Consider the following 134100-nt stretch of genomic DNA (forward strand, 5'->3'; position numbering starts at 1 on the left):
ATGAAAACCATATTCTTGGAGATAGTCAACATGGGTTTAGACGAGGCAGATCATGTCTTACTAATTTATTAGAATGTTTTGAACATGCAACTGTAGCTGTAGATCACGTGAAAGCATATGATATGATATACTTAGATTTTCAGAAAGCTTTTGATAAGGTTCCACACCAAAGACTGATCCTCAAATTAGAAGCTGTAGGCATTCAGGTTAATGTAAGTAGATAGATTATGAACTGGTTGATGTATAGGAAACAGAGGGTGTTGATTAGAGGAGTTGCTTCTAACTGGAGTGAGGTTGTTAGTGGAGTTCCACAGGGATCACTATTAGGGCCTTTGCTTTTTCTAATCTATATTAATGATCTGGACTCTGGGATAGTTAGCAAACTTGTCAAATTTGCAGATGATACTAAAATAGGTGGCTCAGCAGATACAATCTCGGCAGCACAGGCTATTCAAAGGGACTTATATTTAGTTGTGGGCCGACACCTGGCAGATGAAATTCAATGTGGACAAGTGCAAGGTATTACATGTAGGTAACAAAAATGTCCACTATAATTATACTATGGGAGGAATAGAACTAGATGAAGTATCACATGAGAAAGACCTAGGAGTCTACGTGGGCTCCTCACTTTCTCCATCCAAACAATGTGGCGAAGCAATAAAAAAGGCAAACAGGATGCTAGGGTATATTGTCAAAAGTGTAGAATTTGGAACAAGGGAAGTAATGTTAAGACTACAATGTACTAGTTAGACCTCATCATGAATTCTGTGTACAGTTCTGGGCACTACACTTCAAGAAGGATATTGCTGCTCTAGAGGCAGTTCAGAGGAGAGCAACCAGACTTATTCCAGGTCTGAAGGGAATGTCCTACTGAGAGACTGAGGGAACTGAACCTTTTCAGCCTGGAACAGAGGAGAGTACGTGGGGACTTGATCCAAGTCTTCAAAATCATGAAAGGCATCGACCACATTAAAACAGAGTAGCTTTTCCAGATCAGCAGGGACACACGCACCCGGGGACACAAATGGAATTTGAGCTTCAAGACATTCAGGACAGAAAACAGGAGACACTTCTTCATACAGAGAGTTGTCACAATCTGGAACAAACTCCCCAGCAATGTGGGAGCTGAAAATTTGGAAACATTTAAAATCTATAGGATAGGATCCTTGGATCACTTAGTTATTAATAGACACCAAATGAGCATGATGGGTTAAATGGCCTCCTCTCCTTTGTAAACTTTCTTATGTTCTTATATATATTGTATTATTTTAGGTTTAATTATGAGCAGATGCAATACACTGACACACTTAAGCAGTGTTATACCTGGGTAACAGAAGCATTGGGCATCATTTGTGCAGTGTCATGGAAAAACAACTAATTTAGAAAATACACATTTTGTTTTGCCCTCCCAACCAATACGCTCATCAAAACAACATGTATATATTTGTTTGTATTTCTGACAATGCTTTAAGAATTGCTTTATCGCTTCATGAGTCCCGAGTCTCTGTGGATAACGCAGAATAAATCCACTACACAACCAATTGTTGACCTGATGATGAACTGAGGGTTTATGGAATAGTAATTAGGTGACACATGGGGGTGTGCACTGTGCAGATTCAGATACACTCCAAAATCACTACTGGCCCCATCTGGCCATCCCATTAAAAATGTTCTGGACACGCCACTGCCTGAAACCAGATCCCAGCAAAAGCAAACAGAGATTTCTTTAATATTGCTGGTTTCCCAAGTGTATTGGGTGCGATAGATTGTACTCATGTCCCAATATGTACACTTTCTGAAAATGCAGTAATTTACATGCATCATATGTATGTGATGGTGAATTGCCATACTGTTCAAATAAATAAACATTTGTAGCATGGTGTGTACTACAAAATGTAGCAACCTGGGATTTGTTTTATTTGTATTCTTATTTTCTTAAACTATACACACTACCTAGGATTGCAGTTCAGTTTAATTATATCAGATTTAGGACTTAAATCCTAACTTATTGTATTTTGTATTTGTGTATTTGTATGCATTATAATTGTACATCTTGATTTATATGTATTGATAACAACTGAAATGGAGGAAAAAGAGGCAAATAATTATTACTTACCTGTACATTGAATAGATTTATTGGTGAAGTTAATCGTTCCTTTTTGTGAAGGAGTGAACCCAGTCAGACATTGACAATAGTAACCTTCTCTTGTATTGAAGCAGTATGAATGATCAGGACAGATGTCAGGTATTGTACACTCATTATCTGCAAATAAGAGGGAAGAGTTACAGAGATTTGGTTGTTATGATTAACAGTATCTAAAGCTTCACATTGGAATATGAAAATTGTATGTAGATGATTATTTATTGTTGTGTTTGAACATTGTGTGGGTTGAATTCAATTTACTTGGCTCTGAGGTTTATTAGGACTAGTATTCTAGAGCATTACTTTACATCTGCATTGATAAGAAGGTTGTTGGTTACTTTTAGCAGTGCAGTTTCAGTGCTGTGTATAGAACTAAATTCTAGAATGTTCTCTAGAATCTTTGCAAAAAATTATAACTCTGAGATTGGTCTGTAGTTACTTAGGATGGTGGTATCCAGGTTAGCTTTCTTCAGAAGAGGCTGAACTATTGCACATTTAAAATTAGAAGAATACCTATTTCAGTCTGCTAGAGGCTTAAAACTGAGGTATAGAATCACTTTTCAATTACTTTTTGATGCTTTATTTGCCGTTACTGCTTTTCACTGTTAATTGTTAATCTGAAACCATACATTGATGCTGTGTGATACATTTGTGTTGTGTAAAATGTGGATATTGTATGATGCAACATACTGATACTACAAGGTTCTATATTGTGTTTACTGTGTGTTATGTGATACTGTTTGTTCCTAAACTAATTCATTGTGTTCTGAATTTGCCGATTGATCTATTAAATAACCACTGCTATGTGATGGGTAGTGAATGAGTTGCCTGGTTCCTCTAAAGTGATTTGCACACACAATTAAGAGTTGCAGAAAATAGCATGAGACTTGCGGTGTGCAGTAGAAGGTTGATTCTTTATTCTGGCAGCTGAAGGGGAGCCTGAAAGGGGAAGTTTCCTCAGACATTCCTCAAGATTTCTAAGTTAAATTTGGTATTTTATAGGTTGTGTAAAAGACAGAGAAGGCAGTAGTTTCCTTCTTATTTGGTGCAAAAATAAGCTTACTAAGCAAATTGTAACAAATTAACAAGAGACATTTAAATTACTTATATAGACTTATGAATTAATAACCTCTTGGTCAAGGATGCTAACGCAGCATGTTTTGTTAAACAACAAGATGCAGGGCAACAACAGAGAAACACAGTTTGTTTTACAAATGTGAAATGTAGTTCTTCACAAACCTCCAGAACAGCTTCAAATGTGCCTTGGCATAGATTGTATGAGTCTCTGGAACTCTACTGGAGTTCACTCATCTCTAACTGCTGATGATTTCGCCTCCTTCTCCTCCAAGATTGCAGACATCCGCAGGCTCTTCAACACTTCCCCCCTCCTCTCCGATCACACCCAAACCTCCTACCGATCTAGCTTCCTTTTCTTCATTCTCATCTCAGATGCTGAAGTTTCCACTCTCCTCCTACGTCACATACCTACAACGTGTGCCCTGGACCCTCTCTCTTGTCGCCTCCTCCAAGTGACCGCTCCTGATCTTCTCCCCTTCATCTCCTCCCTCCTCAACTCCTCACTCCTCTCTGGCTGTTTCCCCTCTGCATTTAAACAAGCTGCTGTCATCCCGCTCCTCAAGAAACCAACCCTTGACATCACCTCCCCTCAGAACTACCGCCCTGTCTACCTACTCCCCTTCCTCTCAAAGACTCTCGAGTGGGCGGTCCACCGTCACTCACTCCTTGATCCTCTGCAATCCAGCTTCCGCACAGCTCACTCCACGGAGATGGCTCTCCTGGCTGTCACTGACTTCCTCGGCTGTGCTCGGGCGGCCTCCCCTCTCCTCAGTCCTTATTCTCCTTGATCTCTCTGCAGCATTTGACACTGTCGATCACCCCATCCTCCTCTCCTGCCTCGCTGACCTTGGAATCTCTGGGACTGCTCTCACCTGGTTCTCCTACCTCAGTGACCAGTCCTACCAAGTGACATGGCGAGGCTCCTCATCCACCCCCCAACCTTTCCTCACAGGTGCTCCCCAAGGCTTCGTCCTGGGCCCGCTCCTGTTCTCTCTCTACACTCGCTCCCTGGGCCCCCTCATCGCTTCCCATGGTTTCTCCTACCACTTCTACGCTGATGACGCCCAGATCTTCCTGTCTTTTCCCTCTTCTGACCCTCTCATCCCCTCTCGCATCTCTTCCTGCTTGTCTGCTATTTCCACCTGGATGCACTCACACCACCTCCAGCTCAACCTCTCCAAAATCGGATCTCCTGTTTTTCCCCGACTCTCCCTCACCTTCTGCTGACCTCCCTATCTCGATCCCCTTGGAATCCACCACACTCTCTCCTTCTTCTTCCGCTAAAAATCTAGGAGTCACCCTCGATCCTGCGCTCTCCTACACTCAGCACATCATCACGCTGACAAGCACCTGTAGATTCTTCCTGAGCAACATACACCACACTTAAAACATCAGTGCCACACAATGTATATTAATCTGACAGTTTTTGTTATTTTACAAAATGTACGTAATGGCAGGGCAATGGGGAAATCTGGGCCTTTGTTTTGGGGGTAGACTTTAAGTTTTTTTTACAACTTTAGCATTATAATCCTCAAACCTAATGCATGATTCATGCATTTTACTGCACTGTAGCAATACTGCAACATATAAATTATGTTTTAATTGTATGACGCACTTATTCTTTATTCTTTGATGTTGTGACATGCTTTGGCATGGTGTTCCACTATATACAATTAAGATTGATTGATTTAATTTGAATGAGGATTAAAGATTCTCATTATCCATAATAAAAAGACACTTATTCCAAAAATGATTGAGCTAGTGAAGTAGTATTGCATTTCTATATTTGTAAATTCACAATAATCTGTGAGCAAAAATTGAACCTGCATATTTATAATCTTTTTTGTTAAGAATATGTGCCTCGCTTCATTCAGCTTCATACTCTGCAGCAGACTCCCATTAGCAGACTGGAGCTGCACTTGCTCTCCAGACCACAGAGGGATAAGGGGGAGGTTCAAGGTGGTGGTGGGGTGGGGTTGTTCTATCTGTCCATGTTTTTTTAGATTTTTCTGTATTGTATTCTGTATTAGCATGTTTGCTTAATAACTTAATTACAACAACAAGAATAATATAAATATTGGTTACAATTGCTGTTTAGCCCCTGTATATACTTTTATATTACTAATTTATCACTGACACCCTTTGGCACTTAGCAAAGTATACAAACCAGACTTTGGGCAGTCCAGCCAAAAAACTTTCACCATCCCTGCTCCAAGGGGACAAATGGATCCAAACCATGCCAGAAAAATGACCCCCACAGCATAACAGAGCCTCCACCCCCCTCACTGTAGGTATCAAGCAGTCAGGCCTGTACCGTTCTCTATGCAATTGCACACTTGTCGAGAATATGAAGAAAGATGACTCATCTGACCATATCACTTTTTTCCACATCTCTGTAGACCAGTGCCTGCAACACTGAACTATCAAATGTGCATTCCTCTTTGTAATGAGGGGTTGGACTGCCATCTTGATCCAAAATAGACTTCAACTGGGCCTGCTCTGTATTTGTATACATGCCACAGAGCATGAGCATGTTAATTGCTTCAATGTATAATGCAGTACACCTGTTTGGAGGCATCTGCATTCATTACGTTCCACTCAATTATTCAGGTTTTTCATTTGTCACCCATCTGTATATGAACTGTAAATTCAAATGAATTTCTCTCACTAAAGGAAAGACTGCTTGAATCAGCCTAGAATCAATACTTGGTTGAAAAAACTAAACAAATTTCAGCATACAATAACCTGAAGTACAAGACAAAGCCACACTGAAATGGTTTCAAATCATGAAAATGAATGTCCTTGAGAGGCCCAGTACAAATCCAAACTTGAATCCAATAGAAAATGTATGGAAAGACTTGAAAGATAGCAGTGCATTAATGATCCACCAACAAACAGGAGCAATAATGTGTGCTCTAGCTGTGCAAAGATGGTAGACACCTATCCAGTGTAACTACTATATATATATATATATATATATATATAATTTTTAAATCCAAGTAGCTGAAGCCGACAATAATACAGTGAGACATTGAAACTTACCAGTGCATGTTCCATCTAAATCTTTAACATATCCACTGGGACAATGACAGGCAGCGAGGCACAAACTGCCAAAAATAACTGTAGGATGGAAACAAAAGAGACTATTAATTAATGAATAATGTCACAATTTTGTGTTTAATTATTGAGTTAATAATAATAATAATGATTAACCATTGACAAATTTTAGTGGTATTTTTACACATGACGTAAACTTATTATATTTCTAAGGAGATGCTCTCATCCAATTATTTTTATAATGATATAAGTGCCAGCGCATCAAAAATATCCAAAATACACTTAGCAAGTTTGGAGTGCCTTGTCCTGTGAACAATGGCGATTCTAGAGTCTGTTGGGGCCCTAGGCCAAAATTCCAAGGGGGCCCCTCCAACCAGCATTCATCACCATTTGGCTGCCTTGCCTGTTCACAAGCTGAGCCTCTGCCTGTGAAAAAGTTACCGAGCTACTCCAGTGAAGGTGAAGAAAATAAGACGGCACCTCCTGATTAAAAATGGGTTCATGAACACACTGAGTTCCAAATTAGAGTAGAATAATTATTAATTACTTTATTAGAAACAAAAACAATATAACTGATAATATAACTCATAATTGATTTCAGATGATCATTTAACACATTCTATATACACTACCGGTCAAAAGTTTTAGAACACCTCAATTTTTCCAGTTTGTATTGAAATTGACACAGTTTAATGTCTCAATGTACTCTGAAATTAAAGCATAGAACAAATAAACAATTGGAGCTAAAAAATAAATCATGGAATCTTTTTGTTGCATCAAAGTAGCCACATTTTGCAGATATAACAGCCGAACACACTCATGGCATTCTTTCTACAATGGAAATCAAACATTGTTTGGAAAGATCTTCCCGACACTGTTGCAGAAGATCCCACAAATGTGTTGCCCTTGTAGGTTGCTTAGCTTTCACCATGCTGTCCAGTTCATCCCAAACCAGCTCGATGGGCTTTAAGTCGGGAGACTATGCTGGCCATTCCATGATTTGAAGCCTACCGTCTTGTTCTTTTCTTCTAAGGTACAGTACTGTGCAAAAGTTTTAGGCAGGTGTGAAAAAATGCTGTAAAGTAAGAATGCTTTCAAAAATAGGTAATAGATAATATTCATCAACTAACAAAATGCAATGAGTGAACAGAAGAAAAATCTACATCAAATCCATATTTAGTGTGACCACCCTTTGCCTTCAAAACAGCATCACTTCTTCCAAGTACACTTGCACAAAGTCAGGGATTTTGGAGGCATATAGTCAGGTGTATGATTAAACAATTATACCAAACAGGTGCTAATGATCATCAATTATATATATGGGTTGAAACACACATTAATTGAAACAGATACAGCTGTGTAGGAGGAATAAAACTGGTTGAGGAACAGCCAAACTCAGCTAACAAGGTGAGGTTGCTGAAGACAGTTCACTGTCAAAAGTCATACACCATGGCAAGACTTAGCACAGCAACAAGACACAAGGTAGTTATACTGCATGAACAAGGTCTCTCCCAGGCAGAAACTTCAAGGCAGATGGGTTTCCAGATGTGCTGTCCAAGCTCTTTAGAAGAAGCACAAAGAAATGGGCAACATTGAGGAGCATAGACGCAGTGGTCGGTCAAGGAAACTTACTGCAGTACATGAAAGACACATCATGTTTACTTGCATTAGCAATCGGAAGATGTCCAGCAGTGCCATCAGCTCAGAATTGGCAGAAAACAGTGGGACCCTGGTACACCCATATACTGTCTGGAGAAGTCTGGTCAGAAGTGGCCTTCATGGAAGACTTGTGGCCAAAAAGCCATACCTCCAACATGCCAACAAGGCCAAGTGACTCAACTATGCATGAAAATACAGCAACTGGGGTGCAGAAAAATGGCAGCAGGTGCTCTGAACTGCCGAGTCAAAATGTGAAATATTTGGCTGTAGCAGAAGGCAGTTTGTTTGCCGAAGGGCTGAAGAGCGGTACACGAATGAGTGTGTACAGGCAATAGTGAAGCATGGTGGAGTTTCCTTGCAAGTTTGGGGATAAATGCAGGTGTTTATTTTTTAAGCTTTCCTTGTAAAACAACAGAAAGGCTCAGGACCTGGTTGTTTTATGCCAACCATTGTTTATAATTTAATATATAACATTGATATTGCTTAAATTAAGAACGATTTACGTCTAATTTCGTGGAGTTTTGAAAATAAGTTTGTTTTTCTTTTTTCTATGTTTGTGAGTGATGAGTGTCTGAGCAGGACTGTATTAAAAATTAAGTAAAGACTCAGTACGAGTGGATTGTATGCAAACGATTAAAACGAGTGATGGACTTGAATTATGCATCAAATACATTGTCAGCTCACATCATAGAAGCCTGACATGTTATACGTACATATATATACACTCACCTAAAGGATTATTAGGAACACCATACTAATACTGTGTTTGACCCCCTTTCGCTTTCAGAACTGCCTTAATTATACGTGGCATTGATTCAACAAGGTGCTGAAAGCATTCTTTAGAAATGTTGGCCCATATTGATAGGATAGCATCTTGCAGTTGATGGAGATTTGTGGGATGCACATCCAGGGCACGAAGCTCCCGTTCCACCACATCCCAAAGATGCTCTATTGGGTTGAGATCTGGTGACTGTGGGGGCCTGTTTAGTACAGTGAACTCATTGTCATGTTCAAGAAACCAATTTGAAATGATTCGACCTTTGTGACATGGTGCAATATCCTGCTGGAAGTAGCTATCAGAGGATGGGTACATGGTGGTCATAAAGGGATGGACATGGTCAGAAACAATGCTCAGGTAGGTCGTGGCATTTAAACGATGCCCAATTGGCACTAAGGGGCCTAAAGTGTGCCAAGAAAACATCCCCCACACCATTACACCACCACCACCAGCCTGCACAGTGGTAACAAGGCATGATGGATCCATGTTCTCATTCCGTTTACGCCAAATTCTGACTCTACCATCTGAATGTCTCAACAGAAATCGAGACTCATCAGACCAGGCAACATTTTTCCAGTCTTCAACTGTCCAATTTTGGTGAGCTTGTGCAAATTGTAGCCTCTTTTTCCTATTTGTAGTGGAGATGAGTGGTACCCGGTGGGGTCTTCTGCTGTTGTAGCCCATCCGCCTCAAGGTTGTACGTGTTGTGGCTTCACAAATGCTTTGCTGCATGCCTCGGTTGTAACGAGTGGTTATTTCAGTCAAAGTTGCTCTTCTATCAGCTTGAATCAGTCGGCCCATTCTCCTCTGACCTCTAGCATCAACAAGGCATTTTCGCCCACAGGATTGCCGCATACTGGATGTTTTTCCCTTTTCACACCATTCTTTGTAAACCCTAGAAATGGTTGTGTGTGAAAATCCCAGTAACTGAGCAGATTGTGAAATACTCAGACCGGCCCGTCTGGCACCAACAACCATGCCACGCTCAAAATTGCTTAAATCACCTTTCTTTCCCATTCAGACATTCAGTTTGGAGTTCAAGAGATTGTCTTGACCAGGACCACACCCCTAAATGCATTGAAGCAACTGCCATGTGATTGGTTGGTTAGATAATTGCATTAATGAGAAATTGAACAGGTGTTCCTAATAATCCTTTAGGTGAGTGTATATATATATATATATATATATATATATACAGTGAGGGGAGAACAAAAAAATCCAGAAAAATTCATTTCAAAAAATGTATACATTGATTTGCATGTTAATGAGGGAAATAAGTATTTGACCCCTTCCACTTCGAACTTGGTGGCAAAACCTTTGTTGCCTTGGCTGTGTGTTTTGGGTCATTGTCATGCTGGAATACCCATCCATGACCCATTTTCAATGCCCTGGCTGAGGGAAGGAGGTTCTCACCCAAGATTTGACAATACATGGCCCCGTCCATCGTCCCTTTGATGCGGTGCAGTTGTCCTGTCCCCTTAGTAGAGAAACACCCCCAAAGCATAATGTTTCCACCTCCATGTTTGATGGTGGGGATGGTGTTCTTGGGGTCATAGGCAGCATTCCTCCTCCTCCAAACACGGCGAGTTGAGTTGATGCCAAAGAGCTCAATTTTGGTCTCATCTGACCACAACTCTTTCACCCAGTTCTCCTCTGAATCATTCAGATGTTCATTGGCAAACTTCAGACGGGCCTGTACATGTGCTTTCTTGAGCAGGGGGACCTTGCAGGCGCTGCAGGATTTCAGTCATTCACGGCATAATGTGTTATCAATTGTTTTCTTGGTGACTATGGTCCCAGCTGCCTTGAGGTCATTTACAAGATCTTCCCATGTAGTTCTGAGCTGATTCCTCACCGTTCACATGATCATTGAAACTCCACGAGGTGAGATCTTGCATGGAGCCCCAGACCGAGGGAGACTGACAGTTATTTTGCGTTTCTTCCATTTGCGAATAATCGCACCAACTGTTGTCACCTTCTCACCAAGCTGCTTGGCGATGGTCTTGTAGCCCATTCCAGCCTTGTGTAGGTCTACAATCTTGTCCCTGACATCCTTGGACAGCTCTTTGGTCTTGGTCATGGTGGAGAGTATGGAATCTGATTGATTGATTGATTGATTGATTGCTTCTGTGGACAGGTGTATTTTATACAGGTAATGAGCTGAGATTAGGACAGTCCCTTTAAGAGAGTGCTCCTAATCTCAGCTCGTTACCTGTGTAAAAGACACCTGGGAGCCAGAAATCTTGCTGATTGATAGGGGATCAAATACTTATTTCCCTCATTAATATGCAAATCAATTTATAACTTTTTTGAAATGTGTTTTTCTGGATTTTTTTGTTGTTATTCTGTCTCTCACTGTTAAAATACACCTACCATTAAAATTATAGACTGATCATTTCTTTGTCAGTTGGCAAATGTAGAAGATCAGCAGGGGATCAAATACTTTTTTCCCCTCACTGTATGGGTGTGTGTGTATATGTACGTATATATATATATATATATATATATATATATATATATATATATATATGACCCACATACTACAGAGTTGCGTCTGAAAGGTAGTAACAATTTGTTTTCCCTTTTGTGATCAAAGGGGTATATAATGTATTATTATACGGAAATGCACTGCCGTGTTAGTCTTTTGCACAGCACTGTATCTATACATCAGGGTCTGAAATTAACACCCGCCAAAGTGCCAAAAGCGGGTAGATTTTCCATTTGGCGAGTAAATCTCAGAAGGTTATCCGCCGCATTGGCGGGTAAATGTGTGTACCAAAATAGTCATGTAATAAAATATCTGGCATGATGGCTCGGAGGAAATTACTCAAGTTTGCAGCCACAGACCGTAGTGCTTGTAGTTTCGTGGCACTCTTTACTGTACGGGACATGGCTCACTCGACACCACTCTGCTGCAAGCTACGATTCATTAAATAGCTGTTATGTGGCGACATTTACCTGAAGTAAGGCAACCTTTGAAACGAAAACCCACCGATGAGAAAAGGAAGACGAATCACATCACAGGTTTTTGTGAGAAAGGGAAGTTTGGAGATAAAGGAGTTTCTGGCTACAGCATTATGCTGAGGCTGCGGTGATGAGTTGAGGATGATTTTGGCGGATCTTCCCAAAATTCGGGCATCAGTTACAAAGTATTAATTATCTGAGAAACTATTTCTGATCAAGACACGCGTTTTTGTTTTACCTCTATAGCTGAGATTCTGCTGAAAAGAACCATGTGCTGTTTGTTTATATCGCGTACTTGTTACTGTGTTTCATGTGCCATGGAGATCTGCCTTTACTAGCCAATCGCAAAAACCCTGTCTCCGGCAGCTGAAATAGATCAGCTGACAAGTGTCGGGTTACAGACCGAGCAGCATCAGAGAGAGGGGAGGAGGGAGAGGGAGAGAGAGAAAGAGAGAGAGAAAGAGACTTATACATTTAAGCTCATAACTCAGCTATTATAAATGCTACTGCTATATATGTGGTATCTATGGATTCAGAACAGCTTCAGCTTTGCATGTGTGCATGTTTTATGTACTTATAATACAGTATATATTATATTATTATCATATAAGTAGAAAATGTGCAATAAAGTAAAAAAGAAACTACACTACTTTTGGTCAACTACAGTTGTTTTTAAATGTGATCTACAATTAAATTTGATTTGATTAACCATTGATCAATATATTAAAATAATTGTGTTTCAAATTTTGCTCTGGGCTCTTCTTTAAGTTTGTATTCAACATAATACCTAATTATCTCAATGAAATGTGCTGAAATTAATGTAAATGTGACACAAAAAAGCAATTTATTATTTTGGCCGGTAAAAAAATATGCTTGGCTGGTGGATTTTTTCATCTACCAGTCCCCTTAGCAGGTGAGCCTAAAAGAAAATTTTGGACACTGCTATACACTGTGTGTGTGTGTGTGTGTGTGTGTGTGTGTGTGTATGTGTGTGTGTGTGTGAAATATGATAACAGTTTAGCAATATGATGCATGCTAAAATTGAATTGGGCTGTTTGCTGGGTCGGTGATGCATTAATTGTCATTTTCTGTTAGGAGAAAATCCAGAAGTCCTACAGAGATACCGGTGCAATTTGGCTAACTGAGGCTATCAGCCCTTTTTTTAACCACCACCAAAACAGATCTGGCATCTTTGAGGGAACAGAGCAGAGAATTCTTTAAATACTCTACATATATTAGAGTGGTGTCACAGTTCACAACACATCCCCAGTTCCCCACTAGATGTCACCATCACCCCTCCTTATCAGTCATTACTTACAGCTTCTTTCATCCTATCATTCTATTAACATTCCTGAAACCCATGTGCACTTGTACAATCACCCTCTGCTCTCCCATTCGCCCTACTCCTCCCAACTTGGTTTTCTGTCCCACATATAAACCCCTCACTAACCCTCACTCTTTGCAGTTTTGTCAGTTTAATCACTACAATTCCAAGCATTCTCCCTGTGCCTAGTCTCTGCCTTATTTCCTTGACCTCCCGCTTGACTTACCGACCACAACCTTGCTCTTCCCCTGATTGCCTGTTTGCCTGATTGCCCGACCCTTGCCTGTGACCACGAACACGTCTTTGCCTAACCTTTGATTGCCCTGTCCTGACAATATCTGACCCACGCCTGTCTGACCATCCCTCCTAAAACTGCAACTGGGTTCCTCTGTTCCTGTGCCCCGCGGTAGTTGACAAAGCAGACTCACTGGTTAATCCGTACAAAACTGGTACTATTGACAGGCTTTTAAAAGATATATACAGAATCATTACTTACTGAAAGACGTTAATAAAATTATCAACCTTATAATTATATATGTATTTGTAATATTTTGAGGATCTCAATTTTGCCTTTCATTTAAGCTTTGTCAGTGTTACCTTAATCTTAACCACTGTTTAACCACCTTAACCTAATTTAGACATTACGTTTAATATTTCTAGGTTGGTACTTAGTCCTGTAAAAATTATAAAACACTTTCTAATGTTATTTATCCTTTTCTGTAAAAATAAATAAATATGGCCTGTTTTCAAAAATACACATTTAAAGTGCTGTTATACATTAAAAACATGCATATTAGTTTAGGGGTTGCAAAATGTTTAATAAACAACAGCAGCACTCTAGTTTTATTAACAACTTAATTATGAGACACTTTGAGATATACATCAATAATGCTCTTATACATTGAAATTGTGCACCACTTTAGGGGTTGCAAAATGTTTTATAAATGGTTATGAACAGCTTATTACTGATATTCATTTATAGCATATTTTGATTTAGGAGGGTCTATGCTTACAATGCTGTTATAGATTTAAAATGTGCACCACTTTAGTTTAGGGGTTGCATAATGATAAAAAATATCAGCAACAGCTTATCAACAGTTATTTAAAATGTAAACACCTTGTATTTTAGGCTTAGGTCTATATAATGGTGTTAGAGTTTACATTTGTGTTTACTATTATAAATGAAAGCAAGTAATTGCCAGTTGGCACCAGGCATTCGCTTTGAAGAGCTAGCAGGTTTGAGTTGAGTAGAGTTGAGTTTTCAAGTAGGGTATGAACATCACGCAAGTTCCAGCAAGATACTGAAAACAATATGTGGCAGACAGTTTGTTAGCGCATTTAGGCTTTTCTTAATCAGTTAAACAATTTCATTTAACAGCTTTGCGCACCTCACAATAAGACTGACAGACAAAGAAAGAAATCACAAAGTCTGTTTTGAAATGGTGGGACACACAACACCTTTGCCTTGTACTACATTTCACAAGTTTACAATTAAAAGCTGTGGGCAATATTACAATTCAATTGATATATAAATACATCATTTTAAGTTCTTATTTTGTCTTTCATCTTAAATAAGTATCGTGTTAATACAGTGTCTATTTGAATGCATTCAAAGTGAAAAGCAACTAGTTCTAAACAAACATTTATATGGCAATTTAGGCACTGAATAATTTGTTTCTTAAAAATACATTTAATTAATAGTTGTTATTTAAACATTAAGTTTCCTACCTGATATCCAAAAGCCAAACATTATTTTTCTGTTGTGGTGTTAATCCAAAACACAGTAATGTAATTTATAGTGTCCACGCTTCTTTTGACATTTCCTTCCTATTTGCTGACTACCTGATTTCTGTGTTTTTTCCGAGGTGCGATGCGTCATCATATGCCTTATGTGTTGGGGATTTTAATTAAGTAAGTTAATATGTTGATGTGTGGTTTTCATTACTTACATTTCTCTATAAATGTATACACAATTTAACAATCAGTTAAATTATCTGTATCTAATTCTTGATGCACCCTTTGTGAAACCAATACACTTTTTAAAATATTTGTATAGAACTTCTATGGACCAATTTCTGTGATTTTACAATGCTTTACTTAAATGTGAAATTAAAAAAATATGAAATTAAAATAAATAAGTAAATTAATTAATAAATAAACAAACAAACAGGCATATATAACTGTAGTGTTACAGAGTGCAATTAGTATCAGGAGAAAACTCACCCAGAATAGTTTTTGCACAATATGTTTACAGGAACCCAAAGGCTGTCGAAATAGAATGTTAGTTACACTTGATATTGAGATATGTCAGTAATTTGACTTTAGTTTAATCAAATGCATTTAAGCTGTTGTGTTGTTTGTTGCACAAATTATTGACTGTTTATAATTATCATCAATTAGGTAATTTCCCCCTCTGCTGTCCAGCTTTCAACTGATTCAGCTACATTTACAAGCAGAAGTATATATAACCCAAGGATCAAGGATAACAGCCCTTAGGAACTTATGTTTTCTATGTTACTTTACATGTGTTTAATTTAATTATAAGTTGAAAGATGTGTGTATTTACCATTTATTATGTTGTAGTAATAATAATAATGTCACATTTGTGATGATATACACACAACCATAACTATTCTATTAAGAGACACAAACCTGACCTCAGAGTAAGATCCTGGGCATTAGAAATGGATAGCCACATGGACAAGACTTTAATTCAAGTCTAGGTTCAATTGAATGCCCCAAATGTAATATTCTTTCTCCTGTTTTCTTTACTTTGCCTAGACAGCTTGAATGGATCCCAAGGTGTCCCCTCCCTTCCTACTTCCTTCGGTACACTTCATGTAGTGACTTCACATGAAGTAGGGAGGAGGGAAAAGCATTCACACCAAGCCCAGGTTCACATCTTTTCCTCATGAATGATACATTTGAGTTATTTATGTTTGCTGTACTTTCACTATATATTGAAATTATAAATCATGTGTCACAGGTGATAGTATGGTGCTAACCCCTCCCATAACTGCATAACAATGCCACCCTGGTTTTAAGAGGTGGAGAGCTCTAACAACATCCCTAAGTTCCCAGGCAGGTATACAACAGCTCCACACATAGCAGGTCCAATTATCAATATATTAATTAAATCCTATAGCATACACAATTGTATAGACAGAACAAATGCAGATAGACTCTTGCTGCTCATTGCAACAGCTCATTGATTTTGAACATGGCTACAGGGCATATCACCACTCCTAACAAAATATGTGGAGCTGAATAAAATCAGAAAATGATTGGTTGTGTATATGTGGAATATGGGTACATTTCTTCCACAATAGATTTGGTAAATCTAATTTCACAGCTGCCGATAGGCCTCTCTGCACTGTCACTCAGGCAAGTCCTCCCCTTGCCTACTTCATCTCCCCCAGTGCATTAATCTACTTTCTCTTTTGTCTGAACCATAAGTTCACAAGAGACCTCACAGCTTTGGGTGTTATTCCTTTACACATGCCTGGTGGTGGCATACACAGTCAACACTGACCAAAGCTGACTATGAATACCCAAGATATCCTAAGAGCCCAGGGAGACCATGTCCTACGTCCGCAGCCTACATGAATGTGAGCTCTCTGCCTAGGCACAATGGAAAACCTTATTTCAGAGCAAGGAGCTGGCAAGGACCTTGCACACACCCAAATAGCAATCATCAGGAACAAGGTCTGCATAGGACATGCTCAACTGAAAAACAATTGTGCAGTTATTTCACTAGATCAAAAGCCTCGTCGGCATCTAGTGAAAGAACTGCACAAGGAGCAGATGCAGCTTGAATGATGTGAAGAAGACGATGCGTATTATCAGATGCTAGATTACTCTTATTACATCCTTTCTCATCCTGATTAATATTAATCTGGTCATATAGTTTACCACTTGAGTAATCAATGAGAGGGGATGAAAGCTTTTACAAGCAGTGGGATCTTTATCATTTTTCAACAATAAAGAAATGATGGCAGTATTTACATCTCTATGAAATGAATCTCTCAATATTAGATTGCATCATATTCAATGTTACAGGGCCCAATTGAGTCCAAAATGTGAGACAGAATTCAGGTGGAATTCCATCAGTACCAGGAGATGTCCCCTTCCTCATATCCCATTGCTAAATTAAGACAATTCCTCTCATTACATGACACAGATAAATTGATACATGCATGTTATGTCTAAATTGTCATTCTGTCAGGTAGCACAAATAGAGCTATTTCTGCAATTCTGCAGTTAATTCAAAGTTCTGCTGCAAGAATCCTAACTAAAACAAAAAAACATAGATTTCAACATCCTCCTGTCACCAGCTAAGGGTGGCAAATTTAGCTGGCACACCTGAACGACCATACTACCCTCAGTTTTGCAAGGGAGGTAACTCGTGCCACCAACTATTTCCCACGCGAAGACTCAGAACACCACAATAGACATAGGGAAGTCAACAATGTCTATTTTTCCAGTAATTTGTAAGAGCAGGGCATGTTGTCTGAGTAATAGAAAACAGTGTACAAATATACAATATATAAAACCTAATTTAAATTGCCTTTATTAAAATGGGTGAGAAAAAGAGGCTAAAACCCTAACCTAATACTAAAGAAAAACCAAATGCTAGTAAAAGATTACTATAACACAATAATAATACTCCACATGGTCTCTCAAAAGTGCTAATAATAATATTCTTGTACTTGAGGGAACCAAGTACACAAGTAGTTTAATCTAAATGCTATAGTAATACTGTGCTTTATCTAGAATGAGTCCACTTATAACCACAGAAATGTCAGATTAAACAACTTGTCTCTTTGTAGCTGCTGTTGCAGGAGCCCCAGTCAGGTGAGTGGTAATGTTCTTTAGGGAAGGTGCATGAATAACTGCATTTCTCTCCCTGTATGTCTGTGTAAACAAGGTCACTCTCTCACTGTGCTACGGTACTGTGCTATAGTTCAACCCTGATACCTAGAAGAACAGGGTCTGATAAGAACCAGTTTTCACCAGCAATTTGGGCTTCATACATCATACAAACCCCCCCTTATATTAAACATTACATATGCCTTAATTCTCCCCTGTTTGACTATATGGGTCTTCCTGAACACAGCTAGCCACACCACTTATAAACTTTCAAATCTTTTTGCTGTTTGTATCATAAAATTATAGTGCCTGAAGGGGAGGCAACCATTAGGCCTAGGCCTTAAGCCATGGACCCCAAAGATTATTTTTCTCCAATAACAATCTGCCATCCTATAGGAGTATTTAATTTTCTCTCCTCCACGCCTAATGGTTTATTTACAATCTATAAAGCACTCTGTGGCTACCCAGTGAAGGGCGCTATACTAAATACAGTTCTATTGATTGATAACACAAAATGTTAGTCAACAAATTAATTTACAATATAAAGAAGTACAAGCTGTGCAATAAAGCTAAAAGCTAAGTTTCACTCAAAGGGTGAAATGGCATATTCTAATTTTTCACATGAAATTAAGCAATCTACAACCAATTGACATTTTTATAAAAAAGATTACCTAAATGTGCTTTTTGTCTTTATTTTTGTTGTATTTTAGTTTAGGAACATGTTTGTGAATTTTAAAGTAGACTTCTTATTAAGTCATCCTGCTTCACTGATGTGGAAACCCAAACACCTTAAAGGTTTGAACATTCTGAAACAACAGTGCTTTACACTCACCTAAAGGATTATTAGGAACACCTGTTCAATTTCTCATTAATGCAATTATCTAATCAACCAATCACATGGCAGTTGCTTCAATGCATTTAGGGGTGTGGTCCTGGTCAAGACAATCTCCTGAACTCCAAACTGAATGTCTGAATGGGAAAGAAAGGTGATTTAAGCAATTTTGAGCGTGGCATGGTTGTTGGTGCCAGACGGGCCGGTCTGAGTATTTCACAATTTGCTCAGTTACTGGGATTTTCACACACAACCATTTCTAGGGTTTACAAAGAATGGTGTGAAAAGAGAAAAACATCCAGTATGCGGCAGTCCTGTGGGCGAAAATGCCTTGTTGATGCTAGAGGTCAGAGGAGAATGGGCCGACTGATTCAAGCTGATAGAAGAGCAACTTTGACTGAAATAACCACTCGTTACAACCGAGGTATGCAGCAAAGCATTTGTGAAGCCACAACACGTACAACCTTGAGGCGGATGGGCTACAACAGCAGAAGACCCCACCGGGTACCACTCATCTCCACTACAAATAGGAAAAAGAGGCTACAATTTGCACAAGCTCACCAAAATTGGACAGTTGAAGACTGGAAAAATGTTGCCTGGTCTGATGAGTCTCGATTTCTGTTGAGACATTCAGATGGTAGAGTCAGAATTTGGCGTAAACAGAATGAGAACATGGATCCATCATGCCTTGTTACCACTGTGCAGGCTGGTGGTGGTGGTGTAATGGTGTGGGGGATGTTTTCTTGGCACACTTTAGGCCCCTTAGTGCCAATTGGGCATCGTTTAAATGCCACGGCCTACCTATGCATTGTTTCTGACCATGTCCATCACTTTATGACCACCATGTGCCCATCCTCTGATGGCTACTTCCAGCAGGATAATGCACCATGTCACAAAGGTCGAATCATTTCAAATTGGTTTCTTGAACATGACAATGAGTTCACTGTACTAAACTGGCCCCCACAGTCACCAGATCTCAACCCAATAGAGCATCTTTGGGATGTGGTGGAACGGGAGCTTCGTGCCCTGGATGTGCATCCCACAAATCTCTATCAACTGAAAGATGCTATCCTATCAATATGGGCCAACATTTCTAAAGAATGCTTTCAGCACCTTGTTGAATCAATGCCACGTAGAATTAAGGCAGTTCTGAAGGCCAAAGGGGGTCAAACACAGTATTAGTATGGTGTTCCTAATAATCCTTTAGGTGAGTGTATATTACTGCTTTGATTGAACATACGTATCCATTTAATCTGTCAACTTCAAAACAGAAATATCAACATATACGTCAAAGCTAACTGTATGGTTAGAAGGTTTATAGGAGTTCAACATGTATTAAGCCTAGGTGAAAGTATTATGACAAACTTTTTTTATAGCTCATCAGAAACTGCAGAAATGATTAGCTATCACACATATTAATGTATGCTCTATTTCAGTCTCTGATTCAGTCAGATATTATTTTACATTCTAACAAAACCCAAAATAGTAATTCTAAGTAATGTCTAAGTAATTATAGCTAGTGGAAAATGACAAATATGGCATAGCTGCAATGTGGTTTTCACAGTTCTGATATTAATATAGAGACTGCAGGATACTTTGACTAAGATAACTAGCCAGTGTTTAAGATATTTATTTCTATCTTATAGAACCTTATTTTTCTCCCTCTGTCCTTTACTTATCATATACTTCAGAATTGATCACATGGCCATATTGTTACTTAAACAGGGAGCATCAGCAGTGCAAAATGCTAACAATATAGGTCTAAAATAAATCAACATCAAAGCTAACTCTAGGATTAGAAAGTTTATAAGATCTCAATTTAAAAAAATATGTATAAAAATGTATTGTGACAGTCTTTTTCTAAAGCTCAACAGAAACTATGTGCAGACACTAATCATACTAATAACGGAAGTCATAACAACACAACACCGGTCTCTATCCAGCTAGATGGTATTGTTAGCTGAAGGAAAGCTGCTTTCTTTGTTTTTTCTTTATTTAGTTTATTTGTAAATGTAGTATACAGTGGATTCCTTACCTGCTTCTTTCTGACCTTTTAAATCCAAACCTGCCAGTCTAACGTGTGTGTACCCTCAAAACTGAAAAAAAAAAATGGCCACCAATTGTGTTGTATACCATTGGTTCTCAACCTCTGATTAGAGCAACCATGAAAAATAGGCATTGAGATGTTCAGATTCTACCTTTGACTTACTCTTGGTGTCACAATAGTGGAATACAATCCAGGCTCCTATCCATTTTGAACAATTAATCAAGAACAAGAAGAGAGGAACAGCGGGGTCCCCTGAGAATAAGCTAGTGTGGCTAAGGCTGAAATTCATCAGACTGCACCAAAAGCACAGGCGGACTGTTGCGGAGTTCTTCCTGGAGATCTGGGAAACCGTTCAATTGGCCTTCCCCACGGTGAGTAGAAAGCTGGCACTAAGATTCGTCACTGCACAGTTCAAGCAGGGTGCAAATGATTAACTTGCTCTAGAAGAAATACTGACCCTGTGAATGAGGCCCAAGCAGCAGCGGGGTGGTAGTAAAGAGCCCCCTCCTTAGGTCTTAATTACTTAATTTAATTGTATATTGCTTTGTTGGGTCAATTAAGGATTCAATTAAGCAATTAAGACCTTGGTTGGAACAAAATCCAGCAGGGCAGGGGGTACTCCACGACCGGTTTGAAAACCCCTGTTTTAGAGAGATGGGGCTCGCAAATCCCCCTTCTCCCCATGCAGGTTTGGCAGAATCCCAGGTAATGCAACATGGATATTATGCATCCGATATAAGCAAATGGGTTTATTCAGGCACAACACACAAATGGCAACAAGTGCACAGCAGGAGCTAATTGTACATATAAACATAACTATTAAAATCTCTACACACCACTGGCTTTGTTATCCAAGCCCACGCCAAAACCAAAAACACACAAGAACTACATGTTCCCTATTTTCCTGTGTCTCAATATCAGCCATCTTGCTCTGGTTGCTAATGCAAATTATTTGTACAGCTTCAGCTCGAACAACCCACCCCCCTCACCCGATAATCGCTCTTTATCACCCCTCCCACGTGATTCCCTCCCTGCAATCCTTGTCTCTCCTTGGCCTGACCCCTGACCCCACTAATGCCTCAGTTCCACTGGCTTAAGCGTCGTGTCGTGCCATGCTGTGCCGGACGTGTCCATCCTTAGACGCGTCCCAGAGCTTTTTTTGCAAAACCAGGCCACTGTGAACTGTTAAAAACAGAGACAGAGATCAACACCATGAGCGACACAGCCTGACGTGAGAGGACTTTTGTGTCTGTTTTATTCTTTGTGCTTTACATAATTGTAAACAGCGTAATAAATACAAGTTTCTGTTAAGAGAAATCAGGAAGAGCTAAACGTGTATAGACAACATTATATTCAGACAAGCATGTTCCCATAAGAATACATTTCCATGTGCAACAATAATACTAAATGGTGAATATGTATTGTTATTTATCATCATCATTTGTGCAAGTATATATGTATTTTAAAAGGCACAGAGTGACTCCCTTAATTTATTACTCTTACTACAGATTTGTAACTGCAAACAATACTATTTGCCGTATTATTTATAATTTACTTAACAGACGTTAACCAGGGCAACTTACAGTTGAAACAAAATACACACATTTACGATTAATCCTCCAGCTACAATATAGCAAGTTTAATTTAAATTATGCATGTCATTTATTAAACCAGTCCTTAATGTTTTAGAGGGAAATCCAGATCTGCTGTATTTATTTATTCATTGATTTAACTTGTAAATGGACATGTTAACTGAATCGTATTCGCCTTCATACTGACTGTCTCTGTGGATTGTCCTGCACACCATTCACAAAACATAACCTGAAACACCGGCCAGCTGTTCATACAATATTATTAAAATCGGCTGCTACCGATCCGATTATTATCCTTCAGTTTATTTTTAACTAATCACGGCACTGCACCGGTCCCGTGAAATCCAAGTGTTTAATGCACTCAGATATTAACTGTAAGCAGTAGAACATGTCATTGTTTCTGTACGTAGGTTTCACTCCATGCTGTTAATTAAACTGCAATTTCTTCGTGATCGCACATGCACTTGAGATTATAAATCTTCCGACACAATGTATCTAATCTCTTCCCTGTGTCTCAAGTCAAGCACACACCTCCAATTCTGAAAGTGAATCATGTCCTCAGTGGAGACGGACATTTACGGACACGTCCAGCACCAGCAAGTTAACCAGCCACAAAACATGGACGCGTCCGGACGCTTAGCCAGGGGAAACATTCTTTTAAATGTTTCATCAACTATTTGTAAATACAATTAGTGCTTGTTATTCCTAAATAATCCCAGCAGGCACTCTATGTAATTTCAACGTTGTTTTGTGGTTGAAATCTGGTTGCGACATGGATCAACAAGAATAAAGGCTCTTCCGCAGGCTCTTCAATACTCCACCCTCATCTCCCATCACACCCAAACCTCCCACCGATCAAGCTTCTTCTCTCTGATGCTGAAGTTTCTGCTCTCCTCCTACATCACAAACCTACAACGTGTGCCCTGGACCCTCACCCTTCTCACCCCTTCCAAGCGACCACTCCTGATCTTCTCCCCTTCATCTCCTTCCTCCTCAACTCCTCACTCCTCTCTGGCTGTTTCCCCTCTGCATTTAAACAAGCTGCTGTCATCCTGCTCCTCAAGAAACCAACCCTTGACACCACCTCCCCTCAGAACTACCGCCCTGTCTCCCTACTCCCCTTCCTCTCCAAGACTCTCGAGCGGGCGGTCCACCGTCAGCTCTCGGACTTTCTGTCCCAACACTCACTCCTTGATCCTCTGCAATCCGGCTTCCGCACAGCTCACTCCACTGAAACGGCTCCCCTGGCAGTCACTGACTCCCTCAGCTGTGCTCGGACAGCCTCCCTCTCCTCAGTCCTCATTCTCCTTGACCTCTCCGCAGCATTTGACACCGTTGATCACTCCATCCTCCTCTCCTGACTCACTGACCTTGGAATCTCTGGGACTGCTCTCACCTGGTTCTCCTCCTACCTCAGTGACCGGTCCAACCAAGTGACATGGCGAGGCTTCTCATCCACCCCCCAACCTCTCCTCACAGGTGTTCCCCAAGGCTCTGTCCTGGGCATGCTCCTGTTCTCTCTCTACACTCGCTCCCTGGGCCCCCTCACCGCTTCCCATGGTTTCTCCTACCACTTCTACACTGATGACTCCCAGATATTCCTCTTTTTTCCCTCTTTTGGCTCTCTCATCCCCTCTCGCATCTCTTCCTGCTTGTCTGCTATTTCCACCTGGATGCACTCACACCACCTCCAGCTCAGCCTCTCCAAATCGGATCTCCTGTTTTTCCCCCACTCTTCCTTACCTTCTGCTGACCTCCCCATCTCGATCCCCTTGGAATCCACCACACTCTCTCCTTCTTCTTCCGCTAAAAATCTAGGAGTCACCCTCGATCCTGCGCTCTCCTACACCCAGCACATCACCACGCTGACACGCACCTGTAGATTCTTCCTGAGCAACATACGCCGGATCCGTCCCTTCCTCACCGACTACTCGACTCAGCTGCTCGTCCAGTCACTGGTCCTCTCCCGCATGGACTACTGCAACTCCCTCCTAGCCGGCCTGCCTGCATCTACTACCCGCCTGCTCCAGCTCATCCAGAACTCTGCGGCTCGTCTGGTATTCTCTCAGCCACGGTTCGCACACGCTACTCCACTGCTTCGCTCCCTCCACTGGCTCCCGATAGCAGCACACATTCAGTTCAAGACTTTCACCCTCAACTACCACTGTCTCGACCACACTGCACCATGCTACCTTCAGTCACTCGTCTCTCCATACATCCTCTCCAGACTACTGCGCTCCTCCAGTGCCAGAAGACTAACTCTGCCTCCTCTCCACTCTCCTTCCTCCAGAGCCGCTCCTTCTCATCCCTGGCCCCTAAGTGGTGGAACGACCTGCCCACCAAAGTCAAAACAGCAGAGTCCTTGACCTCATTCCGGCACTTACTCAAGACACATCTTTTCAGACTCTGCTTATAATATTAGTCATTTTATCCCTGCTAGATAACACTTCACAGTTTTTTTTTATTATGCTGCTTGCATTCTTGATTTCTTTTCCTCCTTGCTCCCTTTCCCATAACCCCTGACTGTGACCCTACATCTTGACAGCACTTAGCTTTCAACGTCCAGGATGTAGGACCTCACTTAGTGTACGTTAATTGTAATTAGGAATTTGTAAAATGTATTTTGAATTGCTATGTTTTAGTTAAATTGAATTTGTAATGATTGATGCCTTGTACTTACTGTATTTTTCCACTTATGTTGTAAGTCGCCCTGGATATGGGTGTCTGCCAAGAAATAAAAATAATAAGAATAATAATTTTGCAATGATTAATCAACATCGAGATATACATTGCTTTCAGGTTGAATAGACGTAGACAAACACAATATCCTCTCTAACAAATGTATTTCGCCAGTCAGTACTTTTTACATAGGTGTATTTTGAGTGACATGGTAAAAGAAAGCACAAAATTCCCTTTGAAAAACAAAACAAAGATAAACAGCAGACATATATAATATATCCGTTAATTAGGGGTGGGCGATTATCACAAAAAATCATATCACGATCTTATAACACACAATCACGATCGACAATCTGAATCACGATCTTCCCAATTTTTAGATGTACTATAGAGAATATCCAAACTGGAACAAGCCTATGGATTTATCTATTTAAAACACAACATTGAATTAAAGAATCATTTGTCAAAATGGTCATTAAATGGCCTGAGTTCAACTTTATTTTAAATATTAAAGTTGTAATCAGCAGTCAATAGATAAACAATCAATAACAAACGATCTTAAAGTACTCAGACATTGCAGTAATAAAAACAACACAAAGGTGTGCACTTTTCAAATTCTGAAAAATAAACATTGTTTCAACTTCAAGTGGCAGCAGTCAATAGATAATATATAAAATAAATTGCAAACAATTCTAAATGCTTAATTTCTGCAGCGATCCTGTCGATTCACTATACATATGGTGAATGGCGGTATTAGAAAAATATTTGCGACTTGGCAAATCATACCGTGCATCTAAAGTGTGGATCAGTCTTTTAAATCCCATGTTTTGCACAGATTTGAATGCACCATTATATGAGCAGAATGTGTCCGCCCGCGTCACCTCTTTCCACCGTCTGCTGCTGCTGTATTAGTTCGACTGCCCTCATGTGCCGGTCAGTGATAACTGTTTGTTTCGGGACCTTGTGAGATACAGATGAGTGGCGTTGTACCGACCTGAGGGAAACACTCTCGGCATGTTCCCTCAGATGCTTCCTTTTCAGGTGGTTGAAAAGATTTGTCATATTACCTCTGGAAGAGCTGACCATTACAGATAACTTTTCTGAAATGTCTGACTGTGCATAGACAAACCACTGCCACACAACTGATGTCGAGTCTTTTTTTGGCACCAGCTCCTCGTCCGCCATGCTGCTAGTTCATGTTGAATTATTTTTCTAATTTGTCACCACGCATGAAACACACATGATAGAGACACGTGGTATTTGCCAATCAGCAAAGCCATCTGGTAGGCAGTCAGTGTTGTAGTTTTAATATTATAATGAGGGCATAAAAGATCGTGATTTCTTCGATTAGCTTGAAAAGTAGATTGTGGACGTCTTCAAGATCGATCACGATATAGAATCGTCAGATCGCCCACCCCTACCGTTAATATACATACTACACACACACACACACACACACACACACACATATATATATATATATATATAATGTACTATATGACAAACAGCTTAGCTGAAGAATCAGATAGAGTCAAGTAATCAGCCAATCAGATGAAAGCTGGAAAGCCTCTAAACTTGAACACAGCCTGGGAAGAACCTCCATTTTAACTTAAGCTGGCTGTATGGAGGAAGGTTTTCTCAAGTAAGAGCATATATATACACTCACCTAAAGGATTATTAGGAACACCTGTTCAATTTCTCATTAATGCAATTATCTAATCAACCAATCACATGGCAGTTGCTTCAATGCATTTAGGGGTGTGGTCCTGGTCAAGACAATCTCCTGAACTCCAAACTGAATGTCTGAATGGGAAAGAAAGGTGATTTAAGCAATTTTGAGCGTGGCATGGTTGCTGGTGCCAGACGGGCCGGTCTGAGTATTTCACAATCTGCTCAGTTACTGGGATTTTCACACACAACCATTTCTAGGGTTTACAAAGAATGGTGTGAAAAGGGAAAAACATCCAGTTTGCGGCAGTCCTGTGGGCGAAAATGCCTTGTTGATGCTAGAGGTCAGAGGAGAATGGGCCGACTGATTCAAGCTGATAGTAGAGCAACTTTGACTGAAATAACCACTCGTTATAACCGAGGTATGCAGCAAAGTATTTGTGAAGCCACAACACGTACAACCTTGAGGCGGATGGGCTACAACAGCAGAAGACCCCACCGGGTACCACTCATCTCCACTACAAATAGGAAAAAGAGGCTACAATTTGCACAAGCTCACCAAAATTGGACAGTTGAAGACTGGAAAAATGTTGCCTGGTCTGATGAGTCTCGATTTCTGTTGAGACATTCAGATGGTAGAGTCAGAATTTGGCGTAAACAGAATGAGAACATGGATCCATCATGCCTTGTTACCACTGTGCAGGCTGGTGGTGGTGGTGGTGTAATGGTGTGGGGGATGTTTTCTTGGCACACTTTAGGCCCCTTAGTGCCAATTGGGCATCGTTTAAATGCCACGGCCTACCTGAGCATTGTTTCTGACCATGTCCATCACTTTATGACCACCATGTGCCCATCCTCTGATGGCTACTTCCAGCAGGATAATGCACCATGTCACAAAGGTCGAATCATTTCAAATTGGTTTCTTGAACATGACAATGAGTTCACTGTACTAAAATGGCCCCCACAGTCACCAGATCTCAACCCAATAGAGCATCTTTGGGATGTGGTGGAACGGGAGCTTCGTGCCCTGGATGTGCATCCCACAAATCTCCATCAACTGCAAGATGCTTTCCTATCAATATTGGCCAACATTTCTAAAGAATGCTTTCAGCACCTTGTTGAATCAATGCCACGTAGAATTAAGGCAGTTCTGAAGGCGAAAGGGGGTCAAACACAGTATTAGTATGGTGTTCCTAATAATCCTTTAAGTGAGTGTGTATATATATATAGATTGTGTAGGCTATTGAAAGGGTCTTTGCTGCTTGAATGTTTAACTGCTATATACTGTAGAAATTGATGAAGGTATATTTTTAGAATTGAAGCACATTCCTCTAATGGAAAAATATTTGTGAGTTTCAGTCATTAACGGCTAGTTTACTACCAACATATTTCAGTGCAGGATAACAAAATTGTATTATGTGTGCTTTAATAAAATGTATTATGAAAATAGTAACTACAATTAAAATATTTAATCAGATGAAGATATTTGAAATTTAAAAATGTCAGCATGCATCGTTTTTCGTGGAGCATGCATCGTGGAGACATGTATAAAACATATTGGAGAAACTGGGTGTGTATAAAAGTGCTCTCTAACCATAACTTGCCTGGAACTAGTTTTAAAAAGATTGATAGCATTTTTAAAATCTGTTTTTCAGGTGATTTAATATACATTCTTAGAAGTAATGTGTAGAAATTCTACACACAAAAAAAGTGTTAATAGTCCTATGACACATTTTGTGTTATTTTCTACACAATATATGCAGGGTACTATCTTTCTTCTATCACATGAAATAAAGTAATTCCAGCCAAAAAAACGATGTTTGGAGTTTTCATTCTAGGTTCACCCTGTGTTTTTTTCCTCTACTCTTTTTGTATAGTTAACACCAAGAAAGTATTTTAGTTTTCTTTTCTCCCCCAGATTAAGTCATGTTATCTGTCATCACTCTCTCTCTCTTTCTGTGGTTGTTTTCATTTGCTGATGAAATTGACATTTGACATTGATTCCATTTGCAAATGCAAGCAATTTGCAATGAAATTTCAACGTTTCCTATATCTAACGTTGAATCAATGTAGATTATTCCAAGTTGATCCAACATTGAATCATCTTAATTCCTTTTTTATCCATCTATGTATTTATTTATATTGTATTTTATTCATGTATTTTGTATTTATTTAAAAATTGTGACACAACGATGTTGTATATAAGGGAAATAGAGTATTTAACAAATACTGAAACCACCCCACACAGGTCCCCTTCAGATAAAGGTGAATACTGATGTGCGATTCAAAAAGATGCCCGAAAATAGCAGTTTATTCACAGGAGAAAAATATTCCATCAGTCCCAAAAGTCTAAACTGGTCACATTCATTGACTCTTGTCTCCTCCCTGCATCTCTTATCTATTAGCTAATGAGGAAGGAATAAAGCTAATGAGGAATAAAGCTAATGAGGAAAATAAATAAAAATGGGTTTGTTATTCAAAGTTGAACTAATGCATGTACTGCTGCACATTGCACACAACACATATAGTCAGTGCTAATCATAAAACTGTTAAAAATGTGGCCATAACATGAAAGAGAAGGCAGAGACTTCTGCAACTGAACATTTACATTCAATTGGAGTCTTGATATGTTGGTAATATTAAACCATATTTGTTGTTGTGTATGGCAAGCCAAATTATCATTTAGATATATCTCTAAAAGCATTTAAAGACAGCTTCAATTATTTCAAGATATCTCTAAATCATTTACAGATATCTCCAATTGATTTGCATATATATTTATATCTTTATGTGGATGAAGTGATAAGCATATTTTTTCACAAAACATTGTTTTGCCTGACAATTTTTTTTTTTTGGTATATCAGGTACAATCAGTCTCACATCAAAAGTAATGTATCTTAGTTTAAAAAGTTATATCAGATATGTTGATGAACTGGCAGTGTGTAAAAACATGTGACTGAATTAGCAAAAGTGTAGCTCTGGGTTGCTAGACTAAGCACTTTTCCCAAAATGGTGGTTGTGAGGCAAAATGAGCCAGAGCCTTGGGGGTAAGTTCAACCAGTGGTTCATCTTATTCCTCATGTTTACATGAAGTTAGATTACAATATTTGGCGTTTAAATTAGTGTTGCATCCTAACAATGAATAACTGACATTATATTTCATGTTAGCTGTCATGCCACGAAATTACAGAAGAAAACAGTGCGGTCACTGAAGTCAACGGAGGAAAATCCATCAGAAAAGTGTTAAAAGAAAGAAAGATTGATAGGTCAACCCTTCAGAGATTTCTACAAAAGGTAGAGGATGGGAAGATATTAACAGCTGGATACAAAGGAACCTCTGAGGTGAAGAAGATATTTAGGGAAGACATAGAGAAGGAGCTTGCATACCACATAAAAAAAAAAATGGACAGGTTCTATGGCCTCACTACAAAGAAATTCCATGAACTTGCATTTGAACTGGAAAAAAGGAACAACATTCCAGTCCCCAGAAACTGGACAGAGAATGGTTTGCAAGGTTAGTCTGAATGTATAGGACAGGCAAGGCTTAGTGAGTGCCACATAAAAAATGCAGTCCTCAAAGTTAAATTTAGTGACTCTAAACTCTTTTACTGTAGGTCGAGATTGTTTTGAGAGCTTTAAGACACACAACCATCTTGTCTGTCTTATGCCTGAAGCAACATCTTTAGGGATGTCTACAGCCTTTAATAGGACCACTGTGTGAGAATTATTTGAGATTTCTTGCCAAAGTGATGGATAGGTATAAGAACAAAACACATAACTAGCCTACTTAAAGATTCAAAGTTGTTCATTGTTAAATAAAGTATAATATAACTAAAACAATCTGATTTCAACTACCCAGTTGTGTAGAATAAATGTTAGAAACTAGAGTATAATAAATAAACTATTATGGTAATTTTTCTCACGTTTCAAAATTTTGTTTTCCAGGCACAATTTCCCTCCAAATATGATTTATAACCTTGACGAAACAGGTGTGACTACAGTGCAAGCACCAAAGCAAATACCAAAGCAAATAGTCACAGAGAAAGGGAAGAAGCAAGTAGGTTCTGTTTATAGGTTAAAAAGTTTGCCATTATGCCAAACACACAGTTGAGAGTACACAAATAATACAAGTTTCATTCAATTTGAGGCTACATCTACATTAATCCGGATACATTTGAAAATGTCGTTTTCGTTTCAAAATGCTCTCCATCCACACTAGCGTTTTCAAGTGTTTTCCAAAAGTTGCTCATCCACACTGAAACATCTGAAAAGGCTTACATCCCTGTACTGCGCATGATTAGAACACGCTTCGACATGCGTCATTTCTGTCAGGCATTTATTTAATTTTTGCCTCTTTGAAACATCGCGGCAATGTCGAGGAAAGGCACCAAGTTTTTTAAATGGACGGACAATGAGGTGGAGTTGTTGCTGCAGGTAACGCTAGACTATAAAGTTTCAAAAGCAAGTGAAAATGTAGACTGAGAATCATGCCAAAACAAATACAACGTCGTCCACCATCTTCTTTTGTACTGAATGGGTCACATGACTGCGTCACATGACTAAAAATGAGTCATCGTTTTCAAAAGCCTCCGTTTTTAAAGTCCACACTACACAATGCGAAAACGACATTTTCAAATTAATCCACTTCGGAGTGCTATTTTCAAAAAGCTCAGTTTTTGGGGACAAAAATGTATTAGTATTAGTGTGGACAATGCAGAAGACTTCCATGTCTATTTCTTAATCCTGGAGACTTAGCAAACCATCTTCAGGTTTCAGAACTGTAGACAAATTAATGTAATTATTAATAATTAGAGTTGTACTTTAAAATCAGGTTAATACAAGAGTTAGTAATACTTAGTAGGCCTAACTGCTTTCTCAGATGGCTCAACTTACCCTGACAGCTGGATCAACTTATGCCTAACATGAGGCAAGTTGAGCCACAAGACCACTTGGAGTTGAGTAGGTGGAGTAGAGTTTGAAGGGTTATTGACAAAGGATTCTAAGAGTGATTGGAAGTAAGACTTCTTGGCTGAGGTGAGTGAGGAGGAGAATGTGGACAGTAGAGGTCGAGGGCAGCTGGGAGTTTGGACTTCTTCCACTTCTGTTCAGCGGCACGCATACTGGATCTGTCTGAGCGAAGGACGGAGGAGATCCAGGGCTGTGGAGAGGAGGTGCGGACAGGATGAGACATGAGAGGACAGAGGGAATCAAGGGAGGAGGTGAGGGAGGAGAACAAAGAGGAAGTAGCAAAGTTTACAGACAGATGGGAAAAACAGTAAATGGAAGGTGGGAGAGTGAGAGCTGTGGAGGCAAGGGTGGAGGGGGAGACAGAAGGTGACGGAGTGGGTGGGGAGGGAGGGGAGAGAAAGGGAGAAAGATTAAGTGGTGGTCTGAGATTTTCAGGGGTGTCATGGAGAGTGTAGAAGGGGAGCAGCCTCTTGAGAAGACAAGATCCAGGTGGGGGCCTGCCCCATGAGTGGGGGGAGATGGGGAAAGAGAAAAGTTAAAAGAATAGAGAAGGGGAAGAAATCCAGCAGAGTGGGAGGGGTTGGAGAGGTGGATGTTGAAGTCTCCCAGGAGTTGGGACCTCTGGTAGTAAAACCGGGATTAATCAGGGTGAAAGAGTATCCCTCTCCCCATGGGCAGTTCTGAATGCCCAAACCCCGGCAACGAGGACATTCACGGGGCAGAGGAGCAGGCATGGTCCGATGATCCTGATGGAACTCGAAGATGAGAGAGGGATCCAGGATGTCCACTGTAAGGACCCATGATCTTTCCTCTGGATCGTACCCCTCCCAGTCCACATGATACTGGAGGCCTCCTCACTGCCTGTGGGAACTGAGGAGAGACTGAACCACATATGCCGAACCACCATCAAGATGAATAGGCGGAGGACGAGGAGGGCCAATGGAATTGGAAACCAAAGGAAAGGGGTTGTCAGCAACTGGCTTGAGAAGGACGTTGAAAGAGTGTGAAATTCGGAAATGAGAGGGAAGTTGTGATCTGTAAGTCACAGGGCTGACCTGACGAAGAATCGGGAAAGGGACAATAACATTTTTTTTTAAATGTTTAATGAAATCACAGCTCACCCACTGATTCAGTCAATCTTCATTTAAATAAGGTGTGGGTCATAGACGTGCAGCTGGGTCACAGCACTGCGGTGTGAGAGACCTGGGTTTGAATCCAGCATTGGGAATCAATAATACACTACTTTGATTTATACCATTCTTAATTAATATAAATGCATCTTTACGCAATTAAATGTGCTGTGTTTATGTAACAACCTTGTGATCCATTTTAATTACCTCCGTGACGTGACGACTTTACCAATTGACGATTGGCTCTTTTAATTTAGAAGGCGGGACTTATTCCGCCACATCGGTGATTGACATATGACATATCTGTGAGTGCATTATTGGTGTCGGCGTGATTTTTGAGATATCGTAGTTGGAGTTTGTTCACTCTGTATCTAAATCTATGACAGACGAGTCTCAGAGCACAATGACAGCACATTAGTGATGCTAACGTCAGTGCCATGGCACTGAACCAGCATCGTTATTATAGTTCAAGTTATCATATTATGCCAGATACAAAAAAACTGCAACATTTGTGAAATACAAATTACTTAAAATTGAGACTATACAATACTAGTGAAAATACATATTAAATATTTGCAAATACATATCAACACTTTTAAAAAGTATGTTCAAATACAGTCAATTAGTAATTGTCAAACAAGACACTTTGTAATTTTAAATACGAAATTGAAACGGTATTTGATGTAATAAAAAATACAGAAATACAAATAGGCTATGTAATGGTATTTGTCTCAGGGCTGGTGTGGGTAATGAATAAAGAACTGTGAATCAACATGGCTCAGTTTAGCAGGTTTTATTTGAACAGGAACTGTATTTGATAGATAGCAACAACAGCAACCTCTGGGATGCAGAAAGATGATCACAAGAAACACTTGCAAGTAAAATCAGCAACTAAATCGCCACATAGCCTGTAAAACCATAAATTGCAGCACAAGCAATCAGATCAACTATAGATATACTTTACCCCTTTATCAAGTGCCAATTAACACAAATAAGTTCCCTGCCAAAGTAGTATTTACCAAGCAATGATGTAATCACTTTCTTAACTGAGGCCAGTATCACTATTGAACAATACGTTCCCTATTTGTGGCATTTTTCTCAACCTAGTCTCAAACACACACACACAAAAACACAATGCAATTAAATCATACAGTAAATACCAGTAGAGAGCATAACAGCATATCAAAATAAATACATATCTTACCTAGATCGTCCTCTTGATTTCTTCATCTAGAATTCAGTCACTAGTAGTCTATGTCATTAATGTCCAGCTCTCTGACCAGTTCAGACTCAATAACCATCAACAAAAGCGCTTGTGACACATACAGTTAGTTCCCCCCAATTTTAGGGTCTCAAAAGTATTTGGACAAATTAACATAATCATGAATTAAATTGTGAGTTTCAGTACTTGGTTTCAAATCCTTTGCAGTCAATGACTGCCTGAAGTCTGGAACCCATAGACATCACCAGATGTTGGGTGTATTCCCTGGTGATGCTCTGCCAGGCCTGTACTGCAGCTGTCTTTAGTTCCTGCTTGTTCTCAAACACCTGTCACTGAAATCAAGAGTGAGTGAATTGCTCTTTCAGTTTTAGGGGGGGAAAGTTTTTACTATTTTTTCTAATGTGCAACTATGGCTCATTCTCTTTAAAGCCTTAGAAATGCTGTCAACCAATTTGTATAACACTCCAGATAATGACTGGTGTTGAATGCACTTCAGTGCTGTATGGTATAGAGAATCAGGTTCAACCAGGATTAATAGCCATGCCAGTTAATTAACTGTGTTGTGTCTGACTACAATTACAAGACAACTTGGTAATTAAGTAGCTTGGCCCCCAACAGACCAGACATTCTTACATTACTCAACAAACCAACAGGAAATGTTCTAGTGCATGGTACGATAAGAAAACTCAGCTGCTCTACACAGAATACAGTATTCTGTTTTCCCTGCATATTGTTCCAGTCACAGTTATCAGGAGATAATGGACTAACACAGGGGTGAGAGATTTGAAACTTCAGAATGGACTTAGGAACATGAAATCCAATAATTAACTGAAAAGGGGATCCCCCTGTAAGGCTGATTGTATTTCTTGTCAATTTAAAAACAGACATACCCTTCTTATTGTTACGTATCATTTGGAGAAGGCTATTTTTAGACTTTTAGTTTATCCTGTGCCTTTTTTGTCGGGGATACATGTGTAATAGGATGAAGGAAATCCATCTTTAAAGTAGGCAACTGCAGCATTTTGTGGGCTACTATTTGCAATGGTGTCAGTAGGCTGTTTACTGTCCATAATTGTAGCCTAAAACTCAGTCACAGGTGACTCTACTCTCGCCTGAATTCCATTTCATTTTCATGTGATTATTCAAATCACGATTTCAAAAGTGGTTAGTGATTCAGGGACACTTAGAACAGGGGATGTGCCAACTGAATGGAAGATAGCAAATGTCAAACCAGTCCACAAGAAAGGTGAAATTCAGTCTCACCTACATCACTTGTAAAATGTTGGAGAAAATGATTAGACAGAAAATAGAGGAGCATCTTAATGAAAACCATATTCTTGGAGATAGTCAACATGGGTTTAGATGAGGTAGATCATGTCTTACTAATTTATTAGAATTTTTGGAACATGCAACTGCAGCTGTAGATCACGTGAAAGCATATGATATGATATACTTAGATTTTCAGAAAGGTTTTGATAAGGTTCCACACCAAAGACTGATCCTCAAATTGAAAGCTGTAGGCATTCAGGGTAATGTCAGTAGATGGATTATGAACTGGTTGATGTATAGGAAACAGAGGGTGTCGATTAGAGGAGTTGCTTCTAACTGGAGTGAGGTTGTTAGTGGAGTTCCACAGGGATCAGTAATATTTTACAACTGAGTAAAGCAGAGGTCAAAATGGACTTGAAGACTCTCATTTGGTTTATGGCCATTGTAAACCATTTGTAAATATTAATTTTACCAACTGTTTACAACCTTTGCAAAGGTTTTGCATTTAATCTCAGTTATCTACTAAATTACTAAGTCATTTCCAGAGTTACAGAAAAGAGCAAACAGAATTGAAAGAAAAGGTAAGTGTAAGATTAAGTAAATGAAATAATCATGTGTTAAGTGAGTGTGTGGGTGTGTCTGTAAAGATAAGAGCTTGATTTAAGTTTGTTTAGATTAATCTCCATTTTCACATGGTAGAGTGGTTTTGCTGAATGCAGGGTTGCACTCTTATCTTAGTGTCTCTCATCCTGTTAAGAACATCCTGTTGTCATGAAAAACTAACTCACCAAAATAATATAATATCAAGTCATTCTAAACTGCTTTAACTTGGACATTCTGAATATACCAATTCTTTTTAAAACCACATTTCATATTTTCTGTATCTCTTGAAATTAATTTTGAGTAGAAGTAGATTACTGATATTATATTTGTAAATGTACTTATTGTAAATGTCTGCATTCCATTTATTTTAATTTAATTTATATTTAGGATAGCTGGGTTAATTGCATTTTTCATAGCAGCTTGGTGAGAAGAGCAGAACATGCTATTATTTGTTTTCCCTAATCAGTCAAGAGCTCTGTACATTTTGTCTTATTAGACATTTCTAAGTAGCACTGTGCGAAGACATAAACTGTTATTGTCACGGATGATAATTGGTTAATTTGGAAGGATTCATATTATGTTTGCAAATTGGTTACTTTCATGTATGCTTTATTATTATATTAGGTTTGTAAACTGTGGTTATGTTCATGTGTGATTTATTCAATGTTCATTTTGCATTTTTTTTTATTAATATATAGACATGGATTCCTCACAGCTTGATGGAATCGGGAGAAGATGGGGCTAATTGATGTAGCTGTGCCCGCGACTCCCTGTGCATGGACTTCTCTCTCAGCTGGGTTAAAGTAGCTGGGTGGGGATGATGGTGTTTTAAGGTATAAGTGTCTCCTTTTATGATGTATGAGATATTTTATGGAGGGAATTGCTACAAAAAAAACACATTTTTTTTTTGTGCCCCATCGTTTTTTTTGTCTGTATTGGGTTTCCCGGGATCTGGACCTGCTGCAGGGACTTTTGCTGATGTGAAGGTCTCCTTTCCTCATAATTAAAGGAGCCCTCTGATTTATTTTTCATTCTTTACATATTCTTTGATTTATGAGCACTGGGACCAGGGCCATTTCTAGCCATTCCTTTTGAGAGCCCTAAACAGGATTTGACATTGGGGGGGCCCTCACTGTAGCCCACTACACACTCACATAGGCTTAAGCCTACTGTCTTTTTATATCAGCACACATATGTACAAATATACAATGTACAAATATACATGTAAAGACTAAAAAGAGACACTTTAGCAGTAATATCATATTTAATTGCAAAGTCAATCTCTACTAGTTTTCACAGTACAGTATCTACCTGTTTATTAGCCTTAAATTTACTATTTTGTGAGGTAATCAAGTATACCTGCGTTTCCTGATCCCATTTGTTACAATGACATACATTTAGTGGTTTACACATTTTTGCTCCAGGCTTAGTCATAGTCAGCAGCTATGGTGTCCATTTTAGGACATCCTCACGCATCAGTCATCCTCAAGTCAAGTATCAAGCATCACCCACTCACGTCTACAGTATCATGATCATTACTCAATTGAAATAGCTCAACACAATGAATGCTTCAAGTGGTTTCCCCAAATTCAACTGAAAATGCAACTTATAATGACTTCTCAAGTCTCAAATTTATTCAACCCCTTCATGGCAAACATCTTTAGTACTTAGTAGAGCACCCTTTTGCTGTTATGACTTGCTGCAAATGAGATGCATAGCCAGACACCAGCTTCTGGCAGTGTTCCTGAGGAATCTTAACCCATTCCTCATGAGCAATGGCCTCCAGTTCAGTAATATTCTTGGGTTTGCTTGCTGCAACCGCCTTCTTCAAATCCCACCAGAGATTTTTTATGGGTCAGGTGACTGTGATGGCCACTGTAGAATCTTCCAGGACTTCTTCTAAAACCAAGCCTTGATTGAATTTGAGGTATGCTTGGGATCATTGTCCTGTTGGAAGGTCCAATGACACCCGAGCTTCAGCTTCCTCACAGACGGCTGACGTTTTCTACTAGGATTTCCTGAAACTTCAATTAATCTATCTTGCCTTCCACATGCTGCAAGTTTCCAGTGCCAGAGGATGCAAAGCAGCACCAGAGCATCACCAAGCCACCACCATGCTTAACTGTGGCAGAGTGTTCTGTTCAGCGAATGCTTCATTCTTTTTCCTCCAGATATACCGCTGATCCATTGTGCCAAAAAGTTCCAGTTTTGTTTAATTGATCCACAGAACAGAAACCCAAATCTTCTGTGGCTTATTTATATGATTTTGAGCCTTTTGGAGGCGACTTTTCTTGTGCTTTTGGGTCAGTAGTGGTGTATGTCTTGGAGTTCTGGCATGGAAACCTTCTGCGTTTAGTACATGCCTTAGTGTGCTCAATTAAACCTCAGTGCCTGTTGCCACCAAGTCTTGCTGCAGGTCTTTTGCAGTCACTCGAGGGTTTTTCACAACCTGCCTTCTCAGCCATGTGGTTGCAGCCGTTGATAGCTTCCTTTTTCTGCCCCGTCCAGGTAGTGTAACCACTGTTCCTTTCACTTTGAACTTCTGAACTATGCTTCCAACGGTGTCTCTAGGAACATTCAGTGCCTTCACTATCTTTTTGTATCCTGTTCCTTGTTTGTGAAGGGGCGATGATCTCTTCTCTTTACTTTTTGGACCATTATTTTGACTTTCTAACATGCAGTCAAACATGACACTCAGCAAACCCCTAGTCAGTTCAGGTATTTCATTGTTCTAGCTCAAACACACCTAGTGCAACTAATGAAGCCTTTGATCAGTTGCATCAGGTGTGCTTGAGAAAACACCTGTTTTGCATATTTGTACTTTTGTGAGGGATTCTATGCAGGGGGTTGAAAAATGTTGAGACTGGAGAAGTCATTATAAGTTGCATTTTCAGTTGAATTTGGGGAAACCAATTGAAGCTTTCATTGTGTTGAGCTATTTCAATTGCTTTTGTTTGATTTGTTGATTGCAAACAGCTGACAGTCTGTACATTTTGACAATAAACCTAATTTGCAATGGGGGTTGAACAATTTTGCTCACAAGTGTATCTTCACTTGAATAAGGAGTGTGTCTTAGTGATTAGATTGAGTCACTGCACTGCGGTGTAGGAGACCTTGGTTTGAATCCTGCTGTAGAAATATTTGATACAATACATTGTTTTTTAACTTTCTTAATTAATAAAAACACAGCATCTTTACAGCAGTCAAATGTGCTGTGTTTATGTAACAACCTTGTGATCTGTTTTAATTACTGTATTGATTATTCCTTCAAATACTTTGAAGAATATGGGATGGAAATCCAAGACTGTATCATTTAAAGACAAATAGTAATTGCTCATTTAACAGAAATAATGTTATATGTTAACATTTGTATACATGTATATCCCCCCCTTTACACTACTTGGCTGCTTTTGTATTTTCTTTTTCTTTACATAATAACACCAACAGATGTTATTTACTTTCAATATACTTATATTTATAGGGTTGCCACCTGGACATAATGGGCAGAGTTTAAATTATATTTAACCATCAGTACTGATAACACTTTTGATTTGAAATAGAGCAATACATAACAGTAAAGGTATGCAAATAAATTAATGAGCAATTATTGGAAATCCAAGACTCTGAAAGACAAATAGTAACTGTGCAATGAAAAATAACAACACAGCCTAGAAAGCCTAGTAGTGTGCAAATTTCTAAGAGAAATCATTTGTGATTTGTGAAGAAAATTCGGATCACGGTGGAGAAAATACCGTCAGCACCCTCCGGATAATTTTTATTTATTTTTACACTTTTTTGCGCCAGATTGGTATGTTCTTGGTGTTTTTCTCAACATAATAATTTGGTTGTTTCACAATCCTAAAATATTTTTTTTCCACTGTGATTTCTGAAGAAAACAAAGGGGGCAGTGGGGAGGGGATATGCAAGAGCAGGTGCAGTACAATTATACCTGCAAGAAAATATGAAATAATCAATATGAATTTCTGAAAAAAGCTCAATTTAGTCAGCTAACTTTTTTTTTTACTTATTATTTAGCCTTGCTTCATTAGCACACTTCAACCTAGTATTTTGCAGGATATATAGCGATGTGAAGAGAAGGTTTGGGTGAGAAGGCAAGTTTAAAATGACTGCCAATGGGAATGTGATCCGAAGGGCAATTGAGTGACAGGGGCGGGTCATAGCAAAGTGCCACAGCGTTACAGCGCTTATGCCTAGAAACATCTCTGCCTGGGAGCTTTAGATGTTGCTATTATAGAATGGATGGAAAAAGGAATCATATAACCATGTAACCATGCACCAAGCCCCCCCCCACAGACTTCTACAGGTTGATGACTCATTATGATTTCAAATTCAAACACCTAAAGTGCCCCCGGGAATACCCCTTTAGAATGTACACACCTTAGGTGCCCCCGGGACTGCACCTTCACAATGGGCACAAGTTCACAGCCCCCCTCCACTAGAAATGGGACTGTGGACATAAGTTCAACTCAAGTTCAAATCTCCTGCAACCCCACCTTTCAAAAAAGGTGCCCTATATATATATATATATATATATATATATATATATATATATATATATACAGCAAAAACTACCTAGGATTGAAGTTCAGATTTAGGAAATCTTATTTTGAATTTAATATATTTGTTTTGTATGCATTCTTTTTGTATATTTTGAATTGTATGTATTGATAACAATTGTTTCCTATACATCAACCAGTTCATAATCCATCTACTTACATTACCCTGAATGCCTACAGCTTCCAATTTGAGGATCAGTCTTTGATGTGGAACCTTTCATGTGATCTACAGCTGCAGTTGCATGTTCAAAAAATTCTAATAAATTAATAAGTGTCACAGTCTCTTAGGGAGGACTGCAGGGCACAGGAGTTAAGGACCCAGGTGCAGCGCACGTAAAGGTGGCTGACAGGACAAAAAGGCTAGGCAAGGATGTGGTCGAGGTCACTGGCAATGGTCAAGATCAAGAAGGCTGAATGAGACACAGGACTAGGACAGGGAGCAATAGAGAGAGAGAGAGAGAGAGAGAGAGAGGACTGGGAGCGAGCAAGAGAGAGAGAGAGACAGGACTGGGAGCGAGCGAGAGAGAGAGAGACAGGACTGGGAGCGAGCGAGAGAGAGAGAGAGACAGACAGGACTGGGAGCGAGAGAGACAAGGAGCACAAGGAGCACAAGGAGCACAAGGAGCACAAGGAGCACAAGGAGCACAAGGAGCACAAGGAGCTAGGCTTGGTGACGCAGGTTGCACTGATGACACTTCGCCAAGAGTGAGGGCAGTGAGGGGTTTAAGAAGGGAAGCAGAAAGTGAGGAGGCAAGTGCAGGGCCAATGGGAGAAGAGGTAAGAAACAAGCATGCACATGGGTGTGTAGGAATGTTAATGGAAAGAGTTAGAGATGAAAGCAGGGAGAAGAGAAAGAAAAGGCAGGGGAACAGTGGCGGCCTCTAGTGGGGAAAGAGGGTCAGGGCTAGGAGACCGTGACAGTAAGATGATCTGCCTCATCTAAACCCATGTTGACTATTTCCAAGAATATGGTATTCATTAAGATGCTCCCCTATTTTCTGTCTAATAACTTTCTCCAGAATTTTACAAGTAATGCAGGTGAGACTGATTGGTCTGTAATTTCCTGGCTCAGTTTTGTCCTCTTTCTTGTGGATTGGTTTGACATTTCCTGTCTTCCAGTCAGTTGGCACATCCCCTGTTCTAAGTGTCATTTGGAATATTTGAGTTAGTGGGCTAAAAATATTTTCCATAATCTCTGTTGGAAATATACCATCTGGCCCAGGTGATTTGTTTGTTTTTAATTCTGCTAGTCCCTTTAGTACCACCTTCTCATTTATCCTGATCTCTCTTAGGGTCTGACTGGACTGATTGTTAACCTGTGGCATGTTATCTGTTTTTTCTTTTGTAAAAACCTCTGTGAAATACTAATTTAGAACATTTGCCACATCTTGTTTGTTTTTCCAAGATACTTCAATTTTTGCCCTTTATCTGTTTCACTTCCTCCTTATTGACCGCTTGCTGTTGTAATATTGAAAAAAGCTCTTTGCATTAGCTTTAGCTCCAAGAGCTATGTTTCTTTCTATTTCCCTCTTTGCTTTCCTGATCCCTTTCTTAAGATCTCTTTGCAGCTCAACATATTCTTGTTATTTTGTTTAATCTTCATCCCTTTTGTATGCGCTATACAACATTCTCTTTCTCTTGATTTTTATGCATACCTTTATTAAACCATTTTGGCCAATGTTTTTTGATCCTCAATTTGCTATGTTTTGGTACACATTTCTCCTGGGCCTCAAGTAGTATATTCTTAAAATATATCCATCCATTTTCAACTGAATCTGTATCTAGTGTACTCCAGTCTACCTCTTCTAAGTGCCACCTCATACCTTCAAGGTTTGCTTTTCTAACATTGTAGACCAATGTTTTAGACTTGGGCCTTGTTTTTTTAAAAATGGCTCAAAGCTAACCATATTGTGATCACAGTTCGCCATTGGTTCTCTAACTAGTGTCCCTCTGACTCTATCTCGGTTATTTGAAAAGATCAAATCAATGCATGCACTCTCCCATTTCTATTTCTGCTTCTGTAATCCTGACTGGGCTTTCCCTATGTTTGGGAAATTTAAATCCCTCATTATAACACCCACATCCTTGCTACTTGCAGTCCTGATTACATTGTACAATGCAACATCTTGCTGAATATCTGAGTTGGGTGGTCTCTAACACACTCCTACCACTAATCCTCTGGATCTCTTGTTCAAAAGTTTGACCCACAAAGATTCTGTTATTAGGATCTAATTTGAATTCTTCTGCCTCAGTGTCATTTTTTACATATAATGCTACCCCCCCCTCTTCAATTTTGCCTGTCTCTCCTAAACCGTGTGTATCCTTTCAACTTGTAGTCATCCCCATCATTTTGTGTATGTTTCCATCACTTCTACAACATCATAGTCACATGCCAGCACTGTGGCCTCTAGGTCTAACATCTTGTTCCTAATATTCCTGGCATTGAGGTACAAACATTTCAGGAGTTTCCTACTAACAGTTTCCCTTTGTTTTTCTTTCCTTAGTGAAACATCTCCCATTGTCAGAGCTCCCTGCCCTCCTGGTCCCTAGTTCAAAAGATTCTCAATTACTCTGCACATACGCTCTCCCAATGCATTAGCCCCCCTCTGTTTGGATGTAGACCATCCGGTTTGTCCCATCTATCCCAGAAGAAAGTCCAATGCTCCATAAACCTAAAACCCTCTTCACTACACCAAGATTTCAACCACGTGTCAAACTTTTCTCCCTGGCCTGGCACGTGGTACCGGAAGTATTTCAGAGAAAACTACAGTGGAGGTTGTTAAAGTACAATGCTTCAGTTGAAGCAACCCTTCGGGTCCCAGTGAATCAGGCACCCCAGTGAGCGCTTCCAGTAACAGATGAGGCTTTTCAACAGGCCCGGGAAGTAAAGTCACTGACACAATGTCTGTTTGTTTATCTTCGTTTATTGAACATTTCACACAGCCTTTTATACATCTACAAGCAATATTTCAAAGGAGGTTCCGGGCAGTCCCAAACCTGAATGATATTTTCTTGGCATATGTCCCGGGGCAGTTCCGAGACACGGGAAGAAATAATTGATAAGGTATTCTTTATAATTGGGGTAACAATATTTCATCGAGACATGGAAGCACTGGTACCAAGGACACAGCACACACTATACTGATAAGAACGTTATATATATATTTTCAGTTCGTTACCTAAGGAATGTTCAAGGCAGTAAACTATCTCTATCTGCCACACAGATAAGTCTGAGCAGAGAAATAAGAACAAAAACCCTTATAAGAGCAAGTTTTAACTAGTATCTTACTGGAAAGCAATTTTTACCCCAGCAGAGGTTCTGCTCTTTAGTTTTGTTCCTAACTCTTTAAATTTGTCTTGCAGAACCTCAGCCCTTCTTTTTCCTATTCCTATCCCTAATAATAGCATGGATTACCTTCATATGGTTCATATGGATCATATGGTTAACAGTAACCAAAACATATAAACTTAGAAACAATTAAACACACACACACACACACACACACACACACACACACAAATTGAGAGGGTTAATAAGCAAAGGATCAGTTCACACTTACTTACAGTGAGTGTATTCCATGATTCTGCATTAATAGGCAAACAGAAGCCGGTTTTCCACTATTCTCCATTTAACTTTTCTACCCAGATCACATATTTCTACTGCTTTACCTGTTGCTGTAAAGGTAACTGCAGCACTAGCTTTTTATGCAACAGGTATTTCAAGAGCTTTTTTTTTTATAAAGATTGTGTTCTGTGGTCGATCTGTAAGTAGTATTATTTGGTTATTTATATTATTTCAGCTATGGTTTTGTTTGGCCACTTGAGTATGTGTTTGGACAGCACCTAGACACCTCTCACAAACACCCTCATACAGTGGGTTCTATTTGTCCTATCAACACACACATTTATACAGTTGTTGTCGAGATGCCACTGAATGTGGAGATTCAGCCTACTATACATAGAGGTGCCTTCTTTAGATGATGTGAATCATGACAACATGCAGAAAAAAAAACTTCTGTACATGATATTGTATTATGTCTAATGTCTACTCCAAGCTATGTTCTGAGCAAATATAAAGATCATTCAAATTTTGTATGTCAGTTGAAGAGGTTAATATTGTTGGTTTCCCATGCGTATTGCGTGTGATAGATTGTACTCATGTCCAAATACCAGTAGCAGACTGGCCATCTGGAACACCGGGAGAAAGGCATGATACAAAATATATATAATATATTATCTCCCAGCCCAGATGTTCGACTAGACCACCCCACTTAAAAAAAGGGCTTTGGAGTACCTGCGGGCTGGTTGTGATTGGCCTGTCTGGGTTAAAGTCCAGTGCCGTATTTCAGTCCCAGTCTGTCCCTGCCAAATACCAAATTTACTTTCACCGTATATAGAATTCCTTCTTTAACTGTTCATGGTTGTATGTGATGTGTAAGAGAATTTTGAATTTGAATTTTGCTTGGTTTTTCAGTCAATCTAAATAAATAGTTGAACTGAAAACTCATAGGTCAATTGGTTTCTCTTTTAAGATTCTTTTTAGAGGGAAGATGCAGTCAAGTCACAGATGTGCAATAATCATTTATTTTGAAGGAAACTAATATCATTCAATTATATTACTGAAAATAAGTAATATTAAGCTTCTGCTGGATTACAGTAAGAAACAGATAATACCCATTTTCTTCTTTCTCCTCACAGTTCAGCTAATAGGTCAGTCTGGTCAGGCAGGAAGTGGCGTGTCTCTCTCTGTCTCTCCTCTCCAGCTCTCTCTTGTGTCTCGTTGCAGAATGAAGAAGTTAAGAGAACTAAATTTCTCTTTGTTTTCACTTTTATAAGGTTTCCTCCCAACCAATAGCATTTTGCCACCACCATGACTTGGGTGCCTTATGCTAAAGTAATTTAGAAATGGGGGTCATTTCGAATTTGGCTAGGAGCCAATCAGAGGACAGGTCCCTTTTGGTCTTCTGGACATACAGATAAGGTTACCAGGGGCTACCAGGGCTACCAGATAAAAGGGAGGAAGTCTGTTTCCTCTACCAAACCAGATGGTATAGAATTTCCCATAGAAAAATATATTCTAACAAATAATATCTTACAGTTGCTAAAACACAATAACTAATATGACTGCAAATTACACGTGATCCTGTCACAACTCTTTCATTGTTTCTCAGTCATCAATTGCACAGTACTTTGAAGAACATGACATGTAGGATAGCTTACTGATAGGTGATAATGGTTATTATGGTCTGAAAAAACGGTGGAAAACACCAGTCCAGAAACAGTGGGTGAAAACGCATTTAATAAAGCACATAGATGAACTTGCTGTGCAATTCAAAGGACATTTGGAATACTACAAATTTGCTTATGGTATTTGGATTGGAGTGGTAGTGCATTGCAATACAGTGTGAAGATGGTTGCAGAAACATTTGTACCATGTTGTGTACTACACAACAAAGCAACCACTGATTCCACCTAGGATTGAGGTTGAATTTAATTATAGGTCAGATTTATGAAAAATATATTTTGAACTTAACACATTTTGTATATTTTAATTTGTATGCATTATATTTATACATCTTGATTTGTATGTATTATTTTAGTATATATTGAATTAAATGTATTGATAACAATTGAAATGGAGGAAACATATACACATAATTATTACTTACCTGTACATTGAATAGAAAGATCTGTGAAGTTAATCGTTCCGTTTTGTGAAAGAGTGAACCCAGTCTGACATTGACAATAGTAACCTTCTTTTGTGTTGAAGCAGTCTGTTATGATCAGGACAGATGTCTGGTATTGTACACTCATTATCTGCAAATAACAGGGATGAGTTACAGAGATTTAAGAAAAACACAAAAATATTTCTGGTGGTGCAGCATCATGTTATGGGGAAGTTTCTCATCAGCAGGGACTGGGAAGCTTGTCAGGACTGAGGGAAAGTGGTTGGTGTAAAGTGTAGGCTTATAACTTATTGTAATGTATTATTATTCCGTGCTTTTCTTGCTGCTGCGCAAAGCAATTTACAGACATTTTAAATAGAGTTAAATAATTACAATAGTCCTGACACAATGAAACAAAAGCATGAATTACCTTCTCCATATCACATACATACAAAAATGACCTAGTTCTAGATATATTTCTCAGGTGGTAATTGCATGTTTTAAGTCTTTATTTAGTGTGTAGCTCAAAATTCAAACTAGGGTGAAAAACTGCACCCAGGCCAGAGTGATAAGAAAAACTAAAACAATTTAGAGCAGTGTCACCCACCCTGTTTCTGAGATGGTCAATTAAAATGGCATGATCAACAGTATGATAGACTGCACTGAGGAATATGAACATTGTATGTAGATAACTAGTTTATCTTACTTAGGACAGAATTAAATCAAAAATGTTCGCAAAGTGCGAGCGTGAAAAGTTGCGGAAGAGTCGAGAGATTTCTTCCTGCAGCTCAGCTCCTTGCTGAATTAAATCTAAAATGTTAGGAGCTGTGAGCGGGGAGGAGACTGTTCTGAGGGCGTTAACATCATAACATAACATCAAATTAACATCATATTATTAACAGTAACCAACACATAAACAACTAAACACATGCACACACACACAGGGTTAATAAGCAAAGACACGGTTTTGTCACACCACTGGTGTCGTTCTGTTGGGGCCTGGTAGGGAACATGCTCCCCAAATTATTTCTGTTGTTCATATTTTTAATGTTAAACCTATGTAGAAAAATGTCAGTAAAAATTATTCTTAGATGATCCCTCGGCACTTCAGCTGCACTATGCAATTTTGCAACAGCCCCGTAAGCGGTGCATGCATGTCACCGAGTATGTACCTGGCGCCGCAAGTATTTCTGTTGCACGTTGTGTGCAAGGCAGCAGGTTACAGTACATCACTTACTTAATAACACTTTATGATGAAATGTTCTTCAAAATTCCCTTTGTTTAGGCAGCTCAGCTCCTCGGTGAATTATATCTAAAATGTGAGGAGCTGTGATCGTTGAGGAGCCTGTTCTGAGGGCGTGGCTTCTGGGATGGGCAGGCAGTGCGAGAGAAACTGCGAGCCAATCAGGGCGCTTGTTATTCAAGATCAAACAGAGACGGTAGCGCAACTTCTCCCTGCGAGAGACAACGGGATTAAATCAAAACTTTGACCCACCCGCTAATAACAAACTACAGAACTGTACTCAGTTGCGGCTTCATTTTCATTTAGATGCCACTTTCTCTAATAATAAATGTAACCGCGATGATGTACAGGTGTGTAGTTTGCTATTAATTTAATTCGTGTGACGTCCTCTAGGACCAAAGGAAAGGATCAAAGTGCAGGCTTTTAGAGTTGAAGCAGATAATCCAATAAGGGCAAAACGAGAGAGCATAAACAGGGACAGTCCAGGTCAAACGATCAAGTGAACAGGCTAGTAGGGAGATCCGAAAGGGGTAAACGAGAGAAGGAAGCAAGAGGTCAAAAATACACAGGAAGGCAATCAAGAAACAAGGCTTAGCAATGATCCAGGAGAGAATGCAAGACTTTGCGATGAATCTAGGAAACAGAGGGGTTTAAGTACTGTGAAGGAGAGAGGGATTGAACAAGGTGAATGAAGGATTGACCAATGACAGGAGAGGAGGACAGAACAGGTGCACCTGGTAGGGAAGAATGTGGAAAGACTGGTTTGACTGGATAAAGGAAAGGAGAAGCACTAAACTAGTATTCGGGAGAGGGAGACCTCTGGTGGTGAACTAAGGTAGAAACAGGGGAGACCGTGACAATTCGGCTCAACAATAGCTCATGAATGTACAGAAATCGTACGTTCCACGCTGTAAATCGAAAGCATTCATCTACCCGCTGAAACAGAATTACAAACCTGTACTTTGTAGCGGTTATAAATATGTTGTTAAGGTGTTATCTATTAGGCGGTGGATCAATGCTGATGTCTTCGGTTATATGTGAACCAGAACAATGCAAGTCTCTTATTCAGGGATGCTTTACATCAGCGTTTGCTTGTCATGTGCACTTTGCACTTTGTATTGCGCTGTTTTATAAGACTCCCTGGATGGGGGTGTCTGACAATAAATAAATAAACAAATAAACAAACAAATATAATAATACTAATAATAATATGTGTAGCGCGGTGCATTCAATAAAAACTGACCGACTGGCTAATACAAAACTACAAAATGAACATCATAGTGGTTACATTAATTATTAGAATAAACGATCAACTGAAGAATGAAGCCGCAAATGAGTCCAGTTCTGTAGTTTTGTATTAACGGGGGTCAAAGATTTGATTCAATCCGGCCCCTAGTTTGCCGGTATACTGTCGGTTTATGTGTGATTGTTCACTGGATGTGTCCCATTGTGATATGTGGTTGTAAAGCAAATATATATTTCATGGAGATATTGATATAAGTTGTTAGACTCAGAATCGCTCATTTCAGGTATTTAATTTTCTACATTTTCTGGTGGAGGACCCCCAGACCCCCGCCGTAAATTCCTCATTATGCCTCACCCTCATTTTGCCCTTCCCTCCTGAATTCCTGGCTATGCCACCGATCCATACATAAATACTCATTACATTACACATTGTAATATGACAATGTAATATATGTCAATCTACATCATTGATTTTCCACAGTGCCAGCTGTGATAGCTTTGCTGATAGTGGCTTGGCGCCCCCACAACGTCCCCTACTGTAGTTTGAAAGGAGCCTGTGGCATATAGGCTTACGCAGCACATAATTGTCTCCACAGTGAGAGACACAGGAACTGTGTCTATCAAACCGATAACTTACTAAAAGGTGATCCAGAAGGTCTAGAAAGTCCCGAAGGATCTGAAAGTGTACAGCTGGCATCGTCTTCGATGCCTTCAGGCAAGGAGAAGGACGCAGGCATCGATATCTGTTATTATAATTTTAATTGTCATAATAGTCCACGTTCTCGTTTATAGATGGCGAAATGGTGCGAATTCAATCCAATTGCGTCATGTGTGTGTGATCTGTGATTAGTAATGAATGATTGGCTGATGCTACATTATTACAGGTTTCATTATGCTGTTTCGTAAATGTTATATATATATATATATATATATATATATATATATATATATATATATATATATATATAGACTTATTTATATATGAAATTGGTCATATCTCCCCTTCGAAAACCTACGAAACATTACTTTGAATAGTTTTACAGGTTCTTGTGGCAATTAAATCAACCAATTAGTGGCAATTGCTATTAACATTCCAACCTTCTTTCTACACTCACCTAAAGGATTATTAGGAACACCATACTAATACTGTGTTTGACCCCCTTTCGCCTTCAGAACTGCCTTAATTCTACGTGGCATTGATTCAACAAGGTGCTGAAAGCATTCTTTAGAAATGTTGGCCCATATTGATAGGATAGCATCTTGCAGTTGATGGAGATTTGTGGGATGCACATCCAGGGCACGAAGCTCCCGTTCCACCACATCCCAAAGATGCTCTATTGGGTTGAGATCTGGTGACTGTGGGGGCCAGTTTAGTACAGTGAACTCATTGTCATGTTCAAGAAACCAATTTGAAATGATTCAACCTTTGTGACATGGTGCATTATCCTGCTGGAAGTAGCCATCAGAGGATGGGTACATGGTGGTCATAAAGGGATGGACATGGTCAGAAACAATGCTCAGGTAGGCCGTGGCATTTAAACCATGCCCAATTGGCACTAAGGGGCCTAAAGTGTGCCAAGAAAACATCCCCCACACCATTACACCACCACCACCACCAGCCTGCACAGTGGTAACAAGGCATGATGGATCCATGTTCTCATTCTGTTTACGCCAAATTCTGACTCTACCATCTGAATGTCTCAACAGAAATCGAGACTCATCAGACCAGGCAACATTTTTCCAGTCTTCAACTGTCCAATTTTGGTGAGCTTGTGCAAATTGTAGCCTCTTTTTCCTATTTGTAGTGGAGATGAGTGGTACCCGGTGGGGTCTTCTGCTGTTGTAGCCCATCCGCCTCAAGGTTGTACGTGTTGTGGCTTCACAAATGCTTTGCTGCATACCTCGGTTGTAACGAGTGGTTATTTCAGTCAAAGTTGCTATTCTATCAGCTTGAATCAGTCGGCCCATTCTCCTCTGACCTCTAGCATCAACAAGGCATTTTCGCCCACAGGACTGCCGCATACTGGATGTTTTTCCCTTTTCACACCATTCTTTGTAAACCCTAGAAATGGTTGTGCGTGAAAATCCCAGTAACTGAGCAGATTTTGAAATACTCAGACCGGCCCGTCTGGCACCAACAACCATGCGACGCTCAAAATTGCTTAAATCACCTTTCTTTCCCATTCAGACATTCAGTTTGGAGTTCAGGAGATTGTCTTGACCAGGACCACACCCCTAAATGCATTGAAGCAACTGCCATGTGATTGGTTGATTAGATAATTGCATTAATGAGAAATTGAACAGGTGTTCCTAATAATCCTTTAGGTGAGTGTATAATACAGTTGAATTGTTTAATTGAGTCAACCTGGAAAAGGCTTCATATATATATATATATATATATTCATTGTTGTAAATAAGATCCAGACATATAACAATGCCATTCACAAACTTTATTAATGCACGGTACACATAAAGCAGTCAATATCTCAAAAATACTCTTAAAATACAAAAGTATACAACAGTTCTCGGTTTAAAACAGCAATTTCCCCCCTTTTCTTCTAGATCCCAATTCTCTATTAACAAATGTAACTGCTTAAAAGATGTGTACTAGGTTACATAAATATGTTTTTTCAGTATTTGACTGAAACTCCCTGTATCTGAATAGATGTATAAAATCAAACAAAACATATACAAGCTCAGAATATATTTATCATAATGCAAAGCTAAATCTTCAACAGTATCTTAAAGTAATTTATCCAAATCCATCAGTTTTTGTCAGTTTTGTTTTCAGGGCATTTGTGAAGTAGATCCATCCTAAAAAAATTAAAAATAACAATGAAATAATGATCATATAAATTTAAAGCACAAAACAACTCAGTGAAGAATCTCAATTTGGGCTCTATGGGTTTCTTGTACTCAAATTGTAATGTGACAAACATGGGAGTTTCCCAGCTTTTAATTTGACTTTTGATAAATAATCCTCTTTTCTGATCAGCACTTTTAGAACATGTTTAAGACAAATATTACAAATACAACAACTCGAGATATAACTCACCACTATAGGTGCCTTGCCTTGCCTCCCTGTGCTGCCTGTTCCAGCATTTGAGTTCTCCCTACCCTAAGTGTTCATTACTATTACATACAGTGCATCCAGAAAGTATTCACAGCGCTTCACTTTTTCCACATTTTGTTATGTTACAGCCTTATTCCAAAATTGATTAAATTCATTATTTTCCTCAAAATTCTACAAACAATACCCCATAATGACAACGTGAAAGAAGTTTGTTGGAAATCTTTGCAAATTGTCTGTAGACCTCCGAGACAGGATTGTATCGAGGCACAGATCTGGGGAAGGGTACAGAAAAAATTCTGCAGCATTGAAGGTCCCAATGAGCACAGTGGCCTCCATCATTCGTAAATGGAAGAAGTTTGGAACCACTAGAGCTGGCCGCCTGGCCAAACTGAGTGATCGAGGGAGAAGGCCCTTAGTCAGGGAGGTGACCAAGAACCAGATGGTCACTCTGACAGAGCTCCAGCATGTCTCTGTGGAGAGAGGAGAACCTTCCAGAAGAACAACCATCTCTGCAGCACTCCACCAATCAGGCCTGTATGGTAGAGTGGCCAGACGGAAGCCACTCCTCAGTAAATGGCACATGACAGCCATCTGGAGTTTGCCAAAAGGCACCTGAAGGACTCTGAGACCATGAGGCTTCCAGTTCTCTGGTCTGATGAAACAAAGATTGAACTCTTTGGCCTGAATGGCAAGCATCATGTCTGGAGGAAACCAGGCACCACTAATCACCTGGCCAATACCATCCCTACAGTGAAGCATGGTGGTGGCAGCATCATGCTGTGGGGATGGTTTTCAGCGGCAGGAACTGGGAGACTAGTCAGGATCGAGGGAAAGATGAATGCAGCAATGTACAGAGACATCCTTCATGAAAACCTGCTCCAGAGCGCTCTGGACCTCAGACTGGGGTAAAGGTTCATCTTCCAACAGGACAACAACCCTAAGCACACAGCCAAGATAACAAAGGAGGACAAGGACAGGACAACTCTGTGAATGTCCTTGAGTGGCCCAGCCAGAGCCCAGACTTGAACCCGATTGAACATCTCTGGAGAGATCTGAAAATGGCTGTGCACCGATGCTCCCCATCCAACCTGATGGAGCTTGAGAGGTCCTGCGAAGAAGAATGGGAGAAACTGTCCAAAAATAGGTGTGCCAAGCTTGTAGCATCATACTCAAAAAGACTGTAATTGGTGCCAAAGGTGCTTCAACAAAGTATTGAACAAAGGCTGTGAATACTTATGTACATGTGCTTTTTTATTTTTTATTTTTAATAAATTTGCAAAGATTTCAAACAAACTTCTTTCATGTTGTCATTATGGGGTATTGTTTGTAGAATTTTGAGGACAATAATGAATGTAATCAATTTTGGAATAAGGCTGTAACATAACAAAATGTGGAAAAAGTGAAGTGCTGTGAATACTTTCTGGATGCACTATATAGAGCCAACATAATAAGGACCTGGCAGCACATCTGTGTACCTCTGTTTTCTGTGTACCTCTACTGCACTCACCTCTCTGTCTCTGGTAAGACAAGCATCACTGTGATCAGAAGAGCAGGGGACCACACTGGCTGTGCTGGGCCCAGCAGTATCCTAGTTGTGATTGAATAAACACATATATTAGACAAAGAAGATCACTAAATACATGTCTAATAGATGCCCAGTGGATCATAATACACAGATCAGCCAAATTAATGTTATGACAGAGAAATAGTGCAAAAACATTTGTCAACTTTGAGCTTCGCCCACCTAAATGAAAAATGGTCCTACCAGATGGTCAATCCACCTATGCCAATATGTATTTGTTAAGATAATAAAATTAACAAAAAGTATGATTCTTACATGCATTTTGAATGAATTGAATACTCAGAAAATTATTATTATTATTATTATTTTCTTTTTGGCAGATGCCCTTATCCAGGGTGACTTACAACATAAGTGCAAACAAAGTGCAAAAATACAGTGAAGAATCATTACAAAATCAATTTAGTTAAAACAGCAATTCAAAATAATACATTTTACAAATTCCAATTTAGACAAGTACAGTAAGTGACTTCCTACATTCTGGATGGTGAAAGCTAAGTGCTGTCAAGATGTAGGGTCACAGTCAAATCATGTTTTGAGATGTTAGGTGTGCAATCCATACTGAAGGATCTCACTTACAGATAAAGTTCCCATGGTAATTGCAGATGATTCGTGTTTCTCCTTCTGTTTGTGCATGAGTCTGAAAAGTCTTCTGTATTCTGCTCTTATCTGGGGATGAAAAAATCAATCGGATTGAATTGAATTGAGCATTTTAGTATATTGGTGACCAATAACAAATATGTGTACTTAATAATGCAGATAACATTAGTGCATCATACAACTATATGTATTAAATTACTGTAGTTTCATTTGACAGACCTTTAGGTATCAGTGTTACAGCCTACAGTGTAGAAATCAATCAAAACACCTATAATTAATGCATGTCTAAGGAATGGTTTCATTGGACAATCTCCTTATGAAATGTGTCCTTTGTCAGATCTGGATGATGAATGTGCAAGGAGCTGCTTTATATGGTTTTCTCTGCAAATGTCTATAACATACTAAAGGGTGGGTGTTTTGAACTGCTACTTAATTATCACAGGAAAAAAATAACATTCTAACTGGATATGAAACTACAATATACAACATTGTTTTTGTTGTTTTGTTTTAATATTTACATATATTTTTAAATACTAACGCATTTACTTTGCTAAATCATCTTTTAATCATATTTTTTAAAAGGTAATAATATATCAGGAAACAATTGTCTGCAATGGAAAGTACACTTTACAATTATTATTTTTTTAAAGTTCGGTGCAATTATATTTTTATTATAGAGAAAACGAATATTGTTTGCAATTACAATATAATTACATTATATATACATACATACTATATATACATACTACAATATATACATACTACTGCTAATTACTCATCCTAAAGCAATAGTTATTGAAGCAGGAGAGGACTTAACATGAGAAGTAACATTTATTAGCGGCATTGATGTAACCCAGCTCAGAAGCACAAGGTGAAACCATTACAGTTCAGACTTCAGAGCCTGGGAATGCAACATATTTTACACGGACATAAACTCTTAAAACAGATTAAGATTATTGAGCTATTCTGTTTAGGAAAAAAAAGACTGTCATATTATCTAATCCTTTGCAGAGCTTATTGTAAGATTTTATAATTACCTGTTTGTTCAGTACACAATGTACAAGGAAGATAAAAGGGCCCTGAAGAGAGTTGACGATGACAAAGGCATAACTGAAGAATCTGATCGTTTGAAAGAAACCTAAGATCCAGCTGCAGCCCATTATGAAGAAGTGAGAAATGGCTTTGAATGTGAGCAATCTAAAAACAATAATATATGTAAAATAATTAATATTTAACTACTTTAAAATGGTGACAATGTATGTTAGTCAAATGGGAATAATAGGAAATCTTTACTCACTATACAAAACATAGTGATCATGAAGTGACTATCTTTCTTACCTATTGTCTTTTAGTTTAGAAAGATCCGTGTTGAGATTACCAATCTGTGATCTCAGACCATACAGAATCAAAGCAAAGACTATGATGTTCACCTGTAAAAAAACATTTGTCTTTGATTAGTTTCTCATTTTGTGAATATATCTTAGTGTGTAAAATTTAAATGCACTCTTGGTGACATAACATGTTTTATTCTAGGTTTATTCTTAGGTGATTTTTCTTGATTTTGGTTTTGGTCTTGAATTCTTTATACTGCCTATATTATAAGCAGAAACGTGAAACGCCCAAATCTGTAATAAACCAAGTTGACTTCTTACTAAATCTAATCATTTTCTCAGGTAATTATTCTGCTAATCTTTGCCCTTCCATATTAATAGCTAAATATACATAATGTTTTCTGCCCATTTGCACAGTTTTGGGAAAAACTCAAACCTTTATGGAGATTTGTCAGAATTTGTGCAAAGAAATGGGAGGTTTCACAAATCAGTATGTTTGTTATCCTAAAATGATTGAATGCCAGGGAGATATGGACTGGCCAAGGACTATGTTCTCTTTCAATTACACTTTTTTCTTCAATTATCAGAAGGAAATGTAGGATGTATATTCTAGAATAAAACCAATGAAGCTACAGCTTAATGACAAGCTAATAACCATGGAGCAGAATGTACTTACAACAATTATAATGCAAACGGGTCCAAGGAAACTCCAAATAAACTTTCTCTCATGGGACAGCCAGCAACTGAAAAACAGAGACAATTATTAAACATAGCATTATTTTCCTACATGGGCCAGGAGTGTCGTGAAATTGCTCGTTTCAGCAATGAACATTTTAATTCAACTGTGTAGCATACCTTTCAAACAGGTAAGCTACCATGGACACAAATTAACTTCTTAATCTTATTCCATCTACTGTCACTCACAGAGTTATGAGGTTGCTTGCATTTGAAAAGGCAATTTCTCTCTCTAACATAAACTCATATGTAAACAGTAGTGAGGAACTGTCATGTACAAGAGAGTTTGCCATATTCTTCACTTTTTAAAGATATGTAAATGCCACCTGTTAGTGTTGGATAAGCCATGTTTTGGAAAAAGGCCTCAAAAAAACAAAAAACAAAAAACAAAGACAATAACAACAACACTAAACTGCCCTCTGGTGTACACTGTTGTGTCCATGGGAATTAATTCCCAATGGTCCCATTTGGTTTGCCAACCTATTTAATTGCTCCCAGTTTCCACAATTTATTATCATGTCATATGTAGCTAAATAAATGGATACTATTATATTCAAATTGCTTTTCCATATTCCTATTTCCAACATAGGGTTAAAGGCTGACAGAACAGCATTTCCTTTTGTCAATAATAGCTCATATAAACCTATCAGTATTTCAATTATACTTTCCTTTGATTTTTTCTCAGGCTCTCCAAGAGACGGTAAATTATTATCTTTCAAACCTTTGCATTGTATAGATTAATTTCAAATAATTTATACATGTAAATTGTCCAATGTAAACAGGTTATAAACCTGGATGTGACTTCTAGTGAATATGCAGCAACACTAAAATAATAATATATTTTCATAAGAGGCTGTATAATAATATTTTGTGTCTGGGGCCATAATAATCAAATCACAGCCCATGAATGTGTGTGTGTGTGTGTGTGTGTGTGTGTGTGTGTGAACAGTGAGTTTGCTAAGAAAACTCCAAATTATTTATATAAATCCTTCAGTGTTAGCCTAATACTGAATACACATGAAAGTAATATCTAGATATGAGCCTAATAACACTTCTTTTTGTCAGACTTTGTTTTCTTCAAGATAAAATTGAGGAACCGTAAAAATACCTTGATAATTTATGGAAAATAAAATGTTGGATTAAAACATCAAATGAATCTCTTGTGTGCCCCCTTCATAAGGCTCACACACAAACACTTTCTCTTTATTACTAAAATCACAATGTACATTTACTTTTGGCACTTGAATACTCTTAAAAGTAGCTACTTTTTAACTTTTTGTACTGTTTGAATGGGAGACTTTTTACTTTTACAGGAGTAAGTTTTTAATAGAATATTTTTACTTTTACTCAAGTATGACTTTCGAATACTTATTACACCTCTGCTGATAACTATTAGAAACGAAATCAATACACGGCAAGAACAAAGCTTATGGACACAAATACAGACATAAAACTTGTTTAGGGATTGTTCAAATACACCTGCTTAAAGTGTTTGAAATGCAATCAGGTAAAGGATTGCAGTCCTTTAAAACAAATACATAATTAAGTATAATTAATAACTTTACATTGTCAGATACGTTGTCCAATATAATACTCATTAATGATCAAATGTACCTACTAGAGCACGACTGCATGTATCTCAATGTAGCCTACTTCAGCTTACTTTGTGAATTAGTAAGTTGTATGCAAATTTGAAAATGAATAATTAAATATCTGTGCTTTGCAGGCTACCAAACATAACAAAATGGCTTGAATTGCAGTTGTTTAGGGCTGGGGAATGGGCTAGAAGAGGTTATAATTTTAACAGACAAAGTATGGTTCATACAATATCTGTAAAATAACATTAAATAATTGAAGCAAACATTGTGAACAATACATTCTAGTAATTTGTGTCACTTGCCTAGGCAAACAGTGGATAATACACTAAAAAACATGATTCTGTTGAAGTACATATGTGGCAGACGCACCTTTTCGCTGTTCCATACCCCTCTGAGTACACTCCAGCAGAGATGGCCACAATGACAGCAGGAATGCCATATCCCACTAGAAGCAGGTGAAGGGTGCACACTTGGTTTCTGCTGCTGTACTTGACCACTCTCAGGTTCTTTATTAACAGAAGCAGGTGCACTCCCTCCAGCCACATCCACACAAAGGTAGCGAGGAAGAGGTAGTGGAGGACTCCTGCTATGACCGAACAGACTACCTATAATAAGAGAGAGTACAGATCAAGAGGGGATTCACAAACATATTACAGATTTTTCTCTGGCACAGCAATATACTTTGTCAAACATCTTTTATATCTCTTTGACATCGCCTCCAGGTCCCCAGGTCTCCTCTTCACTGAAGACTTGCTGCACCCCTCTTCACCTCCCCTCCTTCAGAGCCTGCACTTTCTCCACTCTCACCCCTAGATAGAGCAACTTTGATCTTATTCTGTCTTTTGCAGAATATTCCATGTCTAGTTGTTAGGTTAAGGTTTCTTTATATATGAATATAAAGTGTTTACTACATTAAATTATAGATTTAATAATTATCGATTATTAGAACATATTTTAAAATATTTAAAGACAGACCGGTGAAGTCATCCATAAATGTGGAAAATAGTTTAAAAATCACACATCTACATTCTTCAACAAGTACTGTAAGCTACTTTAATATGTGGAATAACCCCACCCCAATAAATTAATAAATACATAAGAATAACACAATGATTGAAAAAAGCATTTACATTTTGTATTAAAACAAACAGAACAAAATATTTGAATGATTTGTGAAATACTACAAAATGTTCCACAGGATGTTCTGAACGAAGACAACAATTTCAGGGTAGTACTGTAAAAATATATATATACTGTAAGTTTTTAAAGCAAGGGAGTCGCAAATAACCAGAAGGTGTCTAAACCTAAGGAGAAGATCTGTCTGAATGCTTGGTCCACATTTAACATATAATTTGACAAAATCTTTACAGAAGTCTTCTTTTCTGGCAGGATTTCAGAATTATTACCATTTACCAATTACCTTTCACGACACCATGGCTCAGTGTTGAGATATATTCACTCAAGCATTTAAAATCTTGTAAAAGGAGTATAAGGAACAAGATGTTAGACTTGGAAGCCACAGTGCTGGCGTGTGACTACGATGTTGTAGGAGTGACAGAAACAGCTTACAGAAAATGATGGGGATGAATACAAGTTGGAAGGATACACACAGTTTAGGAGAGACAGGCAAAATCGAAGAGGGGGTGGGGTAGCATTATATGTGAAAAATGACATTGAGGCAGAAGAACTCGTATTAGATCCCAGAAACGGAACAGAATCTTTGTGGGTGAAACTTTTGAACAAGAGATCTGGAGGATTAGTGGTAGGAGTGTGTTAGAGGCCACCGAACTCAGATATTCAGAAAGATGCTGCATTGTACAGTGTAATCAGGACTGCATGTAGCAAGGATGTGGCTGTTATAATGGGGGATTTCAATTTCCCAAACTTAGACTGGGAAAGCCCAGTGGGGATTAAAGAAGAAGAAATATAAATGGTTGAGATGGTAAATGACTGCTTTCTATCTCAATTTGTCAGGGAACCAATCAGGGAGAGTGCATGCATTGACTTGATATTTTCAAATGACCAAGATAGAGTCAGGGGGACACTAGTTAGAGAACCAATGGCACATTGTGATCACAATATGGTTAGCTTTGAGGCATTCTTTCAAAAAACAAGGTCCAAGTCTAAAACAATGTTCTACAATTTTAGAAAACCAAACCTTAAAGGTATGAGGCAGCACTAAGAAGAGGTAGACTGGAGCACACTGGATACAGAGTCAGTTGAAAATGGATGGGTATATTTTAAGAATATACTACTTGAGACTCAGGAGCAATTTGTATCAAAACTTAGCAAATTGAGGACCAAAATGGTTTAATAGAGGTATGCAAATAAATATAAAGAGGAAGAAAATGTTGAATAGCGTATACAAAAGGGATGGAGATGAAACAAAATACATAGAATATGTTGAGCTGTAAAAAGATTTTAAGAAAGGGATCAGGAAAGCAAAGAAGGAAATAGAAAGAAACATAGCTCTTGGAGCTAAAACTAATGCAAAGAGCTTTTTTCAATATTACAACAGCAAGCAGTCAATAAAGGAGGAAGTGAAACAGATAAAGGGCAAAAATTGAGGTATCTTGGAAAACGAACAAGAAGTGGCAAATGTTCTAAATGAGTATTTCACAGAGGTTTTTACAAAAGAAAAAACACATGACATGCCACAGGTTGACAATCAGTCCAGTCAAATCCTAAGAGAGATCAGGATAAATGAGGAGGAGGTACTAAAGGGACTAGCAGAATTAAAAACCAACAAATCACATGGGCCAGATGGGATATTTCCAACAGTATTTAAAGAAATGAGGGAAATTATTTATAGGCCACTAACTCAAATATTCCAAATGACACTTAGAACAGGGGATGTGCCAAATGACTGGAAGACAGCAAATATCATACCAATCCACAAGAAAGGGGACAAAACTGAGCCAGGAAATTACAGACCAATCAGTCTCACCTGCATTACTTGTAAAATGTTGGAAAAAAATATTAGACAGAAAATTGAGGAGCATCTTAATGAAAACCATATTCTTGGAGATAGTCAACATGGGTTTAGATGAGGCAGATCATGTCTTACTAATTTATTACAAATTTTTGAACATGCAGCTGCAGCTGTAGATCAGGTGAAAGCATATGATATGATATACTTAGATTTCCAAAAAGCTTTTGATAAGGTTCCACACCAAAGACTGATCCTCAAATTGGAAGCTGTAGGCATTCAGGGTAATGCAAGTAGATGGATTATGAACTGGTTGATGTATAGGAAACAGAGGGTGTCGATTACAGGAGTTGCTTCTAACTGGAGTGAGGTTGTTAGTGGAGTTCCACAGGGATCAGTACTAGGGCCTTTGCTTTTTCTAATCTATATTAATGATCTGGACTCTGGGAAAGTTAGCAAACTTAGAACAGGCTATTCAAAGGGACTTAGATAATATTCAGTTGTGGGCCGACACCTGGCAAATGAAATTCAATGTGGACAAGTGCAAGGTAATACATGCAGGTAACAAAAATGTCCAATAGAATTACACTATGGGAGGTGCAGATCTAGAAGTAACACATGAGAAAGATCTAGGAGTCTATGTGGACTCCTCACTTTCTACATCCAAACAATGTGGGGAAGCAATAAAAAAGGCAAACAGAATGCTAGGGTATATTGTCAAAAGTGTAGAATTTAAAACAAGGGAAGTGATGTTAAGACTGTACAATGCGCTAGTTAGAGCTCATCTGGATACTGTGTGCAGTTCTGGGCTCCACACTTCAAGAAGGAAATCGCTGCTCTAGAGGCAGTTCAGAGGAGAGCAACCAGACTTATTCCAGGTCTGAAGGGAATGTCCTACTGAGAGACTGAGGGAACTTTTAAAAATAGACTGGATAGGATCCTTGGATCACTTAGAATTTAATGGACAGCAAACAAGCACAATGGGTCTAATGGCCCCCTCTCGTTTGTAAACTTTCGTATGTTCTTATGTTCTAAAATTCAATTGTTTCATATCTAAAGTATACTTAAAAATAATTTATATAATATTTCTGAGAATGTAAAGCTGATATAAATGCCATTAAAACTGCATTCAGAAAACGTTTCTGGCAGCATTCTGTTCAGTAATTTACAACACAGAAACTATTAAAATATATTTGAATCCTGTAAAAATCAGTAAATCTTGAATGGTTAATGCAGATGTGTTTCCTTAACATATTGATTATATCATAAAGATGTCACTTGCCTTGTTTTCTGTTTTAGATACTCCAACTCCAACTAAAAAGAGAAGGTTCGCCATAAAGAGACAAAGGCTCAAATGCAAGTGAAGGGCAGTATTTCCTTTATGGACTGAAACGCACAATACAAATGTAAGGATTGCGAGGCAGAGACAAATGAGGGCTATGCTCAAAAATATGTAGGTGATCATTTCCAGGGTGTAATCATCCTCGATCTGTGGAAAACAACAGGTAAGCAATCAGAGAAGGAAAAAAACTTTGTTTAGAAAAAAAATAATAATAATGTTTGCAGAAGAGCAGTGTTTCATATTTTTCTTAAACCTTTATAATATACAATGTTATACACAAGCATTCCAAAAACACACAAATTCAAATGACAGCTGTTCACAATGTATTTAATAGGGTGTAGGCCCTCCTTTGGCCTTTTTGACTGTTGCTCTCTGCTGGTGCTTCTTGATTTGTCATTCTAATTCATCCCAAAGTTGTTGAGAATGAGAATAAGACTCTGAAAAGGCCATATGTTTTTATTGCCCTGCCATTGATATCATTGCTCTACATTTCTGAATACTCATAACAAAAATCTCCAAAATATTACAATATTTACTGTCAGTCATGAATGAAGGACAATTTGTGCCAAAATGTTTGAATTAATTCACTAATTAAATACATGTCTGTATGTATTAATGTTTTAATTTTGTATCCTCCACATTCTTCAAGGGGCAGGACAGCACATATATTTATAGTTGATGCCTCTGTCCCTGTGTTTTGTAAAAATAATAACTCCATAAAAATGTATCCTGTATCGCGAGTGAGGTAAAGAACATTGAGTCTGAATGGACCTTGTTCAAGACCTCAGTTGTGGAGGTGGCCACAACAAACTGTGGCATGAAGGTGGTTGGTGTCTGTCAAGGTGGCAACCCTAGGACCCGCTGGTGGACACCGGCGGTGAGGGAAGCTGTGAAGTCGAAGAAGGAGGCCTTCCGAGCGATGCTCAAGTATAGGTCTCCGGATTCGATTGAGAGGTACCGGGTGGCCACGATGGCTGCAGCAATAAGCTCAGGTATGGGAGGAGTTTGGAGAGGCCATGGGAAATGACTATTTGATGGCTTCAAAGTTGTTCTGGCAAACCATTTGCTACCTTAGGAGGGGACAGCAAGATGGCACCCATGTTGTTCTCAGCAAGGGTTGGGAAGAAACACTGTACACTACTGGGGAGATTGTTAAGAGTTGGAAGGAACACTTAGAACAAAAAAACAAAGTTTACAAAAGAGAGGAGGCCATTTGACCCATTGTGCTCGTTTGGTGTCCATTAATAACTAAGTGATCCAAGGATTCCTAACCAGTCTAATTTTAAATGTTCCCAAATTTTCAGCATCTACCACATCGCTGGGGAGTTTGTTCCAGATTGTGACTACTCTCTGTGTAAAGAAGCGTCTCCTGTTTTCTGTTTTGAATGCCTTGCAGCCCAATTTCCATTTGTGTCCCCGGGTGCATGTGTCCCTGCTGATCTGGAAAAGCTCCTCTGGTTTGATGTGGTCGATGCCTTTCATGATTTTGAAGACTTGGATCAAGTCCCCACGTAGTCTCCTCTGTTCCAGGGTGAAAAGGTTCAGTTCCCTCAGTCTCTCAGTAGGACATTCCCTTCAGACCTGGAATAAGTCTGGTTGCTCTCCTTTGAACTGCCCCTAGAGCAGCGATATCCTTCTTGAAGTGTGGAGCCCAGAACTGCACACAGTATCCAGATGAGCTCTAACTAGCGCATTGTACAGTCTTAACATCACTTCCCTTGTTTTAAATTCTACACTTTTGACAATATACCCTAGCATTCTGTTTGCCTTTTTTATTGCTTCCCCACATTGTTTGGATGGAGAAAGTGAGGAGTCCACATACACTCCTAGGTCTTTCTCATGCATTAAATCATCTAGATCTGCACCTCCCATAGTGTAATAATAGTGGACATTTTTGTTACCTGCATGTATTACCTTGCACTTGTCCACATTGAATTTAATCTGCCAGCTAAATGTTATCTAAGTCCCTTTGAATAGCCTGTGCTGCCAAGATTGTATCTGCTGAGCCACCTATTTTAGTATCATCGGCAAATTGACAAATTTGTTAACTCCCAGAGTCCAGATCATGAATATAGATTAGAAAAAGCAAAGGCCCTAGTACTGATCCCTGTGGAACTCCACTAACAACCTCAATCCAGTTAGAAGCAACTCCTCTAATCGACACCCTCGGTTTCCTATACATCAACCAGTTCATAATCCATTTACTTGCATTACCCTGAATGCCTACAGCTTCCAATTTGAGGATCTGTCTTTGGTGTGGAACCTTATCAAAATCTTTTTGAAAATCTAAGTATATCATATCATATGCTTTCACGTGATCTACAGCTGCAGTTGCATGTTCCAAAAATTCTAATAAATTAGTAAGACATGATCTGCTTCATCTAAACCCATGTTGACTATCTCCAAGAATATGGTTTTCATTAAGATGCTCCTCAATTTTCTGTCTAATCATTTTTTCAAAAATTTTACAAGTGATGCAGGTGAGACTGATTGGTCTGTAATTTCCTGGCTCAGTTTTGTCCCCTTTCTTGTGGATTGGTATGACATTTGCTGTCTTCCAGTCAGTTGGCACATCCCCTGTTCTAAGTGTCATTTGGAATATTTGACTTAACGGCCTATAAATAATTTCCATCATTTCTTTAAGTACTTTGAGGAACTCCTCAACCCGGGGGACATGTCCTCCTTGTGGGAGGCAGTGCTGGATAGCTCCGGCGAGATCGGATCTATTGCTGTAGCTTAGGTTGCTGCGGCGGCTGAGGGCCTCCGTGGTGGTAAAGCAGCAGGGGTAACATCTGGAGTTGTTGAAAGCGCTGGACAGTGTTGGGGTGACTTGGCTAACGCGCCTCTTCAATGTTGTGTGGAAGGCGGGTACAGTTCCTTTGGATTGGCAAAGAGGGGTGGTGGTCCCCATCATCAAGAAAGGGGACCAGAGGGTGTGTTCCAACTACAGAGGGATCACACACTTCAGCCTCCCTGGTTAAGCCTATACCAGAGTGCTGGAGAGGAGACTTCATCTGATAGTTGAACCTCTGATTCAGGTGGAAAAATGTGGATTCTGTCCGGGCTGTGGAACAACGGACCTGCTCTTTGTCCTTTCATAGATATTTGAGGGGGCATGGGAGTATCCTAATCCAGTCTAGATGTGCTTTGTGGACTTGGAGAAGGCATTAGACCATGTTCCTTGGGATGTCTTGTGGGCGGTGTTGAGGGAGTATGGGGTGCCGGGGCAGCTTATGCTCCCATCCGGTCCTTTTATTCCCAAAGCAAGAGCTGTGTCCATATTCTCGGTGTTAAGTTGAAAACGTTCAAAGGTGCGTCTTGTCTCCACTCCTGTTTATGATTTTCATGGAAAGGATATCAAGGTGCAGCCGAGGTAGGGAGAGTATCCAGTTTGGGGGCTTGAAGGTGGCATTGCTGCTGTTTGCAGATGAAGTTGTGCTTCTTGCCCCATCCGACTGTGATCTCCGACATGCACTTGAGAATTTTGCTGTCGAGTGTGAAGTGGTTGGGATGAGAATCAGCACCTCCAAGTCTGTGGCCATGGCTCTCTCGGAAAAGAGTGGATTGCCCTCTCCAGGTTAGGGGGGAGCAGTTGCCCTTAGTGAAGGAGTTTAAGTACTTCTGGGTTTTGTTCACAAGTGATGAAAAGGGGGAGCGTGAGATTGACAGGTGGATCGCTGCAGCATCTGCAGTATTGTGGGCACTGTATCGGTCCGTTGTGGTAAAGCGGGAGCTTAGTCCTCGGAGAAGGCACGCAGTTACACATCAATCTACCTCCCCATCCTCACCTATGGTCAAGAGCATTGGGTAATAACCGAAAGGACGAGATCGCGGGTGCAATCGGCGGAAATTAGTTTTCTCCGCAGGGTTGCTGGACTCACCCTTTGGGATAGGGTGAGGAGCTCAGTAATCCGGGAGAGCCTCAGAGTAGAGTCGCTACTTCTCCGGATCGAGAGGAGCCAGTTAGGTGGTTCGGGCATCTGGTAAGTATGGCCCCCGGGAGGCTGCCTGTGAAGCTATATCGGGCACGCCCCACTGGGCGGAGACCCCGAGGATGACCCAGGGCATGCTGGAGGGATTATATCTACCGGCTGGCTTGGGAAAGCCTGGGAAATCCACAGGAGGAGCTGGAATCTGTTGCTGGGGAAAGGGAGGTCTGGTCTGCCCTGCTTAGTATGCTGCCACTATGACCCTCACCAGGACAAGCGGTGTAGAAAATGGATGGATAGATAACTCCATAATGTATATACCTGACATACCTGTGATTCATCAGTTGCCATGATTAAAGCAAAGCTGCTGAGGTGGGTAAGGCTGCAGACAGTGTGTGTTGTATTGGAATGAACTTCTTTGCAGCCCTCTGTGGACCAGGAGCTGTCATTTCCTTGATGATTCCAGTAGACACACTGAACAGTTTCTCTTTCACCTTTGATCTGAAAATGATCATCAACATAACCACTGAGTCATGTGAGTCCTCTCACATTTAAAATACAATACATTTATTTTACAAGTCAAGCAGGGAGTGGAAAATTACATATTCAGAATGCATAAGGGTGACACCCAATAATCAGGTTATCATGTCCTGGTTTTATGAATTTGCCTGTGAAAATAAAGCACTACAGTTTCACTGAACAATGAAAATGCATTAGTGTGTATTCATTTTGCTGTGAAGCAGAAAAAATACATAAAAAATATGAAAATGAATGTCAATGATAATAAAATAGAAAGTATTCCATTGCAGAGTACGAATTACCTTCTTTATAAAATAGTCTGTAATGTGATAAATATGATAAACCAGAAACCTAATTTGGATTACTTTTGCAAATTCCAATAAGTAAGCCAATATGTAAACATCTTCTATATTTAATTTACAATCAATCTTAATATGGAAGAAGGATAAGTTTGTTGTGGTCCTGTTCATCTGTTTGAAATCTATTCAGCTTTTTTTTCATGGTGAGTTTTAGAATAAGGTCATGCCAAGTCTTGCATTAATCAGAGTGTGGTGACTGGCTTACAGTCTCATTTTTCAATATGACTGCAGGAAGATAAGGAAATTGTGATATTTTGGGAGAAATTTTTTGAATACCTGTATCATGGAGCAGAACCCAAAGAGAAGACCAATGCTGATAAATTAACCTTTGCTTTTGGACAATGATTGTGTTTTCTAATTCTGATGTGGGATGTTTAGTTTAGTTTGTATTGTGTTTTGTATATGATAGAGAGGGCCCTGAAGATATACAGTCATGCTTCAAAGGTTTTATTTACATTTTTGTTTTGTATATTCTAATCTGTACATAATAAAAAAACACTTCCATTTGCACTATATCCCTAACTTGTTTGTGTTGGCCCCCAAGACCATGCCTTTTCAAAGAGTCATCCCCGCCACTCCCCACTGCATTGCATATATTAATATGAAGCTCTTTGTATTGGCTGTGCTGTTGATTTCTCATAAAGCTTTCTTGTGTGTTTTCTTGTCATACCAGCTCAACACTAAGCTAGCAACTCTGCAAAAATACCCATAAAATCTACATGACCATGGTCTTCTGCAGTTCAACTTACTTGATTGTGCTTGAAAGTTATATGAATAGGCTGAGAAAGGTTCTGATTCTTCTTTTGGCCGATGACCACAGTTACTATCTGTGAGTTCATTCGGGGAGATGCATTGTTTTGAGAGTTCTGAAGGAATTTTGCACTTAACACAGATTCCAAACCAGTGTAAGAGGCAAATCCAACTGTTGTTCCCCCTATAAATATAATATATATAGAAAACACATTACAACAAACAATCCTTTAAAAAGCACTTCTTATCTCTCAAACCTGCTTCCATTTTTTTAATTAAAAAATGCAACATGGCAGTAAATGGAAAATACAATTGACTTCTCTTGGAAAAGAGCTGAAAGAGCTTCAAATAGAAACTGAAGTAAACCTTAATAATTACGGTGTTGAAAATTAACACAATCAGGTTTTTGCATTGGAATTATTCACAGTGGTTATACAGCTGAATTTAGAGGAAGAAAAATAACTTTGTTACAGAATATGCTTTGACCATCATTCTCCAAATGATGTTGAATCTAATATAACATATATAACAGATTTAAGGAAATGTGTTGTCTATGTCTTTCAGATTCAAAATTAAAAAGCAAACAATATATACAAATAATAATAAAATTACATACAAGATGAGATATCATTCAAAAACACCTTATTTAGATATCTCTAAATGGTTTGCAGATATATCTATATCATTTAAAGATATCTTTAAATGATTTAGAGATATCTCAAAATATTTGAAGATATCGTGCCATAGCCAAGAGAATAAGCTTTCAAACGATATGTGTATTGTAGGAATACAGTGTAACTTCAATGCTCAGGAGCTGTGAGTAACACTGCCAAATAATGCTTAAGAGGGTGTAGTAACACAGTATATAACTCTGAAATGTACATTTATTTTATGTTTTTGGTAACCTAACCCTTTTTTTTAAAACCTCTGGCAGTTTACCGCTTACCTTTGTACCATTTCAGGTTATTCACTGGACTGCTTAAATTTAAATAAAAACTGAAAAAATGGGGGTGTTCTAAAACTTTTGACTGGTAGTGTATATATTTTTTTAAAGTAATATATTGTAACAATTGTAAGTCGCCCTGGATAAGGGTGTCTGCTAAGAAAAGTTATATTATTTTCTATGATTTCTAAATGGCTTTCTCTTTCACCCATATATATGTATTGTTCTACATATATTCATGTGTTTCTACAAACATTCAAATTCTACAAACATTCAAATTGTTTGTTTTTGTTCTTTTTTTTTCTGTACATTGTAGTTTATATACTTTTTATTTAAATGGCGTCTGCCAAGAAATAAAATGTATTTTTTATTTGTGGAAAAATGTAATCAGTGCGTATATACACTCACCTAAAGGATTATTAGGAACACCATACTAATACTGTGTTTGACCCCCTTTCGCCTTCAGAACTGCCTTAATTCTACGTGGCATTGATTCAACAAGGTGCTGAAAGCATTCTTTAGAAATGTTGGCCCATATTGATAGGATAGCATCTTGCAGTTGATGGAGATTTGTGGGATGCACATCCAGGGCACGAAGCTCCCGTTCCACCACATCCCAAAGATGCTCTATTGGGTTGAGATCTGGTGACTGTGGGGGCCAGTTTAGTACAGTGAACTCATTGTCATGTTCAAGAAACCAATTTGAAATGATTCAACCTTTGTGACATGGTGCATTATCCTGCTGGAAGTAGCCATCAGAGGATGGGTACATGGTGGTCATAAAGGGATGGACATGGTCAGAAACAATGCTCAGGTAGGCCGTGGCATTTAAACGATGCCCAATTGGCACTAAGGGGCCTAAAGTATGCCAAGAAAATATCCCCCACACCATTACACCACCACCACCAGCCTGCACAGTGGTAACAAGGCATGATGGATCCATGTTCTCATTCTGTTTACGCCAAATTCTGACTCCACCATCTGAATGTCTCAACAGAAATCGAGACTCATCAGACCAGGCAACATTTTTCCAGTCTTCAACTGTCCAATTTTGGTGAGCTTGTGCAAATTGTAGCCTCTTTTTCCTATTTGTAGTGGAGATGAGTGGTACCCGGTGGGGTCTTCTGCTGTTGTAGCCCATCCGCCTCAAGGTTGTACGTGTTGTGGCTTCACAAATGCTTTGCTGCATACCTCGGTTGTAACGAGTGGTTATTTCAGTCAAAGTTGCTCTTCTATCAGCTTGAATCAGTCGGCCCATTCTCCTCTGACCTCTAGCATCAACAAGGCATTTTCGCCCACAGGACTGCCGCATACTGGATGTTTTTCCCTTTTCACACCATTCTTTGTAAACCCTAGAAATGGTTGTGAGTGAAAATCCCAGTAACAGAGCAGATTGTGAAATACTCAGACCGGCCCATCTGGCACCAACAACCATGCCACGCTCAAAATTGCTTAAATCACCTTTCTTTCCCATTCAGACATTCAGTTTGGAGTTCAGGAGATTGTCTTGATCAGGACCACACCCCTAAATGCATTGAAGCAACTGCCATGTGATTGGTTGATTAGATAATTGCATTAATGAGAAATTGAACAGGTGTTCCTAATAATCCTTTAGGTGAGTGTATAAAAATAAGTAAGAAATACATAATTGGACCTCAATACAGAAAATAAAATACATCTTTACATATATACACCACGGTGTGGCAGACACATAATTGAATGTTTTATCAAAATAACTATCAAAGGGCAATAATGTATTTAATAATGTGTAATACATTATTTTTCTAATTGGCTTTCCTTGATTTTAAATTCCAGCTGATATGTTTTCATAATGTGATGCTGTCTCAGTTTGCAATAAACCTAAACTAAAATAGAAAAGAGACTTTGAGACTTTGTTCTAATAATTACACGCACATACTGTAAATATATACAATTAAGTACATAGTGTATGTAATTATCCACGATAAAGTGTAAAAGCATATACATAGAGGGGCATGCTCAATGCATACTGAAGCAGATGCTGTGCTGTAATATAATATTTCAATTTTAACTGTCTATTTGATAAAACTATATTTGTTTTAATTTCATATGCCCAGATATAACATTAAAGAAAGTTATTTGATTTTGCATAACCAAAAGTGAAAAAGAATGTGTCTTTACTCTGACTTCAAGTACATTGGGAAAAATTATATCGAATTGCATTGCAGGAAATAGAAAACAAATAATGACACAGATCAATCAGGAAGTGGCACTATGGAGCATGAAAAGTTCAAGTAATATGGCTACATGAATCTTCTATGAAGCAAATGATTCAGAGGGCAGGATTTTCCTCATAGCTATGATTTGCACCTGGTTTGTGATCTTATTGAGCTTGGATCACAGTTTATCATTATCTAATCATAATTTGATTTTTGATTGATTTTGTTTTAAATCAATTATTGTTTTAAACTTTGTAATGGCCTTGGGCTTGGTTGGTATAATATGATTGTGTTTTGCTTGTATTATATATTATAGCCTTTATACAAATGCCAATTTAAATAATATTTACTGGTTTAAAGTGATTCATTGCTTCAAAATACTGCTAACAATATACTGTACAAAAGTCTTTGTCTATTTTTTAATTAATAGTGATTTTAGTATAGTAAAACTGTAGCCTTATGTGCTGTGTTCCTTCATTTTATGCATTTATGCATTTTATCTACATTATGTATACATCTACAGTTTGTAGTTCCTTTAGTGGTATTTACAACATGTTGTGCCCCCATGAGGAAGCCCCTGGTGTTGATTTACTGCTGCAATTCCTTAAATACCATAAATACTGTTACTACATGTTATAATGTAGATAACTACTACCATGTTGTAGGATATATACACCAATCAGTCATAACATTATGACCACCTGCCTAATATTGTGTAGGTCCCCCTTTTGCCACCAAAACAGCCCTGACCCGTCAAGGCATGGACTCCACTAGACCTCTGAAGGTGTGCTGTGGTATCTGACACCAAGACGTTAACAGCAGATCCATTAAGTTCTGTAAGTTGCGAGGTGGGGCCTCCATGGATCGGACTTGTTTGTCCAGCACATCCCACAGATGCTCGATTGGATTGAGATCTGGAGAATTTGGAGGCCAAGTCAACACCTTGAACTCGTGATTCATCAGACCAGGCCAGACCACACGGGCCAGCCTTCGCGCCCCACATGCATCAATGAGCCTTGGCCGCCCATGACCCTGTCGCCGGTTCACCGCTTTTCCTTCCTTGGACCACTTTTGATAGGTACTGACCACTGCAGACCAGGAACACCCCACAAGAGCTGCAGTTTTGGAGATGCTCTGACCCAGTCGTCTAGCCATCACAATTTGGCCCTTGTCAAAGTCGCTCAGAACCTTACGCTTGCTCATTTTTCCAACTTCTAACACATCAACTTTGAGGACAAAATGTTCACTTGATGCCTAATATATCCCACCCATTGACAGGTGCCATGATAACGAGATAATCAGTGTTATTTACTTCACCTGTCAGTGGTCATAATGTTATGGCTGATCGGTGTATATACACTTAGGTAACACCAGATGGTAGTAGTGATAGTGGGTACAAACTGTTTAGGAACAAAAGACCAGACTTGGAGGGTTAAAACATTTAGAAACTGAATTCATTAACATACATATACATTAACATTTACCTTGTGGGTTGTCCTTCACAATGCTGGTGAGATTTATCTCCAGAGTATTTCCACTTATCTGTAGAGATTCAATGTTCTGTTCCACAGTGTAATTGGGGGGTATCTGCAACCACTGCAGATCTAAAAATAAACATTTTTCAAATGAGTGATAGAAAACAGTGGCGGTTCTAGACCATTTCAGGGGGGGTGCCTGGCTGGGGCCAATTGTAATATTAGGGGGGCCATCAATTTCTCCTCGGTGCAGGAGTAGGGGAGTGTTAGGGGGCCACGGGTGGGCCAAGCTTGCTGTCAAGGCCCCCCCTCAAAACCGCTCCTGATAGAAAAGGGGACGTGGTTTAGTCATAAAGGAATAAAGGAAATGTCTTACATTTTTGAAAATAAGGAACTAAGAAATGTTCAGCACATTTTTGGGGAGTCTTGCATATTAAGTTGAATGTTACATGAATAAAAAATAATAAAAGTTGCATAACAGTAAACTAACAGAGGAAACAAGCATTTGAATCCAACAGCTGAGCATGTTTTCCACTGATTCTGGGAGTTTTCAGATTTAACCCGCAAGCCAATTACCATTTAGAGGGTATACATCTGATTAAATGGACTAAAACAGGACAATGGTTATATAGTTATATTACTGTAACATTGAGAAAAAAGAAAACATAAGTAGGGCATTGTGCTTTGTATATAGCATATATACTGTATAGCTATATAATAACATGTATATGATTTTTAAACAGCACTGTTTTGCTTTTTTATTATTTTTTAGGAGTTGATAAAACACTGACATCTGAAAATCAGTGCAGTCATATATTTAAGATGTGCAGTATATAAATACCAAAAAAGTTGTCACATGACATTGAAAGAATGCTGTCCCTCAGAAAGGATGGTAGAGTTGAAGCAAGTAAAATAAAAACATTATTGTTAAACGAATATACATAACTCTTAACCTCCATGTTTCTTTTAAATAAAACCACAAATAAATCAAATATAAAATCCCACCAGTGTAACGTCCGCCTCCTGACTACAGGCGAGGCCATCTAGGTAGAGGGTGCATGTTGCTGCCACCACCTTAATTATACCTAGACCTAACTGAGAGGTGGTGGCAGCTACCTGAACCTGGACAGCCCGCCTGTAGTCAGGAGGTGGACATTGCATATATACGTAATGTGGTCGCATGTAAATGTAAAGAAAAATTGCAATTATTGAAACAGTGAATGGAAATGATGCCTTTAATGATGAAGAGAAAACAGACTAAGGGTTATGTAATGTATGCAAACACTCTCTGTAAAAATAATGTTTTTATTGTACTTGCTCCAACTCCCTGGTTGATGTGGACAGTGAGTTTCCCAGCTATACCCCTCTATTATGCAGTACAACAGGCAGGTCAAGAGCAACTGCTATTAAAAAAAATGCATCTATTGAAATAATCTGAACAGGAATGTAATATTATTGTTATAATGATTATTACTAATAGAGTAAATAAAGTTGGTTCTAAACAGGGTTAATGCTTTGTGACGGGGATGATCTCTTTAGGACAGGTGCTGTTAATAGTTATTGGTTTTGGCACTACGCTGTAGGCCTATATGTCAAGCACCGCGCTGTACGAGACGTGCTGATTTTGTCTGCTCTGAAGTAGTCAGCACAGTTATGGCATTTACTCTAAATGGAATTCGCTGTTATTCTCTGCGTTGTAATTGGATGTGTGGTGATGTCATTGCAGACTATGTATTTTGCTTCTGTATTGAAACATCATAAACCAGTGTGCATATGTGTATTCACTAACAGCTTTCTAAGATTTGGGGATACCTGGGTCCCAATATTTGTGTTGGGTGAGGGCTAGGAATCTGGTTAAATTGGGTAAAACATGAAAATCAGACCCCTTATTATATCTGCTGTCTGCAAAAAAATTTGCTAATGATTTAAATTTCATGGCTTCCCATTTCTGTAGTATTGACCCCCTATTAAAAGTAATTAGAAAATGTTTTGCTAAGCAGATTTTTCTCCATACCTAGGTTGGCTGTACTCTGATTTCTCTTCACCAGCTTCTCAGAGCTCCCAGGCAGAGCCAACAGCACGTCCTCAACAGCATGCAGGTAAAGTCCCCCTAATTCTGACTTCTGCCCGGCGGACTTATTAGAAGCAGTAATCTCATTCAAAATGTTGCCTAGACCATCAGCAGCTTTCTGGAAACAACATGGAAACATAATTCAATAATATCCACTGAGCTAAAGTAGTCTATTGCTTTAGGACTTTACATGGTGGTTGCAGTCAAACATATTTTCTTTGATTTATATAATTGTAATGATATAAATTGGAATGTATATAAATTGGAATTATATAATTATTATGAAAAACTGGTTATCATTCTGAAGAATACAAATGAAAAAATACAAGTTACAAAACAACAATTAGCAAAAGAAGAATTTAAAATAGCCAGACTTTTTCAACATTTAAATTTGCTGAATATTTATTCTCATAAATCCAAGATGGACAATCAGGACAGTATTGTCGCTATGGCTCTGCATGAAGAAAAACAAATCAAATATCAATACCATTGAGACAGATCTTGGCAAACAATATCCCTTTTATGACATGGTATTAAAAAAGCCATCAACATTATTATAAATGTGCTCCAAAAATTCAAATGTATTTGCAGAGGTTGCAGCAATCTCAAAGTGTACTTAAACATTGTACTGGGAAATGGGAAATGAAAAACTATTACTTAACACTGAGCTAAATATCTCAATGTCAAAAGCATGGCTTTAAATTAAAATATGAAAAAAAATAATTCTGACCTGTGTTTGATTGTTCTTTATGTCTGACAAAGACTGTTGTTTGATCTGTAATTAAAACAATAATAATAATCAACAACCACAACAAATAAGCACATTGTATGGGAATGGTTTAAACATTAAAGTGATAAAGCTGATGTTTGTAAAATGATTGGTTTATATTTGTGTGTGTACTGGTAGGAGTGTATAAGTAAATTTTCTGAAATGATTCTCTTAAATTATATAATACTCTCTTTTGACAGCAAATATGGTGTTGGTGAATGTTATGTATTAATAGATACTAACAAGGTACAATTGAACAAAACACAACACACACACTTTACTCCTACACACCTATCAACACATGAGAAAAGAAACTGCAATGGTTCTCCTTCAAGCAACAATCTACTGTAGTTAACCTACCTATTTACCTATAAATGTCAATAATGTAGACTGTTGATATAAAAGCAGCTTATTGTTAAAGAATTCTTTGGTAAAATTGTGAATCCAACTGGAGTCGTTTATGGAGCTGTGCATCATGCAGATTTTGTCTTGGCCTTTACAAATTCTTTAAAACATACAGTAGTTCTTGAATTATCCAAATTAATTGGTGATCTCTCAAAACTGAGATATTCCCAACATTTTTTAAATGCTAAAAATGTATTTGGGAGATCATGAATGATTGATATATAAGATTTACATACCTTAAAATACCATTTAGGTATATTTTTGAAAATTTGAAGATATCTAAGTAACGACCAAATGAGCACAATGGGTCAAATGGCCTCCTCTCGTTTGTAAACTTTCTTATGTTCTTATGATCTCTCTAATCGAATTAGATCCATGAAAATTATTTAAAAACATTTATAAATTCAGTTAATCTAAATGTCTCCAAATGGTTCAGATACATCTGAAACTATTTAACGGTTCTCTCTCCTGGATTTGAGATTTATCTAAATTACAATGTGGCTTACTAAAAGCATTATTAAAAATAAATCAGAAATGTATTATTTTCAGATGTACTGACAACTAAGGTGTGAAAACACAACTGAGATTAAAAGAACAATAATTGCCCTACTGAATCAGAAACTGGGACTATAAACTACCAGGATTACCTCATACTTTAATTGTTTATTTTAAAACTTCATTTTAAAACAGAAATTGGCAACTTTCTATACAGTCCACACATATGCATGCACCAGTAACCATGCATTAACATTTTAAAACTAAAATAAAACCTGTTTTACACAATATTGGCATATGAGGATTACCTTTTTCACAGTCCAGAGAAGCAGGGACTTTCCAAATTATCCACAGTAGAACAGTAATATAAAGAATGACATCCTTAGTCATTTTGTGTGAAATTTGGAGGTGATCTTGTTTGTGCACAAGTCTTGTCAACATGCATACGTCATTGTCAGTTTCTTTCTTTTCATTTCAAATTTAGTTGAGAACTTACTCTCACAAATGCAATTGCTACCAAACATAGAACGCAACTTCAGTGTCCAGTCTCTGGGAAACAGCATTCTGGGAGCAATTTCCTAAACTGAATGACTCATTAATTATTCTTTGCCACCAAGAAGCCGTCAGCCTGTAGTTCACACTGTTCTAATTGTGGTTCAGGAGGCTGTTCACTTACAACAGCAATTGGGTCATTAAACATCACGAGATGTGTTTGTTGAAGACAAGCTGTGAAGTGAGCAAGATCCAAATACAACAGCAATGGTTCTTGAACCATTCCAACTTAGTTTTAAAGTCACCCACATGTGCTACTAGGTTGCAGACAGTTTCAATACACCTGCCATGCACTAGCATATTCAAACATTTTATATGTTGGGAAGTGTTAGTCAAAAAGCCAAAATCACAAAGAAAACTGGAATCTTCCAACTTATCTTGAAACATTTTTGAATTCTGTAGTGTTTTTTTCAGAAAGGTAAGAATTTCCTGCTCTGGGGTGAATAATCTCTTCAGGCATGAACCCTGACACAATCCATTGCACTTAAGTGTGCAGCTCAAAGTCCATGTATGCGGCATCCACTTATCCACCCGATAATTTCTGATTATGCTGATCTGTTGCCCCCGATGTCCCTACAGATACATTGTCATCAGTACTGATGCCCATTACACTGCCATGTCAGTCCACATATTCACGGTTGCCAGAACAAGAGAGCTTGGGGAGTCCTTCTTCCCCATAGTGGGCCCCAGATACCATTTATTTGGAGGCATTGGATGAAGAGGTGGATTCAGGGGAGCAAGACAGGCTCTACAGCAGCAGAACCCCCCCCAATGGTCTGTGGATGTGGGAGTGTTAAAGCAGATTGCCAGGGTCCAAGGTGTGGAGGTTGCAGGTGTTGATGATGCTGGCTTGCTGGCCTGGCCACACATCCTATCCTTGAGTGGTCCCCTGCCATCCGGATGGTGGCTTCAATCTCAGGTGGTGGAATGTATTTTGGCTCGGTTTGGCAGAGCAGGCGCAAATTTCTTTGCCTCACGAGAACTGACACGTTGCCAGGAGTGCAGCCTGTATGCAGTGAACTTTTTCTATAAGGATTCAACTGATTCCTAGTTGAGAGGAACTGTGCTCTCTATCAGATCAACAAAGTTGCATCCATAACCCAACGTTACGCTTTTAGACATGTAACAATATGTCATAATTACATAACAACAGCTTTGTTTTTCATGGAATAGATCATTTTAAATATAGATCGGTCATGAAAAATGTATTAACAGGCCAGATCATGCCTGCAGATTGTCAGTTGCCTATGCCTAATTTAAAATATCTCTATATATCCATACTATAAAAGGCTACAGAACCCCCTAGCCACTGCAGTTCATGACCCCAAAGAGCTTCAGAAGCTGTTACCTACACAGCTCAAACAACATTTTGTGTGTCCAAATAGTAGGATGTACATTTTGTATCAGTGTCATACTGTATGTAGCAGTTGTAAGTGGTATTGATCATAAGAACATAAGAAAGTTTACAAACAATCTGTGCAGACACGGAAGACATGGAAGACCCATCCATCTACTTTGCACCTACCTTATTAAGACGTGTGGTGTAGTTTGTGATATCTGGATCTGGAAAAAACAATCAGTAAATACTGGTATCCAAGGGGTATTAAATGAAGACATCTTTTACAAAATGTTTTTTACAAAATAAAAAAATGATAATTTGCCACAGGTTAACAATCAGTCCAGTGAAATCCTAAGAGAGACTAGGATAAATGAGGAAGACGGGACTACCAAAATTAAAAACAAACAAATCACCTGGGACAGATGGGATATTTCCAACAGTACTTAAAGAAATTAGGGTAATGTTTTATAGGCCACTAACTAAAATATTCCAAATGACACTTAGAACAGGGGATGTGCCAAATGACTGGAAGACAGCAAATGTCAGACCAATCCACAAGAAAGGGGACAAAACTGAGCCAGGAAATTACAGACAGTCTCACCTGATCACTTGTAAAATGTTGGAAAAAATTATTAGACAGAAAATAGAGGAGAATCTTAATGAAAACCATGTTCTTGGAGATAGTCAACCAGACTTATTCCAGGTCTGAAGGGAATGTCCTACTGAGAGACTGAGGGAACTGAACCTTTTCACCTTGGAACAGAGGAGACTACGTGGGGATTTGATTTAAGTCTTCAAAATCATGAAAGGCATCGACCACATCAAACCAGAGGAGCTTTTCCAGATCAGCAGGGACACTCGCACCCGGGACACAAATGGAAATTGGGCTTCAAGGCATTCAAGACAGAAAACAGGAGACACTTCTTCACACAGAGAGTCGTCACAATCTGGAACAACTAACCAGCAATGTGGCTGACACTGAAAATTTGGGAACATTTGAAAATAGTCTGTTATTAATGGACACCAAACGAGCACGATGGGTCGGATGGCCTCCTCTTGTTTGAGGAATTTCCTATGTTCTTATATCAAGCATCACCCGCTCAAGTCTCCGGTATCAGGATTGTTACTCACCCCTCTCTCAGTCAATCGTGACTGCTACTCCTCACGTCTCCTTCTCATGCATCATGCCTTAGGTCTCCTCTTTATGCCTCACTGCCGTTTTATTTATTTATTGCTTGATTTATTTTATTCATGGTATGAAATCACTCATCACCCCCTGATTTGTTTAAATTACTGTAATGATTATTAATTTAAATATATTTAAGAATATGTGATGGAAATCCAACACTATCCTTTAAAGGCAAATAGTAATTGCACATTTAAAAGAAATAACATTATATATCAACATACATTTAAGAACACCTCAATTTTCCAGTAAACTGCCAGAGTATAAAAAAAGGCTAGGTTACCAAAAACTGAAAAATAATGTACATTTCAGAGTTATATACTGTGTTACTATACCCTCTTAAGCATTATTTGGCAGTGTTACTCACAGCTCCTGAGCATAGAAGTTACACTGTATTCCTACAATACAAACTCCTGGTTGCAGAATATGTCATAATTGTCAGTATTGTCTGAGATTTTGTATTCCTACTCAGACCAAGTATCCCCCAACTCTGCATTTCAGGGGTATGAAAACCCCTTTGTCAGCTTAAGGGGATACATTTTTTAAAACAAAACGATTCCATAATTTATTTTTTATCTCCAATTGATTATCTATGCTTTAATTTCAGAGTGCACCGAGACATTAAACTGCATACATTTCAATAAAAACTGGAAAAAAGCTTCTAAAATTTTTTACTGGTATTGTATGCATAAGTGACTTAAGCAATTTATAAGGTTTACATCCTAGATTGTAAAAGATTTACACTACGTGGCTGAATTCATATTTTATGTTTCTTTACACAATTACACCAACAAATGTTATTTTTTTCAATATACTTCTATTTTTAGGGTTGCCACCTTGACATAACGAGTCAAGTTTAAATTATATTTAAAATTATTATCAACTGGTTGCATTTAATAATAGAAGGGTGAGAAAGTTTCAGTCAGTGTTTAACCATCAGTACTGACAACACTTTCTATTTAAAATAGAGCAATACCTAGGATAAATGAGCAATTACTGTAAATTACTGGAAATCCAAAATCCAAATCTGCAATTAGTATTTGTCTTTAAAGTTTAAAGGACAGTGTTGGATTTCCATCAAGTATTCTAAAACATATTTAAAGGAATATAATTACAGTAATTTAAACAAATAACAAGGTTGTTAAATGAACACAGTATGTTTAATTGCATAAAGATGTGTTTCTACTAATTAAGAAATTTAAAAAATTATATATTGCATCAGGGACAGGATTCAAACCCAGGTCTCCCACACAGGTGTGCAGTGACCAAACCACATCACTATGGCCCATTCTTTAGTGATAAGTAAATGTTAATTTAATCAGAGGGGGGTTAGTGATTTTGTACTATAAATAAAATAAATTAATACATGAATAAATAAAACAGCAGTGAGGCTTAAGGAAGAGACCTGAAGCATGATTTGTGTGGAGGAGGCCTGAGGAAGAGAAGTCATGATTGACTGAGGGTGGGCTGACAAACGATCCTGATACTGGAGACTTGAGTGGGTGATGCTTGATACTTGACTAGAGGATGACGGATGCGTGAGGATGTCCTAAAATGGACACGTACCTGTGGTGTAGAGAGAATGTGAGCTCCAGTCTGCTAATGGGATGTCTACCTCTGAATAAAGTGAGGCACCAAGAACATTCTGATATTATAAATATATAGGTTATATTTTTCCCTGATTCCATAATAAATATGTTTTTGGAACATATCCCTTTAAATTTTGGACGATGAGAATCTTTCATCCTCATTCAAATAAGATAACTCATGCTTAATTGTATATAGTGGAACACCATCACAAAGCATGTCTCAACACAGAATACAACGTAAAAGTTAATTTACTATAGTGCAGTGAAATGCATGAATCACTTTTCATCACACATTAAGTTTGAGAATTATAAATAAACAAGAAAATCACATTGTGTCATACTGCAATAGAGGGACTCGTGGTTGGTGACATCACACACATACACTCTTCATTTGCTTTCTATCACACAGCACTCAAAGTGGCCTTATTGTCCCCTAATTGAGATTACAATTTAATAGGTAGAAGTTTGTTCCTTTGACAACTACATCAGTACCCCTTTCCATATTGTTTTTTTCTAGTTTTTGTTAGCAATTGCTCACATCCATAAGAAGGGTACCTTATTTTATTTATAAAAGACATTTAGAAATGCTGTGATGTCAAATTACGATGAAATATATATAGATACTTTTTGAGAATCTACTGCAAGGTAAGGTACCTGGCCATTCCCTGCAATAGTGTGTATCTAAATAAACACAAATCACACTTTCACTAGTATACTTGTGTAGTACTGTATATATTAAACATGGGTACTGTAAGTTCCAGTTGTACAACACTTTTGGAGAAATATGCCAGTATCCAAAAATATTCTCAGCAAAGTCTCACCTGAGCAATGTCCGGTGCTGTTTCCAGAGTTGCTGAATCCTTCATGACACTCACATCGATAGCGGCCAATTTCATTCTTGCAGCTTGCATTGGAACCACAGACTAATGGAATCATGTTACACTCATTTATATCTGTAATGGAAAGATATCTGAAGTGAACTGTTATCCAATCTTAGTGACTCCTTTTGAAGAAAGACTCAGCATTCCAGTCATGACTTCTTCGATAGCAGGAAAACTACAATCTCACCAGATCTGTAATCTCGATTGGCCATAATTATGATCATTATGACTTGTTGTAGGTGGTGCTAAGCCTCCTCGTCCGTGTGTGCAGGCCTCGGTTTTAGATCCCGGTACAGCTGGTGGTCTACTACCCTCGGCCCCACTTGGACCCTGGACCACGCTTCACCCGGTGTCCCTGGAAACCCCGGCACATACGGTGTGGTTAAGCCTACGGGCCTACACCTAAGGTGGTTGCCTCTATCAATAGGCAAGGTCGTCTCCGATCATGCAGACTGTACTGTCTAGCACGCTCTCTCAGGGAGGCCCCCCCCCTGGTTTCGGAGTGGCGCCTCCATCCGCTTATGGTACAGAAATTGTGGAGCCGGTGTGGAAGGAAAGTTAGAATTCTTTCCCTCATATCTATTCTACTCTCTTGTATACTTAAGAAAGATAAGGTCAAGCCAGAAGGACAGGCCAGAAGGTAGCTTGTTTTCTGTTTGTTATTTACGATGAGAATCTTGGAGACAATGTCAAACAGTATGATTGAAGTGCCTGCTCCCAAATCCATGTGTTGACCTATGAACTCTGTCTTATAATGATATATTCTGCTTAGCTAACTCTCTAAGATAATATAGTAATGACTTTGTGATTGTAACCAGATATTTGTTTTTTGTGTATAAAAGCCTCTGACTCTTAAATGAAGGCAGAGCGACTTTGGGATCTTCTTGATTCACTGTTCCTCTCCACGCTGCGTGTATTAAAGGCTTTGCAACTAACGTTCCAACCTGATTGAAGATGTTTTTTCTTCCACACCGGTTCGGCAGGGTGGAAGTGGATCTCTTTGTCTTGGAAGAGTCCATGCTCTGCCCACTATGGTTCTCCATCCAAGACCGCTCGGGGACACTAGGGGTCGACACGCTAGCCCACATATGGCCACCCTGTTTCCTTTACGCATTCCCACCAATCCCCCTTCTCCCGTTGGTCCTGGAGAAGGTCAGGAGAGAGCAAGCAACAGTTCTGCTGATAGCCCCATGGTGGCCTCGCAGAATATGGTTTGCAGAAGTGATCGTCCTCCTTCAAGGAGAGCCTTGTTAGCTCCCATTGAGAGCAGACTTGTCTCAGGTGCAGGACACGCTTTGGCACCCCAACCCGGGCCTCCTCCAGCTCTGGGCCTGGCCCCTGAGCAGGAGCGTTTGATTGCTTGGGGTCTGTCAGACGTGGTAGTAACCACTATTTAGTTGGCAAGAGACGGCGGTCAAGATCCAATTCATTGCCCCATTGGGGTCATATTACAATTTCTACAAAGCTGTTGGACCAGGGCAAGTCCCTGTCCACGCTCAAAGTGTATCTGGCGGCCATCTCCGCATGTCATGTCTGGATAATTTCTTGGCTGTGCAGTATGTAAAGGGAACCCGACGGCTGTGGCTTCCTTGCACCCCTTCACTGCCCCGCATGGCACCTTGATGTAGTGCTGGACAACCTTTTCCAAGCCCCATTTGAGCCACTGAACTCAGCTGAGCTGAAGCTAGTGTCACTTAAGACTGTGTTTTCCTGGCAATCACCTCTGCAAAACCTGTGAGTGAGTTACACACCCCGTCTGTACACCCATCTTGTGTCCATTTTGCGGTAGATTGCTGCAAGGTCACGCTAAAGCCTAACCCTGCATTCCTCCCAAAAGTGCTGTATCCATTTCATATCAACAGACCCATTGACTTGATGGCTTTTCATCCTCTTCCCTTTGCTTCAGAGCAAGAGATTCGGCTTCACCTGCTATGCCCTGTGCGGGCCCTCAGGTGCTATTTGGAATGCACTAAGGACATTCGGTGCTCAGACCAATTGTTTGTCTTATGGAGGGCGGATACAGGACCAGACTCTTTCAAAGCATTGGATTGTGCACACCATTACCATGGCCTACAAGTCCACTGGGACCTTGGTCCTCGCTCCTGAAAAAGGAAGCACTGCCCAAGGGTTGCAAGGTTGCGCTGGAGTCCCGCTCCCAGTAAAAGAGGATGAACCTGCACTGACATCATGTTTCAAAGAACAGGAAGTGGGAAGGGACCTGTTCTGAGTGACAAGCGCAGGGGCCAATGGCAGCTTTGATAGAGTGAAGTTTCTCGATCGTGTTTCTACATAAGTGCGTAGAAACCCCTCCCCCTCGGGCAGTGCTTCCTTTTCACATAACCAGTTGGTGTTGTCACACACATACACTCTTCATTGGCGTTCTATCACACAGCACTCACAATGGCCTTATTGCCCCCTAATTGAGATTACAATTTAATAGGTAGAAGTTTGACCCGTTGATGACTACAACAGTACCCCATTCCATATTGTTTTTTTCTTGTTTTTGTTAGCAATTGCACACAACCATAAGAAGGGTACCATCATTTTTTTCCAAAAGATATTTAGAAATGTTGTGATGTCAAATTAACATGAAATATATATATATATATATATATATATATATATATATATATATATATATATATATATATTTGAGAATTTATTGCAAGGTAAGGTACCTGGCCATTCCCTGCAATAGTTTGTATCCAAATAAACACAAGAGCACAAATCACACTTTCACTAGTATACTTGTGTAGTACTGTATATATTAAACATGGGTACTGTAAGTTCCAGTTGTGCAACACTTTTGGAGAAATATGCCAGTATCCACAAATATTCTCAGCAAAGTCTCACCTGAGCAATGTCCGGTGCTGTTTCCAGAGTTGTTGAATCCTTCATGACACTCACATCGATAGCCGCCAATTTGATTTATGCAGCTTGCATTGGAACCACAGACTGATGGAATCATGTTACATTCATTTATATCTGTAATGGAAAGATATCGGAAGTGAACTGTTATCCAATCTTAGTGACTCTTTTTGAAGAAAGACTCAGCATTCCAGTCATAACGTCTTGGATAGAAGGAAAACTACAATCTCACCAGATCTGTAATCTCCGCAACAACAGGAGTCATTATTATTGAGTGTTACTGTTTATATATATATATATATATATATATATATGTATATATGTATATGTGCGTGTTTACAGCTCTGTATGATTCTACAGCAATAATATCGATTGGCCATAATTATGCTAATTATGATTTTTTGTAGATGGTGCAGTAACTTCAGGCTGTTTTTTTAAGACTCCTGTTATACAAAACACAAGTTACAATCACATTGCAAAGACACTCGATTGTGAAAATCACACTTGATCACAAAATTACAAACCAGTGTGAGGTGAGTGGCATGATTCCGTTTATGGTAGAATTTGAGTTATGTTTAGTTTATTGAGATGAAAGTGATGGCTGCAGATTCCACATGTTTTCCCTTCTTAAATGACAGATTGTTTACTTGTCCAAACACTTACCACTATACATTCATCTATGTGTTGTTGGGATGGAGAAAAAAATAACTCTGTCTTCATCGTTTGTCCCACAGCTGTGGACACAGCTACACTGCATGTTGTCTGTGGAAACTATAACTATCACAAAGTAAGAATATGAAATAAGAAACAGTAACACTCAGTTGACTTGAAAATGAGAAATCCATTTGCCATGGATTAAAAGACAAATCCATTGATTTGTAGTTTTTTCTGATATCCAGGACGATATGACGCAACACAGCCTGAAATACTGACGGAACATACAGACTGGGTTTAGACATCCACCATTATTTTGTAAGTTCTACATTTTAAAGTTTTAAAAGTTGCTTATATGAAAGAATCGACCTGGAACAAGAGAAGATGCATAACCCCTTAATGTTTGGTTACCATGGTAGATTTCCTTTAATGTACAATATTTATTAAACTAACACAATCACTGAATAACATTGAAATTCAGGGTGTGAATATCTTCAGCTACAACACTAACAATTATTCTAATGAAAATGGTTCTCATTGAGAAAATAATGCAGTTTTAACAGTTTTGCCTTCAATTGTCCATTCAATCATAGGCCTCTGAATTAGTGCTGGCTGCTATTACTCACTCCCTAGCACATTCCAATGATGTTAATATCAGGTGTGTGGTCAAAAGGATCAGCACCAATCATGCAAAAGGACTTACACCAATTTAGGAATGTGGACTATTTAAGTAATATAAGTTATGTGCCTTAGGTTATTGTTTAAAAGCAATCCCTTTCCCCAAAAAGTTGCTTTACTGGAGGTATTCCATACTCTGGAAATATTGCCTTAATTATGCTTTATATTTCCATCTTGTGAGTTTTACTTTAAATGCCAAACAACATATTTTAGAATATCTCATCTATTTGTCTTATTACATATTTATTTTTGGAGTTTTATATTGGCTGCCTTTCAAATGTCTGCTTTGAGTGACGCACACATTGATATGGCTGAACTGCACGAACTGTATAACCCTTTTGTACAGATGACCCTGTTAGTTTAGTTGAGCTTGTTAAGTTTCTAGATAATACAAGCTAAGTGAACTGAATAATTTTAGATTGGAAAATAGAGGATTATGTGATTTGTGCATTTTAAAATCATGAAAGGTTGAATGTCAGTCTAAAACAGCGGTGTCAGACTCCAGTCCTGGGGGGCCGCAGTGTCTGCTGGATTTTGTTCCAGCCCAGCTCTCAGCTCCTTAATTGGTCTAATTAAACAATTCAATTGATGAATTGAACCCTTCTCTCCAGACTCTGAAATGTTCTGTGGGTTCAGTGTTTTGAGTCAGACACATCGGCTATAAAAAATAGTGTTAGATATGCCTACCTGAGTAAATAGTGACACTAAGTAACTGGGAGCTCCTGTTGAACAAAAACCACCAGACACTGTGACCCCCCATGACTGGAGTCTGACACTCCTGGTCTAGAAGATCAATGACACAAGTATCCATGGACACAAATGGAACATATTTGATTAAATACATATCTTACCTTTGCAGTTATGTCCGCTGAATCCTCTGTCACATTCACAACTGTAGCTGCCAGGTGCATTCCTGCAGGATGCATTACTGCCACACAAGGGAGTACTGCTTTTACACTCATCAACATCTAAAATAAAATAATATCAGGCTATTTTAAGATCCCGGTACAGCTGGTGGTCTACTACCCTCGGCCCCACTTGGACCCTGGACCACGCTTCACCCGGTGTCCCTGGAAACCCCGGCACATACGGTGTGGTTAAGCCTACGGGCCTACACCTAAGGTGGTTGCCTCTATCAATAGGCAAGGTCGTCTCCGATCATGTAGACTGTACTGTCTAGCATGCTCTCTCAGGGAGGCCCCCCCCTGGTTTCGGAGTGGCGCCTCCATCCGCTTATGGTACAGAAATTGTGGAGCCGGTGTGGAAGGAAAGTTAGAAATCTTTCCCTCATATCTATTCTACTCTCTTGTATACTTAAGAAAGATAAGGTCAAGCCAGAAGGACAGGCCAGAAGGTAGCTTGTTTTCTGTTTGTTATTTACGATGAGAATCTTGGAGACAATGTCAAACAGTATGATTGAAGTGCCTGCTCCCAAATCCATGTGTTGACCTATGAACTCTGTCTTATAATGATATATATTCTGCTTAGCTAACTCTCTAAGATAATATAGTAATGACTTTGTGATTGTAACCAGATATTTGTTTTTTGTGTATAAAAGCCTCTGACTTTTCAATGAAGGCAGAGCGACTTTGGGATCTTCTTGATTCACTTTTCCTCTCCACGCTGCGTAGTGATCGTCCTCCTTCAAGGAGAGCCTTGTTAGCTCCCATTGAGAGCAGACTTGTCTCAGGTGCAGGACACGCTTTGGCACCCCAACCCGGGCCTCCTCCAGCTCTGGGCCTGGCCCCTGAGCAGGAGCGTTTGATTGCTTGGGGTCTGTCAGACGTGGTAGTAACCACTATTTAGTTGGCGAGAGACGGCGGTCAAGATCCAGTTCATTGCCCCATTGGGGTCATATTACAATTTCTACAAAGCTGTTGGACCAGGGCAAGTCCCTGTCCACGCTCAAAGTGTATCTGGCGGCCATCTCCGCATGTCATGTCTGGATAATTTCTTGGCTGTGCAGTATGTAAAGGGAACCCGACGGCTGCGGCTTCCTTGCACCCCTTCACTGCCGCGCATGGCACCTTGATGTAGTGCTGGACAACCTTTTCCAAGCCCCATTTGAGCCACTGAACTCAGCTGAGCTGAAGCTAGTGTCACTTAAGACTGTGTTTTCCTGGCAATCACCTCTGCAAAACCTGTGAGTGAGTTACACACCCCGTCTGTACACCCATCTTGTGTCCATTTTGCGGTAGATTGCTGCAAGGTCACGCTAAAGCCTAACCCTGCATTCCTCCCAAAAGTGCTGTATCCATTTCATATCAACAGACCCATTGACTTGATGGCTTTTCATCCTCTTCCCTTTGCTTCAGAGCAAGAGATTCGGCTTCACCTGCTATGCCCTGTGCGGGCCCTCAGGTGCTATTTGGAATGCACTAAGGACATTCGGTGCTCAGACCAATTGTTTGTCTTATGGAGGGCGGATACAGGACCAGACTCTTTCAAAGCATTGGATTGTGCACACCATTACCATGGCCTACAAGTCCACTGGGACCTTGGTCCTCGCTCCTGAAAAAGGAAGCACTGCCCAAGGGTTGCAAGGTTGCGCTGGAGTCCCGCTCCCAGTAAAAGAGGATGAACCTGCACTGACATCATGTTTCAAAGAACAGGAAGTGAGAAGGGACCTGTTCTGAGTGACAAGCGCAGGGGCCAATGGCAGCTTTGATAGAGTGAAGTTTCTCGATCGTGTTTCTACATAAGTGCGTAGAAACACCTCCCCCTCGGGCAGTGCTTCCTTTTCACATAACCAGTTGGTGTTGTCACACACATACACTCTTCATTGGCGTTCTATCACACAGCACTCACAATGGCCTTATTGCCCCCTAATTGAGATTACAATTTAATAGGTAGACGTTTGACCCGTTGATGACTACAACAGTACCCCATTCCATATTGTTTTTTTCTTGTTTTTGTTAGCAATTGCACACAACCATAAGAAGGGTACCATCATTTTTTTCCAAAAGATATTTAGAAATGCTGTGATGTCAAATTAACATGAAATATATATATATATATATATTTGAGAATTTATTGCAAGGTAAGGTACCTGGCCATTCCCTGCAATAGTTTGTATCCAAATAAACACAAGAGCACAAATCACACTTTCACTAGTATACTTGTGTAGTACTGTATATATTAAACATGGGTACTGTAAGTTCCAGTTGTGCAACACTTTTGGAGAAATATGCCAGTATCCACAAATATTCTCAGCAAAGTCTCACCTGAGCAATGTCCGGTGCTGTTTCCAGAGTTGTTGAATCCTTCATGACACTCACATCGATAGCCGCCAATTTGATTTATGCAGCTTGCATTGGAACCACAGACTGATGGAATCATGTTACATTCATTTATATCTGTAATGGAAAGATATCGGAAGTGAACTGTTATCCAATCTTAGTGACTCTTTTTGAAGAAAGACTCAGCATTCCAGTCATAACGTCTTGGATAGAAGGAAAACTACAATCTCACCAGATCTGTAATCTCCGCAACAACAGGAGTCATTATTATTGAGTGTTACTGTTTATATATATATATATATATATATATATATATATATATATATATATATATATATATGTATATATGTATATGTGCGTGTTTACAGCTCTGTATGATTCTACAGCAATAATATCGATTGGCCATAATTATGCTAATTATGATTTTTTGTAGATGGTGCAGTAACTTCAGGCTGTTTTTTTAAGACTCCTGTTATACAAAACACAAGTTACAATCACATTGCAAAGACACTCGATTGTGAAAATCACACTTGATCACAAAATTACAAACCAGTGTGAGGTGAGTGGCATGATTCCGTTTATGGTAGAATTTGAGTTATGTTTAGTTTATTGAGATGAAAGTGATGGCTGCAGATTCCACATGTTTTCCCTTCTTAAATGACAGATTGTTTACTTGTCCAAACACTTACCACTATACATTCATCTATGTGTTGTTGGGATGGAGAAAAAAATAACTCTGTCTTCATCGTTTGTCCCACAGCTGTGGACACAGCTACACTGCATGTTGTCTGTGGAAACTATAACTATCACAAAGTAAGAATATGAAATAAGAAACAGTAACACTCAGTTGACTTGAAAATGAGAAATCCATTTGCCATGGATTAAAAGACAAATCCATTGATTTGTAGTTTTTTCTGATATCCAGGACGATATGACGCAACACAGCCTGAAATACTGACGGAACATACAGACTGGGTTTAGACATCCACCATTATTTTGTAAGTTCTACATTTTAAAGTTTTAAAAGTTGCTTATATGAAAGAATCGACCTGGAACAAGAGAAGATGCATAACCCCTTAATGTTTGGTTACCATGGTAGATTTCCTTTAATGTACAATATTTATTAAACTAACACAATCACTGAATAACATTGAAATTCAGGGTGTGAATATCTTCAGCTACAACACTAACAATTATTCTAATGAAAATGGTTCTCATTGAGAAAATAATGCAGTTTTAACAGTTTTGCCTTCAATTGTCCATTCAATCATAGGCCTCTGAATTAGTGCTGGCTGCTATTACTCACTCCCTAGCACATTCCAATGATGTTAATATCAGGTGTGTGGTCAAAAGGATCAGCACCAATCATGCAAAAGGACTTACACCAATTTAGGAATGTGGACTATTTAAGTAATATAAGTTATGTGCCTTAGGTTATTGTTTAAAAGCAATCCCTTTCCCCAAAAAGTTGCTTTACTGGAGGTATTCCATACTCTGGAAATATTGCCTTAATTATGCTTTATATTTCCATCTTGTGAGTTTTACTTTAAATGCCAAACAACATATTTTAGAATATCTCATCTATTTGTCTTATTACATATTTATTTTTGGAGTTTTATATTGGCTGCCTTTCAAATGTCTGCTTTGAGTGACGCACACATTGATATGGCTGAACTGCACGAACTGTATAACCCTTTTGTACAGATGACCCTGTTAGTTTAGTTGAGCTTGTTAAGTTTCTAGATAATACAAGCTAAGTGAACTGAATAATTTTAGATTGGAAAATAGAGGATTATGTGATTTGTGCATTTTAAAATCATGAAAGGTTGAATGTCAGTCTAAAACAGCGGTGTCAGACTCCAGTCCTGGGGGGCCGCAGTGTCTGCTGGATTTTGTTCCAGCCCAGCTCTCAGCTCCTTAATTGGTCTAATTAAACAATTCAATTGATGAATTGAACCCTTCTCTCCAGACTCTGAAATGTTCTGTGGGTTCAGTGTTTTGAGTCAGACACATCGGCTATAAAAAATAGTGTTAGATATGCCTACCTGAGTAAATAGTGACACTAAGTAACTGGGAGCTCCTGTTGAACAAAAACCACCAGACACTGTGACCCCCCATGACTGGAGTCTGACACTCCTGGTCTAGAAGATCAATGACACAAGTATCCATGGACACAAATGGAACATATTTGATTAAATACATATCTTACCTTTGCAGTTATGTCCGCTGAATCCTCTGTCACATTCACAACTGTAGCTGCCAGGTGCATTCCTGCAGGATGCATTACTGCCACACAAGGGAGTACTGCTTTTACACTCATCAACATCTAAAATAAAATAATATCAGGCTATTTTAAGATCCCGGTACAGCTGGTGGTCTACTACCCTCGGCCCCACTTGGACCCTGGACCACGCTTCACCCGGTGTCCCTGGAAACCCCGGCACATACGGTGTGGTTAAGCCTACGGGCCTACACCTAAGGTGGTTGCCTCTATCAATAGGCAAGGTCGTCTCCGATCATGTAGACTGTACTGTCTAGCATGCTCTCTCAGGGAGGCCCCCCCCTGGTTTCGGAGTGGCGCCTCCATCCGCTTATGGTACAGAAATTGTGGAGCCGGTGTGGAAGGAAAGTTAGAAATCTTTCCCTCATATCTATTCTACTCTCTTGTATACTTAAGAAAGATAAGGTCAAGCCAGAAGGACAGGCCAGAAGGTAGCTTGTTTTCTGTTTGTTATTTACGATGAGAATCTTGGAGACAATGTCAAACAGTATGATTGAAGTGCCTGCTCCCAAATCCATGTGTTGACCTATGAACTCTGTCTTATAATGATATATATTCTGCTTAGCTAACTCTCTAAGATAATATAGTAATGACTTTGTGATTGTAACCAGATATTTGTTTTTTGTGTATAAAAGCCTCTGACTTTTCAATGAAGGCAGAGCGACTTTGGGATCTTCTTGATTCACTTTTCCTCTCCACGCTGCGTAGTGATCGTCCTCCTTCAAGGAGAGCCTTGTTAGCTCCCATTGAGAGCAGACTTGTCTCAGGTGCAGGACACGCTTTGGCACCCCAACCCGGGCCTCCTCCAGCTCTGGGCCTGGCCCCTGAGCAGGAGCGTTTGATTGCTTGGGGTCTGTCAGACGTGGTAGTAACCACTATTTAGTTGGCGAGAGACGGCGGTCAAGATCCAGTTCATTGCCCCATTGGGGTCATATTACAATTTCTACAAAGCTGTTGGACCAGGGCAAGTCCCTGTCCACGCTCAAAGTGTATCTGGCGGCCATCTCCGCATGTCATGTCTGGATAATTTCTTGGCTGTGCAGTATGTAAAGGGAACCCGACGGCTGCGGCTTCCTTGCACCCCTTCACTGCCGCGCATGGCACCTTGATGTAGTGCTGGACAACCTTTTCCAAGCCCCATTTGAGCCACTGAACTCAGCTGAGCTGAAGCTAGTGTCACTTAAGACTGTGTTTTCCTGGCAATCACCTCTGCAAAACCTGTGAGTGAGTTACACACCCCGTCTGTACACCCATCTTGTGTCCATTTTGCGGTAGATTGCTGCAAGGTCACGCTAAAGCCTAACCCTGCATTCCTCCCAAAAGTGCTGTATCCATTTCATATCAACAGACCCATTGACTTGATGGCTTTTCATCCTCTTCCCTTTGCTTCAGAGCAAGAGATTCGGCTTCACCTGCTATGCCCTGTGCGGGCCCTCAGGTGCTATTTGGAATGCACTAAGGACATTCGGTGCTCAGACCAATTGTTTGTCTTATGGAGGGCGGATACAGGACCAGACTCTTTCAAAGCATTGGATTGTGCACACCATTACCATGGCCTACAAGTCCACTGGGACCTTGGTCCTCGCTCCTGAAAAAGGAAGCACTGCCCAAGGGTTGCAAGGTTGCGCTGGAGTCCCGCTCCCAGTAAAAGAGGATGAACCTGCACTGACATCATGTTTCAAAGAACAGGAAGTGAGAAGGGACCTGTTCTGAGTGACAAGCGCAGGGGCCAATGGCAGCTTTGATAGAGTGAAGTTTCTCGATCGTGTTTCTACATAAGTGCGTAGAAACACCTCCCCCTCGGGCAGTGCTTCCTTTTCACATAACCAGTTGGTGTTGTCACACACATACACTCTTCATTGGCGTTCTATCACACAGCACTCACAATGGCCTTATTGCCCCCTAATTGAGATTACAATTTAATAGGTAGAAGTTTGACCCGTTGATGACTACAACAGTACCCCATTCCATATTGTTTTTTTCTTGTTTTTGTTAGCAATTGCACACAACCATAAGAAGGGTACCATCATTTTTTTCCAAAAGATATTTAGAAATGCTGTGATGTCAAATTAACATGAAATATATATATATATATATATTTGAGAATTTATTGCAAGGTAAGGTACCTGGCCATTCCCTGCAATAGTTTGTATCCAAATAAACACAAGAGCACAAATCACACTTTCACTAGTATACTTGTGTAGTACTGTATATATTAAACATGGGTACTGTAAGTTCCAGTTGTGCAACACTTTTGGAGAAATATGCCAGTATCCACAAATATTCTCAGCAAAGTCTCACCTGAGCAATGTCCGGTGCTGTTTCCAGAGTTGTTGAATCCTTCATGACACTCACATCGATAGCCGCCAATTTGATTTATGCAGCTTGCATTGGAACCACAGACTGATGGAATCATGTTACATTCATTTATATCTGTAATGGAAAGATATCGGAAGTGAACTGTTATCCAATCTTAGTGACTCTTTTTGAAGAAAGACTCAGCATTCCAGTCATAACGTCTTGGATAGAAGGAAAACTACAATCTCACCAGATCTGTAATCTCCGCAACAACAGGAGTCATTATTATTGAGTGTTACTGTTTATATATATATATATATATATATATATATATATATATATATATATATATATATGTATATATGTATATGTGCGTGTTTACAGCTCTGTATGATTCTACAGCAATAATATCGATTGGCCATAATTATGCTAATTATGATTTTTTGTAGATGGTGCAGTAACTTCAGGCTGTTTTTTTAAGACTCCTGTTATACAAAACACAAGTTACAATCACATTGCAAAGACACTCGATTGTGAAAATCACACTTGATCACAAAATTACAAACCAGTGTGAGGTGAGTGGCATGATTCCGTTTATGGTAGAATTTGAGTTATGTTTAGTTTATTGAGATGAAAGTGATGGCTGCAGATTCCACATGTTTTCCCTTCTTAAATGACAGATTGTGTACTTGTCCAAACACTTACCACTATACATTCATCTATGTGTTGTTGGGATGGAGAAAAAAATAACTCTGTCTTCATCGTTTGTCCCACAGCTGTGGACACAGCTACACTGCATGTTGTCTGTGGAAACTATAACTATCACAAAGTAAGAATATGAAATAAGAAACAGTAACACTCAGTTGACTTGAAAATGAGAAATCCATTTGCCATGGATTAAAAGACAAATCCATTGATTTGTAGTTTTTTCTGATATCCAGGACGATATGACGCAACACAGCCTGAAATACTGACGGAACATACAGACTGGGTTTAGACATCCACCATTATTTTGTAAGTTCTACATTTTAAAGTTTTAAAAGTTGCTTATATGAAAGAATCGACCTGGAACAAGAGAAGATGCATAACCCCTTAATGTTTGGTTACCATGGTAGATTTCCTTTAATGTACAATATTTATTAAACTAACACAATCACTGAATAACATTGAAATTCAGGGTGTGAATATCTTCAGCTACAACACTAACAATTATTCTAATGAAAATGGTTCTCATTGAGAAAATAATGCAGTTTTAACAGTTTTGCCTTCAATTGTCCATTCAATCATAGGCCTCTGAATTAGTGCTGGCTGCTATTACTCACTCCCTAGCACATTCCAATGATGTTAATATCAGGTGTGTGGTCAAAAGGATCAGCACCAATCATGCAAAAGGACTTACACCAATTTAGGAATGTGGACTATTTAAGTAATATAAGTTATGTGCCTTAGGTTATTGTTTAAAAGCAATCCCTTTCCCCAAAAAGTTGCTTTACTGGAGGTATTCCATACTCTGGAAATATTGCCTTAATTATGCTTTATATTTCCATCTTGTGAGTTTTACTTTAAATGCCAAACAACATATTTTAGAATATCTCATCTATTTGTCTTATTACATATTTATTTTTGGAGTTTTATATTGGCTGCCTTTCAAATGTCTGCTTTGAGTGACGCACACATTGATATGGCTGAACTGCACGAACTGTATAACCCTTTTGTACAGATGACCCTGTTAGTTTAGTTGAGCTTGTTAAGTTTCTAGATAATACAAGCTAAGTGAACTGAATAATTTTAGATTGGAAAATAGAGGATTATGTGATTTGTGCATTTTAAAATCATGAAAGGTTGAATGTCAGTCTAAAACAGCGGTGTCAGACTCCAGTCCTGGGGGGCCGCAGTGTCTGCTGGATTTTGTTCCAGCCCAGCTCTCAGCTCCTTAATTGGTCTAATTAAACAATTCAATTGATGAATTGAACCCTTCTCTCCAGACTCTGAAATGTTCTGTGGGTTCAGTGTTTTGAGTCAGACACATCGGCTATAAAAAATAGTGTTAGATATGCCTACCTGAGTAAATAGTGACACTAAGTAACTGGGAGCTCCTGTTGAACAAAAACCACCAGACACTGTGACCCCCCATGACTGGAGTCTGACACTCCTGGTCTAGAAGATCAATGACACAAGTATCCATGGACACAAATGGAACATATTTGATTAAATACATATCTTACCTTTGCAGTTATGTCCGCTGAATCCTCTGTCACATTCACAACTGTAGCTGCCAGGTGCATTCCTGCAGGATGCATTACTGCCACACAAGGGAGTACTGCTTTTACACTCATCAACATCTAAAATAAAATAATATCAGGCTATTTTAAGATCCCGGTACAGCTGGTGGTCTACTACCCTCGGCCCCACTTGGACCCTGGACCACGCTTCACCCGGTGTCCCTGGAAACCCCGGCACATACGGTGTGGTTAAGCCTACGGGCCTACACCTAAGGTGGTTGCCTCTATCAATAGGCAAGGTCGTCTCCGATCATGTAGACTGTACTGTCTAGCATGCTCTCTCAGGGAGGCCCCCCCCTGGTTTCGGAGTGGCGCCTCCATCCGCTTATGGTACAGAAATTGTGGAGCCGGTGTGGAAGGAAAGTTAGAAATCTTTCCCTCATATCTATTCTACTCTCTTGTATACTTAAGAAAGATAAGGTCAAGCCAGAAGGACAGGCCAGAAGGTAGCTTGTTTTCTGTTTGTTATTTACGATGAGAATCTTGGAGACAATGTCAAACAGTATGATTGAAGTGCCTGCTCCCAAATCCATGTGTTGACCTATGAACTCTGTCTTATAATGATATATATTCTGCTTAGCTAACTCTCTAAGATAATATAGTAATGACTTTGTGATTGTAACCAGATATTTGTTTTTTGTGTATAAAAGCCTCTGACTTTTCAATGAAGGCAGAGCGACTTTGGGATCTTCTTGATTCACTTTTCCTCTCCACGCTGCGTAGTGATCGTCCTCCTTCAAGGAGAGCCTTGTTAGCTCCCATTGAGAGCAGACTTGTCTCAGGTGCAGGACACGCTTTGGCACCCCAACCCGGGCCTCCTCCAGCTCTGGGCCTGGCCCCTGAGCAGGAGCGTTTGATTGCTTGGGGTCTGTCAGACGTGGTAGTAACCACTATTTAGTTGGCGAGAGACGGCGGTCAAGATCCAGTTCATTGCCCCATTGGGGTCATATTACAATTTCTACAAAGCTGTTGGACCAGGGCAAGTCCCTGTCCACGCTCAAAGTGTATCTGGCGGCCATCTCCGCATGTCATGTCTGGATAATTTCTTGGCTGTGCAGTATGTAAAGGGAACCCGACGGCTGCGGCTTCCTTGCACCCCTTCACTGCCGCGCATGGCACCTTGATGTAGTGCTGGACAACCTTTTCCAAGCCCCATTTGAGCCACTGAACTCAGCTGAGCTGAAGCTAGTGTCACTTAAGACTGTGTTTTCCTGGCAATCACCTCTGCAAAACCTGTGAGTGAGTTACACACCCCGTCTGTACACCCATCTTGTGTCCATTTTGCGGTAGATTGCTGCAAGGTCACGCTAAAGCCTAACCCTGCATTCCTCCCAAAAGTGCTGTATCCATTTCATATCAACAGACCCATTGACTTGATGGCTTTTCATCCTCTTCCCTTTGCTTCAGAGCAAGAGATTCGGCTTCACCTGCTATGCCCTGTGCGGGCCCTCAGGTGCTATTTGGAATGCACTAAGGACATTCGGTGCTCAGACCAATTGTTTGTCTTATGGAGGGCGGATACAGGACCAGACTCTTTCAAAGCATTGGATTGTGCACACCATTACCATGGCCTACAAGTCCACTGGGACCTTGGTCCTCGCTCCTGAAAAAGGAAGCACTGCCCAAGGGTTGCAAGGTTGCGCTGGAGTCCCGCTCCCAGTAAAAGAGGATGAACCTGCACTGACATCATGTTTCAAAGAACAGGAAGTGAGAAGGGACCTGTTCTGAGTGACAAGCGCAGGGGCCAATGGCAGCTTTGATAGAGTGAAGTTTCTCGATCGTGTTTCTACATAAGTGCGTAGAAACACCTCCCCCTCGGGCAGTGCTTCCTTTTCACATAACCAGTTGGTGTTGTCACACACATACACTCTTCATTGGCGTTCTATCACACAGCACTCACAATGGCCTTATTGCCCCCTAATTGAGATTACAATTTAATAGGTAGACGTTTGACCCGTTGATGACTACAACAGTACCCCATTCCATATTGTTTTTTTCTTGTTTTTGTTAGCAATTGCACACAACCATAAGAAGGGTACCATCATTTTTTTCCAAAAGATATTTAGAAATGCTGTGATGTCAAATTAACATGAATATATATATATATATATATATATATATATATATATTTGAGAATTTATTGCAAGGTAAGGTACCTGGCCATTCCCTGCAATAGTTTGTATCCAAATAAACACAAGAGCACAAATCACACTTTCACTAGTATACTTGTGTAGTACTGTATATATTAAACATGGGTACTGTAAGTTCCAGTTGTGCAACACTTTTGGAGAAATATGCCAGTATCCACAAATATTCTCAGCAAAGTCTCACCTGAGCAATGTCCGGTGCTGTTTCCAGAGTTGTTGAATCCTTCATGACACTCACATCGATAGCCGCCAATTTGATTTATGCAGCTTGCATTGGAACCACAGACTGATGGAATCATGTTACATTCATTTATATCTGTAATGGAAAGATATCGGAAGTGAACTGTTATCCAATCTTAGTGACTCTTTTTGAAGAAAGACTCAGCATTCCAGTCATAACGTCTTGGATAGAAGGAAAACTACAATCTCACCAGATCTGTAATCTCCGCAACAACAGGAGTCATTATTATTGAGTGTTACTGTTTATATATATATATATATATATATATATATATATATATATATATATATATATATATATATGTATATATGTATATGTGCGTGTTTACAGCTCTGTATGATTCTACAGCAATAATATCGATTGGCCATAATTATGCTAATTATGATTTTTTGTAGATGGTGCAGTAACTTCAGGCTGTTTTTTTAAGACTCCTGTTATACAAAACACAAGTTACAATCACATTGCAAAGACACTCGATTGTGAAAATCACACTTGATCACAAAATTACAAACCAGTGTGAGGTGAGTGGCATGATTCCGTTTATGGTAGAATTTGAGTTATGTTTAGTTTATTGAGATGAAAGTGATGGCTGCAGATTCCACATGTTTTCCCTTCTTAAATGACAGATTGTTTACTTGTCCAAACACTTACCACTATACATTCATCTATGTGTTGTTGGGATGGAGAAAAAAATAACTCTGTCTTCATCGTTTGTCCCACAGCTGTGGACACAGCTACACTGCATGTTGTCTGTGGAAACTATAACTATCACAAAGTAAGAATATGAAATAAGAAACAGTAACACTCAGTTGACTTGAAAATGAGAAATCCATTTGCCATGGATTAAAAGACAAATCCATTGATTTGTAGTTTTTTCTGATATCCAGGACGATATGACGCAACACAGCCTGAAATACTGACGGAACATACAGACTGGGTTTAGACATCCACCATTATTTTGTAAGTTCTACATTTTAAAGTTTTAAAAGTTGCTTATATGAAAGAATCGACCTGGAACAAGAGAAGATGCATAACCCCTTAATGTTTGGTTACCATGGTAGATTTCCTTTAATGTACAATATTTATTAAACTAACACAATCACTGAATAACATTGAAATTCAGGGTGTGAATATCTTCAGCTACAACACTAACAATTATTCTAATGAAAATGGTTCTCATTGAGAAAATAATGCAGTTTTAACAGTTTTGCCTTCAATTGTCCATTCAATCATAGGCCTCTGAATTAGTGCTGGCTGCTATTACTCACTCCCTAGCACATTCCAATGATGTTAATATCAGGTGTGTGGTCAAAAGGATCAGCACCAATCATGCAAAAGGACTTACACCAATTTAGGAATGTGGACTATTTAAGTAATATAAGTTATGTGCCTTAGGTTATTGTTTAAAAGCAATCCCTTTCCCCAAAAAGTTGCTTTACTGGAGGTATTCCATACTCTGGAAATATTGCCTTAATTATGCTTTATATTTCCATCTTGTGAGTTTTACTTTAAATGCCAAACAACATATTTTAGAATATCTCATCTATTTGTCTTATTACATATTTATTTTTGGAGTTTTATATTGGCTGCCTTTCAAATGTCTGCTTTGAGTGACGCACACATTGATATGGCTGAACTGCACGAACTGTATAACCCTTTTGTACAGATGACCCTGTTAGTTTAGTTGAGCTTGTTAAGTTTCTAGATAATACAAGCTAAGTGAACTGAATAATTTTAGATTGGAAAATAGAGGATTATGTGATTTGTGCATTTTAAAATCATGAAAGGTTGAATGTCAGTCTAAAACAGCGGTGTCAGACTCCAGTCCTGGGGGGCCGCAGTGTCTGCTGGATTTTGTTCCAGCCCAGCTCTCAGCTCCTTAATTGGTCTAATTAAACAATTCAATTGATGAATTGAACCCTTCTCTCCAGACTCTGAAATGTTCTGTGGGTTCAGTGTTTTGAGTCAGACACATCGGCTATAAAAAATAGTGTTAGATATGCCTACCTGAGTAAATAGTGACACTAAGTAACTGGGAGCTCCTGTTGAACAAAAACCACCAGACACTGTGACCCCCCATGACTGGAGTCTGACACTCCTGGTCTAGAAGATCAATGACACAAGTATCCATGGACACAAATGGAACATATTTGATTAAATACATATCTTACCTTTGCAGTTATGTCCGCTGAATCCTCTGTCACATTCACAACTGTAGCTGCCAGGTGCATTCCTGCAGGATGCATTACTGCCACACAAGGGAGTACTGCTTTTACACTCATCAACATCTAAAATAAAATAATATCAGGCTATTTTAAGATCCCGGTACAGCTGGTGGTCTACTACCCTCGGCCCCACTTGGACCCTGGACCACGCTTCACCCGGTGTCCCTGGAAACCCCGGCACATACGGTGTGGTTAAGCCTACGGGCCTACACCTAAGGTGGTTGCCTCTATCAATAGGCAAGGTCGTCTCCGATCATGTAGACTGTACTGTCTAGCATGCTCTCTCAGGGAGGCCCCCCCCTGGTTTCGGAGTGGCGCCTCCATCCGCTTATGGTACAGAAATTGTGGAGCCGGTGTGGAAGGAAAGTTAGAAATCTTTCCCTCATATCTATTCTACTCTCTTGTATACTTAAGAAAGATAAGGTCAAGCCAGAAGGACAGGCCAGAAGGTAGCTTGTTTTCTGTTTGTTATTTACGATGAGAATCTTGGAGACAATGTCAAACAGTATGATTGAAGTGCCTGCTCCCAAATCCATGTGTTGACCTATGAACTCTGTCTTATAATGATATATATTCTGCTTAGCTAACTCTCTAAGATAATATAGTAATGACTTTGTGATTGTAACCAGATATTTGTTTTTTGTGTATAAAAGCCTCTGACTTTTCAATGAAGGCAGAGCGACTTTGGGATCTTCTTGATTCACTTTTCCTCTCCACGCTGCGTAGTGATCGTCCTCCTTCAAGGAGAGCCTTGTTAGCTCCCATTGAGAGCAGACTTGTCTCAGGTGCAGGACACGCTTTGGCACCCCAACCCGGGCCTCCTCCAGCTCTGGGCCTGGCCCCTGAGCAGGAGCGTTTGATTGCTTGGGGTCTGTCAGACGTGGTAGTAACCACTATTTAGTTGGCGAGAGACGGCGGTCAAGATCCAGTTCCTTGCCCCATTGGGGTCATATTACAATTTCTACAAAGCTGTTGGACCAGGGCAAGTCCCTGTCCACGCTCAAAGTGTATCTGGCGGCCATCTCCGCATGTCATGTCTGGATAATTTCTTGGCTGTGCAGTATGTAAAGAGAACCCGACGGCTGCGGCTTCCTTGCACCCCTTCACTGCCGCGCATGGCACCTTGATGTAGTGCTGGACAACCTTTTCCAAGCCCCATTTGAGCCACTGAACTCAGCTGAGCTGAAGCTAGTGTCACTTAAGACTGTGTTTTCCTGGCAATCACCTCTGCAAAACCTGTGAGTGAGTTACACACCCCGTCTGTACACCCATCTTGTGTCCATTTTGCGGTAGATTGCTGCAAGGTCACGCTAAAGCCTAACCCTGCATTCCTCCCAAAAGTGCTGTATCCATTTCATATCAACAGACCCATTGACTTGATGGCTTTTCATCCTCTTCCCTTTGCTTCAGAGCAAGAGATTCGGCTTCACCTGCTATGCCCTGTGCGGGCCCTCAGGTGCTATTTGGAATGCACTAAGGACATTCGGTGCTCAGACCAATTGTTTGTCTTATGGAGGGCGGATACAGGACCAGACTCTTTCAAAGCATTGGATTGTGCACACCATTACCATGGCCTACAAGTCCACTGGGACCTTGGTCCTCGCTCCTGAAAAAGGAAGCACTGCCCAAGGGTTGCAAGGTTGCGCTGGAGTCCCGCTCCCAGTAAAAGAGGATGAACCTGCACTGACATCATGTTTCAAAGAACAGGAAGTGAGAAGGGACCTGTTCTGAGTGACAAGCGCAGGGGCCAATGGCAGCTTTGATAGAGTGAAGTTTCTCGATCGTGTTTCTACATAAGTGCGTAGAAACACCTCCCCCTCGGGCAGTGCTTCCTTTTCACATAACCAGTTGGTGTTGTCACACACATACACTCTTCATTGGCGTTCTATCACACAGCACTCACAATGGCCTTATTGCCCCCTAATTGAGATTACAATTTAATAGGTAGAAGTTTGACCCGTTGATGACTACAACAGTACCCCATTCCATATTGTTTTTTTCTTGTTTTTGTTAGCAATTGCACACAACCATAAGAAGGGTACCATCATTTTTTTCCAAAAGATATTTAGAAATGCTGTGATGTCAAATTAACATGAAATATATATATATATATATATTTGAGAATTTATTGCAAGGTAAGGTACCTGGCCATTCCCTGCAATAGTTTGTATCCAAATAAACACAAGAGCACAAATCACACTTTCACTAGTATACTTGTGTAGTACTGTATATATTAAACATGGGTACTGTAAGTTCCAGTTGTGCAACACTTTTGGAGAAATATGCCAGTATCCACAAATATTCTCAGCAAAGTCTCACCTGAGCAATGTCCGGTGCTGTTTCCAGAGTTGTTGAATCCTTCATGACACTCACATCGATAGCCGCCAATTTGATTTATGCAGCTTGCATTGGAACCACAGACTGATGGAATCATGTTACATTCATTTATATCTGTAATGGAAAGATATCGGAAGTGAACTGTTATCCAATCTTAGTGACTCTTTTTGAAGAAAGACTCAGCATTCCAGTCATAACGTCTTGGATAGAAGGAAAACTACAATCTCACCAGATCTGTAATCTCCGCAACAACAGGAGTCATTATTATTGAGTGTTACTGTTTATATATATATATATATATATATATATATATATATATATATATATATATATATATGTATATATGTATATGTGCGTGTTTACAGCTCTGTATGATTCTACAGCAATAATATCGATTGGCCATAATTATGCTAATTATGATTTTTTGTAGATGGTGCAGTAACTTCAGGCTGTTTTTTTAAGACTCCTGTTATACAAAACACAAGTTACAATCACATTGCAAAGACACTCGATTGTGAAAATCACACTTGATCACAAAATTACAAACCAGTGTGAGGTGAGTGGCATGATTCCGTTTATGGTAGAATTTGAGTTATGTTTAGTTTATTGAGATGAAAGTGATGGCTGCAGATTCCACATGTTTTCCCTTCTTAAATGACAGATTGTTTACTTGTCCAAACACTTACCACTATACATTCATCTATGTGTTGTTGGGATGGAGAAAAAAATAACTCTGTCTTCATCGTTTGTCCCACAGCTGTGGACACAGCTACACTGCATGTTGTCTGTGGAAACTATAACTATCACAAAGTAAGAATATGAAATAAGAAACAGTAACACTCAGTTGACTTGAAAATGAGAAATCCATTTGCCATGGATTAAAAGACAAATCCATTGATTTGTAGTTTTTTCTGATATCCAGGACGATATGACGCAACACAGCCTGAAATACTGACGGAACATACAGACTGGGTTTAGACATCCACCATTATTTTGTAAGTTCTACATTTTAAAGTTTTAAAAGTTGCTTATATGAAAGAATCGACCTGGAACAAGAGAAGATGCATAACCCCTTAATGTTTGGTTACCATGGTAGATTTCCTTTAATGTACAATATTTATTAAACTAACACAATCACTGAATAACATTGAAATTCAGGGTGTGAATATCTTCAGCTACAACACTAACAATTATTCTAATGAAAATGGTTCTCATTGAGAAAATAATGCAGTTTTAACAGTTTTGCCTTCAATTGTCCATTCAATCATAGGCCTCTGAATTAGTGCTGGCTGCTATTACTCACTCCCTAGCACATTCCAATGATGTTAATATCAGGTGTGTGGTCAAAAGGATCAGCACCAATCATGCAAAAGGACTTACACCAATTTAGGAATGTGGACTATTTAAGTAATATAAGTTATGTGCCTTAGGTTATTGTTTAAAAGCAATCCCTTTCCCCAAAAAGTTGCTTTACTGGAGGTATTCCATACTCTGGAAATATTGCCTTAATTATGCTTTATATTTCCATCTTGTGAGTTTTACTTTAAATGCCAAACAACATATTTTAGAATATCTCATCTATTTGTCTTATTACATATTTATTTTTGGAGTTTTATATTGGCTGCCTTTCAAATGTCTGCTTTGAGTGACGCACACATTGATATGGCTGAACTGCACGAACTGTATAACCCTTTTGTACAGATGACCCTGTTAGTTTAGTTGAGCTTGTTAAGTTTCTAGATAATACAAGCTAAGTGAACTGAATAATTTTAGATTGGAAAATAGAGGATTATGTGATTTGTGCATTTTAAAATCATGAAAGGTTGAATGTCAGTCTAAAACAGCGGTGTCAGACTCCAGTCCTGGGGGGCCGCAGTGTCTGCTGGATTTTGTTCCAGCCCAGCTCTCAGCTCCTTAATTGGTCTAATTAAACAATTCAATTGATGAATTGAACCCTTCTCTCCAGACTCTGAAATGTTCTGTGGGTTCAGTGTTTTGAGTCAGACACATCGGCTATAAAAAATAGTGTTAGATATGCCTACCTGAGTAAATAGTGACACTAAGTAACTGGGAGCTCCTGTTGAACAAAAACCACCAGACACTGTGACCCCCCATGACTGGAGTCTGACACTCCTGGTCTAGAAGATCAATGACACAAGTATCCATGGACACAAATGGAACATATTTGATTAAATACATATCTTACCTTTGCAGTTATGTCCGCTGAATCCTCTGTCACATTCACAACTGTAGCTGCCAGGTGCATTCCTGCAGGATGCATTACTGCCACACAAGGGAGTACTGCTTTTACACTCATCAACATCTAAAATAAAATAATATCAGGCTATTTTAAGATCCCGGTACAGCTGGTGGTCTACTACCCTCGGCCCCACTTGGACCCTGGACCACGCTTCACCCGGTGTCCCTGGAAACCCCGGCACATACGGTGTGGTTAAGCCTACGGGCCTACACCTAAGGTGGTTGCCTCTATCAATAGGCAAGGTCGTCTCCGATCATGTAGACTGTACTGTCTAGCATGCTCTCTCAGGGAGGCCCCCCCCTGGTTTCGGAGTGGCGCCTCCATCCGCTTATGGTACAGAAATTGTGGAGCCGGTGTGGAAGGAAAGTTAGAAATCTTTCCCTCATATCTATTCTACTCTCTTGTATACTTAAGAAAGATAAGGTCAAGCCAGAAGGACAGGCCAGAAGGTAGCTTGTTTTCTGTTTGTTATTTACGATGAGAATCTTGGAGACAATGTCAAACAGTATGATTGAAGTGCCTGCTCCCAAATCCATGTGTTGACCTATGAACTCTGTCTTATAATGATATATATTCTGCTTAGCTAACTCTCTAAGATAATATAGTAATGACTTTGTGATTGTAACCAGATATTTGTTTTTTGTGTATAAAAGCCTCTGACTTTTCAATGAAGGCAGAGCGACTTTGGGATCTTCTTGATAATAAAAATGGTTGAGTAATTATGTGTTAACTGAAACACATAAATGTATGTTTAATATTTTCCATTATTTGATACAGGAAACAAACTGGAAGACTGTCTGTGTCAGTTTTTTCCCCCCATTGTTTTTCCTGCACATACTGCATATATATATATATATATATATATATATATATATATATATATATATATATATATATATATAATATGACAGCTATCTTGCAGTATGTGCAGGACTATGTATATGTCTTTGATTTTTGTGGAATTCATATTCAGGAATTCAGTACAATTCCTGATTCTAAGCCATTTTAAGATTGCACCATTCAACGTCTGGTAAATTATAGATTCGTTAGTCATTTCTCTCCTCCAGCCAGCTATAGTGAAACCACCGAAGACAGATTTTCCATAATACTTGAGTAACTTTTGTTTATTGGCTAATTATTAGTTAACAGTTATTGCATTGTTGCTGATTACTTCTGTAGTTTAGGACTTTTTGCTGTTACTACGTCTGTACTTATGGATACCCTACACCTTGACACACACCAGGGATGGAACTCTTATTTTTTGCACTTAAAAAATATATGTTAATAATACATTTTTACTAGGATATTCCACACTTAATATACTTACTATTGTAAATCATACAACCTTATTCTGGCAAATATATACACAAATTAATACACCTTCCTAATTGAAAATTGTAAGCTTGTGGTAAAGGAGTTATGTATGACAGGGAACAGCTGTGAAGTTCTGTGTTTTACAATACAGGCCTGTGGTCACCAAAGTGCAACAATTATCACTTCCATGATGGTCTTCACAAGCCCAGACTCCCTCACTGAAAAAATCCAATTGACGTCAGCACTACAACATTTTGTAAATCACAGGCATTCAAGATACTTTGCATATATCGTAAACCAGGGCAACAAACCCAAATACAAACTACGTTCTGGTAACAGTTCTCAGTTTGATAACAAAAAAAGAAAAGGTGACTTAAAACTAAATTACACTTAAGTAACTCTTCCTCAGAACCAAAGCATGCAAAGCCATGCTTGGTTGTAAAGGAAAGAGAATTAGCTAAAACAACCGTTTACATATCACATACAATGCAAAATTAACATTTGTAAAGGGAATTATTTATATTCAAATTGTAGAACAGAAACTGGCCCAAAACATTAACAAAATCATTGACAACAGACTTTTGATCAACACATTTCAAATGAAAGATTACTGTAAAAGAACACCTGGCTTGTTTGGTAGCAAATGTACACTCACCTAAAGGATTATTAGGAACACCATACTAATACTGTGTTTGACCCCCTTTCGTCTTCAGAACTGCCTTAATTCTACGTGGCATTGATTCAACAAGGTGCTGAAAGCATTCTTTAGAAATGTTGGCCCATATTGATAGGATAGCATCTTGCAGTTGATGGAGATTTGTGGGATGCACATCCAGGGCACGAAGCTCCCGTTCCACCACATCCCAAAGATGCTCTATTGGGTTGAGATCTGGTGACTGTGGGGGCCAGTTTAGTACAGTGAACTCATTGTCATGTTCAAGAAACCAATTTGAAATGATTCGACCTTTGTGACATGGTGCATTATCCTGCTGGAAGTAGCCATCAGAGGATGGGTACATGGTGGTCATAAAGGGATGGACATGGTCAGAAACAATGCTCAGGTAGGCCGTGGCATTTAAACGATGCCCAGTTGGCACTAAGGGGCCTAAAGTGTGCCAAGAAAACATCCCCCACACCATTACACCACCACCACCAGCCTGCACAGTGGTAACAAGGCATGATGGATCCGTGTTCTCATTCTGTTTACGGCAAATTCTGACTCTACCATCTGAATGTCTCAACAGAAATCGAGACTCATCAGACCAGGCAACATTTTTCCAGTCTTCAACTGTCCAATTTTGGTGAGCTTGTGCAAATTGTAGCCTCTTTTTCCTATTTGTAGTGGAGATGAGTGGTACCCGGTGGGGTCTTCTGCTGTTGTAGCCCATCCGCCTCAAGGTTGTACGTGTTGTGGCTTTACAAATGCTTTGCTGCATACCTCGGTTGTAACGAGTGGTTATTTCTGTCAAAGTTGCTCTTCTATCAGCTTGAATCAGTCGGCCCATTCTCCTCTGACCTCTAGCATCAACAAGGCATTTTCGCCCACAGGACTGCCGCATACTGGATGTTTTTCCCTTTTCACACCATTCTTTGTAAACCCTAGAAATGGTTGTGCGTGAAAATCCCAGTAACTGAGCAGATTGTGAAATACTCAGACCGGCCCGTCTGGCACCAACAACCATGCCACGCTCAAAATTGCTTAAATCACCTTTCTTTCCCATTCAGACATTCAGTTTGGAGTTCAGGAGATTGTCTTGACCAGGACCACACCCCTAAATGCATTGAAGCAACTGCCATGTGATTGGTTGGTTAGATAATTGCATTAATGAGAAATTGAACAGGTGTTCCTAATAATCCTTTAGGTGAGTGTAATGCAAATGCTTTGAGGGACTTGAACATGTAATTGATAGAACTAATACTTGAAAATAAAGAAAGTTTGTAACTCAAGGTAACATTTGTTTCACAATACACAAAGCCATCACACCTCCAATATACATCCTACAGGAATCAAGGGAGAGGAATGGCAAAGACTGATTCAGTTTCAATTGTATTACCCCAAACCTGACCAATCTGAAGTCTGGAGGGAAAGAGATTAGAATCTCTTTGTCAAACCTATAAAAACAGAAAGTTAAAACTAGCAATTTGGAGTGGAACATCCTGGGAGTGAAAAACCCTAGGAGATGAAATCCAGGAAGATTGGAAGGAGCCAAAGTGGAAACCCAGAAAGGAATCAGGACCAGAACTTCTACACCAAAAACCTGGAAGTCCTCAAGGCGACGCAGTCTGCCAGCCCTCCCAGCTATTGAACGTCTGCATAACTGAATCTCAGTAAACCACACACGTAGTATATTTTGTGTACTAGTAAAGGATTAGGTAAATCACAATTACATAAAACCTAGTTGTGTATGAGATCCATATCCATCCAAGCCAAAATCCAGTTCATAGTCCTATCTCAATTGAAAGTACTTACTAATAAAAACAATAACTGCAAAATGAAAAATTAAAAGGCAATTTGTCCATTGCAACATTTTCACTGTATCATAACAGATCAGCATCCCTTAACACTTATTTTTTTACATTATTTACACTACACTTTGTAATACTTTGAAAATATTGTATTTGAAAACTGGGTAAGTGAGTCTGCTAAGAAAAAAACACACAATAATAATAACAATTATACTAATAAATGTGTGTACAGTTTTAGACAGTTTCTCATAGGAAACCCTGTCATTTTGGCATACAAATGTATCAGTGACTTCTGACTTTGATTATATGAAACTTGCTATGGAAGCTTCTCGAGAATCAGACAGTCAGCTTCTTAAGAAAAAGAAAAAAGTCATGCAATCAAATGATTACAGTCCCAAGCTATTTCTGAATATATAACCTGATAATTTGGGGAAATGTTCCTTCCTCTTTCATGTTTAAAGAGAAGTTAGTAGTGGAAAACAGACATACTAACAAAATAAGTGTGTGACCAGGATTCTGATTTGTTTAAACTTAGTGTTATCTAAGATTAATACAAAGAAGGCTGCATTTTGGATTGCCAGAGCAGGATTTTCTCTGTATATAGCTGATAATAAATTGGATGCACATTGTTATATTTTTCAGTTATTATTTAGATTAAAATTCCAATCATGCAATCTTTAATTTAGTTATGTAAACAAAGTGAGTGTTGATTTATTATTATTATTATTATTATTATTATTTATTGGCAGTCGCCCTTATCCAGGGCGACTTACAACATAAGTGAAAAATACATAGAAGTACACTTACACATGCCATTTGTTGTGTACATTCTACATAATGTAGTGGGAAAATTTATTTCCTTTATATTCTGTATATATTATTAATTGTTTCATGTTGTTATATTATACATTGTTTCAGTTTATCTATGAAGCAATCATTAGTTTGTATTTATTCTGTCCGAGAGGTTACTTCAATCAAGCATTGTCTTTCCATGATTTCATTCAACCACTGTCTTCTGGATATTCAATCAGCTGAAACAGTCAAACAATATAGAGATTGTGTGTTTTGGGGCACAGGTATTTGGTTAAAGACTCGCAAATTAACATCATATGTTTAACAGTAATGAAAACATATACACTTAGTAGAATCAATTAAACACACAATCACCGAGAGGGTTTATAAGCAAAGGATCAGTTTTGTCGCAATTACTGCTGGTGAGTGTATTTTTTGCGATTCTGCATTAATTTGCCAACACATGCTGGCGCAACGAATGACAACGAATGAAAGCAGTGTGCTAAATGGAGAGTATGCCGTGGTTAGTGCCAGCTCCATACTTACGTAGTACTCACGTTACATACACATTTAAATGAACTTGGAGGCTGAAGTTCGTCCCCAGCTGTAGACTAAACAGTGTCCCGCAACGAAGCCCAAAATCACTGCTTCCGCCCTCTGGACTAAATACGAGACTAATTTAGGGCCGGATTAAGTCAAAACTTTGCTATAGAAAAAGGATAGCTCGAAGATAGCACCAAAAACTGTTGCATTATTCCCCTTGCAAGCTTTAACAGTGAGTTGTGGTATGAAAAACTGAAAATATAATAAAGTGACTAATTTTATATCATTACCTTAGTCGATAATCTGATTTGTCAAGACATCTATGTTGTGCCTTCATAACATTTATTTTTGTTGCATGTGGTTTTCTTCAAGATAAAAATGAGTAACAGTAAAAATACCTTGATTGTTTAAATGCAATGTAGGATTAAAACAACAAATTAATATCTTGTATGCCCCCTTTATAAGGCCCACACAGAAACATGCACATTCACTTTATTGCTAAAATCCATAGCTCTCAATTTATAAGCATTGGGCGTGAGTCTCGTGCTGTGAGGCTGCACCTCACGCTCTCACGCCTTGTGGATAAATCCTCATGCATTTCAAACTGTTTTTTATCTTGATTAACATTATCTCTTATCTTATACATAGACACACGCCCACACACACTCACTTGACCCTTGATCATTGTATTTGCATTGTACTATTTGTATTGTACTTACCTTTTCTTTAAATACTCTGTTGGCTATTTTCTGTAATTCTGGAAATTAACTTAATTGAGTAGTAATAGATTGATTATTTGTCAGCATTTCAATTTTAGTTTTGTACTTATTCAGGATAGCTGGGTTAATTTCATTTTTCATAGCAGTTTGGTGAGAATTGCAAAGACTAAACTGTATATTTTGATTTGTATGTATTGAAAACAATTACAAATGGAGGAAAGGATACAAATAATGATTACTTACCTATACATTGAATAGATCGATCTATGAAGTGAATTGCTCCATATTGTGAAGGAGTGAACCCATTCTTACACTGACAATAGTAACCTTCATTTGTATTGAAGCAATATGAATCACCAGGACAGATGTCTTCTATTGTACACTCATTATCTGCAAATTACAGGGATGAATTACTGAGAAAAACACAAAAACATATTTTTGGTGGTGCAGCATCACGTTATACTGTAGGGAAGTTTCTCATCAGCAGGGACTGGGAAGCTTGTCAGGATTGAGGGAAAGTGGATGGTGTGCAGGCAAATAACTTGTATTTATTTATATTTATTCATTCATAATTTTTATCTATGTGTCAGAGACACCCACCCTGTTTCCAATGTGATCAATTAAAATGGCATGATCAACAGTATGAAAGGCTGCACTGAGGAATATGAAAATTGTATATACATAACTATTTATTGTTCTGTTTGAACATTGGGTGGGTTGAATTTAATGTAATTTTAAAAGGATGAGAAATTAACAACATACGGTTAACAGTGGCATGATCAACAGTATCAAAGGCTACTCTGAGGTTTAATAGGACTACTATAGAGCATTCACTTGTCCGCTTTCATAACAAGGTTGTTGGTTACTTTTAGCAGTGCAGTTTCAGTGCTGTGTATAGAACAAAATCTTTCAGTCTGCTAGAGGCTTAAAACTGGAACACAAATTCACTGCTTTTCACTATTGATTGTTAATCTGAAACCATACATTGATGCTGTTTGGTATATTTGTGTATAAAATGTGGATATTGTAGGATGCAACTTACTAATGCTACAAGGTTCTATACTGTGTTTCCTGTGTGTTATGCGACATTGTTTGTTGCTAAACTAATTAATTGTGTTCTGAATATGGTGATTAATCCATTAAAGAACCACTGCTATGTGATGGGTATTGAATGAGTTGCCTGGATCCTCTGAAGTTATTTACACACACAACAATGTAAAACAATAATAGGTAACCCTTGTTTGGGAAGAGAAGTGCAATTTGCATCTTAATTTTACTTCAAATACAGTTTAGTGGCATGCATTATATTGCTTAGATGGGTAATTTCTGGTCTGTGTCTAGGTCCTAGTGATGGTATATACAGACGGGTGACAGATTAAAGGAAAAAACAACAAAGTATCTTAGTAAGGTGTTGGGCTACCACGAGCCACCAGAACAGCTTCAAAGCACCTTGGCATAGATTCTACAAGTCTCTGGACTCTACTGGAGAGATTAACACCATTCTTCCAAAATATATTCCCTCATTTGGTGTTTTGATGATGGTGGTGGAGAGCGCTGTCTAACACATTGGTCCAAAATCTCCCATAGGTGTTCAATTGAGTTGAGATCTCATGACTGCGAAGGCCATAGCATGGTTCACATTTTTAATATGCATCAAAACATTCAGTGAGCCCTCGTGCCCTGTGGATGGGGGCATTGTCATCCTGGAAGAGACCACTCCCATCAGGATAGCATAACAGAGACTCGGGACCCCCTCACTGTAGGTCACTGTAGTCATTGAATGTATGCTTTTTGACCACAATTTCCAACCCTGATGTCTTTCCAATAGATCTAAATGCAGATGTAACTTTAGTCACTGTTCCTATTGAAACACTAGCCCGTTGAGCAGTCTTTTTGACTGAAGCTCCTGAAAATTCGTGCCCCAATAATGACCCATCTTTCAAAGTCACTTAGATCCTTTCCTCTGGATCCAAAATCGAGGTCAACTGGGTCTGCTCAGCATTTTTATACATGCCACAGAGCATGATAGGATGTTAATTGCTTAATTGTATCAAAACATCTGCATTCGTTTTGTTCCTCCACTAACTTATTCAGGTTTTTCCTTTAATTTGTCACCCATCTGTATATGCAATTACTTATTGGTAGAATTCTCTGCACCTACCCCAAGACACATTATTGGAAGTCTCACTAAAGGAAATTCTGCTGAAGTCAGGCAAGAATCAATACTGGGTTGAAAAACAAAACACATTTCAGGAAGAAAACAACCTGAAGTACAAGGCAAAGCCACACTGGAATGGTTTAAAATTAAGAAAGTGAATGTCCTTGAGAGGCCCAGTGCAAATCCAAACTTGAATCCAATAGAAAATGTATGGCAAGACATGAAGAACTGGACGAACTACAGTATGCAAAGAGTAATGGGAAAAAGTTACACTATCCTACTGTGCAAAGCTGATAGAGACCTATTCAAAAACTCTGAACAGTAATATATATATATATATATATATATAAATAAATATATTTTAAAAAAAAATCAAGAAGCTTGGTAAATATATTCCAAGAAGCTGGAGCGGAGTATAATGATTTAGTGAGACTTACCAGTGCTCGTTCCACAGGCAGTGTGGGAAAAAATTACAAAAATAACTGTTGGATGGGAAACGAGAGAACATATTTCAATTCATGAAAAAGTGTTTATTTAATGAGTTAACAGAAATTAAAAAATAAACCATTGACCCATTTCAGTGGTATTCTTACACATAACAGCATAAATTGTTACATTTCTAAGCAGACGCCCTCATCCAATTATTTATATATCTTATATTTATCTTTTTTTTCCAAATGAGGTGAGACAGGGATGTTCTTTCATTGTCAAGTTTGTGGTTTTCCTAACATTCACTTAACACAACTCACACCTCAAGTTATAGAGTGCTAATGATTGTGGTAGGTGGTATTGTAGTTCAAATAACATTGAAGAAAAACTGATAAAAAAAAAAAAAGATTAGAAAATGCATGTTTTTCAATGATTAAAATATCAGGTTCAAATGATGTATTCCTAACCAGAATATACAGAAACAATATATTGAGTTGATCGAAAAATAAATTCCGAACGTTAACCATTTAAGCAAGGTTGGAACCCATAGAGAATCATCAGCCTAAATAAAAATATATATACAGTACTGTGCAAAGGTTTTAGGCAGGTGTGAAGAAATGCTATAAAATAAGAATGCTTTCAAAAATAGACATGTTAATAGATTATATTTATCAATTAACAAAATGCAAAGTGATTGAAGAGAAGAAAAATCTACATCAAAACTATTTTACCACCCTGTGCCTTCAACATTATCAATTCCTCTAGGTACACTTGCACACAGTTTTTGAAGGAGCTTGGCAGGTAGGTTGGCCCAAACATCTTGGAGAATTAACCACAGTTCCTCTGTGAATCTTCCAGTTGTGAAGGGAAGTAAGCATGATGCGTCTCTTCTGCTGCAGTAAGTTTCCTTGGCCAACCACTGCATCTATGGTCCTCAATGTTGACCGTTTTTGTTTTTTTTTTTCCAAAAGAGCTTGGACAGCACATCTGGAAACCCCTGTCTGCCTTGAAATGTCTGCCTGGGAGAGACCTTGCTGATGCAGTAGAACTACCTTGTGTCTTGTTGCTGTGCTCAGTCTTGCAATGGTGTATGACTTTTGCCAGTAAACTGTCTTCAGCAACCTCACCTTGTTAGCTGAGTTTGGCTGTTCCTCACCCAGTTTTATTCCTCCTACACAGCTGTTTCTGTTTCAGTTAATGATTGTGTTTCAACCGACATATTGAATTAATGATCATTAGCACCTGTTTGGTATAATTGTTTAATCATACACCTGACTATAGTGTACCTAGAATAATTGATGCTGTTTTGAAGGCAAAGGGTGGTCACACTAAATATGTATTTGATTTAGATTTTTCTTGTGTTCACTCACTTGGCATTTAGTTAATTGATAAATAAAATCTATTAACATGTCCATTTTTGAAAGTAGTCTTACTTTACGGCATTTTTTCACACCTGCCTAAAACTTTTGCACAGTACTGTATATATATATATATTTTCAAAATATTTTCAAAATATTTTAATATTTCAGCAAATACTATTCATTATTAAAATATGTTTTATGTACAAACAGAAATCATCATCATCAACATTTTGGTTACTACTGAACTAGAGCTGCAGCATTCCAGACACATCTTCATTGAGCAGAAAACCAAGTTCATATGTTCATTAAAGTATATTTAGGTAGTGACCACAAGAGGATGATGTTGCATACAATGCAGAAAGTATACTCAATGGTAAGCTAAATACTCAAAATACATATATCAGCGTAGTTCATAAATGAAAAAATAAAAAAATAAAAAATAATAATAATTGCATTCTCTGCGAAATCCCACACAGTTTTTTCACACAGACCAAGTGACACTGGAGTGGCTTAAAATAAGAGTGTGAATGTCTAAGAGTGCCCAGTCAAGGCCCAGACTTGAATGCAATTTAGAATATATGGTAAGACTAAATGATTGCTGTCCACCATGATCCCCATCCAACTTTACACAATAGATTTGTCAAGAAGAATGGGTGCAGATTGCAGACTTCTCAAAAAAAAATTCACACCTGTATTTTCTGCCATAGGTGATTCTACTAAGTATTGATTCAGGGGGTTTCACAATACAAATTCTCTTTCCTCTTCAAAGTCTTCGGGGGTGAAGCTGTAAATCACTACACAAATTATGAAACATTATATAGATGTTTCTAATGCATAAGCACTATATGTACTACATAAGAACATAAATGCTTTATTAATCCCATTATTGTTCATTCTACTCTGATATCGTTAAACACAGGGATATATATATATATATATATATATATATTTATACACCGATCAGCCATAACATTATGACCACCTGCCTGTTATTGTGTAGGTCCCCCTTTTGCCGCCAAAACAGCCCTGACCTATCGAGGCATGGACTCCACTAGACCTCTGAAGGTGTGCTGTGGTATCTGGCACCAAGACGTTAGCAGCAGATCCTTTAAGTCCTGTAAGTTGCAAGGTGGGGCCTCCATGGATTGGACTTGTTTGTCCAGCACATCCCACAGATGCTCAATTGGATTGAGATCTGGGGAATTTGGCGGCCAAGTCAACACCTTGAACTCGTGATTCTTCAGACCAGGCCACCTTTTTCCATTACTCCGTGGTCCAGTTCTGATGCTCACGTGCCCATTGTAGGTGTGTTCGGCAGTGGACAGGGGTCAGCATGGGCACTCTGATTGGTCTGCGGCTACGCAGCCCCATATGCAATAAACTGTGATGCACTGTGTGTTCTGACACCTTTCTATCAGAACCAGCATTAACTTTTTCAGCAATTTGACCTACAGTAGCTCGTCTGTTGGATTGGACCACACGGGCCAGCCTTCGCTCCCCACGTGCATCAATGAGCCTTGGTCGCCCATGACCCTGTAGCCGGTTCACCGCTTTTCCTTCCTTGGACCACTTTTGATAGGTACTGACCACTGCAGCCCAGGAACACCCCACAAGAGCTGCAGTTTTGGAAATGCTCTGACCCAGTCGTCTAGCCATCACAATTTGGCCCTTGTCAAAGTCACTCAGATCCTTACGCTTGCCAATTTTTCCTGCTTCTAACACATCAACTTTGAGGACAAAATGTTTACATGCTGCCTAATATATCCCACCCACTGACAGGTGCCATGATAACGAGATTATCAGTGTTATTTACTTCACCTGTCAGTGGTCATAATGTTATGGCTGATCAGTGTATATATATTCAAGGAATGTAATTATATTAATTGTATCCATTTTGGTATTTAATTTCTTTTTTCTGCTATATGATATATCCACTTTGGTATATGACTTATATTTTTGTGCCATATGATATATACATTTTGGTATATGTTTTTTAGTTTTTCTGCTTATATGACATATCCACTTTGGTATATGATTTATTTTTTCTGTTATTTTTTTATTTGAATGGCCCCTCATATTAGATTGGTTAGGGGAGTTGTGAAAATCAGTTTAAATATCAAACTACCTTTAAGTCTATATGGTTGAATGCATATACCATCACTCCAGCACATGTTAAACACAAAGGACTGAACATCACTGTCTAATGGCAAGTTCCAGCAAGATATACAAACAAATATTTGGCTGACAGTTTGTTGGCACATTTAAGCTTTTCTTAATCACTTCAACAATTTCATTTAACAGCTTTGTGCATCTCAAAATAAGAATGACAGACAAAGAAAGAAATCACAAAGTCTGTCTTGAAATGGTGGGACACAACACCTTTGCCTTGCACTACATTTCATGAGTATACAATGGGAAATATTAAAATGAAATTGATATATACACACATTTTAAGTTATTATTGTCTTTTATCTATAAATAAGTAACGTGTTAATATGGTGTCTATTTTAAAGCATTCAAACTGAAAAGCAACTAGTTCTAAATGTAAACATGTATATGGTAATTTAGGCACAGAATAATTTGTGTCTTAATTTTTTTTTTTAATAAATAGTTGTTATTCAATAACTGATGTATATTAAGTTTCCTACCTGATATCCAAAAGCCTAACATTCTTTTGCCGTTGTGATGTTAATCCAAAACACAGTAATGTAATTTACAGTGTGCAGCCTTCTTTTGACATTTCCTTCCTATTAGCTGACTTTTTTTTTCTTCTTCTGAGGTGGGATGTGTCATCCTTAGCATATGGCTTACGTATTGGGGATTTTAATTTGTCTCTAATTAAGTTAATATGTACATGTGGGATTTTTATTACATTAATTTCTCAATAAATGCATACAGAATTTAACAATCAGTTAAATTATGTTCTTCTAATGTATCATGCACCCTTCATGAAAAATGTGCATTTTCAAAAAATGTGTATTGAGTTTCTATGGACCAAATCCAGTTGTGATCGTATGTTGTTTTACAGTGCTTTATTTAAATATTTACATTTGTGAGACAAAAATATGAAAGTTTAAATTAAAAAGCAAATGCTTTCAAGTATATATAATTGACTATATGGAGAAGTAGTTGCAGTAAAAAACTCACCCAGAACCCAAAGGCTTTTGTAATGTGTTACATTTGATATTGAGATATTTGTTAGTAATCTGACTTTAGTCAGATACATTTAATGCATTTAAGCTGGTGTGGTGTGTGATTGCAAAATTTTTGTCTCTTTCATTAAGTAATTTCCCCCTCCGTTGGTCAACTTTCAACTTATTCAGCTACATTAACAAGCAGAAGTATACATAACCCATGGTTTCAAAGATAGCAGCCCTTTAGGAACTTACATTTTCTGTTTCTTTACTGAGTTTAATGTTTCTATGAGTAGAAAGATGTGTGACACCATAACACAACATTTCATAAAATTGAGCTACCAGCAACTTCACTGCAAGTCAATTTACAGATCAGACAACTCCAGCACCTGCACATCACTGTGCGTCCAATTACAGTGAAGACCACTACAGCACCCCCCATGCGACTATTACAGCTCACCCTAATCACCGCACCAACCTGTCTTACCTTTAGAGTGAATCCTAATATCTTCACCAATCATTACAGTGCAGCTCCATTAAGACACAGCAACTGTATTTACTATTTATTATGTAAAAAAATAACAATTGTAGTAATAATTCCTGTCACATTTGTGATGCCATTTTTTTTATTTTTTATTTAAGCAGTTTAATTTACCTGTTCTACTGCCATACACACAACCATACCTATTCTTTCAAACCTCAACATAGGATCCTTTCTGAGGGGTCTTTCAATTAAAAAATAACAGAAAAATTAATCATATACCAAAGTGGATATGTCATACAGCAGACAAAACAGTGCTGTGAGTTCAGTGTTATGGGTTTGGTTCCCGATGTGTGATATAATTTCTTAGTTACGGATTTTTTTTTTTCAGGAGCGCCACTGTGTCTACCCAGAGCATTAGTCTACTTCCTCTTTTGTCTAAACCATAAATTCACAAGGGACCTCACAGCTTTGGGTGTTATTCTTTTACACATATGCCTGAGCCAAAGCCAACTATGGGATACCAAGTACACAAGCCATCGTAAGAGCCCGGGGAAACCATGTCCGAGGTCCACAGCATACATAAATGTGAGCTAGGCACAATGGAAAACCTTATTTCAGGGCAAGGAGCTGGCAAGGACCTTGAACACACCCACATAGCAATCATCAGGAGCAAGGGCTGGGTAGGACATGCTCAACTGAAAAACAATTGTGCAATTCTTTCACTAGATTCTAACCAATCAAAAGCCTTCTCGGCATCTAGTGAAAGAACTGCACAAGCAGCATCAACATCTGCTGCAGCATGAATGATGTGAAGAAGATATTATCAAATGCTAGAAGAAACATTATAAAAAATATTTTCCATCCTGATTAATTATTAATTATTAATTTGGTAATATATTACTATTATTAGTACTATTACTAGCAGATGCCCTTATCCAGGTCGACTTACAAAGCTTAAGTGCAATAATACAGTACAGTTCAAAGCTTAATGCAATTTACAAATTCCAATTTACACAAGTGTATAGGTAATATACAGTAAACAGTAGAAGTTCTACATAGTAAAGCTAGTAAGTGCAGGCATCGTTAAGAGCTAAGGGAAAGGAGGCATAGAGAAAATCAAAATAAACAATACAAGTACCAGTAATGCAAAGCAAGGGGTATGTCAAAATGTTACATTGAATCAGTGCAATTTAATAGGATAATAAACAACTAAATTACCAGTACAGTCTAAACAGATGTGTCTTGAGTAATCGCCAGAAGGAGATCAGGGACTCTGCTGTCTTGACTTCAATGGGAAGGTCGTTCCATCACTTAGGGGCCAGGGATGAAAAGGAACGGGCTCTGGAGTAAGGGGAGTGGAGAGGAGGCAAGGTTAGTCTTCCAGTGCAGGAAGACCACAGCAGTCTGGAGGCGATGTACAGAGAGATGAGGGACTGGAGGTAACTCTGCGCAGTCTGGTCCAGACAACGGTAGGTCTCAAGGCAATGCAAGATTGAAGTTTACCACTTCAGTAAATCATTGAGAAGGAATGATAGCTTTTAAAAGCTGTGGGATCTTTATATTTTTTCAGCAATTAAGAAATGATGGCAGTAATTACATCTCTGCGAAATTAACCTTTCTCAACCTAATTGATTTCAAAATCAACAGACAGTAATTCAGGTGGAATTACATCAGTACCAGGAGATGGCCTCTTCCTTCCTAAATTCCTCCCTAAAGACAATTCATTACATGACACTGAGAAATTGATACATGCACTTGTTATGCATTGTCTAGATTGCAATTCTGTCAGGTAACACAAAGAAAGCTATTTCTGCACTTCAGTTAATTCAAAAGTCTGCTGCAAGGATCCTAATTAAAACAAAAAAACATGAATATACCACTCCAATATTAGCTTCTCTTCACTGGCTCCCAGTGCATTACAGGATAGATTTCAAAGTCCTATTAGCATTTAAAGCACTGAAGGGACTTGCACCACCCTACTTAAAATATCTTCTTATCGAATACACTCCCAGTTGGCCATTGTAATCCCAGGAGGCTGGTTAAACGTTTCCCAATCATTCTCTGATGCAAAAAAAGAAAATGCTCAGACCATATTCAATCTTCCACTGAAAATTAAGCAATCTAAAACCACTGATGTTTTTATAAAGAAGCTGAAACACGCACACACACATTTTATTGACCTTCCATTCTGTTCTAGGTTTTATGATTTTTTAAATTTTGTTTTATTATGTTTTTTTTCTAAATACTCTAGTATTATGTTCTTGATGTACAGCTGATTCTCCAGTTTTAGATATCTGAATAGTTACCAGGAGGATGATTAAACATTGCAGTTTATTTATTTGGTCTTGTATTAATCTTTATTTTGTTTGTGCAAATATTAATATCATTGTTAACTATTGACTTTTATTTATCAAATCATTTAAGCAAATTATATATTACAGAAAGCTATATAGCTACTAAATTTTGTTTTATATTTCATGATGTATTTCATTGTTCTAAATTTACTTTTTGTTTTTATTTTTTAGTACTTAGCATTTTGCTGTATATTAGCTTTAACAAACATTTTTGTGACTTTTAAAGTAGACTTTTAAGTCATTCTGTTTCACTGGTGTGTGTTTTATTGGATTTTCTTGAATTGAAATCTTCAATGAAAAAACAAACACACACCTTAAAGGTCTGCATTTTCTGAAACAAATGTGCTTTATTGTAACTGACAAAAGTCCTTGTTTTCTGTTTGAATTAATGTGTTCGCTATGCGGGGGAAATGTGGAACTATGTGGCTAAGGACTTGTTACGGGGATTATTATTGTAGCGACACACTTTTGAAGTGAAGACAGCCATTACCTAATGGGAAGAGCCTTCTAGCCTGTCAATCATTGAAAACATGTACCAAACCTGCCCAATTCAGGAGAGACCTGCCCCCGTTGTCCGTGAAAAGTCTCCTCCTGACACAGCTCCCTACCATTTCTTCTTTCACTTGCCAGGGAATGTACTAACAATTTCGCTTGTGATCCTAAAGCTTGAGAAGAGCACTCCCCTACTCTTTGGAGTTAGGTTCCTCATCGGATTATATCCTTTGATTATTCTTATCACCTTTCTCTTCAGAGCTCAGACTATGGTCTTTTCCTTTGTATTCTTTGCATTTTCAGTTTCTCTTGGAGGTAAGTGTGCCTCCTCTGAGATCTACTGTACGATTTTACCTTCTGTACAATTTTTATTATTTTTACAGATTCGAGTGGCATAAGAAGGAGTCTACTCCACGGAGCAGTCTTCCCGCAGTTTTACCGCTCGCTCTATCCTGGGATCTCGACCTCTGTCGCTGGATTTTAACCTGCTTGACATGCCGAAAACAGCTCTCAACACACCGAGCTAGTTGATCTCTCGACTTTGTCGACATCGACCAACCCCACCGATCCCTTGCCCTTGCTGCTCGACATCAATCAACCTCGTCGATCCCTCAACCCTTCTGTCGACATCGAAAAACCTTATCTATTCCTCAACCACTGACCTCTCGATGAGCTCACGTCGACCCGCTCTCTGGACGCCCATGTCGACCTCTCGGACCTTGGACGATCTAGAGACAGACCTTCTCACAGGCATGAAGCCAAAGGGGGCTTTACATCGCTGTTCCGGATGCCAGGGCAAGCTGCCCTCGGATAATGGATACGATCTGTGCGTGCGTTGCATAGGAGAGGAGCACGCCAGGAATGCGCTGACAGGAGAAGGCAGCTGTATACATTGTGCGGCTTTTACGGAGGCAACACGGCATAGGAGGGGTAGAAACTCCTCATCTGCCAGCCGTCGCAGCAGAAGCTCCGCTCACCACTCCTCTGTGAGCTCTGCTCTATGAGGGACCGTAGTGAGCGCTTCTCCAGGGCAGAGACGCTTGTCCTCATCTCACGCCAGCAAGAGTGCGGTCAGCCTCCCCATCTCCACCTCCTCGCAGACGCTCCTGCAGATCTCCAAGGGTGAGACACTCCCACTCCTGATCGGCGAGGCACTCTGCTCCGTGAACCCCCCCGCACTGCAGGAGACAAGAGACTGAAGAGATTACGTCTCTAATTAAAACAGTTGGGGTGCTGGCAGACAGGCTGGACTCTCAACAACAAATACTGAACACGGTGGTGGTCCATCTTCCAACTGGAGAGGAAGACCCCCGTCTTCCCCAGCCGCCACCCCAACTACCCCCAGCACCGGAAGAGGCGCTATCTCATGTGGCTTCTCATTCTGATACCTCAGATGTGCTTTCCTTTGCGGAGGAGACCGAGAGAGCGAGCTCAATGTCGGAAATGTTTCAGGGGCCAAGCGTGGAGTTCAAATCCCTGATAAGGCAGTCGGCTACGGTGGTGGATGTCCCATGGTGTGCCCAGGACCAGGTTCCCAAAAAACGATTCGTCAGGGAGAAGACCGCGAGGCCCGCGGAGACTCTCCCCTTGCTTGACGACTATTCAGACATTGTACAATCCACATGGAACCAATCCACATGGTCGGCCCCTGCGAGTTCCAGACAGGTGGAGACCATGTATGCAATGGTGGGGGTGGAACAAAAGGGACTGGGATTTTTCCCACTGATTGGGGACTCTGTGTCCAGGCTGGTGCAAGCAGGTTATGTTTTGGGCAAGGAGCCGCTCTGCCCTAATAAACAGTGCAGGACAATGGATGCGATGCTGAAAAAGGCATATGCTGCAGAAACTTCAGTGGTCTGAGCCAATAATACACAGGCTATCCTCATCCTGTACATGGGGCACCTGACGGGATGCCTGAGGGAGTGCTAATCTATGGCGAATGTGGAGGAATTGGAGCTTATCAACACCTACATGACAGATTTGCTTTGAAAGGGAGCAAAGGCTATGGGAAGATCTCTATCCTATGGTGGCCGCCAGACACCATCTGTGGCTGATGCAGGCGAAGCTACAAGACAAAAAGAAGTCCATCTTCCTTGATACTCCCATCACCCCAGGCCAGATGTTTGGAGAGTTGATTGACCTCTCCATTGAGCGGTCAGTGAAGGCCATAGAGTTAGCAGCCAAATATGCTGACCTCCAGCAGATGAGACTACCGCCACAGGCAGGGGAGACCTCAAGCTAGACCGCAACAGCCCAGTGGCTCACAGCCAGACCAGTGCTGCAGGGGCCAGCCGCCGGTGAAAGGAAAGAACAGATTCTCCGGCTGGAAGCCTAGGGGCAAAACAGACACCCAGCAGCCCCCTGCGAAGCCGCAGGAGCATCCCTGAAGGGGCACAGCCACCATCGCCACCCTCCCCCAATAGACTGACCGGACTCGACCTATGGCAAGCCTGCACCCAGGACTCCTGGGTGTGAACGACGATGACCCACAGATACGCTCTCCAAGTCCACTCTGCTCCCCCCCCCAGGCACCCTAGGGTGCTTCCCACTACTGTTGGTTGTTCTGAAAGGGCTCAAGCTCTCTCTTAGGAGACCACGGTGATGCGGGAGAAGCGCGCAATACGACTAGTGGCCGACAAAGACTCTCGAGCAGGTTTCTACTCGGGGTATTTCCTGGTGTCAAAGAAGGATGGAGACTTCCGGCCCATTCTCGATCTGAGGGGCCTCAACATGTTTCTGAAGAAATGTTCCGCATGTTTACTGTACAGCGTATCCTCCAGTCTGTCCGTCCGGGTGACTGGTTCACATCAATAGACATCAGGGACGCCTACTTCCACGTCCCCATCCTCCCAGTGCACAGGAAATACCTGTGCTTTGCCTTCCAGGACCAGTTCAATGTGCTGCCATTCGGCCTCTCTCTGGCTTTCTCGCACTTTTCAAAGTGCATGGACGCAGCCTTGGCCCCCCTCAGGACAAAAGGGATAAGGATCCTGAATTACCTGGACGACTGGCTGGTGTGCATAGACTCAAGGCTTCAGGCAGAGGAACACACAGCGGAGATCATATGTCACTTGACTGCACTGGGTCTCACAGAGAAAACCTCCCTCCAGCCCGCACAGAGGGCGATTTTCTTGGGAATAAGACTGGACTCTCAAAATATGCTTGCATACCTGTCCAGAGACAGACTCGAGTCATTGGAGAAGTGCCTGGTGTCATTCAGAAAGGCATCGACTATCCAGCTGGTGAAATTTCAAAGACTGTTGGGGCTGATGGCAGCTGCCTAGAATATTCTTCCTCTGGGCCAGATGCACATGTGCCCGTTGCAACGCTGTGTAAATTCCCACAAGCTACACCCAGCGAGACACAAACATGTTATAATAATGTTATAATAATAAGGATAAGCGTGAATTCATGCCGGGAATAAAAAGTGTGATGTTTTTGATTTCCTCCCTTCTGTAATAAGCAGTTAATGAGGTATTTTTCTTATATTCATGTGTTTCATTTGATACGGTTGTTATATCTTTGGCTAAACTGTTTTTATTTATGTAAGCACTTCAGAGTTATATCAAGCTAATAAGTCACTCATAAGACAAGAAAGTTGTAAGATTGTGCTTAACTGTATTTTCATTTACTTTATAGTTCTCACAGAAGGTGATAATTCTGACTAAAACATTACATTTATATTAATGCTATGTTTGAAGATATCCTCAGCAAAACAGAAATATCCAACTTCAAAAGTTTATAGGAGTTCAAAATGTAAGAATTATGACACAGAAACAAATGTGTATAGCTCAACATAAACTATGTGCAGAGACTATTTTATTTATAGTAATTTCCTCACTGATCACACATCCTGTGGGCTGACATCTATATATTGATATCATGTGAAAACCACATTGTAGCTAAGTCATATTTCATCATATTGTCCATTAGCTTCAATTAATTAGGAGTTTATTTTTGTTTTTCTTCAAATGTAAAATAAAAATGCCTCAAACAAAAAAGTAGATCATAAAGAAATATATATTTAACTTAATATTTAACTAACATAACTAGCCAGCATCTTGTTTTTCTCCATCCCTCTATCCACAACATATCATTTACTTCAAAATTGATCTCATGGCCATACTGTTTATAACATTTAAAAAGGCAGCATCAGCAATCAAAGCTAATTGTATGATTGGAAAGTTTATAAGAGATCAAAATGTATGAAAATATGTATCACAATGTATTAATTGTGACACAGTCACTCTTTTTTTAATAGGTAATCCATATAACCAATATACAACATCCCTTTAACCTGAACAGTAATCATGTTTTTATTTATTTTTATAAACTCACGGTTTATGTATAGGTCTGAGGGGCCGTACAAGCCATTATTCATTCTGGGCTTCTCACATACATATATTTTCAATCTCACATACATACATTCTCCTTTCACATACATATATTTTCACTCTCACATACACACATTCTCCTCTCACATACCAATATTTTCACTCACACATTCATACTTTTGCTCTCATGCACATGCAGTCAATGTATACATGTAATATTATATATAATATATGGATGTAAGAAGAGAATATATGTATGTGAGAGCAGAATGTATGCATGTGTGAGAGAGTATAGTGGAAACGGAAGGCAGGTCATTTGCGCTGTGATTGGCTGAGAAGCTTGTACTGGGTTATGTTCAGGTCATGGTCAGTGTGGACGGTTACAATTTGCACAGAAATACAACTTGTACGTGCAAAACTACACTTACGGTTTTTATTTTACGCTTACAATTTAATTTGCACGATTGATCTCCATTCTCATCACACATAGCTGATCACACGGCAGCAGAGGCAGAGTCTAAACAAGCTTAACGTGGTTTATGACTAACACTTTCCAAACTGTTACACACAAGATTTGATGTTTAAAGTGTCGTGTTAAGCCCTAGCCAGGCATAATTGCGCTTAATGTTGAACTCACGTGTTTTACTGTACTTTCAAATTTAACCATTTATATTCAAACTTTATAATTAACTAGACTGGCACCACCCAGGCTGACAGACAATATGTAAAGTTAAAATTTATATTAAAAGCAAAAGTAACTTGTTAAGCCTTGTTGTAGCGAAGTGTGAATCATGCTTCATATTGAAAGCTTGTATGTGGTCATTGGTTATTAAGTGAAGCACTTAGATCCAGCTTTACTAACGACAAGACCCGCACCTACCAGTCCTATACAAATGAAGAGGTGTTTAACTTAACACAGTCAATATCAACTTCACGTCAGTCTTGTCATTTATTAAATCAATGGTTAAGTTTTAAGTACAGTAAACCACATTAAGAGCAATGCGGCTTGGCTACAATACAATAAAGCTTAGAAAAGACAAGGCAGTTATGCTTTTAATGTAATTTTAAACATCCAATATTTTGTGTAACAGTTTGGAAAGTGTCAGTCTTGTCATTTATAGATGGTATGTACATGGCTCTGTTTTAGTCCTCTATCCCTGCTAGATAGCACTTCAGCTTATTATGCTCCTCGCTTTCTTGATTGTTCTCCTCTTGCTCCCTTTCCCATAGCCCTCGTCTGTAACCCGACATCTTCACAGCACTTAGCTTCACCGTCCAGGATGTAGGAAGTCTCTTACTGTACTTGTGTAAATTGTAAATTGGAATTTGTAAAATGTATTATTTTGAATTGCTGTTTTAGCTAAATTGAATTTGTAATGATTGATGCCTTGTACTTCACTGTATTTTTGCATTTTGTTTGCAATTATGTTGTAAGTCGCCCTGGACAAGGGCGTCTGCAAAGAAATAATAATAATAATAATAATAATAATAATAATAATAATAATACACGGCCCTGTTTTAATACAGTAAGTCACGTTGAGCGTTTTCTACATTAAGTGATATTCACCTTAAGTAAATTAATATACGCAGAGCCTAAGGTCATAATCATATTGTTTATGTTAATAAAAACATATCCATTCTTTATTCATAGTAGGACGTGTAATGGTTATGTTTAAAGCACATTAAACCACGTTAAGCTTTTTTAGACTGCCTCTGCTGACGTGTGATCAGCCATGTGTGATGAGGATAGAATGGGTGAATGTCTTCCTCAGAACATGATGAAGGAACCAATTTAACTATGAAAAGTATTTTATGTTACTGACTACTGACCAACATTCAAACTACTGGTGTTTACTGATCACTATCAGTATCACTACTGGTGTTTACACCCCCCGAGGACCAAAGAGGCCCCCTGCCCCCAGAGAACTGATGAGTCTACAGATTGAAACATCATATAAAATCTTTCTGATCATCTTAGTACCTGTTTATGTCTGCTTTTCCTGGAGAAGAGGCAACCATTAAGTCTAGGCCTTAAGGCAGATGTGTACAACAGAGCAAGTTGGCCACTCTGGGCCTCTGCACGTCTGTGTGATGTTCTGACCGTCCTGATTCTCTCCTGTTGATCTGCAGGATCCAGGATCCCTAACTCTGCAGACCCCCATTAGGGACAAGCAGCTGGCTGTGTCAGTGTGTATCGGGACTGTTAGTGACCTTGCTGTGCCGTGGCCTCATTGGTGGGGCTGTGTGGAAGCACTTACTCCAGCCTTAACAGCTACACAGACATGGGTAAAAAGTGTGCCTAACGTGATTTTTTCACCCTGTTTCTGTCAGTGTCCAATAGAGTGGTTTCATTTTGCATGTATGGATCTGACTACAAAATCAAAAACATGGTATGTACAAATCTATTACTTAATTAAGAAAATATTTAAATCATTTAAAAAGAGGATATGTACTTATTTTCCATATTGATATTCATTGATATTGATAGCAGCACTGTGGAGTAGTGGTTATGGCTCTGCACTCATGACTCAAATCCACTGGGGCAGTGCTGTTGTACCCTTGAGCAGGTGCTTCACTTAGATTGCTCCAGTAAAATGCCCAGCTGTATAAATGGGTACAAATGTAAGTCACCCTGGATAAGAGCATCTGCTAAATGACAATAATAATAATAATTCCACAAAGAACGATACACATCACTATTCTCTGTATTTTGCACTTATGTTGTAAGTCGCCCTGGAAGAAATAAAAATAATAATAATAATAATAATAATATTCCATATTTTTCATTAAAAGTGTAGGTTTATTTCACACATTGATTCTTTAAGTATTGAAACTATATATAAGTGAAAGGATAGGGTGATTATAAAAAAGTGTTAATTCATTATCACTCTGCATCTTTCATCGATGCCATAGAAGGATTCATGCTTCAATTTTTGATTTTGTAATTTTGATTGATGTACACCTCCCCCCTAGTCTAATGCCAGCCATGTTGTACAGAAGTCCTCCGTTCTCTCTTCCTGGCCTGCTCTGCTCTGGCTCTACTGCGCTTCAGGAGACCCAGAGAGCCTAGGTCTTTACGGAGCCGCCATTGGTAGAATGTCTCCTGCTTAATGACGTCTTCATCGTACAGCGTGTCAAAGAGGGGGGCAGAAAAGAAAAATTAGTTTGTGATTACAGGTTTAGTAAGATTTCCAACACATTAGCACTATTACTGTATTCTATTCTAACTTCTATACTGTGTCTCCAGTCTGTTGGCCAGCACGTACCTCCTTGCTCTCTCCACCTCAGCGGTTTTATTTACCAAAAAACAAAAACCTCACAAATGGAACATAAGCCGTATTAGACTGGGGACTGGGACTCAAGGACTGGGGGCTACAAACATGCATACACTGACAAGGTGCTGCTCCCCTGCTCCAGCTGGCAGAGACTGGCATATCTAAGCACTGTATGAATGTATCAATGTGCTACAATTTATAAAGACAAAGACCAGACAACCCATGTTAACAGAGATGCCGAGCTAGTATGGGAACTACCTACCCTCCACAGCAGGCCTGGAGCCAGAGTCGCCACTGGAGCCCTTGATCCAGCTGAGCCTGCCCCAGGGAGACTGTTGCAGGTTATTGGAGTCCATTGCTCCAGGCTGCAGGAGAGAGAAAAAACAGGCAACAGAGCATGCAAATTAGTTATTTCCCCACATACAGAATGGCTTCAGCTGAAAAATGTTGCACTATATCACATATTCAGACGTCAAATAACACTCAGTTGACATTTTCAATCAAAACATCAATCCTGAGGAATAGTCGACGCAAACTGGAACATTTTGTAGTCTAGTAACTTGCTGACAATCACAATTAGAAAGCAGTTGACATAAACATGTAACATTGTATATAAGCACAAATGAGACAGTCCAATATCAACATCAAAACAATGCAAGCAACTCAAACATAAGATTTTATATATAAAAGGAACAAAATAAAACTCTAGGGTCCTCTAGACAAGCAGGCGACAGCACACCTTATCCAGCACTACATCGCTAATGTGGAGTTTCTGCATGCTGGCACAGATGAACTCTAAGCCCAGCAGAAACTCCTGGTCATATTTATTCTTCTCCTCAGTCTCCTCAGCTGGAGAGTGCTGGAGCTCCTCTCTTTCGGGAGCGGAGGCAGCAAGCTGGGCCTGGTCTGGCTCACAGGGGCTCTCCTTCAGCTGCTCCTGAGAGACGTTGCGAATCTGACTGCTGCATCCCCCGACTACAGTAATAGGAGAGAGAAAACAAGTGGGTTAGAGAGAAATGATGTCCAGTGTCAATAACTGTATCCATCTTCACTGTACATTCTACATTCTCGATAATGCCCCCGTAACGCAAGCGCAGTAGTGACCTCTGAAGGTGCATACTGTGCGTGCACACTCATCTGCGTCTGTAGCTTAATGCAATGTAAGTATACTTTCATGATTACAGCAAGCACACATTGGTACTGTAATGAGTGTTACTAGAGGCCTTCGATGAAATAGAAATCTAATATTGATATTATATTTGTATTATTAATTAATTTAGTTCAAATATTTGATAAAAACTTTTTTTGTACACGTTGAATTTAAACAGGTGGGGTGGCGCCCCAATGCCCCTTATAGACCTGCTGCCAGTGACTGAGAGCTCACCTTCTTTGTCCTGGCATTTCTGGTCTCCAGGTTTGAGAGCCTCGGATTCGATGCTCTCGGTATCCAGCTTGTCCTCTTTCTCCTCAGTCTCCTCGGCGGGCGAGTGCTGGGGCTCCTCGCTTTCGGGAGCGGAGGCAGCAAGCTGGGCCTGGTCTGGCTCACAGGGGCTCTCTTTCACCTGCTCCTGAGAGACGATGCCAGAGCAGGAAATTAGTCAGTGTCTGGAAGTTATATTTTTAAAAATGTGCCAAGCCATTAACCTGGCTTCACACTGCTAGTATTAAATCTATACATTCATGACTTGATCATATTGCAGGCAGATTCAATTAACTTTCTTCAGCTCACCTGCTGTATATTTGTGGTGGAGGCACAAGCAAGATCCACACAACAAATATGTCAACGCTAAACCTATGATAACAGAAGTCTGAAGGCTGGGCCGGGTGGAGGGGTGGACACTGCCTCCCGTTTCACAGCAGGCTTGGAGACAGAGCCGCTGCTGCAGCCCTGGACCCAGATCAGCCTGCCCCAGGGAGACAGATGTAGCTTTTCAAAGTTTTTTACTCCAAGCTGCAGGACAGAGAAAAAACAGGCAACAGAACATGCAAATTAAGTATTTCCCCACATACAGGATGGGTTCAGCTGAAAAACTTTGCACTATATCATGTATTCAAACATCAACTAACACCCAGTTGAAGTTTTCAAACAAAAAGACATTCCTGAGGAATAGTCGACGCAAACTGGGTAGTCGACAACATCTGTAGCGGTTATCTCCTGACTGGTGGTATAGTTCGTCTCAGTTTCAACTGTAATACAAGCATGCAAACAACTACACAGCCTGCCACAACCACTCAAGAGCTATCAACAAAACAGGGGTCAGAAACTGGGGTTTTGCTGAAAGAAAGTGTACAAATTAGGTCACTATCGTTAGGGTTTTGTAGACGTTTGAAAAGATTACTGTAAAAGCTTCAGAAGTGGATCAGTGTGGTGGGTCTTTCAGTTACCTTTGAGATCTTGCCTAGGATAGGGACAGAATTCCAGCCCTCATCCCGAGTCTGACTGCTGCATCCCCAGGCAAGCTGGACCTGGTCTGGCTTACAGGGGCTCTCCGTCACCTGCTCCTGAGAGACGATGCAAGTCTGACTGCTGCATCCCCCGACAAGCTGGGCCTGGTCTGGCTTACAGGGGCTCTCCTTCACCTGCTCCTGAGAGACGATGTGAGACCAGGACATTAACAGATTAACTGTACGCCAGTTTGGTGTCATTCATCAAGAAGTACAAAAAGTGCTGTAGTGAGAAAAAGTGCTGGAGAGAGCCAGTGACCACATGAGTTCAATAAATCACATGAGCACACCGAAGACCAGGTCTGCAAGACTGCTTCAACTACAATGTGGGCCACATGCACATTCGATGTGCATTAATCACATGACTGTTTCTAGGCTACACTAACAAAAGTGATTTACACCCTACATACTAAAAGGGAAGTGACAGTGTATGATTGCAAGGATATGAAGACATGTAGACCAGTGCATCTGTGTACACAGACGTGTCTCTGCAGGGTGTAGCACAGAGGGAAATAATATTAAATTGACTTTGTCAGGCAAGGAAAGTTTCAAACCCAAGCAATAATGTACAACAATGAGTTAAATCCTAAAGGGTTTCCTACCTTGGCCTCCAATTCCACCAGTTCTATCTCTGCCCTGTGGAAATACCAGGAAAAAATAAACAACAAAAAAGACTGCATTTGTGCCATAATCTTAAGACCTATTTAAAACACAATGTTTAAATTGTTGGTAGTTTATCACCCCAGTTACAGGTGTAGGAGCTCCTGACTGCAGTCCTAGTTGACCTCTATTAATGCCCACTGTCATAACATATGGGTATTGTTTTCCTTTAAAGACTTGCTTGAGAGACAACACTGCTGAGGCAACAACATAGGTGTTGTTTATGTCCAGGTAAGAAAATATTTTGGCTAATTTTACAGAAATTAAAACCAAAAGCCTCTATCTGTAATTCTGCAGCTCACAACGGTCTAAAAATAAACAACCAGCCCTAAACAAAGGCACTTTTTCATTTCACTTCTCAAAAAGACCCTTTTATAGAATGCAACCACTTAGACTGTGTATGCACCCACGCCACCAAATAACACTGCTAGGCCAATTAGGACATACCAAAGCTAAAGACAGGTGGACATAAATTGTACAGTGGCATATAAATAAATCCACAGTAGATTTTTCTTTTACATTTTAAACCATGATATGATTTGTTTCAGCTCCACTCTGAATCTATCAGTGGATTAAGTACCATATGCAAACATATCCATCACAATATGTAACATATGGGGGAACAACATTTACAGCCCAGTAATAGACAAACACGAATAATGTTTTAATGTAGCTACACATCCACACAGAGTAATTCACATGACATCCAGTGGCAGCTTAAAAACATACTATAGTATTATTATTATTATTATTATTATTATTATTATTATTATTATTATTATTATTATTATTATTATTATTCACATTGTGCGTACACAGTGCAGATTTTTACTGTTCTACCATTACAAACAATATCATACCCTGTTGCAATGAAACGGCCTACCTGAATCTCGGACAATCTTCGGATTTCACAATCCCTTTCATGCTTTGAATATTCATGAAACAATAAGGAATCTGCTGTGCTATATATGCTGAAAGTACTCTCTTCAGAATTAAGCAGCTCACAGTCAAAATAACGACCACTGGCAAAGTCACCTGAACACCAACAGAGATCCTACAATACAAGCATTCCAGAGCAACATGAATCGAATCCTGGCAACTGTTACGTAAGCAACAATCAAATGATGCCATAAGCCAACAGGTATCATACCAACATACGTTTACAAACCAGAGGAGGCCATTCGACCCATCGTGCTCCTTTGGTGTACATTAATAACTTCGTTTTCCAAATTGTCGGCTTCAAACACATCGCTGGGGAGTTTGCTCCAGAGTGTAACAACTGTGTGAAGAAGTGTCTCATGTTTTGGGTCTTGAATGCCTCTGAGCCCAATTTCCATTTGTGTCCAAACAAACTGAATCGAGTGGCATCAACGGTTAGCTTTGCCTCTGCAAACGAATCGCCAGCCCTCAGCGAGGCTCACACTCACGACTTCCACAGTCCGAGCCCTTTTTCAGAACCTCGGGCTTCTCACGCTGAACGACCGGCTTTCACCGATTTGTCTTTTGCGTCGTGAACGAGTGACACTACACTGTCATTTAAAAACACGTGGCCGAAATCCTTTGCAGGGGGTCTCGACACAGCCTCGACACTCCCCAAATATTACACGCGCCATCCGCCCAGAAAAGAAAACAAGCGCGCCTGGACACTTCAAATCGTATTATTTTACCTGAATTACGTTTTTTAAATAACCTGACATAAAACAACAATTTGGATTTGGAGTATTTGAATAAATCCTTCTGAAAATCAAATATTCCCGTCATGTTTATTCTTCCTGAGTTTCTTCCCCCTTCAATCAGCTCAATTCTCATTGGCTGCTGCCGGTCCTGTCTCACAATATGTCCTATCATCTCACAGTACCTCCCGTGCCATTCATTAGTCCCCTGTTTTATTTTCGTTGCAACAGTGGATGTAGCTATACACTCACCTAAAGGATTATTAGGAACACCATACTAATACTGTGTTTGACCCCCTTTCGCCTTCAGAACTGCCTTAATTCTACGTGGCATTGATTCAACAAGGTGCTGAAAGCATTCTTTAGAAATGTTGGCCCATATTGATAGGATAGCATCTTGCAGCTGATGGAGATTTGTGGGATGCACATCCAGGGCACGAAGCTCCCGTTCCACCACATCCCAAAGATGCTCTATTGGGTTGAGATCTGGTGACTGTGGGGGCCAGTTTAGTACAGTGAACTCATTGTCATGTTCAAGAAACCAATTTGAAATGATTCGACCTTTGTGACATGGTGCATTATCCTGCTGGAAGTAGCCATCAGAGGATGGGTACATGGTGGTCATAAAGAGATGGACATGGTCAGAAACAATGCTCAGGTAGGCCGTGGCATTTAAACGATGCCCAATTGGCACTAAG

The 134100-nt window shown here is 39.3% G+C and overlaps 2 protein-coding genes across 3 annotated transcripts; both read right to left on the reverse strand.

The window, feature by feature from the left end:
- Positions 1–51047: 51047 nt before the first annotated feature.
- On the reverse strand, positions 51048–58374 carry LOC136752649 (adhesion G protein-coupled receptor E1). Of its 2 annotated transcripts, none has more exons than XM_066708141.1 (7): positions 57898–58365; positions 55872–55938; positions 55203–55294; positions 54902–55061; positions 53844–53933; positions 53193–53273; positions 51048–51426 (listed from the first exon to the last, which is right to left on the reverse strand). In XM_066708141.1, exons 1-7 carry the CDS (start codon positions 58071–58073, stop codon positions 51400–51402), a joined length of 693 nt encoding a protein of 230 aa, XP_066564238.1. In that variant the 5' UTR covers positions 58074–58365; the 3' UTR covers positions 51048–51399. The 2 variants fall into 2 exon arrangements, with proteins under 2 accessions (XP_066564238.1, XP_066564237.1); XM_066708140.1 differs by lacking the exon at positions 51048–51426 and adding an exon at positions 51436–52793 and having other exon boundaries at positions 57898–58374.
- Positions 58375–61700: 3326 nt separating this feature from the next.
- On the reverse strand, positions 61701–117278 carry LOC136752648 (adhesion G protein-coupled receptor E2-like). Its single transcript, XM_066708137.1, has 21 exons — positions 117200–117278; positions 113199–113243; positions 110847–110993; positions 104716–104832; positions 102492–102623; positions 100119–100235; positions 97891–98022; positions 95503–95619; positions 93281–93412; positions 90908–91024; positions 88684–88815; positions 86311–86427; positions 84113–84244; positions 81200–81331; positions 77790–77827; positions 74774–74818; positions 73987–74161; positions 71982–72101; positions 67356–67540; positions 66059–66229; positions 61701–61946 (listed from the first exon to the last, which is right to left on the reverse strand). Exons 1-21 carry the CDS (start codon positions 117219–117221, stop codon positions 61716–61718), a joined length of 2556 nt encoding a protein of 851 aa, XP_066564234.1. The 5' UTR covers positions 117222–117278; the 3' UTR covers positions 61701–61715.
- Positions 117279–134100: the final 16822 nt, after the last annotated feature.

This window comes from Amia ocellicauda, chromosome 7 (assembly GCF_036373705.1).
Source record: "Amia ocellicauda isolate fAmiCal2 chromosome 7, fAmiCal2.hap1, whole genome shotgun sequence".
NCBI lineage: Eukaryota > Metazoa > Chordata > Actinopteri > Amiiformes > Amiidae > Amia > Amia ocellicauda.

What these genes read in the sequence shown, in the direction of transcription:
- LOC136752649 (XM_066708140.1), bottom strand. Translation starts at nt 58,073, where the DNA reads ATGTGGCTGGAGGGAGTGCACCTGCTTCTGTTAATAAAGAACCTGAGA. An exon ending in CCGTTTGCATTATAATTGTT is followed by an intron (nt 55,295 to 55,871) that starts GTAAGTACATTC and finishes GTTTTTTTACAG; the next exon opens with GTGAACATCATAGTCTTTGC. An exon ending in TCTAAACTAAAAGACAATAG is followed by an intron (nt 55,062 to 55,202) that starts GTAAGAAAGATA and finishes TATTGTTTTTAG; the next exon opens with ATTGCTCACATTCAAAGCCA.
- LOC136752648 (XM_066708137.1), bottom strand. Translation starts at nt 117,221, where the DNA reads ATGTTAGGCTTTTGGATATCAG. An exon ending in CAGCACCGGACATTGCTCAG is followed by an intron (nt 100,236 to 102,491) that starts GTGAGACTTTGC and finishes ATTTTATTTTAG; the next exon opens with ATGTTGATGAGTGTAAAAGC. An exon ending in CAGCGGACATAACTGCAAAG is followed by an intron (nt 98,023 to 100,118) that starts GTAAGATATGTA and finishes TTTCCATTACAG; the next exon opens with ATATAAATGAATGTAACATG.